Raw genomic sequence first — 144,179 nt, forward strand, 5'->3', positions numbered from 1 at the left:
ATTATTTGAGTAAAAACATTGAGTAATTGCTATTGTTGAGTAATTATCATCTAACACCAAGGCGACTTCACAGTATACTATATTTCAAACTAATTCTCGACTTACAATTTACAAAAACATCACTTATTATATTAATAATGGCGGTGTATACCTTTAATGTTGGGTGTTCTAATGATTTCAAATCAGACATTATGTTATTCGAATAACTACGAAAAGAATGTTTAAAAATGTTCGACACAATTCAACCACATTTAGAAATCGAGTTATATTGAGGAATAAACAATGTCAACAATAATGAATTATGATGACAATTATAACAAAAGTCAAAACACTAGTAAATACTAAGTTAAGTACTAAGTACTAAGTAGCGACTATATAGAAAACGAATAAAAAAATAATACTATAAGGCTAGCAAATAGCAACCAAAACATCATCAGCTGATCTACTTCGTATGCATTGTAGCATGAATATATATTTGATACTATAAACACAAACACTGAAATACATACACAGGCTCACAGCCACAGCTGATCGACGTTTCATTTTTCTATGTGTAATGCAGCTACACTGCATATTTTTCACAATAATTGTAATATTTATAAAGATGATTAAGTTAATTAAATACAAAAATACGTCTCTACGGTACCTAAGTCCATCTAAAATATTATTATTATTTTATGTTTATATTTCCGACTATTATTACGATTTATAAATTATCCGACAGTCATGAGGCACGGATACATAAAGCCGAAGGTTTTGACTCCAGAGTCCAGAGTCTAAATATTCTAAATCATTATTTATTAAAAATAATTATTAATTATTATTAGTTACAAAGATTCTATACAATTTCTTTAATGAAGTTTTAAGATTTATGAACTTAAAAGTGTCCGGTTGGTAAACCCTGGATACTTTTGAACATACGTTATATACTGTGGTAGTGATTTTAATTTTAAGCTTATAGTAGGTACTAGGTACCTAACCAATTCGTAAATATGTAGATGTGAGCAACATAATTTAATCAAATAAAAAATATTTTGGCCCATTAATGCTATTTATAGACATTTTAAAATTGAAATTGTCTACTTTTTAGACACTTAATTTATAATTCTTGTGCCGAGGATATTCAAACTAAAAATAATTATTTCATTTTTATTTTGTAGTATTATCAGTGGCGGCGCGTGAACAATTTAATAGGGTAGACAACAAGACAACCAAAGATATGGTGTTATATAAAATTTATTTAAAAATTAGATCATCATAAAAAAAAGTAAATTACATAAAATAACTATATTTTAATATAATTTAAATCAATTCGCCGATTTTGTTTTGTTGCGAAAAAGAACCAAGACCTTTATTTAAAATAATATCAATAATATCTGACATATTAAGTTTTAAATGTATACCACTTCATTAAGAAAAAATGATAAACATTAAACATGTGCCATTAACCACAATCGGAATGCAAATGTGCAATTAAATTACTAAAATATTACGTTGAGACATGTCTCGTCCATGCATATAATTTTGGTAATACCCCACTACGTCCCGTTTACCATGTCATAAGCCCTCGTCATCAATAGCGAGACACAATTCAATATGTCTCGACCGATTTGACGGCGACAACGGAGCGATTACATAATTATCGATAAGATATAAATAAAATTATACTATATATATTTAGTCATACTCGTTAGTCGTTACTCACACAGACATTGTAGAGACGAATCAGTGTAAATAACATTTTATTTATAAAATTATGAACAAATAAAATACTTATATAGTAGGTATAGTATCATATAATAAATAACTAATTTTTTTAATTAAATTGTTTTATATTTTTGGGATTTTTGGGTAGACAATGCTCATTGTCTACCCTAACGCGCCGCCATTGAGTATTATTGATTATAAAAACTACAAGTATTAAAATTTTTTTGTAGATACTTAGAACGTTACACCTACAATATCTACGTTTATTACGTATATTATTTATTAGTTATTATACATAACGATATTTTCAAAAGTTAATACAAATATTTTTATATAAGACATGTCCACATAGGTACCTATTTACCTTCATTATTACTAATTGAAATATAAATATGAATTGGTATTATAATAAAATTCTTTGTTATATTGGTCGACTGCCTTTTCTGCCCAGTTCTTTTTCGTGACTATAATTTATAGTTATTGAATTAAAATTTAACGCGATTTGAAAAAATCATACAATCAACATGGCGGTATCTAATCTAACCGCTGGTTAGGTACTATACAGCAGAGTGACTTGCTCATCAATTTTTAATTTGACTATTTCTTTAGAGTCTAAAGTCTAGATACATGATAAAGTACAGCGATATTAAGTACCTATATCATAAACATATATTTTTTTATTTTCAGGATTTTATTGCTTATTGTAATTTTATTTGTTTTCAAGAACTCAACATATAAATATACTTTACAGTCAACATATTATATATATATTGTTACTTGTTTAAACGCGTTTTTATAACTTTTAATAAATTTAATGTTTTAATTGAATTATCTAACTATACACCATATTATAGACACAGACAATATCTTTTCGATTTTGTTTGTATCTTAGTTTTGTTTACACAATTTATACTTATGAAATTAATGATAGATGATATGCCCTGTTCCGCAAAAATAGAGTACCTACCTACATTAAAAATTTATAACTTAGTACCTACTTTGTACATATTTTTCAAGTATATTTGCCTTATGGGATATTTAACTTGACTAATGGATTAAAAATTCTATTGACTTAAACAATTTTCAACTCTCCTATTTTGCGCATGCGTAACATAATTTTTTTTCAATAGAAATTTCTATTTTCAATATTGTTTTTAGATTGATTGATTTTTTAAATCATTTTTATCCATCAATTTATATTCTAAGCCAAAAATTGAGTAAATGAAAGCTACAATTTAAGAAAAAAAATAAGTACATGCTTACATTAGATGTCGATTGGGTCATTATTATGGTATTGTGATATTATGTTAAATTTGAACTCAACGGTAAATCATTGTAAGGAAAAATGTTTCTGAGCAGGAACAATCTATCAGCGTATACACCTAGATAACTATAATTTATAAGTGATACGTTTATTTGATATAGCTATTAAAGTTATTTAATTAATTTTTATATTATAGTAGGTTGATATAATTTTAAAATTGAAGTTATTCTAATACTTATACAAAAATAATCGCAAAAAATTGTAAACTATTTTGTAGTTAAAAAATTATAAAAACTTTACTTTTTATACCTAAGTTTTGAAAATTGTGTACATTATTCTTTATAAGTACCTAGGGGCTAGTTCACATTTCGCATTGAAATCAAAAATCAAAAAAATGTAGGTACTGACATTTTTATAGACATTTAAATGAAATTACTTTTTTAAACAATAAAAAACGATATGTTAATTATTTTGTTATACCTACCTATTTTAAAAATATTATTTGTGGAAACTTTAATGTATTTTATATTATTATATATTTTATTATAGGCAATAAAACGTATGATTTATTTTAAAACATTAAATTTTTATAGGTACCCACTATACATCTATTTTACTGTTTATAGTATTTAATTAAAAATGTTATTACATTTTGAGTTATATAAGTTGATAAAATATGTTTTTAATGTTTATTATTATAATAATTAAACAATAATTAATAATAATATAATAAATGTAATATTTCCGGTTAAAAATTATATTAACCTTCTCTAATAATAAAAGTAAAATAAATGACTTTAATAAATAGCTATAACCAAAATACATAACATTTGGTGATATAGTCCGATAAATCGTTTTCGCTTAGAATCGTACATCGAATATAATAATAACGATAATATCAATTTATTGTATCATAGAATTCAAATCTAACACACATAAACCTAATAGTGACACCCGCTCGACATCTAATGTACAGATAGTACAGAACTACAGACGACCCTACTACAGAGTACAGACGAGCAGTTTCACTACCTAGGTACCTACCTATTTTAAAATGAACGTATTTTTTCCTTTTAAACACTTTGATAACAAAATTATTATTTTTAAATTTATACTTTTTTTACTAAATACCTACTTATGAATTATTTTTTTGTTTTCAGTCATAAATTTTTATTGATTTATAAAAGGGATAATTTTCAAAACATTTTGACTTATTTTGAGCTATCTGCTATTCAATGATATATAATTATAATAACTTACATACATTAATTTTTTCAGGCTTTTTAAAAACATAAGGTTTCTAGTAAGATTTTATTAAAAAATATTAAAGATATATTATATTCATATCACTCGATAATTTTTGATCGACGTATTTGTAGTTCAAACTTCAAATTACGCGACTAATAGTAATAATTTTAATTGTTCTGTTGTACTTCATTATAAAATATTATGCCGTTTAATAATCTTGAACTCAACTCACTATTTGTTAATTATATCATGGGTTATGGATAAAAGTACACTACAATTTATACTTTTAGTCCAACGCCTAAGATTCAAATTTCTCATATCGGAAGGAAATTGTTCGAAAAGTTTTGGCCTGCATAGATAATATTTCTATACTCACTAGTCACTATGGAAATGGTGCATAAAGCATGGGAAAATGTTAATGCACAAACCATCACGAATTACTTTAAAACTTGCGATTTTATTAAGGATGAGCAGAACATCGACAAAAATACTTCTAAACAAAGTGAGGAAGTTGAAGGTCTGTTAAGTATATGGAACAGACTTGAAGTTACTGTATCATAAGAAGAATTTATTCTCTTTGATGATTCGCAACTGCTAGTACTTTTATTGGAGGAAATTATATAATCTAGTTTAGCTAATAAGAACAATTTTGCCAGTGATGATGAAAAAAAGGGGACAGAGATTCCTGTCATATCCTCGTAACAAGCAAAATCTTTTAGGACAGGATTGCATTAATTTTTTGAGCAATCCGAAATGGACAAAAAACAAAATATAATTTAATTTTCAATGCTATTAGTCGGTAAACTAGATAACGCTATGAGTCAGATTGTTGCTAGCAATTTAACGTAAAAAAAAAAAAAAAAATAGCATATTTCTTTAATAACAAAATAATTTCATACATGCATAATAAATAATAAATACAATGTATGTATGCAATACAATTTTTCACCTCTTTTTAAATCGAACACTCGGTAAATTAAATTTTTAACTGGGTTCAATAAATTTCGAATAATCAGATCAAGTAACTGCTGTATACTCTTATAACTCACTATTCTACAGTCTTACATATCTGACCACCATAGCTCTACTCAACAGTTTTATTTTGGTTGAAGTACAGGTCTCAAAAATCAATCTTGGCCATGTCATTACATCCCATATACCTTAAGTAAATAATAACATGGGTCGAAATCAGATAAATAAAAAAAAATATCTTTACATTCATCGTTATCATTTAGAAAAAAGTTATGGTATCTAAAGAAATATTAGACATCATGATTATGAATAAAAAAAAAATTATATCTTTATAATAATTTATTAAATTAATAGCGTTTTATTGTGATAAAATGATGATCGCCTGTTATGCTCAATATTTTAATAAATAATAATACAACAAATAAACTTATTGTTTAAAATAAAATTATTAAGGTAATTAATTATAAAGGTACAAATAACTAAAATCATCAGAAATAATATTCTGATTAGGAATATCAATTTAAAAATGTATATTGTCATACAAAAAATAGTAATAAGTACATTTTTTAAGAAAATTCATTGTTTTATAATGAGTTATGACTCAAGTTATAATCAAAACATTAATAAAGTTTTGATATTATAATTATGTTTACAGTTAAGTAAATTACCCAGTAAAATATAATCAAGTCTTAAATTATGATTAAAAATTATAATTAATATAATAAATAAAAAAAAACACAAAAAATTAATAAATAAAAAATACGTTTATTAATTACTACATACTATATAGGTAATATTTTAAATAATTTATGTTATCATTTTCTAAACAAACTTTAAGGAAGTAATATAATTGTAATTAGTGTTTGAAAGTTATCCAATATTATTAATAATTCAAAAATAAAATACAGAAAATCAAAATAATAGTGAAAAAAAATTAAATACCTAAATATATTTTAAGTAATTTAAGTAATGTTATATTGTTTTATTAATATAATTCATACAGTCTGAAACAATGGGCTTAAGTATGATTTTTTTTTATATATATTTAATGCACATTATTTTAAATAGGATTATTTTTATATTTAAAAGTTAGACAACCACTAAATTAATTAAATTATTAATGTTTAGAATTACATTTACAATCCATTAAACAAAATTAAATTTTAATACAGAACATACAATAAACTTAATACTTTTCACATAAAAAATAATATTAATAAAAATTAATTTCAGACATATTGGTGTTATTATTTGTAAATTAGTTACAAAACATTATTGTATTTCACAATAAATTAACTTACATTAAAAAATGCAAAATCTTAATGGTAATTAAGATTTTAATGTTTATAATACTTACAAAAATATTCATTATGAATAAAATAACTGAAAAAATTCATATTAATTCTATCATGGGCTATTATAAATAGTGATTGTTTTAATAATAATTTTATGTATATACAAATTTTATGAAAAAAAGACATGTAAACTAATACAAAATACTTTTTTGGAGTATGAAAAATTACAATACATTTTTAATTTTTCTTTTACAAAGTCTTCAATTGTAATATTATCGAAACTATTTTAAAATAATAGTAAAAAAACAATTTTTACAAAGTATTTTAATTCAAATAACTAAATAGAATATTACAATTCAAGTACAAACATTTTTTTTTTCAATAAGTCTTATGTATACTCTAGTACTAGATTACATTAAACTTAAATACATTTATAATAAAATTATTGCAATTTTACTCGCTAAAACTTTAAACTAGATTATAAATGAAGTAGGTTATGTAATGTACAATAATTGAGCAACTAATACAGGTTGTCTCTGAGAAATGTAATAAATAAGAGATTAGAGATTTATCACATTCTTTTGTTAAATCTCTAATCTTTTATTCAATTAACATTTTTGTGAAACACATATACAAATACACATACACTTATCTGAAAAATTATGACGATTATCTATCCAAAAACATTTATTTAACATTATTATTAAAATATTTTAGATTATTATTATGGTTGATAAAATGCATATAATAGGTAGATAAATAATATTAGGCTGTACATTTTGGCTCCATTCCTATGTAAATTATTATGATCTACATCTGTATCTCTATAAAAAATTAACATACTTATTATCAATATCTGATTCATTAAAATACAATATGTATAAAAATAAGACTAATATTAAACATGAAAAGAAATTTTCAAACATTTTAATATATTTTTATATAGAGACGTGTTCAACAATAAATGGCATTATCATTCCAAAGAGTATCCCACTACAAATTCCAGTGATCAGCATAGCAGCTCCAAACATGCCTGCAATTCCACTGTACCTTGATTCAACACAGCTAAAAGTAATCATATTTTATTAGTATACATGTAATATGAATAATGGAACAAAAAAAAATAGGAGTTTCATTTAAAAAGATAGTTCTTAAAAAATGAACTCCATATACTGAGAAATCAAAGTCTATATCTTAAGATATGCGAGATTATTATTTTAATGTCTAACAATTGTTATAAATTTGAAAAAAAAATGTCTGATCCTAAACCTGTAATATTAGGTAAATAGTATTATAAACAAATTGGAATTTAATCAATAAATAATGACAAAAACTATTTTATTTCAAATATAGTTAGCAATATAAGCATTTTTTTTTTTTTGTTTTTTTTACCTTGGAGTATACATCATCGCTACAGAACTGTAATAACCACTAGATAATCCAAGGATTGCTCCTAATACCCAAAATACATAATCGTCATTTATTAGTACTGGCATCATTCTTGTAACACCAATTGGTTGGTAATTACAAACCAAAAATAATGGAATAAAAATAATTCTCAGTAACACAGGAACAAAAAGCCATTCTTTCTTTGGCTAAAAAAAAAAAAAATAAATAAAAAATAAAATATATATATATATATATATATTAAATTTAATTATTTAGCAAAAAAAGAAAAAAATTAAAAATGTAATTAATATTTACCCAAGAAAACAAAGTAGAAAGATATGTTCCAATAAGTGCACATACATTGAATGTTAAAAAACACATAACACTGGTATAATATGTTTCTCCAAAAAGAAAATCTTTATTTGACGATTTAATATCTATAACATACAAGTAGTTATATGATTATAGGTAATTACATAAACTATGATTTTTTTAACTAAATAATAAAAAAAATTATACCTGAGTGAACTGCTGGAAATATTGAAAGAGTAACAAAGAATACAAAAAATACATTAATTAACTGTGGACTGGCTTGTTTAAAAATATGCCAATAAGGAATTTTTTCAACTACGCTGCTTTGTTTTGAATTTTGGTTTTCAATTGCACGTTGATAAATAAGTTCGTGATATTTATAAAATCTCTACAAGCATAAATTAACAAATAAAAAAAAAATTTCTGTATGTATATTCTTACTCAAAAGTATAAATTACTTACATTTAATGGCAATGCAAAATATGTATCAAAACAGGCTAACAATACAAATAGTGCAGTGGTAAAATAATATATAGCAGCAGATTTAGCATCCGGAGTTATTGAAATTGATGCTATGTTAGCGATAGATGTAAATGTACCACTCAAATTCGTACCAAGAACTACAGCACCAATATATTTTGTAGGAAGCTTAGCTGCCATTCCAAAAACAGAATTATTGTAAATACCATTTGCCATATTTAATAATATTATACTGCCTAGAGTTGACCAGAAAAATAAAGCTGGCATATGAGCCGTATTAATCATGACCAATGCGACAGTAAAAACAAAACAAAGTACTTCAGTAATAATAGACCATACAATCCGAGTTGTCAATTTTCCACTGAAAATTAAATTAAAAAGAAATTAGTATAATACTAAATAATACAACTTTGATTTATTAAGAAGATTCATTATACACATATTTGGTCAATTATTGGTCTTTGTTATTTTTAGTTTTATATTATTTTTAATTATTTATCTTTTAACATAGATTTTTATTGTTAAATGTTTGTTCAGCAATTATGTCTATTGAAAATGGTAAACTACAAGTTTGCAACACTTTAAGTATGAACAAATACATATGAATTACAACGTAACTATTTTTATGTACTTGAATATATTGAATACTTTAATATTAATTATTAAAAAAATAAATTGATTGGAGGGTAGTTTATAGGGTGGATCATATTATTGATTAGATGTGAAACTTGAACCTATGCTATTGCCCATATCTAAAAGGTTCACTTTCTTATTATATTAAGAGTTTAACTATTATTATCATTCAATAATTATTTTAATTTGTTAAATTACTATAGCAATATATAAGCGTATAGACATAGTAAATGTTTTAATTAAAAGTTTTATCTAATTTAAATTGGTATGTTGAACTACATTTATTTTAAATTAATTTTTTTATCTATATCAAATGTTATTAAATAATAAAAAGATAACCTTTTGTCATTTGCTAATCATGTAACACATAATCATCAATACCACTATATTTATGATTAATAATAAAATATATAAGGTCATCTAACATAACAATATTAATATTTACATAATGAAAAATCAATTAATTCAATCTATTTTATTATTTTCTTACCCTATTGGACAAAATATATTGAGCCAGTTGAACAGAAGACTAGGTAGTTGTGAGCCAATAGTCAAGTAAGCCATGAAAACAGATGCATAATATAGATCTGTACCAAGATAATCTTTTCCCAACTTGTATTCTACAAAATACTAAAAAAAAAAGTTAATTTAGATTTTTTCATAAAAAGCAAGTTATAAAACTGTCTTATAATAAGATTTAATGACTGGTTGCATAAAAGTGCATGCAAACAGTTATAAAAAATTAAGAAAATATTTTAAATACAATAATAGCAGGTTATTAACAAATCTATTATGGTATATGTTTAGAATACCTTTAAATAGTAGGATAAAACTCATATTTTTATTTACAATTAGATTCATAACATTTTTAATAAAATTCAGTTGAAGTATTTTAATATGTATAGAATAAATTATAAATGTATTTAAATATAATAATTAATACACATGGTTTTTACTTACAGATTTAGCATTTATAAACATATTCCAAGGCATTAATATTCCTATTCCATGTAGAACTAAGATTAAATACACAATATTCCATCTAAAACAATAGAAATTAACTATATTATTATTCATTTAAAATAAGGTAGATCTAAAATTAAAAAAAAAAACAGTTGTATAACATTTAATTTTGAAAATGTTTAATTATAATTAGCATTTTAATATTAGAATTTAGTTTTATTGAAGTCTAAAATAAATAAATAAAAGTAAATGAAGTTTCATGACAGATTTAAATGAGTAAAATAATTAATAGTTAATTAAAAAATAAACATTTATGCACTTTTAACAAGGTAAATAGAAAAATCAAAGGTATATAATACATTTGAACTCACTTATCTTTTGGTGGATTAGTCTCTAATACTGCATCATCCATGTTAAATGTTTTAAAGTTTAGTTCGTCGTTTGGTAAATTAGTTTCTTCCCATGCAGGAGTCAAACGTACTGGTACTTGCTCAGAAGCAACACTTGTGAATGAATTATGTTTAGTAGGTTGCACTAAAAAACAAAAAAACGTGCAATTTTCATAAGTAAAATAAATAAACAATATAATTAATTAATAGAAATAAAAATGTATGGTTATTAGTGCTTTACTTATTATAAAAAAATTTTCATTAACTACATTCTACACATTATTATTCAGTATTTACCTTAAAATCAATAATTTAAAATACTATAAAATGATAAATATACATTACATTATAATATTAAATTAACTAAGTAATTTCAAAAATATATTTATTTTTTTAAGTATCTCATACATTGTTTAGGCATTGAAGCGTTTAAAGTAATTTCTTATTGGCTATAATGTGAATTTGATACTTAAATATAATGTGTTATGTAATAATATTATGAATACAGGAAACTTATTACTAATTCAATTAAAACATAAAATTTTAGTAGCTTACCTAAGAGTACACTCACAAACTCATTAGACAAAATGTACAGGTGATAAATTTTTTTGTTTTTAATAATTTGAAACCCATAAAAATTATTATAAATTGCAACAGAAAACTTATGAAATATAAATAATGTTAGTAAGTGTTAGCGTATTTTTTAAGAATTTTTTCAACTGTAAAAAATATAAAATGATTTTGAAATAATATCAAGACTTTATCAAGTCATAATATTTAAGCTATATAAATTTTAAAATTATAAACATATATCTGTTATTTGTTACTTATTAAAAATGTTTATACTTACGAAAAATAATAACATTGAATCAAACAAAACACGACTACTAAGAGATGGTATTAACTCGGAAATACGATAACCAAAAAAAAAAACTGGGAATAAAGCTATATATGTCGGAGGCCATAATACTTGAAAAGAATTTATTAAGGAGGGATATTGTTTGGAATGTGGAATTCAATTAAGGGTCAATCTGGTTCTCAGTTATATAGTAATATAGTTTCATAAATACCACAGCGCTGTTTAGGATTGTATTCAAATTTGATTTATGACCATTGATCACATTGATAAACGTTTAAGAAATAATCATTGAAGAATTGAAACAGTTTTATTATTCAAATTAAGTTTTACAAAACGTTTGATTAAAATTTTAAAAATAATCAAAACAAATTAAAAATATGTAAAAAATTAAGTCAATAATAATAAGAATTATTTACGTTTTTTATTTACATACTATAAAAAATTACGAAGCAATTTTATATCACCTAATTTGTTTCAGCTATTTTAAATTTAAACAATAAATTTATATTAGTTAGAAATAATATTTAAAAATAATTGGTGTGCCTAAAAGATTTTGATTTATTATGTATTTTTCAGAGAAGCGTTCCCAATTTCCTAGTAACTCTGTAAATAAATTAATTCTTAACTTTCAAATAATTTTGTTTATTATAACTTAGTGATTTATTTTTTTAAATTTTGGAATATTTTTATTATGGTTTATGACAAAAATAATCATTATAATAACCAATAGGTATGTAAAGAAATCAATGCAAATTTTTTTCAGGCGGCTTAGGCACGTGCAAGTCCAAGTCAATAAAACGTATCATAAAAAAATTAATTTTCATGATAATATAAGAGACGTGCAATAAACATAACTAAAATTTTTAAAAATATCTAGACAATACAATATTGAATTCTTAGAATAACACCTTCAAATTATGAAATACTATTTTTAATCAATAATTTGTTGCAATAACAATAATAGTACAATAATCAATTTCAGTATAAAATATATAAACTGGTATTCTAAGGTACATACAGCGTGATTCTTTTAAATAGTAAACACTCATTATCACAATTCTTAATAAATATTGACATTTGACAAAAATTAAGTTTTATTTTTTTTATAAGTACTTATGATTGAAATGACTAACATATATTTTTAATTTAATATTTCTAATTAAAATATTTTCTAGAAAATTAAAATTTTTTTAATGAGTATTTAATTAGTAAAATGTAGTAGATAAACATTTTTTGATGCACCTATGAGATGCATTCCACACCAGTATTTAACTTAAAATATATAATATACTAGGTAATATACATTTAAATAAATAATCATTTAAACGATATTCTGTCTAAAAATATAAATATTAACATTTTCTGTTTTGGAATATAAAATTAAAAATGTACGTTTGTCATTCAATAATTAAAATCATAATATTTTTTTTCCATAAATGTTTTATTGTGACAAAGGTATGTAAAAATAATATTTTTAAAAACGTTATTAGTTTTTAAGATAATTTGTATTTACTATTAAAAGAATCATCATTCAATAACGTATAGATTTAATATTTATAACTAAAAATAAATAAAATATACTCACAGTTTTTTTTATTTTTATCTTAACTTTAACAAAAATATAAACACTAAATTTAAAATAAAATACAACACTATTTAAATCGAGACGAATTAGTAGATATAAAGTTCCTAATTCCACTCGTATAACTGCAGCGGTTACAACTTCGGATGAAATTAAACTAACTCGATCGCAATTTTATTAGCTAAATAGTAGGTGGAATGTATGTGTTTATATATTAATTCAAACGTTGATAAAAATATAATTTAATAAATATTACTGACCGACCGTCGGCTCTACAAATATGTAACTAACTTACAAGAAAATAATATTTGACATAATTTATAATTTATAAATGCATATCGTTAATTATCGATAAATAAATATATGAGTATCAATTTTCATTATTATTACATAATATAGAATAAACAATTTTATGAGAAAATTACTATAACGACGAAACTCCTAATTTAAATTGCTCATACAAAATATAGTAATATTTTATTAAATTAAGTTTGTATAATTGAATTGACCTAAGTTTATTTCTAAGGTTTTAAATTTTATAAGAAATCTACCAGAGGCATGATTAAATTACATACAAATCCCTAGTGTATAATAATTATATTGAATACGCAGAAAAAAATATATAATTCATTTCAAATAAATCATTTTTTTACGATTTAAAATAATATATGAATTACCAATTAAAACACAATAATTTACTCAAAATAAATAATCATAATTTTTAATACAATTTAATTAAAAATATAAATATTTATTATTAATGTTAAAATAGGTTTAGATAATTATAAAAAAATTTTGAGACATTTAAATTTTTAATGAAAAATCGAGATTAGATAGATACTATAAACATACAAATTATATTGTAATTTGTAAGTATAACGATATTTTAACTACATCAAGATTTAAGTTAGCCAGTTTAAATTTTATAAATACCTTATTTTTAATGAATATTGTATGATAATTTAAAATCTATTATGATTTAATTTAAAAAACGAATAATTATAACTCACTTTAATATATTTAAGAAAAATACCGGCAACTTTTTATTTAAAATATATATATAAAACAACTATTTTATAAATTTATAGTATTATATATTTTTTAGTTATTTACACTCTGACACATCTGACTCCTAGAAAGTAGTGAAGTATAATGATTGTCACCAAACAACTTATAATTCCATTAAAAATAAATGTTGTAACCCGTAGGTATATATTTACTTTTAAAATATCACTAACAAAACTATTTAGGAATTTAGAATATATTAAATGAAAGGTAAATAAAAATAAAATAATTATTTACGTACCTAAAACATAAAAACGTTATTTCATTTTTAAACCAACTGATGAATAGAAAAAATAGAAATATTAGTCTGAATAATGAAAAGAAAAAAAAATAAGAGTTTGTACGATTCTTAATAAAATATAATTTAGACAATTTAGTGTAGTGTACACTACAACCTTGATTATGACTGGAATTCTAAATAGGAAGGTAGGTAACTTAGAAACTGCATTATCAACCTCGAATATTAATAATGATTAAACAACGAATTCGATTTCTTTTTCCACTAAGATAAAAAAATATTTGTTTTATTCCTATAACAAAACACACGTGTTATGTAATATGTACTACAAAAAAATTAAGCAAGTGTTTGAATTAATCGAACTAATTGGCTTAGATATCAGTAAATCAATACTTAAAAATTAAATATCTTATGATTGAAATGTAATTTAGATATTTTAAATATTTCCTGTATTATAATATTATTGAAAGTGCCTGAAATATTTTTTTTACACCGAAACCATATTACAAACAAAATTAACTGTTGATTGTGCTCAACTAAAATTATCAGATATATTATCGTGATATACCTTTTTTTTTTATATATAGGTTTTACTTGAAGAAATAAGAATGCTTATAGTATTAAACAAACCTTACAAAACTGAAATACAGTTAAATTCCATTTTTCTTTATCAAAACAATCATCATATATACAGTAAAGATGTGTCAATTACGTGACTAATATCAACTAAAGTTTCAGTTTACACGTTTTTACGATTAGGATCATGTAATCTAGACAATTTTAGTTGCAATATATTTTTTTTTTCGTTTTTACCAAATGATCTCAGAAAATGTTTTAAAACAATTGTATTAATGTCATTATATTAAATATATTCCGACATTTTTAATTTTAATAGACTCAAAAATGTTCACTTTAAAAAACATTTTTTCAAAATCTTTTTTAATTAATTACGTAAATATACCCATCCAAATTGTATTTGATTTGTTATTTTTTTTTTTATCATTTAAATAAAAATAAAAATAATAAGTATACAATAAATATATAATGTTCATAATTAATGCATGATAATATGTATGTATAATTTATAATAGTTTAATACTGCAATACGCTCACTAAGTCACAATCACTGTTTAACTTGTATTAAATATAAAGTATTTACTTATTTCAAAATTGTACTTTCATCCCGAATAATAAAAAGAAATAAAACTTTATCCAAGTACTATAGAACTGGTTCCATAATTATTGATAGAAAATTTTATATGCGACAATAGAGGAGTAGTACAGTACATACATCGATTTGTATATAAAATAATTTTGTCATAACTTCTTTATGGTCGATAAATGTTTAAAGAATACATATTACATTGTATAACAGATCATACTTCATAAAATAGATAAATTATCGTACGTATATTAATAAAATACCTATCATATTTTTTTAACATCCTATTTACAGTTTTGCTAAGTTTAGTCTATGCAATAAAAAAACTAAAATTTAATTCAGAGTCAATTGTCTGAAATATTTTGTATTTATTATGTAACCATTATCGTTTTGAACATAAATATACATGTACCTATACTAATTAGATATTAATAAGTAATAACTGATTATTATAAATTATTTAATGAAATTAAAATAAAAAATACAAAAGATTTTTAGGAGTCTACTAGGATCAATGCAATACAAATTTTCGAAATAACTATTTGCTAGAATATCAAACTGATTAAGCAAATATGTAATTAAAATTTTCGACATTTCTCTAAAATATGTGTTTATAAAATCAAAGAGATATAAAAATATACATTGAATTAATATGAAAATATGCCCTTATATTTTTTTTTAATTATCAAATGTGTCTTTTTTTTGTTTAGAATATAAGTAATACAACGAAATATGTTGTTAAACGTTGTAAAATACTTTTTTTTAGCAGTTAAAATTGAAACATATATGCATTTTGATAACATCGTTAGTACATTTCAAAATTTAAAATTGTTAACCTTTAATGTTTATAAAATGATTGTGGCTATATATATTTTCAGTTCAACCTCAAAAATATCCAAATTTTTATATTACACACATATTCCCGAATCGGTCAAATCTAAATGAAAAAACAATGCTTTAAAAACTATCGTCAACGCTTGTGAATTTCTTTAATCAAAAACGCATAATATAAATATATTATTTTATAATTATGAATGAAATTAAATTGTTATTTATCAACACATTATAATCTTTTAGCTTATTTTTACAAAAAAAAGCAATTATTTTTAATAGTGCTGTAATATTTTACCAAAATAAAAATTGTTTAAAGCACACATTTCAATTTCGTAAACACTTCACTTTTCGTTCTATGCACAATTTTAGAAACGGTTTCAGTTTATTTTTAGTTGCAAGGAAAACCACTAGGCACTAATGAAGGACTAAATTTTAATTTACAAGCTTTTTGACTACATAAAATCCCTGTTAATTCAAGTTATTTTTAATATTCTTTTATTTTTACTCTTTTTGGTAATTATACTAGGTAATTCTATAACAGGTAAGCAATAATGATTACTTATTTTCTCAATATGTATTATTGTTTTTAGAATTTATTTTAATTGTTGTAAAACTAATTTTTTCACCATATTTTGTTCTTTACATTTTTAATACCATATTGGTTCCTAAGTTAATTACTTTTCTGAAAATTTATAAAAATTGAACAAAATTAAACTATATATTTTAAAATGCTCATAATTTTCAACATTAAAATATGATCACTCTCATATCAAAAATAACTGGGTAAAATTCATTATATTGGACATACAATTTTCTATTATGTATTAATAAGACTAGAGTCAACAAATTATGTGTGTATGATTACTTGTCAAAACACAAACATTTAAAACATTAATAATTATGAAACATTAAGTTATCATCATAAACTAATAATCATCCTAAAACTTTTTTGTGAAAGCAAACACACTATTATACATTAGTAATCACCAGGGCTGTGAATTTATAGGAAAGTGCATTTTTTTTTTTGTGATTATAAACATAGCTTTGTAAGTACATAATTTGAATTATGTAATTACAAATCCATCTGTGAAACTTTTATTTTGCATATTTTTGTATTTTTTGACGTTTTTAATTTTTAGGTCATTTTTTCGCATTTTTAGGTCATATTTTTCTTTTTTTAATTCATTTTCTAGTATTTTTAACCAAATTTTGTCAATTAACTTGTTTGAAAACTTTTTTTGTTTTACACAGGCTGTATATATTATGTCAAATTTTTTAACTTTTTTATACTAATATTTAATATTCTGTATCTAATATTAATATAAATATAAAAATTAAATTAAAAATCATTTTAAATGAATTTTATACTATAATTTTTGGCATTTTAAGTGCATATTTTATTGCATTTTTTAAAGTTATTTAGAACATTAAATTCACAGCCCTAGTAATCACTAATCACAACTATAGATTCATATTACAAATGCTACATTAAACTGCAAAAAATTGTAATATTTAAAAACTTGACGTTAGTTAGTTTCTACCATGTGGTTTATATTTTTAGATTTTATAATTTTAAAGTAAAATCACACTAATACAGTAATACCAAAACAAAAACACAAGATACAACAAACTTTTGTATTAAACAATATATAAATATTTTTCTGTTGACCTATTTCAAATTATTTATTATAAAACTTTAATTAGGACTTAATTATCATTTTTAAAATTCAATCAATGTACTTTTTTTGAGTATCTATTTGACATTTATATGTTTATAAGGTATGTTATTTAAAATGTAAATACTATACTCAATATTTTTTATTAACTAACACAATTTTTAAGCTAGTACATTTGAAAATTGTTATCAGATTGAATACTTGCTTTACCTGTTACCATAAAGAATGTACTAATTTTTCCTTATCTTTAGTTTTTACCTTCAATATTTTTCATAAGTCGCATAGTTTTTTTTTTTTTGACAATGATAAAGAAAATTTGTAATTTACATGTTTCGATATTTAAATTAATACCCTTTATCTAATAAATATGAACAGTTATATATATAATACTTAATAATTAAAATCTTTTAAAGAAAACAAGAATATGTAAAATAGTAATACATAAAAAATTAAACACACATAATTTAGTTTTGTTTACATATACTGTTTTTCAAATATTTTAGATACCTACTTCAATAATAATAATTACTAATTACATATCTCGATAATTGCGCAAGAACATGTTAAAGACAATGTTCATATTGTTGTTTAAATTCTCAGGTGATCTGCCATTAATCCGGGAACAAAAAATAACAATAGACTTATCTCAAAATCATAAATTCACTTTAATAATCCATCATTAATATTTATATTATTACTAAAATAGACTTGCCATTCGTCCCAATTTTAAAACATGTCCTGATATCTTAGTCCTTCATTTGGTTAGTCCCAGTTAATAGTGATTGAGAGAAAATAAGATTTAATATTGTATACTGTATAATTATATTATTATTAATTGTACTAAAATATTACTAATAAATAATAATGTATCTTTGTTATGATTAATAAATATTTAAATAAAAACAGGAAATACTTATTTCTATAAAAGCATGTTACATAAAAAAAAAGATGTCTTGGTTTGAGATTTCAATATCTGGGGACTCTATACTTAACATACACCTAACTAATCACATACTATTATAAAAACGTGCTTTAATCATTTATAAGATGTTTAAGTTAACATCATAGTACTACTTTTTTAAATGATAAACTAGTAACCAATATAAATAAATACTTGAAATATTTATATATTAACTTATCACTAGAGTTTAGAAGTCATAAAAAATAAAATAAGTAAACTAGATGTGAAATAGTTGTTAAATATCTAAAAAAAAAAATTATCAAACAAGAAAAATGTATTAAATATAGAACAAAATTAAATATCATAAACAACACAACTTTTACAGATTACTGAGAAATTTATTATGCTGAACATTCCACTAAAGACAGTCCGACTACATTCATACCTATAAATACACTTCAAATTATATAGACAACACAAATATAAAATTGGTAACTTCTAATAATTTAATATTTATACCAGTAGGTCAGCTGACTCAGCTGCTATAGTTAAAGCCTATTACAATCATGAAAACCTAAACCTTTTTTATTTACTTATTAGGTAATTATTACATGTACATGAAATTAATTTTCAGCTTGATATCCTACAAGTAGGATGCATACAGAAAATCATGCAAGTCCTAAGATCTAGCTATTACCAACAATATCATAACATGAATTTCACTATTTCTTACAATAATTCCTCTCTTCTTAATGTAACCATAAAAAATACATAAATAAATACTTATAAAAGTAACTATAAAAATTATATTAACCTTTTGAATTTATGGTTGAATTCATGGACAGTAAGGTATTGCCATTTTTTACTACATTTTCTTGCAAAAGTAAGTGATCTTCTCCACCAGTTTTAAACCGTTGTTCTTGAGTATTGGTTATTAAACTCATTTTAAAATATTTTCGTAGACCTAAAAAAATTTATTGTATATATAAATTAATATATTATTATTTTGTTATTAAAAACAACTATTTTACCTTATAAGAAGAATATTGAACAGTAATTTAGAATATAGTCACTAAACAATCTGTGTTAGTGAACTGAGGAGAGATTACAACAGATTTATTATAATGTATAAATATAATAAGTACTTGAAAATAAAATGTAATGCATATCGATTGCTACATTGTATTTACTTAAGACTTAGAAGTTAGAGTTTGAACTTCACGTTCACAATGACGTTTATTTTGTGAGAATTTAAATCTTGAAACACGAAGCGGAGTGGGAGATAAAAAATATGTTGAAATGGCACCTTCTTCACGTGTTGAGGTTAAATTGTAAATAAACCACGGTTTGGGTACCGAATTAATTTTTGATTATTCCATGAACCAACGAAACTGCGTCCCATATTTCGTACCTACTTTATATTTAGTAGTAGGTAACCATAGTTCGATTACAAATTTATGAAGACGGAGCCTCTCAGTTCAGACTCCAGAGTTAGGCCCCGGCCACTTGGGTTCTGAACCGGGTGACCATAGAATAGCTTATTGTAATTAATAATTATACATTTATACCTATACCCATAGGGGTATTCCAGTACTCTACTATATACTACGATAATTCAATAAAAACTTAAAATTTTAATTTTACACTACCTATTATGATAAATAAATATTCCCATGTACGTGTAGGTATCTAAAACCTATGTTATGAACATTTGGCCTGTGTAGTTATTACTTAACATATGAGAACTGAGACATTATTTGTCACTACAATATGTATTACATTAATACATTATTGTCTTTTGAATATTGTTGACGTTTGTAACGTTTGTAATTTTAATAGTTGTGTTTACAATAGTATAAATATAATGACATGGGTATCGTAATGATACTTTTAAGCAGCAAAGAACTGATGGTTGATAGTTATTAATTAGGTACCAAGAATGCCACAACAAATTGTAAATAGTTATAGTTGATGAAACTATTTTAAATTACAAATTACAATACATTATTAAATATTATGCTGTTTGGTAGACGAGTAAACGACATGGTTATACATACAATATAATATATTTTTAATTTATTCATTAGGTAGGTTTGTTAATAAATAGTAACCAGTATTATTGGTACCTATATGTAATTCTAATGCAAATGTAAGAATGTTTTTATTAATAATAATAATAATAATAACATTAAATCATCAATAATTAGACTATTGGCGTGTAATTTCATATGAAAATTAAGCATAAACTATATTTTACAATTTAATATGTTTTATAAATAACAATATTTTTTTAATAAAATCTTCGTCGGAACTAAATGCATTGTGAAAGTGTTCTGGTGAGTCTTATTTTTTTGGGCGTTTTGTGTGTCTACATTCCGTAAATGTATTTAATTTAATTAATATCGAATGATCACATATTTGGCATGTTCTTGATGGGTATTTTATTAAAAGCAAAAAAATGAATATTATTCGTTTGAAATGATTGATATTAAATAGTAAATACTATAAAAAAAACTTCAAAATTTTAAACTTTTAATACTAAAATTCGATGTTAGGTATTGACTTTTTTTAATTTTAAAATCAATAAGCAAATAAGTTGTAAAACAAAATAAAATAAAAAGTGGTCGCTTGTTAGAAGGGCATCAAGTGGAGATACTCTAAAGTCTAGATACCTACTTCAAGGATAAACTCGAAGTACAGATAGTTTAATTTAATTGTTTTTTTCTAATTATTAATTATTATAATTTATAAGTTTAAAGTTATAACATAATATCGGTTTTTAGGATTTAGGTAATTATCCAATATATTGTTATAATTTATAAATGTGTGTATGATGTAAATTGTAAAGTATGTAGTTATATCTTAATTTTTTTTTTTTTTTAATTTAAATTTAAAATCTTTTCTTTTTAATTTTCACTACTGTTAAAAGAAAGTAGTGAATACCAAACGATAAAAGGTCCAGTTTAAGTTATGTAGGTATACCAATTATATAAAGAGCAATTTGTATAGTAAGTATAATAACACGTCCTGATTGAGTTTACAAAAATTGCTAAAAACACATTTGCCACTTACAAAATACTAAAATATGAATTAATAAATATTTACACATAGAATAAGCACATTTATTATACTATTTTTTAGAATAAACAATTTTATAACTATACTAGGGCCTAGGCCTTAAATCTGTTTCCTACTAACTTTGCTCTCGAATCACTTACAATTTAATTTTAATGAGCTGAGAATTTATAATTCTAATATTAAAAATCTAAATGAACAATTTTATTATACATTATTAACATTTTAAATAAAATAGTATACATATACCTACTCACATTACTGTAATATTCCTCATCAAGCATAATATTTACAATGGATTTCTAATATTGAATGCTATTATAGATACCTATAAATATTTGATAAAACTATTTTTAAAAACTTTTTTGTTTATAGTAAAAAAATAACTATCATTTGTTTAATGGTTAATATACATTATATGTATAAACATTTTAGTTGGTGGGAGTTAATGGGAGTCATTTTATTTTGGTCGTCTCTGAATTCTTAAAAACATAAATTATTTAGACCGAGTTTATTCATCAAATTTTTACTATACCTAAAAATGTATTCCTTATAGTAGTTATAATTTTATAATTTTAATTATTAGTTTATATTACAAAATACAAATGCAGTTGAAACAATAATATCGGATGAACTTGTCTAATACATTGTACGCTATAAATATAAAACAGATTTAAAGTAGAAAATATGGTTTTTGTAGAAGGTACCAAAAAATAAGATTTCCGATTACTGATCATTAGTCATTATTCTGTATTATTAACTAGGTATATTAAAATGTATACTTAATTATTCATATTTTATCATTTAACAGTAATGTAATAATAACTTTCTATTAAAATGTTAATACAAATAAAGAAAATCATATGATTACAATTATTATGAATATAACATAAAACTATCAAGAGTGGACGATCTATCACCCCTTGAATCTGCCTATGATTAAAGTAATTTATTTATTATTTATTTTTAATGGGTATCGGAACTATAATAATATATTTCAATAATTGACTTTTTTCTTTTTTATTTTTTTTCCTTATGATATCGAGGACTGGAGGAGGAACCATGGTACCCAGTACATTTCAATAATTGACTGGCACATAAAATGTTGATTTTAAGCAAATATTGTTTTAATTATTTAATTACGATATTAATCATACATTCATAAAAACAGAATACCAATATAGGCAATAGCAATTTCTACTACCTACTATAATCATTATCTGTACTTTTATCTAAATCACGTGATTAAGGTACTTCTTCATAAACTTTTTTAATCCACATTTCACGCTGTTCCTATGAGATAATTTTTAAAGTTAACACACGAGAATGCACGAGAATAAATAGCTTGGGTATATTATTTATATTTATATTAATTAAATATTTTTACACATACACCATTTCATAATATGTTTAGTTAGGTGTTAGATTGCTTTAAATATTTATTTTTTTTGGATTATAAGTTATAGAACCTAGGTTTATATTATTAATTATTACGTTAAAAATTAAAAATATGACTACAACCCAACGTATTAAAACAAATATTTAAGATTACATAAACGTAAGACAATGGATTTAGAAAATAAGTATGTAGACCAATGCTCGTATTTAAATAAACAAAAAATAATAAAGGTATTGTAGAAAATACTATAAAGTGGCTTAATTATTTTAACTATAAATAAAATATTACTTTAGACTGTATAATAGTGTCAATAGTGACAGTCATCAAGACTAAGGTAAACAATTTAAGAAGCTATAAATAATATAATAATAAATGGTTAAAAACCGTTTCAATACAGAGAGAAAATTTAAAGGCCATATGTGATGGATTCAATGATTGTGTATTTAATAATTTTTATCATTATTCATTATAGTTAATACCAAACTAAAATTTGCATCTTAAATTTATTGTTTCAACATACTATACCAAAGTCCAAGTTATACCAAGATATACAGACATACAGTCTTGTAATATTTTATATAAAATGTAGGTAACACAATTGCACATCTTGACACAGTGTACATAACTACATTTTAAATCGTATCAATGAGATAATATGATATTTAGCGTCACCAATAGTTACATTTAAGAGCTACGAGTACTGCATGTATTATATCCGTGCTAAAATATAAAAAAATAGGTACATATAATTTGCGTCGTATGTAAGTATTAATTTTATTAACATAAACTAAGCTTGTTATGTAATTTGCAGCGCCAAACTTTCAATTTCAGGTATTATAATTTAACTGATAAATTTACCCAGCTCACATTAGTTATAGGTCAAAGCATTTGAAACGAGCAGATAACATGGACTAGTAGGTATTAACTTGAACGTTTGGAAAATAAATTATAATATTAACGATTTTTACGTATTTTATTATTAACTGAAATATTAGTATATTATATTATTTATACTTAAAATTATTATATACACTCAACGTTACTTTTTTAGATACATTTTATCTAATTATATATGTCCTACCTTGAAATTAATTTACCAAAATGAATAAAATAAACTCAGTCAATAAATTAATTAAAATACATATTAATAATGAATTTTTAAAAATTATAATTTTTTTTTTTTTTAGTAACTATAGTTACTTACAATTATTAATATTATTTTAAAGTGGAAAAAATTACAATAATTTTGATTAGATGATAAATTAAACAAATTGTAATTTTTTATAGGTACCTACCAGATTATGCAGATCACTTAATGCTCTTTTATTTAATTTTATTTTGGCATATTACCATAATTCATTTTTAGATATGGTGCACTGCTACAGTGGCGGAGCCAGGGTGGTTTTAGTGTTGAAACACCCCCCCCCCTCAATTGGTTTTTATTTAATATTTTTTTTAATTATTCAATTTCCTGTATGCCATATAGTATTACTCTATGCTGTATGCACGGTGTCGACGATAGTTGACCGTAGTCATCAAGATAGATAAACAATACTGTTATTGCATATATTATATACTATATTGTTTATCTATCTTGATAAACCGTGGTAGGGTGATAAATTACTCATTTTGTATTGTTCTTCCGCGGCTGACTATGATACATACACGTACGGTGCGTTATGTTCTTGAAAATGGTACAAGAACTAAAGATTTACCAAAGAATGCTATCGACGCTCTTCAAAAATGTAACATATCGATTTTCCCTTCTACTTTCGAACTTCTATAGATTTTAGCAACTCTCCCAGTTACAACTGGTAGCAGTGAACAATCTTTTTCAACGTTAAAAAGATTGAAAACATATTTACGAAATACCACCTGTGAAAATAGGTTAAATGGTTTGGCAATGATGAATATTATACACAGTGATATAATGATAGACCCTGATGATGTCCAAAATAAATTTGTGAACAAAACAAGAGGACTACGGTTGGTGTAAATTGTAATGTAATTAAAATATTTTTTGACTTTAAATGCTTTAAATAATGTACAATAAAATTTAGAATGATATGTTTCATGTATATCTACCTATTGTATAGACTCAAACCTTAACTCACCCCCTTCCCCATTAAAAAATCCTGGCTACGCCACTGCACTGCTAATTACATTATTAAATTTTGATTATATTTTGGCGAAATTGTATGGCCTTGTTTTCACATAACCACATCACATATTAAATTATAATCCCCTTAACCTAACTTTATCTTGAAAAAAATAAAGGATGTTAATGTCGATTTTAAAAACTGAATTGTTTTTTCTTGTAACTTCATATTTTACCACAAATTTCATAGCTAAAGATAAGCCATATACGCTGAAGCCTAATCTTCAAAAAATACAAAGATTTTCATTAATTTAAGAGTAGATACCGTAAAATGGAGTGTATAGGAACAATCTTAGCGATTTTTTTCATGATAAAAACTTTAATTATTAAAATAGTGTTTTCGAAAAATAGTTTTAATATTAAAATATTGTAAGCATCCAATGAGAAAACACAGATGTTTTTACACTTAAATTTTATAGTTGGTCATTTCACTCTAATATTAAAACACATACAATTGAAATTTGGAACTGCTAAACGTAAATTTTAATATGGTAATTGGTAATATATGTTTTTAACTCAAAGACAACACGTGCTGATACACCGCTCTCTTAATTCATCATTTCATTTATTTCAGTATATTTTTGTTGGAAAATATTCGTCGATAATTACTAACTCGTCTGCATCAAAAAATTCATTAATTTTTTTAATGAAACATCATTTAGATACAACATATATGATATATGATATATATATGATGATTATATATGATATATAATCATCATTCTTCTTTTCATCAGTTATAGGCACTTATATAATTTTTTTATACTTATTTAATTATATAATATTCCTGAAAATAACATTGATTATAACGAAAATGCGGCGAATATATTTCATATTTATAGCAACAATAACGAAGTTAATATGAATAATAATTATATATATTTTAGTTTTTAGTAATTTGTGTATGAATTTACTGGCTTACACTAATAACAAAAATATATGATCTTACCATTCTTATCATATATTATAATTTTATTTTAGGCTGAAAATGGTCAACTAAACAATATTATTATAAATATTTAATCTACGTTTATATACAAATCAGTACATAAAAGACAGTTGGTAGATACTTACAATCTATATAATTATGTAAAATATTTAATGTGCGATAAAAAATTGAGGTCTAAGATATTCCCCGACACAAAGGGCTTGTGGGCTTAGTGAACATGACCGGCCCGAAATTGCTATTAAATGGTAAGTTCAAAAAATAACCAATCTGTGTTTACTCTTCAACCAACATAAGTTCTAGTAGTTCTATACATACCTTTAGAACTAAAATTACTTACTGTCGTCCTAAAAGGTATTATTTTTTTTAAGTACTACCTACTTATCTTTAGTAACCCAAAATTTTGTATTGCATATTATTATCAATTTAATAATGTTCCATGTAATAGAATATCAGTTATTTCAATCAAGTATCAATAAACATTGTTATAAGATGTTAACTTGTATAATCTGATTATTAATGTTGTATACTGGCATACAAGATAATTCACTTAAAATTATATCATTAAAGAATGAGTATTTAACTCAATTGAGTGTAAATTATTGCAATTATAATGTATTTTGTTACATTTATGATTTATTGCACATTATTTACATCATACTCACTTAGTGAATTCACTATTATTATGAAATGGATAATCATTTTATGAAAATAGCAATTTTTTTCAACAAAATATGTCCATATTTCCACATTTAGTATGTAATTATTTTATATGCTTTAGAATTATTACTAGCTGTTACATACTTACATTTATTTACAAAATATAGAGAAATATTTTGTTATTAATTTTAGTTGAACAGTTTAACTGTAGAAATACAATTGGATTAATATTTATTGACATAAATAGGGTTCTATTGTTCTAATATGTTATAAGAAATATTTCTAAAATAATCAATGATTCCAATTTTTTTCATCTATAAATACATATTTGTATTTAAATAATAATATTTCCCATTAACCAATAATGTTTATTGAATTACATCTAAAAAAACTTAATTTGTCAAACTTTATGTGATTAAAAATATTGCTATAAAATAACTTTTATAATTTTTGGTCTCAATAGGCAACAAAAGAAATTTGTTAAATAATATTACATTAATTTGGTTCTAAAAAGTATTTTGTTAAATAGAAGTATCACTGTAATTAAAAATACTAGCATGATAGTTACTAAAAAATATATTATGGATATATCTATCAGGTTCAGGTATAGCTCTCATACTATATCCCAAAAACTAGTAATCAAGAAATAGATATTCTATTGATTTGACTGCTAGCTTTTAATACACTTAATTGATCGATGGTCAACTAGTCTATCTAAAATGTATCATAATGGAAAAAACATATAAATCTTAGTAAATTGATGATAATATTTAAAAAATATAATATTCAAAGTGATTAGCCATATCTTATTTATACATTATTTAGTATTTGTAAAATTATTTATATTAGTTAAAACTTTTAAAAATAAAAAAAATAAATAAATATCCTATAGAAAATTGAATAGTCTTGTATCATACAACTTTCAATTTAAACTTCAACCCATGAAAAATTTTAAAACTAGAATTGGATAAAAATGGTAGTTTTAAAGCATCTATTTTAGAAGAGAATCATCACATCTATTATTCCAGTAACCACTGAAATACACTAAGTATTAATCACCAAAAACAAAAAATATAATTTTTTAAACCAATTTTAATTAATAGAATATAATAATTTCACAACAACGAAAATAAAACGGTAAAATACCTCAAAGATATTAACATCATTCTCTTAAAAATTATTATGCTGATAATCTAATATACTTTGATTCCCATTTTGAAATATGACAATAATATTTTATCTATCAATAATGTTTATAATAAAATAATAAATACTATTACTACTTATTAAAATGTTAGCATGACTTTAATTTAATGGGAATTGAACAACTATTTTCTACATATTATTACCATATTAAAAAAAAATACAGTAGTTATTTTTTTATTCATAATGGAATGTACAAGGTGAACCAATGAAGAATGAACATAGAAGATTTTGAATAATCTACGGTTAAAATATTCATCTGCAACATATTTTATTTTTTTTAAATATTAATTAAATCACTATATCTTAGTTAGTTATTATATATATATATATATATCGTTGGCATTAAAACTTTAAAATAACAACTATAGTTCATGACACGAAAATTGGCTCTCGACCGTCACAAACCTAGCAGCCATTTCGCTTCAGTGGTCCACAACATAATTAAATTAATTTCAGTGTTTTTTTTAATTAGAATTTCATTTACTGAAATACTTTAAATATTTTATAAACTAATATTTTGTTTATTCAAACTAAGTATAAAACATTAAAAATTTAAAACAAATAATACGAATATCAAAAAAAAAATAAATAAATGGTATATGTTGAGAACTCATGGCGTTAGGCAGGGTAAGCAGTGTGGGTTGCGATACTCAAGGGCCAGTTTTTGTGTTGTAAATTATACATAATTACATTTTTTTTTCTTTTACTTGTTAGTTATCGTAATATAGTCTCGTTTAGTAACATGATAATTTGAAAATATATACTTTAATTGTTAAAAATATTAATAATTGAAAATTAAGAACTTTACAAATTAGGCCAACTATATACAAATTATTAGTGGTTAAAAGAAATTTGTAAAAAAAATTGCAATAATTTATTTACTTACACAATAGATTATTTTGGGCGGGAATCTCTTGGGTAAAATTCAGCTAATGTAGCTGCTGGAACTCTCTTTAACATTTCCTTGGGGAATATACGTAATAACTGCCATCCAATGTCCAAAGATTCAAATACTGTACGATTCTCATAATTACCTAATAAAAGGAAAAAGTAGTATTTTATTATAATAATTGCTAATAAGGTTTATTTAATATTAAACTTTTTACCTTGAGTAATGAAATTTTTTTCAAATTTAGTTAAAAATTCAAGGTATAAAAGATCATCTGGGGTTAATGCTTCTTCTCCCACAACAGCTTTCATTGCTTGTACATCTTTACCAATTGCATAACAAGCATACTAAAAAATAATACACAAGTTCAAAGAAATATAATCAAATTAATTCATTAATTGAAAGTATGAAAGTGTAGAACTTACCAACTGATTTGATACATCAGAATGATCTTTGCGAGTCATTCCTTCACCAATAGCGGATTTCATCAACCTACTAAGAGATGGCAATACATTAATTGGTGGATATATTTGACGATTGTGCAACTGACGATCAACATATATTTGACCTTCAGTAATGTATCCCGTTAAATCAGGAATTGGATGAGTAATATCTAAATTTAGACATAAATTATTAGTTATAACTAAAAACAATTACACAAATTCTTCTGTTACCATCGTTAGGCATAGTTAAAATAGGTATTTGTGTAATAGAACCATTTCTTCCTTCCACACGCCCAGCTCTTTCATAAATTGTAGCTAAATCAGTGTACATGTAACCAGGGAAACCACGACGCCCAGGTACTTCTTCGCGAGCTGCAGAAACTTCTCTTAAAGCTTCAGCATATGAACTCATGTCAGTTAATATAACTAAGACATGCTTTTCACATTGATAAGCTAAAAATTCAGCAGCAGTTAAAGCAAGACGTGGTGTAATGATACGTTCAATAGTAGGATCATTAGCTAAATTCAAGAACAAACAAACATTCTCCATAGAACCATTTTCCTGGAAAAAAAATGTAAATACACATAAATAATTAAATATTTTTAAAATTATAAAAACACATTGATTATAACAGTTTCTAAAAGATAAATTAATTTACATTGTGCTTACATTTTAATCTTACACAATCTATACAATTCTAAGCTATTCATCAATAAAATAATTAATTAGTTTAAACATGAAAATATTAAAATATTTTATTAATAAAAGTATTTTAGTGTAACCAATATATTCTAACAATCACAGTTTTTAACTATATTCATATCTTACATTAGAATTATTCTATACACCAAACATGTTAAACTGCTGTTTAATGTTGTTTAATGTTAACAGTAAAATTATATTTCTGAATAGAATAACTGTCAGAAACTAAATGCATATAGATGTTTTGTTTAAATATATTTAAATAATATACTAAATGTTCAAAAATTTTACCTCAAAATCTTGTTTAAAAAATCTGGCAGTTTCCATATTAACACCCATAGCAGCAAACACTATGGCAAAATTGTCTTCATGATCATCAAGAACAGATTTACCAGGTTGTTTAACAAGACCAGCTTGTCTACAAATTTGAGCAGCAATCTAAATAGTATATTAAAATTATAAATAGAAATATTTTATTCAATTAGTAAGCACTTAATAAATATAAATTATACCTCATTATGTGGTAAACCTGCAGCCGAAAATATTGGAATTTTTTGTCCACGAGCAATAGAGTTCATAATATCAATAGCTGAAATACCAGTTTGAATCATTTCTTGAGGATATGTTCTTGAGTATGGATTAATAGGTTGGCCTTGAATATCTAAATAATCTTCAGCCAAAATAGGAGGTCCTTTATCAATCGGTTTTCCACTGCCATTGAAAACACGACCCAACATGTCTTCAGACACTGGCGTACGTAAAATATCTCCAGTAAACTCACAAAGGGTATGCTTAGCATCAATACCCGATGTACCTTCAAAAACCTAAAATCATAATTTTTAGTTATCAATTTGCTCTAAACTGAATACTTGAATGTTAACAATATACATACCTGTACGACAGCTTTAGAACCAGACACTTCAAGCACTTGGCCAGATCGTAGTGTACCATCATGTAATCTCAATTGAACAATTTCAGCATATTTAGGAAATTTAACTTCATCTAAGATCACCAATGGTCCATTTACACCAGAAACAGTTTTATATGCTAAAAAAAATTTAATAACATCAGTTAAACAATTATCGATATAAATAACCACGCCCACTAAAGCAGGCTTTTACATCATATTATCTACTATTCTTCTAAAACAATGTTTTAATAAAATGCTCATTACACAGCAATAAAACTCATTTAAAACCATAAGCGTATTAAATTAACTTTAAAATGAGATTATACATCTATAATTTTACAATGGGTTATACACAAATATAATGAAACCATAAATAAATTTGATCGTTAGAAATAGTATTTTCTCATGTAAATGGTGTACAGTATATTAATGTTTACAAATTCAGTATCATATATTAAGAAAAAAACTAATTAATCAACAAAGATGATAAATTGACGTAATGTAAGAATTCATTAACAATGTACAATGTCGATTACCAAAAACTTTAATCCTTATGGTTAATAATTAATAATAGGTACAACACTAAAAATTGGTTACCTCTGAATTGATTTAAGCGTTTAATTGAGATTTAAGTAAATGACGAATGCATTATAATATTTTAATAAAGATTTTTGGACACAGACACGCCCTAATTTGATTGGTATTATTATATTTAATATATACTTACTAAGCCTAGGCTGTGAAATAAAATCCCTCGACACAGCCAACACATGTTCCTTGTGTGCTTGTTGGGCGTTCATCGTACCAAATGTCATCAGTTTCAATCCAAAACTTCGAAACTTAGAAAAAAACAAGAAAAAGAACCAAGAACCAGGTTCACTTCTAGATCGTTGATGTCGAATGCTGCAACATGAGATTTTCGCCCATAATATAGTCAGCTGTTTAATACGAGTAATAAGTTTACAAGGCCTTTATCAAAACGACCATACAGTGAATACCACCTAAGAATCCTAAGATATTATACGTTTATATGAAAATATTTTATTTTGTAGTAATTTTTGATCCGATATTTGCATTAATTTTAAAAATGAAAATATTAATTGATATTTGATTCTATTTGCATGATTTCTGATGAACTTGTCAATTCGAATTTATTTTTTTTACTTTAGTTTAAAAATATCACTTAATGTTGCTTAATGTCTGCACTGTACACTATCTTGTGTACCTACTTGCAGCAATCTTTATGAATATTGTAATAAAGTTATCACAAATCACAATAACAAATTTCAGATTTATTGTGTATTTGTGTTGTGCTAATTGTTCTACAACATTTTGTTTTGGTTTTGTATTCGTCGTATGTACCGCTTTCGGCAGCATGTTAATTCGATTAAAATGATTTGAAATCACAAAATTCATTCTCATTTCTCAGAAAGAAATTGCGCTGACGATAATTTTCAAATGATAGCTCCGTCGTTGGTCACTCTAGCTAAAAATATGGAATGCGAAGAGCAGTCTTCGATCAGTTCGTTAGACATTGTAATTAAATGGAATGGTAACGATTATGATGTAAAAAGTTTGAATACAGACAGTGATGTGAAAACGTTGAAAGAAGAGATATTTAAATGTACTGGCGTGAGGCCAGAAAGACAAAAACTTATCAATTTAAGGATTTCAGGTATAATATGTGTACATTTTTTTGAAAAATTTGCAATGTATATAAACACATAAGTATTTATTTTTCTTCAATTATCTCGAATTTTCAATATATTAGTATTTTAATTTATGTAATTGTTACTTATTATAGTAATAGACAATTTCTTGAGGAACAAATATAGTTTAGCACCCCTTCGAAATTTTTAGATTTATACCATTTTTTTATTTATTTATTAGGTAGGTTTTATGTCATTTAATATAAAGGGAATTGTTTTTTTTCGTGAAATTTCATGATTACCTAGGTAAAATAAAAAAATTAGAAATTCCTATAAAAATTAACGTTTTTTTATTAAGTAGGTATGGAGTTATCATTAATACTCATATACTAATAACATAGTATATTAATATGTAGGTAGTTACAAACAGTGTGTACCTATTATTAGTATAATTATTTTTTTATCCTAATTTCAATGTACCTGTAATGTAATAGTTATAATATATAAAACAGGGCTCAAAATAGATTTTTTTTTTTTTTTTTTAACCACTAATCCGTTATGACTTTTATTTTTACCAAATTTATTTTAATTGAAACTAAATAATCTAAAAATCAAACATTTAAACTAATATTGATTTCTTCTAATTTATTAAGTAAATTAAAATAATATTTAAATTTTAATTAAAATAATTTTGAAACTTAGAAAAAACCTAATTATTTCAAAAAACATTATCAAAATTTAAACTTTTAATTTAAAACAATTTCAACCATTACTTTAAAACAACTTTTTTCAATATTTTATATCAGAATATTATTTACACATTTTAAAGTATTTGTGAACTACTAGATCTATTTTTTTTATTTTTTTTACTATGTATGAAATTTTTTATTTGAAACTATATATTTATGAAAATAAAAGCATTGATTAACCAAAAGTAAAAAAATATATATGAGCAATTTTTATTTTTATTATTTTTTGCTATAGTTTTATATGACTGTCAATATTTATAAAAGAAGTTAATATCAATTAAACTAAATAATATATAGTGTTAATAATAATTATAAAACAATTTACAAATTGCTTCACATATTATCACTAACTTAAAAATCCTACTTTGAAGTTTAAAGCAATCAATATTAAACTAAATGCTTAAACCTATCCAAACAGTATTGTTCTTGATAACATGATAATCTTGAAACAGTTTGAATTTTTACTGAAATTGTATTTACTGACCTTACAAATATTTGATTATCTCTCTCTCTCTCTCAATTTATCTATTTTTAATCACATAATGATGGATTGTAAATATTTTAATTAGCTTTGAGATAAAAAAAATTATTATTACATTTAGTAGGTTTCATCCTAAAAATAATATTTCATATAAACCACGATAACACCTGTTGCTAGTATCTTAACATTATTCTCCTATCCAAAGTTAAAAATAGATTATTTAAAAAAAGATTTTTCAATAAAATTGATCAATGGTAATTTCAATAATCTAAGAGTTCTCAAAAGAATATGTATACTAGTTAAAAGTGATAACATCCAATCTATATGTTTTTTGCTAATTTCTCAATTATTATCTTTTAACCAGGAAACATGAAACTATTTGGTTCCAGTTCTCAATTATAGGATAGGAATTTACTTCCATTTTATTTTATTTTATTTTATTATGTATATGTTTTATGAAGGGTCTGGAATTCTAGATTTTTGCATATTGTTATTGAGTATAATATGCAATTTTGTAAGTTTTGTATAAAGTTAACAGGAAATTCATTTTGTGAACAGATATTGTGTTATTTATTTTAAAATATTTAAGGAGTTAAACAATTTTCAAAAAAAAAATACAAAACACTGTATATAATTTTAAAAAATAAAAATAATTACTCTTATTAAAAAAATATATTTGTAAAATATTTTTAGATTTTTTTTTATTGAATATTAAAATTGTATATCAAAATTTTTTTGATTTAAAAATCTGTACTTTCATTACACCTAATAATTATTGTTCTTTAACTTAAATGATTTCGAGTATAAATTTGCCTTATCTTATTAATAATAAATGTTGTCAATATATTTCATTAATTATATATTCTTACAATTATTTCATTTGTTTTATTATAAGCAATAAAATAGTAATTTTGTCTTAGGTAAAATGGCTCCAGATGAATGTTTGTTGAATGCAATAAATATTAAATCAGGTACTAAAATTATGATGGTTGGTTCAAAAGAAGAAGACATTGCAGAAGCTAGTGTGGTTCCACCTAAAAGAGAAAAAGGCAGAAAATGTAAAAGCTATGATTCAGAAGAGTTTGATGAAGAACGTGTAGATAAAATGGAAATACATTTAGCCAAAGTTCAAAATAGGGTTGATAATTATGAGGTAATTTTATTTATTTTTAGTAAATATTTGATGAATTTTTCATAAATATTTTTTAATTTTAATAGATTAAAATGCTCAATGATCCTAGACCTGGTAAAAAACTTTTGGTTCTTGATATTGATTATACTCTGTTTGATCACAGATCAGCAGCAGAAAGTGGAATAGAACTTATGAGACCATATTTACATGATTTTTTAGAATCTGCCTATGAAGTAAATTTTTTTTGTTTTTACTGTTTTTTAATTCCTTATTATAAAATTAATAGTATTTTGATTTATGTAGAATTATGATATTGTAATTTGGTCAGCAACTGATATGCGTTGGATAGAACGTAAAATGGCTGTTCTAAACGTAGCCAATAATGCTGCATACAAAATAATGTTCTACTTAGATAATGCTGCTATGATTACTGTACATACTCCTAAGTATGGAGTAGTTTCTGTAAGTTTAATTATAATTTATATTATTAAAATTGATATTTTTTTAACTTGTTTATTTTTTATACGTTCAAAGGTAAAACCATTAGGTGTAATATGGGGTAAGTTTCCAGAAAACTATAATAAACATAATACAATTATGTTTGATGATATTCGTCGAAATTTTTTGATGAATCCAAAAAACGGTCTAAAGATTCGTCCATTTAGAGAAGCCCACCTGAATTGGGAAATGGACAAAGAATTATTACATTTATCTGTGTATTTATATGAAATTGCCAAAATTGATGATTTTTCCAAACTTAATCACAGAAATTGGGAAAAATTTATTAAGAAAGCACAATACAAAAAAGAAAAACGACATAAAAGAGATAGAACTGACACCAATGAACCTAAACCACCTGATTCTCAACCGAAATTGTGATGTATCTAATGATAATGTGTATTTATATATATATCGAACTAAATAAGAAAATTTATTGTACAGATAATTTTTTTATGATAATTTAATATAATAAATTTAATTTGGCTAATATATTTTATTATGCCTCAAAAGTTTGGAATGGTTACTGAATTTTCACCTTCATATAATGTAATTATCAATATTTTTATAATAGTTTATGGTGTTTGATGTCAAACTTGTTTGGTTTATGCCAAAAATGTATAGAAGAAAATACCCTTTTTTTATGATTCATTACTATTTTACTTTATTAGACTTTTAACTTAATATTTTTACTATAAATTCTTATTATCGTCCAAAATATAAATTACTGGTATATAATTGTATAAATAAATGTTTAGAAATAAAAACATTAAAAAAACAAATAATATTCAAATATTGACTATTTATTTTAATTTATGTAGTAAAATTATATGAATACATTAATTACATAACAAATTTTTATTACTTTTACAAATAAAATTATTTTTTCATGTGTAAATCAAAGATAAATTTGAATTTTTTTTATGATACCTACTTTAATATCTTTTACTGATTGGTGCAACTATAGTAATGTTTTAAGAAAAAATCTATACTAAATACATTTCATTTGTTACTTAATCACAGTATTACAGCATCTTACTCATTTATTAATGTTTACATTACTAAATATTGAATTTAAGTGTTTCTTTTTTTTTGTGATTGATAGACGTGTTAACTATTTTTTTTTATTAGCAATAGATTTTATTTTACTGAAGAAATAAATAATATCTTTCTAAATGATAGTAGATATAAAATAAGTGATATTGTATTTCTTTTTCAGTAATAATTCATTTTGATTTTAGTAAGCTGAGTTAGGTTGGAAATCTATTATGACAAATTATTACAGTAATCAAAGTATAAATAAAGTATATTATATTTTGGAACACTTGAATTTCATTTGTACTAGATATTTTGGTATGTCATAAGGAGAATTTTTTAAATTAGTGATTTGATTTTTAATTTAGTGGGCCCTTTTATTTGTAGATGAACGATGATTAAACATACCAAACCTTTCGCATATAACCCAGTCTTTTTATTTGAATATGGTAATATGGTTATTTCATGTCAATTGTCTATCTAGGTTAAGTCTCAAGTACTTGACCTTAATGGACTTAATAATCATAACATTAATTAAGGTAACAGTAGGACTATGACGTAACATATATAGATTGATTGGGTATAGATGATACATAGATTGATTTACTTTGAATTATTTGAGTTTGTCATTTTGTAGAATATATTGAACATGAGATTAAGTAAAATTTATAGGATACCCAGATAAAGTAATTAGAAGATTTTCATTAATAGAAATGATGAGTTAGTCATTGATATAATCTGTCATAATATAGTTTGCTTGGTTGTTGCGCAATAGGTTAGTTAAGATATTATAAAGCAAGGGAGAAAATACTAGATTTAGAACATTTTTAAATCAAAGAGCTATACTGATTGTGGAAGTGTCAATCAATTAGGTATGTTTTGATTCAGAATCATAAAGAAAAGGAAAACATTTTCTAAGTTTAAAAAGGGTTCTGTCTTAATGCCAGATCCAGTTGAAGGTTTGAGAAACATCTATAAAAGCACAAGTTTGGTATAGTTTTATTTCAAGTGATAAACAAATAATTTCGATAATTCATTAAGCTCAATACATCGTACTATGAGAGACCTAGAACTTAAATTACATATTTAGAAAAATCTTATTAGCCACAAACCACAGTGTATTGGTCTATCTGTGGAACCATTAGCGAAAAGTTTTTCTAGTATTTAAAATACAGAATGTATGGGACTTATCACTAAAGCCTATAATATTAAATCAGTCTGTAAGAGGTTTGGGAGGGGGAGGATCCTTTGCATATTTAGTGTTGTCAGGTTTTGCGATTAGTTACATAGGTATTTTTGAAAATATCCATAGAATTGGAAAGTATTATAATGTTAGTAGTTAAGCTGTATTGGGTATATTATATTTAATAAATTGGTTATAACTTATAACTATAAGTATCGATAGATTTAATCTAAAGTGGTCAAACCATATACAGAATGTTAAAAATAAAATGAGAAGTTTGACTACTCTATGTTACAAAATTCGTTTTTAAATAATGTAGTTATAAGACAAGTTTATATGACATTGTGTAATTCAATTTTATTATATGGTACCTATAATATGTTGGGGAGGTACAAATAGAACAAACATAAACATAAATCAGTGTTAATGTAAAATCCAATGATATAATAAATAAAACTCATATAAAAAAAAAAAAAAAAATAGTAGAATAGTTAATGATCTTGATGAGAATACGTTTATAAATCAAATTATTTGTAAATATAAATAATTAAGGAAACTTTGGTATTTATATTGATTATATAAATTAATAAATGCTATTGAGTATCTAAAAAATTAAGTGAACTTTTTTAACTATACCCACAAGAAATTGTATACATTATTGCTATAAATTAGTATTGTATTTATCTGTAGGAACTCCGTATACCAGATACGAACTTAGCTCAATTGGTATACGTATCAGCTCTTAATATTATTATTGTTATTACTGTAATTATGCTGAAAATAATAATAACAAAAAAAAAGAAGTATTTTAACGTTGTTAAGAAGACATCCAACAATTTTTGTTATTGTGTTATAATTAAATAAAATCTAGGATAATTTTCAAAGTCGAATTAAAATACTTAAAAGCATTTAGAATTGAGGCGTTTTTTTTTCTGGAAAGTTTTAATTGTTTAGAGTCATGCTTTCCAAGCTACAAAACACATGATTCAAGTATAAAAAAAAGTAGGCAAGTGGGTAATGTCTGTTTTGCTGTACATTAGGTGCCGAGTGAGTTACTATTATGTGTGCGTTTAATTTGAATTAAATGATACCACTGAGTAAGAATTTCGTTTAAAATTGTTTTACCTTAGTTATAAAAAGAAAAGTTTTCATAAATTTTAATTAAAAAATACCTAGTTATTTTTTTATAAGATTTTGTCTTCTTTAAATGCGTGTATAAAAAGAAAATTGAACCTATACATTTATAGTATTTAAATGCAGCTATAAGATTCTATTCTATTTTATAGCTATAACCTAGCTATAAGAACAGCTATTGTGAGTTCTTGTATAATATTTTATTATTTTCAAGAATTTTTACCCGGTGAATAATTTTTTTTGACATTTATTGAAAAATGTTTAAATGTACTTAGTACCTACGCCCTATTGCCTTTAATCTTTCTTCAATGGTTTCAGGTTTGGCTCTTGTGATAACGCTGATAACAGTCACATTTAACCACAGATATAATATCTGTGCATTTAACTTCCAGTTCACATCTTAGTTCATGGTATAAACAAGTCTTATCATTCTTATTATCATCGTTTAAAAAATAATACGCGAGTTAACGACAGTTAAGACTGTTAAGAGCACTTAAAAATTAAAACAGAACTTATGAGTTATGAGTAAAAATTATAATATGTTAAACTTAACAGTTCAGTACTCAATAATTAATACTTTTGAATTTGATTTGGTAAGTACTAAGTAGTGATTTTACAGTGTGCAGTTATTCATGAAAATTAAAAATATTCGCCACTTAATAAACTCTTTACTTGGATTTTTTTAAATTTCGATCTAAAAATGTCGGATCCTTCAGATTTTGAAAGTATTATTTCAGACAGAATGGTCTCTCCGTGCAGTATTAACAGTATCAACGACGAAAATGCAACCGTGAATGATAATAATTTAGGATCAACAATTTCTTTAACCAACAATGTAGTAATAAATACGATGAATGTTGATAATATGACCACCAATGATATATCTCAACAAGACATGTATCTCACAGACAGTGATCAAAGTTTATTGGAAGTCCCAAAACAATTGAATGCCTCATCTCCATCCAGTGTTTGCTCCGTAAGACCACTTGAATGGGATAGTGGAGCCGATGTGGGGTATGATATTACATCTCAACACCAGAGTCAAGATATGAGTACAATTGAAAGAATTGCAGTGAGTAGCCTTGTCTATAATACCAACTCAACCCCAATTGATTGTCCTCGAAAAATTTGTACAAAAACCAAAAGTAATTCATTGGTTAATCTGAACGAAATAGAATTATCTAGAGAAAAAAAATCTAGTTCATTAGATGTATTGAAATTTACAGCTGAAAAAAGTGACACTCTACCTAAATGCCGATCACCAATGGCTTCGTCTCTTTCAGTGTCAACAGTAGTTCACAAATTAGAATCTTTAAAAACAGATTGTATCAATAAATTAAATGAAAAAAATGTCAGTTTGATTTTCAAACAGCAAGAAAAAAGGTTTGAAAAATTAAGCATTAATTCCAACAGAGGACAAAAATCAACAGAGAGTAGTAAAGAGTCTAATAGTACCTTGGGAAGTGCTGACACTGCTGGATCTTGGGTGGCTAAAGAATTCCACGATTCAACAAATAATACTACAGATCGAGTAAATAGCTTTGAATACTTACCGGGTAATTCATATTACAATACTAGAAATGATGAACAAGAAGACTATTCAGATAAAGAAATTAAACAAAGCACTAAGATGCTGGTTGAGGCAATGAAAAAAAATGGTTTAACGAATGAACTTCAAAGAAAAGAGATTTTTAAAGAAATTATTGAGAGTTTTCTAAAAAATTATGTTCAAAAAGATAAAGATAATAATTCATCATTAAAAAGTCCATCAGATACTGATCATACTCCTCATACTCCTATCAGACAAGATTTTACCTCTCAAACATCTAATACTGCTAATACAATTGTCAACAATCCAACAAGTAAAATAATTGTTAAGTAATAACCTAACATTTGTCTTATAAATGGAACTTTTTAGATAATTATTCCAGTACAATTACATTTACATCACCAATAACTTCTTCGCGGTATGGTGATGATGTCGATTCTAAATATGATGAATCTTCTTTGGACTCTGGGAGGCATATCAATTTAAAAAAATGTAAAACAAAAAAATTGTACACTTCAACAAATGTAAGTTGTATGATACATTTTTAAGTTATATTTTAATAAATTATTTGTTTTATACTTTAGGTGTCTAATAACTGACATAACTAAATATTATGGTCAACATTTGATATATCATATTTAGCATTTAAATGCTTACTACACAAAACAACTTTTTTTTATTGAAAATACCCTCATTTATAAAAAAATTAATTTTTTTTTGTTTTTTGTAAAACTTAAAAAATAAACAAAATCAATAAAATCAATTTCTTTTGTTATATTCAGCATTATATTAAACATAACAATTTTAAAAAAAGCTAGTTTTTTGAAATAATTTTTCAAGCTATCTAAATTGTTGACAAAAAATCAATTTTACATTTTTTTTTTTTCGATTTACTCCTTATGTTAAAAGAGAGATAATAATTTCAAATATATTCAGATTTAGTCTCTTAAAATATGTGATGAAAATCATTGTAAAATAAGCTTGGATATTAAATTGCTTTTATTCCAACAGTAGTCTATTATTAAGTAAAAAATATTATTTTCAAAATTACTCATTGATTAGTTAAACACTCATTATAAAAATAATAAAATAAACAAGCCTATGTCTTTATTTGAACTGTAAGTTATAAAAATTAAAAATTAAAGATAAAAAAACTATAAATAAAAATAAATTGTTATCATCAAACTTTTCTAGATAGTATACTATCTATAATTATAGAGATAACTATTTTTTGGGAAAAAGTTTTATTTTAGATTCAAAATAAATTTATTTCACAGTGTTATTATAGTATGTAATTTCCAACTTTAAATAATAAAAAAAAAATTACAAATTTTTTGGTTCATTTTAAATTATACTTATATTATGAAGTTACAGAAACAAAAGAATCAAAGTGTGCAATGTACATTTGAAAATAATTTAACAAATATAGGTAAAAATGATAATTTAAAACCATCAGGATCTACAAAAAAAAATGCAGACTTAAAATCAATTCCGAAAAATAGTACACATAGTAAGTTTTATAACTAAGATATTGAGATTTTCTTTTTATAAATGATAATAATTAATTAAATATTTTTTCTAATAGGTAAGACCAATTACAATAATATAAATAAGGATTTTAATAAACAAATGATTTGGTTTCATACAAATTACATGAAAACTGAAAGAGAAAATCAAATGCTTTGGATCAACAATCAGATATCTCACTTAAATAATTTGAAAAAGTTTGTTTTTAATTTATTTATTTCTTATTATTTCTTAATGATAATTTAATCAATTCAAGAAATTAAGATTTTCTATTTCAATATGCAACTAGATAATTTATTTTATGAATAATTAAAAAATACGTAATTTGTAAATTATTGAAAATAATTTCAGGTATAGCATCCTCTAAATATTATTTGAACTTTAAAATAATTATACTTATATTTTTATCAGGCTATTAAATACTCACGAAGAACTGAAAAAAGATTGGAATACATATAAGCAGAAACAAACAAACAGTAAAGCTAAGTTAAGGTTAGAAAGTTTACACATTATACAATAAATTATAGTTTTTTGAAGTAAATTTTCTAAAACTACTACATTATTATTAAGTAAACTTCCACTTCAAAAATGCTTACATGATAATCAGTTTTATTAAAATTAAAATTTTAGACTCATAAAGATTATTAATAGAATTGCACTTAACTATGTTTTCAATTCTACCAATAAAAACTTATGATAAACATTAAATTATCAAGTTTTTTAAACCCAGTTACGTTTTTTTTTTTTTTTTAAACCATTTAGTGAGAAAAAACAAAAATTAAGTATCAAATGTTTTTAAATAACTTAAAAAAAAAGTTGAAAATTATATTGTTTAAAGTAAATTATAATATTAACATTTAATAAGAAAATTCAAGTACCTACAATTATTCATTATCTGTAAAAATTCAGTTTTTCCGAATTAATCCCCCCTCCCCCTAAATATTAAGAAAAGTACTGAGAATATTTGATTTCAACTTCCTAAATGCATTGTATATTCTATTTATTCATTGCTCAGAATTTAAAAGTTTTAACAATAAAAATATTTTATTGCAGTGTCTTGAAATTATTTAATTTAATTTTTAAGATGATGAATATTTACTATTTACTATTATAAAATTCACCAAGTATAGGTTATGATAGTTTGTTTAGATCATATTTCAATATATTTTTTTAATTTTACAGAAGAAGACTACCAATATCAAATTCAAGTTCTGATGTAACTACTTCAACTTATACAGATTCAACTATTTCTTCTAAACCTGTATCAGTCACATCAAGATGTAATGAAACTGATATTGAATCTTCGGCTACAATTTGTAACCATGTTCATTATAAAAAAGGAATCCTAGTAAATGAACCTAACTCTTGGAAAAAGTGTTGTGAGAAAACTCTTCATGGCATTAAAGAGAAACAAAATCAAAACACTAATAAATTTAAAACTGCATGGTCTCAAACTGAATCAATTAACGAGACAAAATTGAAAACTTATTGTAAGAAAAAATCTCAGTCTGGTGTTACGTATACAACTGAATGCCAATTAAAACCAATCAGCAGTCAAAGTTCTATAAGTTATGATATAATATTTAAGCCTACCTCAAGATGTTCAAAAGAAAAAGATGCTGTATGGATTTATATCAATGATAAAAAAATGTTAGAATAAATTAATAGATAAATTGTTTCATTTCTTAGGTTAATGATCAAATAAAACAGCAGACACATTCAATATCAGTAGCATGTCAAACAAATAAAATCCCATTCAAACCTAAATCTAGTTTACAGGTAATTGACAAATTTAAATTACTTGAAAATCATATTTATTATTAGTCATATTATATAAGTAGACATACTCTATCTAGTTAGATAATGCACAATTTTGTCATCCACAATCTATACCATGTCATAGTGGAATTATTGATCTCTATGACTAGGTGTCTCATGAGGATGCACATAAGAATTAATTTTTGTTGGGCAATGACACTTCTTCTAGCTGGATTAGTATACATTTTTTCATAAGAACCTAAAAAGTATTGAAAATATTCAAATGAATTAATTTATGTTTATTTTTAATCAATTGCTTACAAATATTTTTTAATCAGTATTTTTTAAATTAATATTTTTATATTTTTAATTTTATAGTTTTATTTTTAAAATTTATAGGAATACTTAATGACGAATCGTCCTGATTATATTTGCCGAGCAGAAGAAAGGCAAAATATCTTAACTAATTTAACAAAATTAAGAGACAAACGCAAACAATTAAAAAGAGAAATGCTGATAACAAATAATATTGAAAATAAAGTTCCACCAAATCCATTAGGTAATTTATATTAGTTTTTTTTTCAGCAAGAAATATAATGATTTTTTTTTATTTAAGCTGTTAAGCGTGTAATGAGTCAAAGTGAAATGAGGAAGTTGACTGAAAATAAATATCGCAAGTGTCCTGAAGTCAAAAATAAAAAGATTGAAATAAAACGAAAAGAAGAATATAAAACAAATAAAATTATGGCAAACATATTTAACAAGGTAAATGTTAGTTTAGTGTTTATTTGAATAAAATTTAAATTTAAAATAAATAAAAAAAAATTGGTTGCAGAGACTTCAAAAAAAAACATTGAAAGGCAAAGTTGATTTATCAAATAGTGTAAGTGTTTGCAGTTTGTGAATATGAATATTGTTTTATAAAAATTATGATTTTCTTTTGTATCTTTTTTGTATATTTTTATTAATTGTTTTTGAAATAGACAATTATTTTATGTATGCATTTTTATTTATGTGTTCTAACTTTTAATAATAATGAATTTAATGATATCATATTTTATTAAAATGTTTTAAGCAAATGACTGAAAGGTATTAAAAAATCTTATTTTTGCTATATATTAGCTATAAAATAATTTATTTTTTATTTAGGTTAATTAATATTTAATTATAGTATTTAAGTTTAAAAAATTAGATTACTTTTAACTAAGTTATAAAATGAGTTTTTTTTTTTAAATAACTTCTAATATAAGAGGATGTTGTACCCACATGTGTTGCCTCCATCTTACTAAATAATAAACAATTAAGTAAATTTATGTTTAACAGAGTCCATATGATGCTGTTAGCATTAATATGAGAATCAATTTACCCATCATAAAACTTAAAGATAAGATTATTGTCTAAAGCATTATTTGGTTTACATCAATATTTTCATTTTAAACTGAGGTATAATTATGTAAAATATTAAAATTTTAAAAATGCTCACAACTCTCTTTAAAATGTATATGTAAATAATAGTCTAAACTTTTCTCTAGATAATATTCTTACCTTTAAATTTGGAAATAGGTAAATTGACTGATATTAAATCAAACAGCATAAAATGAATTCTGCTAAACACAAATTTACAATAATGTATGTTAGTGAGATGTAGACAGCATATGTGGGTACAATGTATTCTTAATAAGTTAGTATTTATTTTTTTCTATGATTTACAATAATTATTTATATTATTATGTATTATGTAATATGTATACTTATATATTCAAAATCTCAACTTCACGAGTCTTAATAAACAAATAAATTTAGAATCTATATAGTACCAGCTAACTCAGTTTGACATTTAAAAAAACATTAATGTGTAATTTCTTAAAAATTAATCTACAAAACCTAAATAATTATTAACTTTTGTTAGTAGAAAATACTATAAATTTTACCACTCTGCCTTTTCATTTCTACTACCCCATATAAATTCACGAGACAAAAAAAAAAAAGAAAAAATATAGTAGATGTCAAGCATATCTCGTAAATGAGTTAGCCACACTGTAATTTGTGATAAATTTTAATTCAATGATAAATCATTTATCATTGTACTTATATACAAAAAGTAATTTTAAGAAAAGGCAATGTGTAAGTCTATATTTAAAAAAAATATTTTATTATTGTTAATAACTTATTACCTATAATAAGTCTTTATAATGATGTAAACAAGTTTGTGGAATAAATAGCAAAAGATTAATCAACATATTTTGAAAATTGAATTGTATATAGAAATTATTATATACATACTTAATGATAAAAATCTTCAAATCTCATTGATCAATATTTTTTTTAAATAAAAAATTAAATGACAAAATAATTAAAATTGTTAAAGAAAAACCATATTTTTTGTTTTGAATTTCTAATTTATCAAATTTGAACTTAAAATACTTGACAAAAAAAAAAATAAAAATATTTGCTTAATGTCCTAAATATTTTATATTACTTTTTAGAGCAACTTATAGAGAGACTTTTAGCCAATAATTTTTAAGGTTTTTGATTTATGAGTAGTAACATGAAAATTTAAATGAAAAATATAATTGGTCAAAATATCAAGTTCATTATCTCTATAGTTATTTCTTTATGAATATTAATAACACTAAAAAACTTTGTAAAAAATTCGTTTCCATTTCATGAAATGATCATCTTTTCATGAAAAGATTCATTTCATCAAGTGGCTACGACATATACATCCCTCAAGATATGAGATGTAATTGATTATAATTTATAAAACGTAGTATTTATATTTTATTTACATATAAGTCATAACTCATAAATATATTATGTAAAATATAAACCTTGATATATAATTACATTAAAAACAAAATTAAATATTATTATTTTTTTTATATAAATAATTGTAAACAACAATAGATTATTATATTTATATTTTAAATTAATTAGGTATTTTTTTTTTTTTTATTTATTTAATTTAAAATGTTTCAGCACATGTTGTGCTATTACAACTATTTTAGTTTTTTATATAATGATAATAATAAAGAATAATAAAATAAAAAAGAATAATATTAATGAGGTCTAGTATAATATATTAATATTAATAGTAATTTTCATTTTCTGATGGTTAGTCTTCAGTGTCTGTTAGGAGAATGTCCTGGAGTACCTATTCGAGGCCATAGACGTCTGTTGAGGGTTTTTCTTACTGTATTTAATTATTATCGCCAACGACCATACCACGTTGAAAACACCAGTTCTCGTCCGATCACTGAAGTTAAGCAACGTCGGGCGTAGTTAGTACTTGGATGGGTGACCGCTTGGGAACACTACGTGCCGTTGGCTTTTTTTTGTCGATAATTAATTATAAATTTTACGCTAGATTTTAATCTAAAAATACTAAGACATTTTTGCATTGTATAATATAAGAACATTGTTTTCAGTCGTCATATTTAAGTATGTTTTGACTACACTATACGAGAATATTGTAGATGTAGAACTTTTTTTTAAATAAATTTTAATAATTGTATATAACCTCCTCTAAAAATCCGTTAATACATTGTTGACATTTTAATTCTTAAATACTGAGTGTGTTCCATGCGTTGCCGCTGCGTACTATCTAAATTTAGTTGATAGTTGTGCAGCAAGTTGTGAGAAGCCAATCATTTTTTTTTTTTATTGTTTCTAGTAGTATAGTGTATACTAGAGAGCCTAGACATATATATATATATATATATAGATTATCTAGGCTCTCTAGTGTATACTATTAATATTAAATATTTAAATGTAAAATTCACATAGAAAGGATGCTTGTAGGTTAGGTACTTAACAAAAATTGGAAGTTACTCATTAGAGTATTGAACGTAATTTTAGATGTTACTAATCAAAAAACAATTACACGTGAAAAACAAAGGGATTGTTGAAAAAGTCAAAAACTGTCTAGAATGTGCTCTGATGACAGTATTTTTGGGAGAAAATATTTTAGAAATTTTGAATAAAACCAATAAGAAGTTGCAATCTGTGAGTATTGATTTAATCACCGTTGTTCAACTTTAAAATTCTATAATATATAATGCGTTGATCAGTTCGAAATATAAATATATTTTTATAAATTACCAAAATTCTACTAAAAACTTATATATCAAAGTAATAAAAACGTTAGCCTGCATATAGTGCATATGGTAATTAAAGATATATAACGATCATTTTATATTTTAAAATTACTTAAAAATTATTTAAGGTTAACCATGAACTAAGATAAGTATTATACATTGCTATTGACATTACTAACAATATTGAATCACGACTTGAAACGTGAAACAGATTTGAATGAAATTAAATAAAACTTTGTTTTCAAATTTCTAATAAATTTAGATGAAAATCATAAATGCACTCATATTATTGTGTATTATAAAACTAATACCAGTTAATATTTTATTTTTATAATATATAATTTCTTATAAGTTATAACATTAAATACTTATAAAGGTATTTTTGTTTTATAAACACTGGTTTTATGTACTAAAATTATTATTAACATTTATTATTTTTATCGATTTTTCATATTTTCATGTTTGATTGGATACATTTATTCTACCTATGCTCCGTTTGCTGAGAGAATGTGGAAATTTTATGAGCACGATTTGGGCTGACTAGTGTTTTGGGTGTTTGCGGTGGAATATAATGCATTTTAGCTTGTGCATAACATTATTGTATTGAATATTCAACATTACAGTAATATACCTCTTTTGCATATAAAATGCTAGGAAACACATTTAGTTTCCAAAACTCATGTAAGACAATGTATTATTAATACTAGTAATTTATATACACTGTATTGTTATTAATATTTTTTACACCTCTTAGTGGTATCCTTGATTATACCACTTAGTTGAGAACTAGGATCTTACATTATGTATAGGTTAATTCAGTGCTAATTATCCCTAATTATTGAGTTGGTAAACATTTATATTATATTTATTATAATGATTGACACATAGGTACAAAGGTAGTTAGTAAAATATTATGTACATGATATATTAATTGCTATGATGGTTTTAACAACAAAATAATTATCTACTTTTTTGTATTTAATTATAATACATAAGTAATACACTGATAATTAATGCATTTAAAATGGTGACTGAGGTGAATGTGGAATTGTACTCATTGCTTGTTTTTTAATTCTAATAAACTTTTGCTTTATGTTCTCAATTGATTTTCGTGAAATAGATACACTTTTAATTTCATCTTCTTTAATTTGAGATTGGCGACCATTTTTTATGACATTAGTTTCACCCATTATTGCAGTATTAGTTGTTAATACAGATTCATTTTCAAAGGCAGCACATGTATCATCCTAAAAAAGGTAAAGCGTAATGCGCATGACAATTTTCAAATTAATTAGAACTATACATTTATTATTATATTAGAATATTATAAAATTTACCTGTAAATTTTCACTGTGAGAACTTTGTAATATTTTAACTACTGATTCATGCAATTCATTATTTTCATCCGCCATTTCCTATAAATTTTTTTTTTTTTTTAAAAAGATTAAATATAATTATATACAATAATTTATAATATTAAATAAAATAAATAGTGAAATTAAGTTATAATTTAATTGAATATTTTAAAATTGGAATTAAATGACTTATGAAACTTATTAATCATTGTGCTCAATAGAAACTGAATAGTTACTTGCTGTGTTTATTTTAATTTGGTACATATTTATATTTTTTCCCCACTTCTTACAAAAATAGCATGATTATTTTGATACTTAAAAAATAATCCATTTTAGTAATTCATAAGATTACTTATTTTTTTTTTAAGTTAAAATAAATTATAAATTTAAAAAAATTGTTGATTGGAACAAACACACTGACATTGTTCTTGCTTAAGAAGTAATGCACATTAATACTTAAAAATATTTAATGTAATATCACATAAACAATTTTTAATATTTAATTGAAACATGGAAAAAACAAACACATTAATTCATCTTATTTAAGTATTATCTGTGGTGAGTAGGACACTAAGTGTCAATAAGTAATATTTTTCAGTATCATTATCATATAATTCAAGTTTATAATATACCTAGTGAATTTTAGTTTGAATTAAAATAATAAATTATATCTTATGATATTCTGAGAATATATCACACATTAATATAGTTGTTAATTGATAATATAATAATTACATCTTGTACATTTTCATCTTTGAAGGGATTTGGTAATGTTTCATTGTATACACGTTTAATAGTATCAAAATCTATAGTTTGATACTTATAAGGTTGACTACTAGAGTGTAGTAAAATTGATCGTCTTGATTTATTACTTCCTTCCGAAGTCATTGGTTTTGGTTTATCACTAAAATCTGTTTTAAAAATTATTGGAGGAATATTTTTATAAACTGATTGTATTCTTGGATCAAGATTTTCAAGACTTTTACCTAAAACAGTAAAATATTTAAATTTAATATTTAATTTATGAAATAATTACTCGACATACTTAATCATAGGTTTAAGTTTGTAAAATTAAAGAATGATAAAAACTATAACTTAAGGCACACAGTTGAACCTTCAAAAGTTAAAATAAACTGAAAATTTTGCGTATTGTAGGTTTTTTTAATTACATTTTAATTTTATTTGTCTGCAGTATCATTATATCATCCAGTATTATTTATTAGTATTGGCAGTTCTATTCTAAAAGAAAAAACAGAAGAATTTGCAAAATCATTAGACCACAAAAAATTCTAAGTCAGTAATGATTGGCTAGAAAATTTCAAAAAATGCTAATACTTCATGTTTTACTATAACAAGCAAAAGCTGTTTAGGAAATTTACCAAACATTCTAGTGATGTAAATGATAAAGTATATTCTGATTTAAATGAGGTAAAAACTACCATTGACAATATCATGTACCAAGAACCTAACTCAAAAGTAATATTCTTAATTTATTTTTTGTAAAATTAAACAAAAATAAAAGACATAATAATTTAAAAAAATTCTTTAAGTTGAATTTTTTTTTAAAAATCTTGATAAATTGAAAGAATTTCATTTCCTATGAATTTCTACTTATTGAGGTTCTACAGTAATTAATCAACTATATGCTGGACTTATAAAAAAATAAATATATTTTAAAATCACTATACTTCAAATTAAAAAATAGTAATGATTTTTTACTTTCATCAAAATTATTTTATTTAATTTTACACTTTAAAGCTTTAAAGAAATAATTTATTTTATAATTAACAAAACAAGAAAAATAAGAAATTAACTTACCAGTAAACACTTCTTTATATAATATTTGGTTTTCAATTTTTAAATTATCAACTATACTATTTAAGACATTTATATGTTTTTCATAGGACAGAATTTGTTCTGTCATATCAGCAACTGATTGTTGTGATTCTTGTACCATAATATTAATTTTTCCTTCGTCATTTAACTGTTCACACCAATTTATATAACCATTTAAAGTATTTTTTATGGTTTTAAGGAATTTCACAAGATCTACTTTTCCATAACCATCCATTAATTCTTCTCGTTTTATCTACATATACATATTAATAAATAGTACAAAATTATAACATATAATGTTTAGAACTTACATCAAAAGTTAAATTAACTATATTTGCATCCAAAGTTTCTTGAGATTTTAATATAATATCGGTTAATTTTGCACACTTCAAAGCAATCAAATTATTTTGTTGAAAGTTAGTATATAAATTGATATATTTTTTTTTTAATTCAGAAACTTCATTTTCTAAAAAAAAAAATTTGAAACAATATAATACACTACAGAATCATAAATAATTAAAATATTTATAAATGTCTCATGCATAATTAGTTATTTTCATACCAGTTGCTTCGCAATGTTCAATGTTAAGTAATTCAGATTTAATATCTTTAATACGCTGTTTACTATTTTGAATGATTTCTTTATATTTTCTAAAACCATTATTAATAATATTAAATAAAATAATTATTAATTAAATTATTTACTTACGAAGCTATATCTGTAGTATTTTTGAGAGTACAGCTAATCCGAGAAATTATTTCATCTACTTTATTAAAATTACTATTTGATATTCCATCAAACATTGATATTTTTTTGTCAATTAATTTATCTTCAATATACAGCGGTGCATTTAAATAAATAATACCTAAACATGAATTTAAAAGTTAAGATATTACTTTTTTAGGGAGAACAAAAAAATATAAATCTATGGTACTATATATAATAACCAAGTGATCATCATGCATCAATGACAGGTAAAAAAAATAAATTAACACTTCAATTTATCTACCATAGTTAGAGAATGTTAGTAAAGAAAATCAAGCAGATTGAATTTTTTTACAAAATATTTGATTATGATAGAATAATTAATATACTATACCTCTTTTCTTCAGTTCGCAACATTTAATGTATAAACAAAATTGATACATAAAAAAAATAAAAACAGGTCCACCAGGATTTGCTAATAATGATGAATTCACTTTTCCAACTACATTTGAAGATTTTTCATAAACAAACCCATCTAAGCCCTAATAAAAGGATAATATGTATTAATACCAAGGTAAGACATTATCATTCCAGCTTTATGAATTAGTAGAATTAGTATGTCTATATATATTTAATCATTATAGTTATATATTATGAACATAGACTTGCATTAATTAGTTGTGTAGCTGTATTACGGAATTCAGCAGCTTCTTTAAAAGTTGTTATTGGCCAAGGTATTGTTTTTAAACAATTTGGATCTGTTAATGGAAGTAGATAATATAACACTTGTTCCATAGCTTCTTTGTTTGGTTTATTGAATATTTTCTAAAATGTTATGTACATTCAATATTAATAAATAAATAGGTACACCATTTAATTGTTTTAAATAAAAATAAACTTACATTTGTTAAATGTTTATTCAATGTTGGAGGAATAGATTTTCTGTTTAGCATAAATATACCTTGAATATGATGACTAATTCTTGCTTCCATGTCAAATTTAAACTTAATAATATAAATAATGTAAAAGGTGTTTTAAAGCTATAATAAAATAAAATAACTGAAAAAATAAAAATATTTACAAGTCAACCAAAGTGGTAATTAAATTTATGCATAATAAAATTCAAATCATAAAAATTTATATATAATACATTAATCATTACAATAGACATGAGGTAGATATCAGCATTAAATTAATTTAATAAGTATTTAACTATGGATAAGATCTTCTCTATTTCGATTACTACCATTAGTTATTTAATAGTTATGTTTATTGTTTCATAATTTATACATAACAACAAAAAAAAATTAATAATATTTAATATTGTTACTTGCATAGAAAAGTAAATTATAAAATATACATTTATTCTCACTTGTTGTATAATATGTCTATGTGATTCATAGACTATTAATTCATAAAGATTAAAGACTATTGAAGTTAAGCTTATAAAATAAACGCTCAATTCTATTAAACATTGAATAGTTTTAATGATTAATACATTTTTATAATAATAAAATGAGTAATGACTTAATGACATGATAATGTTATTCTTTAAACTTTAAATTTTAAAGATAAGAAATGTATTGTTTATATTACGATATTCCCGCCAAAATATATTGATTACTATTGTACCTTGTGATTGGTACTTGATTATACTATATTTCGTTATCGTATGATTTTATCTAAATAAATGAAGTGCAAAACGCTGTCTACAAAACATCAAAACACTAAACAGAGACATCTTATGTAAGACGCGATCTCGATTCGTCGACTCCTATAGTCCTATGAAGTTTAGTGTCTACTGTCTACACACGGTCTTTACAAAAGTACGACACCACTTCAAATTGCATTGTATTTAATTTTTAGAATTTAATGTCTTTTAAATAATAACAAATGAATAACTAGTATTAATAATATGTAAAATGATCTTAATTTAGTTTAAATTTTGAAGTTAATAATATTTATTTGTATTCAGGAGAGATTTTATTCGTCAGTGGCAATTTGTAGGTATAATAGTTTGTTATTTTAGCAAAAAAGAGCTAATAAATTGTTATTTTGATAAAATATAATTGCTGTTTGTTATTATATAAATATGTAAATATACATACTTTAAGTATCTATAACTTATAAGTATTGTATGGAAGTAGGTATGTGTATTTATATAGTCTTATAGATGTGCTAATATTAATTGTTATAAAATAATTTTATGATGGAATCAGTACTTTTCAAAAAAATTTATAATTAATTGATATACTAAAAATATTTGTGAAATCAAAAATTTCCAATTCTCTTATTATTAAGTAATATTATTATTATTTATAAGAGAATTTAATTTTATCTAAGTACAAGCTTGGCTAAAAATAAAGAGCTCAAAATATGTACAAAATTTTTTTTTTTATTGATTCATAAATATCAAATGTTTGTGCCTAATTGCAGGGAGTTTGGAGTGATTAAACCATAATACAATGCTATCTGGTAAATTAGTTGATTTTAAATTGCTGTTACTTAAAAACAAACTATAACCATTAATTACTCGAGTTATATTCATAACTTGTTGAAATAAATATTTTAAAATAGAAAATAGAAAATGAAGATCTAAATAAGATATAGTTATGACACAAAAATAATGTTACACTGGTATTTATTAATGGTAATATAAATAATAATAAATTATTTTAGTAGAAAAAACAAAAAATAACAAAATCATTTATTAGGGAGTGTCTAGCTTGACAATTAATAGAATTAAAGAGAAATTTGAAAGAAAACAAAAGGATCAAAAGTTAGGAGATTATTTTTGTTCAAAAGAAATATACCTAATGGTCAAGCAAGCAGATGAAGGTAAAAAGCATGCTTAAATCTTAAAGGAGAAAAGAGGGAAATCAACCGGATATGCTGTAGGTTACAGAGAGTTTCTTCAAAATTGATCTGATCATGTTCATGAAAAATGATAACTAAACTAGATGTTTTACATATTTTTTATTCAAGGTATTAAGTATTTAATTTTGTTATTCTTTTAGGAAATTATTTCTGTCAGGATTAATTATTAAATTAATTTAATGGCATTAACATTTGGTGATAATATACATACTAGAACTTTCACTCCTCAAGAATATCTAGTTGAAGTTCTAAATTCAGCTAAAAATAAAAATGTAATTATTTCATTAGGAGGTATAACCAATAAAGTATTTGTTATTTTGAATCTCATTCGAGAACTTGCTTTTAAAATTCACAGGTAAGTCAACAAAATTAAAAATTTGTAATAAAAATTAAATGATATATGTGTTAATTTTCTTTAGGAAATTTGAAAAAAGAAAATGGACTTTACTAATTTTAGAAGAAACAGAAATTGATCAATATATGTTTTCTATCAGGCATTTGACTGATTTAAAACCGTTATTGATTAAATCAGTCAACCATTTGGATTTTAATAACTATGAAGTTAGTATTATATTTATTTCCTACAATTTTTTTTTAATATTTCAATATTTTTATTTGGGTTTTTCTTTTAGATAATTGTTACTACTGAAAGTCAATGCTTAGAAATGTTTGAAAATAAATACTTAGACTTCGACCAGTTGAACTTAGCTATATTCAATAATTGTCATAAAATTATTATGAAAAATAGTATTTATTTTAAGGTATTTTTCATACATTTTAAATTTTATTAATTATTTTGAATACATTAAAAATTAGTAACATATAATAAATATTTTTTATTAACAGGTTTTATTACTAAGAGACATAGGTGTGTTTTCATGTAGTTAGTAATAACTATTAAGTATGACTACTATTTCTTTGACCATGTTATTTTGGTAAAACTTAGAATTTATAAAAATAAATATGATGAAAAGTAATATATAATGTATAATTAAGTATTTAACATGTATTGGTAAAATTAAAAAAAAAAATGTATGTTTGTATTTTATTTTGATATTTACATTAAAAAAAGTTTTAGGTATAGGTTATTTATTGTCTAACTAATAAGCCATCTATGGTGATCTGTAGTGTGTAGGAGACTAAGAAATGTTTTTAAACAGAGGTTTTACTTTAAAATTATATAAAAATAATATTTCCTTATAATTTTTTATTTTTTAGATTTGTAATTTTATCAAGGTGAATAGCGAATGTAGAATCTTAGGGATTGTTCATCCATTATTTGAATTAGATTGTGATCCATTCTTCATTGAAGAACAATTGAAATTTATATCAAATAAATTGTTTTCATCTATCGAGACTGCCAGTGATATTGTTTCTATATTGCGCCATTGTTGTAAACCTAAAGAAGTTTTTATTGAATGTGCTGTTCAAACGGAAGATGCTATCAATATTAAGATAAAATCTATGGTACAAAGTTTAACTGAATTTTTAAATAATCATAACTATGAGCCTGCTATCATTTATGGAGACGATGAAGAAATTGGTGAAGAATTAAAACAAATACCCAACCCTAGAAATGAACCCTTACAAATGATAGCTGATTTTTTGGATGTTTTAAAAACAATGGGTCCATATTGTGCAGATAAAGCTGCCTTGACACTTCTATATATGGTAGAAAAATTAAAAGTTAAAACTCCATATGAAAGACACTATGTTTTGCTGTGCATTGTTTCTACATTATTGATTCAAATAAGAGCAACATTTGATGATATTTTCTATAATTATAGTAATATCGATAAAGTTCTTAAATTTAGTTCTCCTCGTGTATTACGAATTATTAATACTCTCAAACAATTTAAACCAAAATCTTTTAAAGCAGATAATACTAATGTTGAAATGTGTAATGATCAAAAAGAAAAAAAAGATAGAACCACCAAATCTAAATCAGTAAGACGTAATTGGAAATTAGCTAGGAGATATGGAACTCATAGAAAACTAGGACGATCAAGAGATCAATATGAAGAAACGATTTGTGCAATAATTCTTGTTAATAACAAAATGACAGCTTCTATTTTGTATTATTTATTTTTAGTGAGTATTTATATTTTATCAATAACATTTATTTATAATTTTTATAATAATTTTTTGTCATATTTAGGATTTGAAAAACAGCAATAAAGAAGATTTTGGTTGGATCCAACCTCAATACACAGTAGATAAAGAAGCAAACCCAACAACTGAACCTAAAGAATTTGAAATTGAACATAAAAAGCAAGAAGAAACTTTAAAAAGGTATCATTGAATAATTTTTAAACAAAAAAATCATTTTTTATTCTATTGTATCTGATTAATGATTCAACATAATAATGATTGTTTCAGGTTTCGGCAAAGAGAATGTAATGTACTTATTGGAACTAAAGTATTAGAAGCAGGAATTGATTTACCTCGATGTAATTTAGTAATTAATTATAATATACCACTTTCTTATAAATCCTACTTAAGGTCAAAAAGTAGGGCAAAAACATTAGATGCTCATTATGTTTTAATGTTTGATGAGAATTCTACTTCAAATATATTATCTTGTTTTAAACTTTATAAGGACATTAATAAGGTAAAAATTGATTTTAAATGATATATCTACATAAGTATATTATTTTATCATAATATAATTTACACAATTTTGAATTATTTTCTACTAGATGTTATTAAGTCATTGTACTTTAAAAGATATCAATATGGAAAAAGAAATCTATGCTGATAGGTATAATTTGTGTGTTACACCATTTAAACCAGGCCAAACTGAAGATTCTGCGTATGTGGATATGTCGTCAGCAATTGGCCTTGTAAACAGGTAATAATTAATTATATTGTTTATAATATTGTATTTATTTACTGAATTTTTAATATGTAATACAACTTATAAATATGTTTTGCTGTTATAAATACCTTATAGATCAACTCAAATTAAATTTAATGACTGTAGATTTGGAATATATTATATTTCTTAAAATATCTACAAATATATTAATATATATATTGCATTACCTATAAAATGTATATACTTATATAAAATAATAATTCATTCATAACAGATTTATCTTTTAAATACTTTAAAAACACCTTAGCTGCATGAATTGTTTTTGGTTTTACTTTAAAAATTACTTATTATACTAGTGCAATCGAAATTATAAAATTGCTTTTTTTACAAGAATCTAAACACTATCAATCACAAAATTAATATATTTTTATTTTAAATACCTTTTAAATACTTTAAGAAACATTCTATGAATTCATTAATTTCAAGGAGGGGTATTTTAAATAAATTACAATTATTATTTATGTTATGTATGTTAATACTCTTGAAATAGTTAAATGTAATACTTGTGTTTATAATATATTTATTATTTTAGGTATTGTGCAAAACTACCTAGTGATACTTTTACCAAATTATCTCCAATTTGGAAGATACAATCAGTATTATATGAGAATCAACCAATGTTTGTCTGTAGCATTCGACTTCCAATTAATTCACCAATTAAACATGATATATATGTAAGTATTAATGTGTTAGTTATGTATTTCAGAGAACTGGGCTTTTTGAGTGTTTGAGAAAGTTTAAAAAACTTGTTAAAAGTATTGGTATGATGATGGACTTTAATTGAAGCATGTACATCAACTTAAATAATATTGTCATTTTATAGCTTTTAAGTTGACTTTTGATATATTTAATGTTAAAGAAAAATTATTTTATAGTTATTAATTTTTTTTTTAAGTGTATTACTTTTATTAATTAATGACTAAAGTAGATTAAAGTATGAATTTTGTACTCGAATAGTTTATCAGTTAGCCATACCACCAGTGCAAAGGCAATGATAGTTATTTTATAGCTAGGTTAATGATTAATGGTATATTAATCGTATAAATGGTAACATTTAGTTGTTTGTACATTTTGATTGTTAAATCATAAGTATTAATTTTATGTTATACAACACTTTTTGGTGAATTATTAACTAAGATTGATTTAAGCTAATATTTTCATTACTAATTGATGTAATAAAACTATTATAGTATCATTTTATTTAATATATATTTTTTCTTTTTTTTGATAGGGTCATCCAATGCCATGTGAAATTTTAGCAAAAAGAATAGCTGCTTTAGAAGTATGTAGACAACTACATTCTCAAGGTGAACTAGATGATACCCTTCAACCTATTACAAAAGAATCATTCCATGCTTTATTCAATGCTGATGAAGTACTGCCAGATGCTGAAGATTCTTTAATACCTTGGGACACTGAAGAGCCTAGACCGGGAACAAATAAACGCCGCCAATACTATTATAAAAGAGTATAACTAATATTTTGAATATTTAATTTTGTCTTAAAATAATTTCTAAACAATTATAAAATTGCTGTTAGATTGCTGAAGCACTAAATGATTGTAGACCAGTTGAAGGCAAGTCTTGTCATTTGTATGCTATATTATTAAATATGAATTGCCCTGTGCCAGAAGAACAAAATACTAGAGGTCGAAGAATTCATCCACCTGAAGAATCTATTCATGGGTTTGGTATACTTACAACAAAACATATTCCAAGTGTAAGTAAATATTTATAAACAAAACTATAATATAAATTTATATAAATATTAAATTGTATTATAAGTTATAATTTGAAAATCAAATTACTATTTAGATTCCACCATTTCCCATTTATACTCGATGTGGTGAAGTATATGTGAGCCTAAAGTTAATTAAAACAAATATGCTTTTAACACAACATCAATTGGATAACATAGCCATGTTTTTAAATTATACATTCACCAATGTATTACGTTTGCAGAAATGCCATGTGGCATTTGATCCAACTACTACTCACAATTGTTATTATATTGTGCCAACTCTTAGAGGTTGTAAAAATCAAACTGTTTTTGGTGATAAAATACATAAAATGCGTTTGATATATTATAGATGCAAGTGAATCAATAGATATTGATTGGAATTTCCTTGATAATATGCATAAATGTAAAGATAATAAACTAAGTATTATAACTAATGAAGATAGAATAAATTTTCAACCCAATATCGAAGTACTAAAAGATGCTGTTGTCACACCTTGGTACAGAAATCAAGAACAACCCCAGGTATTACCAAACAAATATAAATAATTTTACATTCATTGTCTTATTTTTCTTTTTAGTATTTTTATGTAGCAGAGATTTGTACACATCTAAATCCAAAATCACCATTCCCAGGGTCTATAGAAAATTATAAAACATTTGAAGATTACTATAATCTTAAATATAATTTAAAAATCCAAAATCTTGAACAACCTCTTTTAGATGTGGACCATACTTCAGCAAGACTTAATTTTCTTACACCAAGGTTTGTTAGTATACATAAAACATTAAATCTTTTTTTTATATTGTCAACGTTTTCAGATACATGAATCGTAAAGGTGTAATTTTACCTACAAGCAGTGATGCAACTAAAAGAGCTAAACGAGATAATTTAAGTCAAAAACAAATTCTTGTTCCAGAACTTTGTAATGTACATTTATTTCCAGCATCAATGTGGCGTAAAGCTGTTTCTTTACCATGTATATTATATCGCATTAATGCTCTATTGTTAGCTGATGAAATTCGTACTATTGTTGCCAAGGATATATCTTTAGGATTGCTTAATTTAAGTTTCGGTATAAAAATATAAAAATAATAAATATTTCTTCTATACTGATTATTTTTTAAATTTCATAGATCACAGTTGGGAGCCTTTAGATTTTGGTTGGACCATGAAAGATGTATTAATAAAAAGAAAAGAACAAAAAGAAAATAATGTAATAAAAATTGCTGAACCAGTTGAAATTGTTAAAAAATTTGCAGCTGAAGAAATAAGTGAAGAAAAGATAGATAAATCAGATGACCCCAATTGGATGGATATAGGAACATGGTCTAATGACATGGCCGACTTTGCTATGAATGCAATTGATAATACAGCAAAAGTAAGGTATTCATCTCCAACTAGTTGGATGGTTCAAAGTGATAATGAATCAAGCACATTCAGTGATATTGATTCAGATGATGAAATTCAAGTTGATGGATTACATTCTAATGGTCTACGCATAGAATTTAAAAATACATTTTTAGCTGAAGCTGTTGATGAAAATGATTCTAAAATAAATAAATTTTTTTTTTTCAAGAACAATGAAACTTCTTCTTCTTGGATTTTGAATGATAATAGTCACTCTATTGCTAAATATAATAATTCTAATCCAATAGATAAAAAAATGAAACATTTTTTTTATGAAAAAGATGATGAAATTATTATAAATCGAGAAGTAAAAAGTAGTACCAATATTGATAGCTCATCTTTATTAAAATTACCATGGGAATTAAATTCAAACACTGGTTATGGACTACCAGACTTCAGTATCTTATCGAATAACACTTTATTTGTACCTAAAGAAGAAAAATGTACTAAAAATCAAATCCAAATAAACAATAAAACAATAGATAATATCAATAAAGTTCATAATACACATAATGAAACATTTAATTTTGACTATCAGCCAGATTTAAACAATCATCCAGGACCAAGTCCTAGTGTTTTACTTCAAGCATTAACTATGTCAAATGCAAATGATGGAATTAATTTAGAACGCTTGGAAACAATCGGAGATTCGTTTTTAAAATATGCCATCACTGCTTATTTATACTGTACTCATGATAATGTTCACGAAGGAAAACTGAGTCATCTTAGATCAAAACAGGTCAGCAATTTGAATTTGTATCGTCTAGGTAAATTAAAAATGTTTGGCGAACGTATGATATCAACAAAATTTGAACCTCATGATAATTGGCTACCACCTTGTTATTTTGTCCCGCATAAATTAGAAAAAGCTCTTATTAATGCTAGTATACCAACTTCATTGTGGAATAAGATAACACTTCCCACATTTAAAGATCCTACAGATAAAGAAATTGAAGAAGTTATTCAACAGTTCAAAGTTGGCTTCTCAAATGAGGACTTAGAAAATACTCCTTTGTTTGTGCCTTACAACCTTGTTACTCAACATAGTATTCCCGATAAAAGTATTGCTGACTGCGTAGAAGCTTTAATTGGTATTGTAAATTTAATTATTAATCAATAATTTTTTCCTAAAATATATTTCTTTTTAGGTGCTTATTTGATATCTTGTGGAGCTCGTGGAGCATTATTATTCATGTCTTGGCTAGGAATAAGAGTATTACCTACGCTAGACAATTCAAAATTAGGTTACCTAAAACCACCATCTTCTCCACTTCTACGTTATGTTCACAATCCTGAAGGTGAATTAGAAAAGTTAATGGATGGTTTTGAATCTTTTGAACAGCATTTAGGATACCATTTTCAAGATCGTAGTTATCTATTACAAGCGATGACTCATGCTTCTTATCATCCCAATCGCTTAACTGATTGTTACCAACGATTGGAATTCCTGGGTGATGCAGTTTTAGGTAAATAAATAAAAATATCTAATGTTTATAATTCTAAATTTAATTTAAAATTTATTTAATTTAGATTATTTAATTACACGACATTTGTATGAAGACAAAAGACAACATTCACCTGGTGCATTAACAGATCTTCGTTCAGCACTAGTCAATAATACAATTTTTGCATCCTTGGCTGTTAGAAATGGTTTTCATAAGTATTTCAAACATCTATCTCCGGGGTTATCTGAAGTTATTTGTAGATTTGTAACAATACAAGAAGAGAATGGTCATACTATTGATGAGGAGGTATTTAATTATTTTTCATATTTATTTAATGTATAGATTTTTAATTCTTAATTCTTATTTTTTTTTTTTAATTTTTATTTATTGGTAAAGTTGTGCTTCTTATATATAATTGATAGAATATGACATTTTGAAGAAATTATTTGAAATTAGAACTACATGGAATTATTTAAATACTATTTGCAGTTTAATTATTTAGACTATAACATTTGTATATAAATATAATGTTGTTGATATTATATTCAATCGATTTCAAATATGTTTTGTAATTGCAATAATTTGTCATTGTTCTTAAAGAATTTATGCTGAAGAATTGATTAGATTTTGATGTGGAGTTTCCAACAACCTTATACATTTATTATATAATTTCTAAACCTTAAACATTTTTTAGTTTTATTTCTTGGGAGAAGATGATTGTGAAGAAGTTGAAGATGTTGAAGTTCCAAAAGCCCTTGGTGATGTTTTTGAATCGGTTGCAGGAGCAATTTATTTGGATAGTAATATGTCATTAGATACAGTATGGAAAGTTTATCATAAAATAATGGAAAATGAAATGGGTAAGATTACTATAAGATATTTATAGTACCTCAATAATTTAAGTATTTATTTCAAAAACATATATTTGTTTAAAACAATTTAAATGTCTTAGTATTTTTAAATAATTTGTGTAAACAACATTAGCATAGGTGTAAAAAAAAAAATTAGAACTATAAAGTATTCCAAAAAGTTTATTAAATAATACAAATTAAATCTTTAAATTTTATAAAATTAATTCCTTAGTTATTATATCAAATTTGTTAAAAAATTTAATTTGTGATATCATGACATACAAACATGCACTTTAAATAAGTCTCAAGTAATAAATACCTATTAAAGTATTTACTATCTATCATTTAAACAGTTTTAAATGTTTTAGTTTTGAAATCAATTACTATTATAATAACTAATAACTAGTTACTATTTTTTTTTTTTATATTATAATATATTTTTACTATTTGGAACATATTTATGTTATAGAGCAATTTAGTAAAAATGTACCAAAATCACCTATCAGAGAACTTCTAGAATTAGAACCAGAAACTGCTAAATTTAGGTGAGTAACATTTAAAAAATATGAAAAGATTGTCTATTGGTAGGAACAAGTAATAAATTTGTTGTGTATAATATACATATTATTTTGTCTCATTTGGGCCGTTTGTTATAATCATATTATTTATGGATGATTGAAACTTGGGTCAACTTGTTATATTTTTTTAATGGAATTTAGTTTTGTTAGTATTATGCATAAACAATTCTTATTTTGTCTACTCGTTTATACAGTTTCATTTTTTTAGTATTAATGTTAAACAGCATGCGTTAGATTCTGTCATATTTAGTTAAAATTTACTTTTAAAAAACCTATTTTTGCTATTAAATAGTTATAATTTTATTTAAACTTGGAAGTATTGATATAATGGAATAATTATTATTGTTACTTCTTTGTAATTTAGAATTAAACAATGTTATACCTAAAAATATTTTGGAGATGCAGATGATACTAAATTGTGCCATAAAAAGTTTCTGTCTCTAGTAGAGTACATGGATATAAATTTTTACTTAGAAAATGTGTTTTTAAAATATTGAATGTTATAAAAGTTTATTCATTTTTTTCTATTATTTTTAGTAAACCTGAAAAATTGGCAGATGGTCGACGAGTCAGAGTTATAGTTGAAATATTTGGCAAAGGAGAATTTAAAGGTATTGGTCGCAATTATAGAATTGCTAAATGTACAGCTGCTAAATGTGCTTTAAAGCATTTAAAAAAAAAGATAAAGAAATAGATTATAGTCTATATTATACAGTATTAATTGGAAACAAGTATGTTAAGTGAGTCTGTCAAGTATGAAATTTATTTTGGAATTAATTAAGTTACTATTTAAATTATTTATTTAATTTAAAATACTTAAATGTTTATTCAATTAAAGTATTATATTTGTTTTATAAAAATATAAAACTAATGAATGTATTGATTTTACAATGATGCTTTATTATTTTTTTCCTTAAAGAAACTTTCTAGTAAAAAAAAAAGCGTTTTGATCATTAACTTTGATAATACTTTCTAGAAGCAAATTGGAACTATATTGATAGTATTTTTGTAAGGTTAAACTAGAAAAATCTTATTATTTTGGAAATAATAAAAATGATATATAAGCTAATTAAAATTTCAATATTATTATTAAAATAATTGTTTTTTAACCTCTGTTACCGAAAAGTTACACAATATTTGATTTTTCAATCTTATTCTGTAAATTGAAAAAACTTTTTTCATTAGCAATATCATAAAAATTTAATGAAGTATACATGTTAACCAAGACTGACTGACTTGTCTTAGCTCAGAACCTTTTTTTTTTTTTTGTATGCTATTTATTGAAATCAAATTTTATATAATTATTATAGTGACTCACTCAATGAATACTATGGAGTGGTTACCAATTTTCATCTATGTTAAAAATGGTATTTAAAATAAAAATTAACCTTTAAATTATAAATTTACTTAAATTGTGTAGTGAAAAGTAGATAATACCTTATTGGTTTTAGGGCTTTGAGGCTTAGTTGCTGTTTAATTGCACAACTTTAACACAAGCTTTAATTATTTTACATTTTTTAAAGGTTTTACATTTTTGCTATGACATTGTCACAGAATAACAATGGTCATATAAGAAAAATATAATAAAACAATTTAAAAAAAGAAAATATACATGATAATTATTTATTAATCAATAGATTTATAATTTTTAAATTTTTTTTACCAACCTTTTAATTTGTACATCAGTAAGTTTGCTGAATTATCAAGAGCTTATTAGTTAATTCTAATACACTACCTTTTTTAGTGTTTAGTTTAAGTACCAACTCTGTTTAGTCGAGTAATTAAATGTAAAATATAAATATTGTAATAATAAAGAAAGAAACAATCATTAGTTATATTAAATTGTCAGGTTTAAATACTGATTTAGGTAGTTAATTTTTTTAATAAAAAAAAAAATTTATAAAATAATTACTAAAACTACATTATGTATATTGTTCATTCTTTGGAATAAATGTTAAAATACTTACACTGTGATAATATAAAAAATAATTTAAATGTAAAACAAGTTTCATATCAAACTTCCAAGGTTTGACATATTATGTAAAATATTTTATATAATTTTATGCTAAATTACCTATTACAATTTAATGAAATGATAAATTTATAAATTGTTTTTACTTTTACTTTTTTTTTTTTAGAGGTAAGTGACAAATAATTTTAAAAATTTACAAAGTTGTAAGTCACGTAGACAATTAAAGTTATGAGAACTAGTTTTCATTTTTGATCGCTCTATATTTAGTACGATTATATACTGTAAGTCTTTAATCAACATTTTATTTAATATAAAATATTTGGTTAATCAGGCAATTTATCAGGTTATTTTAGTAGTTACAAAGGCAGTCATGTAAAAAAAAACAAATATTATTTATTTCAAAATTTAACAAATTGCACTTTCTGTCAGGGTTACAAAATTATATTGTTTATAAGTATAAAATAATGTTATACATGTTATAAAGTAACAATAATCTAGACTAAAGATAAAATATTTATAAAGTAAATAATCATTGAAACTATGAAAATTATTAAGTACAGTGTTATTAATACTAATGTATAACTAGTAAACAATTGTTTTTAATATTAAAATAAAAAAATAAATTGTTTAAAAATATATTAAAAAGTTTGAAATTTAATTATACAAGAAAAGCAATAGAATATAAGTATTTAAAATTTATATCACAATATAATGATAATTATTAATATGAAAACTTATATAACTTTAAACAAATTATAAAATTTATGTGATTTTTGGGTAATAAACTTAAGATAGATATTTGAAAATGTTTTTCAATTATAAATTTAGAAAATTGATACCTGATCTTTAGAATTCATGATAAAATCAATTTAGCTAGGAATATCCACTATGTGGATAGTAAAAAGGTTACGAATAAAACAAAAATTTAATTTACATTAGAAGTTTTATTATTAGATAATTCTTCGATAGATTTTAATTCTAATACGGAATCAAAAATTTTACCATCAACCAATTGTTTAAGATTTTCACCAGCATAAGATAAAAGAGGTGAAATCTCACATTCAATGTTTTCAGTTTTAAATTTTCCTCCAGATTTTTCAACAAATTTTCTGTGAAGTGAAAAGACATCTAAGCGAGCAGTCTTAGGGTTATCTTTTCCATTAGGTACATCTGCATTTTTTAAAGCACTAAATTCTTCATCTCTTTCTACTTCCCAAACAGCAAGACGATTACAAAATTCAAAAACATCAAATATAAATTTCTCCATTTTGATACCATTTGGTTCTTCTGGTTTGCATACAGTGAAATCATCATTCACATAAGGTATTTTTTTTTTAGCAACATGCAATTTTAATTCATTATTATACTTATATGCAACATTGTTTAAAAAATCTGTTGTAAAAAAATGGTTGCAAATATTACCAGCACTAAATGTTAAACGGCCATCAGGATTTCTTTTTTCAGCTGTATTTTCAGTGATTTCACTATACTCAACAACTTGAAATTTTCCATCAACCTCACATACAACACCTAATGGCTCAGAAGGATATGCTTTTTCTACAACTTTAGCTCCACATTCAGCATTTTTTGTTATGCAATACCCAATAAATATTGGATCCGCTACTTTAACTAATATGTTATCTACGCTATGAGCATGGAGGTATTGAACACCTAGTCTTTTAATCTCATCCAGTACATTACGATCACGTAAAGCTTTATATATGCCACCATTACCGTCTGGAGATTTAGAAATTTTATTAATACCTTCCATAATGATTTTTCCATCAAATGTAAATGCTGGCAACATATATTGTTCAAAAAATATAATTTTTTTTTCATCTAAGCCAAAATAGTTATTTTCCTTAAAGTATTTGCGAGTAGGTTCCATAGTGTGTTCACTAGTCATTATAAACCAAGGTAAACCTTTACTGCTTCCAAAATTTTTATTTGCTAGCCTAATCAGACAGCGAATACGTTCTCCTTGTATACGGAATAACGATTTATGAGATGGCAAACCGACGTCATACATACCTTTAGGATAATTAACTCCAAGCCTTGTACCTTGCCCTCCAGCCATTAACAAAACTCCGACTTTACCTTGGGATATCTGCTCAAGTCCAATTTGTTCATACTTAATCAAGAGTTCTTTAGGACTGCGGTTCACAGCACCATAAAGTTCGGCGGGTATAGGATTCATTCTATTATCCAATTTTTGTTGATTGGCATTCATATTTTCTACAGTTTTTTTAAACATTTCAACCACTTCAGGAATGTTTAGTTCACGGATGTCTTCCAACAAAAATTTCTTTTCATTTTCATCAAGTTTGTTCCAAAATTTAATGATGTGTTCTTGATCATATTTTTTAAGTAATGTAATTACAGAATCAAAATTGGACATTATTAACAATAATTGAAACAGTAATGAGAAAACTTTTTATAATATATAATAACAATATACTACCTAGTAAAATTTATAGAATAATCATTAAAAAACTATAGAAAATGTGAAAGTGTATTGTATGTAAAAACTTACATACAACTAAGTACAAGGCAAGTGCCAAGCGCCAACTGCCAAGTGGACAGTGGCCACTCTGGCCACTGTAGTGGCCACTCTGGCCACTGTAGGACACGTTGAGCTTAAATCTTCCACTCTTCACTTTATATAATAATTTTATGGCGGCTAACTGATAAAAATTTAATCAAAGATACTACATCATATGTCAAGGATAATATTATTTAAATTAAAATATGATAAGCATAATAAAAATATAAATATTATGATGATAATTCCACAGAATATACTTTATGATAATGATATCTGTTTTTAATTTTACGCATATTTTTTTCAGTTAAATTTTGGTACTTATCTAAAGTTCGTAAAATATTAAAATATTATAAGTTCAGCAGCTATCTTTAATAATTTGTTATTTGCATCGATCATTCGTGCGCAAGAGAAACTTTCAAATATGGAACAAAAGTCAGATCAAACTATTGAATTAGAAACTGAAGTTATACTTAGAGTTCCATCGGTAATACATTCCCTAATATGTAATTCTATCATTAATTTTTTCATGTTTATAAATATCAGTTAGTTATTGTTAGAAATAATTATGTATTTTATAAGGATTCAATTAAAATTTTTGTAGAAAATTTCGTTTTTCATGGAAATATTATTCAAATAATACTTTAATTTTATCTAAACTAGATTACAATATAACATTTAATTTCAAATATGAATACAATAATAAGTTATTATTCATATTTCGTGTTTTAGGAAGCTGCTGCAACTTTAAGAGAGTTAATAAAAAAAGATGCCACAGATAAACTGAGTATAAAATTAGAAAATGATATTCGTAGAGGTGAAGTCAAAATCGGCCATCATCATCTATATGCAAAGGTCTGTTTATTTCCTCAATTTAATGACTAATATATTATTACTATATTCCTAATATTATTAAGTATGTTTAATGGCAGAGTCAAGTAATTTAATCCATTTTTTATATTATTTCATATTTATATATTTACATATACAAGCTATTATTTGTGTTAAAATATTATTCTGTTTGTTTGTGTGTAGGTTGTTGACTTGCCAACTATCATTGAAGGTCAAAAAACTATTGACAATAAAACTGTGTATAAAACTGCAGATATTTGTCAGGTAAAAAAATAATATTATTCCTAAAACAAAATTATTAAATGCAAAATTTTGTAAACTGGATGGAAAATATAGTATGTATCTCACTTATTTTTTTTAATGTATGTCCCAGAACTTATGTTAAATATGCACTTACTGGAATATTTTATTCAAAATAATTGAGATGTTTTTTTATTATCATATGCATTATTATGTTAATTTATGATACTTCAATAGTCTATTTACAGGATATTTTTAAATCAACAATTATATTGATAAATTATGTTGTATTATTTATTAGTCATTAAGTTTATTTTTGTTTTCATTTCACTAATATTTTGTGATTGATATATAAAGAGACTATTTTCTATTTAGTTCGTTTATAGAACATTCTCTCTAATTAAGGCTAGAACTTAAACTTTTATATTTTTTTTAAAGTATTTATATTAATTTTAATTAATCTACTATTTCTATGTTAAAATACAAATTTTAAATTTAAGGCATACAGAACAATTCTCTTATTGAACAACATTCATCATTTTTAAATCTATAAATATTTTTAAAAATTACTTTCTAGTATTCATAAAACAATTAAAAAAATATATATATATATTTTAAAAGAATCACTCAATATATTCAATATATTTGTTGTTAATAAATATGGATTATTGTATTTTAAAATGTGTTATTTAATATTCTGTTAAAATTCGTTATTTATATGATATTATTTTTATGTTAAACTAATATAATTATTTTCTTAGATGATAATATGCAAAGAAAATGAAGATTTTTTGCTCTCTGACGAAGATGATAAAACAAAAGTTTTTAAAAAAAAAGAACCTAATAAAGTCGATAAAAAATATTTGTGGCCACATGGTATTACACCACCATTGAAAAATGTACGAAAACGAAGATTTCGTAAGACCCTTAGAAAAAAATATGTTGAAGCTCCAGAAATTGAAAAAGAGGTTTTGCTTAATTAATTGATATTTAAAAGTGGTTTTAAATATTGTTAAATGTATAATTATGTTATTTTAGGTTAAATATCTTTTAAAAAGTGATAGTGAAGCACTTAGTGTAAAATGGGAAGTAGTATCTGAAACAGAGGTACAAAATAATAGAAAAATGAAAGAAGAACCTTTTATGCAAGGTGAAATGCATAATGATTTAAAGCAAAACATTGGTATTGTTCATTGTTTATATAAAATTAAATTTACATATTTGCTCTTAAAATACAATTTTCTCAGGATAATCACTAGTCAATATTTAATTTATTTATAAATTTAATGTTACTTTTTATTTGTTTTTAATAGCGGAAAGAGATATATTTGGTGAAGCTCTAAGTGATTCTGATGAAGAGGCTGGTAATATAAATATAATGGATATGGATGAAGATATGAGTCATTTATCTAATGACGATAGTCGTTTCTCTGATACTAATTCATTAATGGTGAAATTTTTAATTAAAATATCATTAACACTGTAAAAAACTAAAAAGTTCTTTACTGATAGTAAATTTTGTTATACTTTGTCATTGAGTAAGTCTCTGTAGTTGAAGTATTTAATTTGAATTCAATTATAAACCATTGTATATGAAAAACAATTTTTAATGGAGTCTGTGTATTATCAGTCAACCTCTACTTCTATTGATATTTTATAATTTATTTGTATGTAGTGTGAATATGGATTCTGATAATTTAAAAAATGCTGTGGTTATGCACTGAAGTAGTAAAGATAAACTAGTTTGTTGCTAGATTAAAGTTTGTGATTTCAATTTTTACATCAGTAATCAATCATAGACATATGGCTTGTGAATCAGCTATTTTGTTTTTAATGTTTATTAAATCTAAATTCGCTGTAACCATACAACTAAATTGTTGATGTAAATTTAATTTTCTGTTTGGAAGTAATTTTTTTTGTGGGATTTTATTTAAAAAATATTAGAATAATATCTTAGAATGTTGTACAGGGACGTAATAGTATGATACCATTCTAAAATTCTCAGTTGACCATGTGTGATTTTTTAATGACTACTGATATATAATTATCATGTTAAACTACGCATCACAAACTTAAATCTAACTACAAATCAATTTATTTTAAAACATATTGTTATAAATCATATTATTGCTTTGCTGAGTCAAAAATTTACTAATAATATTATTAATTCCTATTCAGGAGGAAAAACCTTCAATTTCTGGAACCCAAAAACTTGTTACAGAGTTTACTAAAGAAATGTTTATTTCTGATGATAATTCTCACCATGGAATAAAGAAGGAAGATGGAATAGATTCCACATTTGATGAAAGTATGGGTTATAGAGATGATATAGGTGAGGATCTTAAATCTGAATTAGAACTTAGTGATGATAGTAAACTTGAAGATACACCTGTTTTATCAACATTGGTTCCATTAGAAGCCGGAAATGTTTCTGTTGGTAAGTTATTAAAAAATTCAGGGGCGGACCCAGGGGGGGTTTGGGAGGTCAGTTGACCCACCGTTTTTTTTTCTCAGTAAAATGTGGCCTCTCAAAATGACAAACTACATAAATATGTACAATACTACGATAATCAAAAATAGAAATAATATAAACTAATAATATGGTGTTATAAGTAATTTATAAAATGTACACAGACTCAAGAACATTTCTATGAAAATATAATTGTAAATGTATAAATATAAATATAATATATTATGAATATTATGATATATGATGTATAGAAATTAGAAAGATATGAAAAACCTATTCAATTTGAATTAATTAATAATATCAAAGTTTATAAGTCAGTTTTAAATTGTATTAAAAAATTAGTTATGACTTATGCTTTATCTCTTTTAGTTATAGTATTTACTATATTAATATATGTAATATAAATAAGGTAATGTATAATAATAATATATAATATATAATGTATTTATAATGTACAGTTGATTGAACCTTCTACACAGTGGCCTCTCATAAGTGAGGCAGACCCACAGTACTAAAATCCTGGGTTCGCCACTGAAAAAATTGATCCCATATTAATGTATATTTGTAATTATCAAACTTTGAATTTGTTTTAGATGACATTAAACATAAAATTGATCAGTTACAACAAGAAATTGAAGAACTTAAAGAACGTAAAAAACAACAAGATTTGGAAATTGCAAATATTGAAAATATAAATTTAAGAGAACGTTTTATAAATTTATCTAATAATTTACTTACTGAGCAACTAGAGAAAGAACAACAGGTAAGCTATATTTACTCTTTTCTGAGAATATTAATATCATTATATAACTTAATTTGAAGTTAATATTTACAAGTTTTCTAACATATTGTTTTTTTTTTTATTTATTTGTTTTAGATTCAAGAACTTCAATCATATCTTCTTTAATTTAGATAGTTGATCTATAGTTTTTAATGTCTTAAGTTTTAATTTTTTAATCTTTGAGAATTATTTGATTGATTATGTTCGTATTTTCATTTATCAATCTGTATATATGCTCTAAATAAATAATTGTATATATTAATTATTTATATTTTATTCGTCTTGAATCGTAGCTTTTTTAAATAAACACTCAACATTTCACTTTTATGTGCTTTCAAAAATGTTATAAATAATCATAATATTTATAAATTTAAGTTTACTAATGGAATATTCATTAAAAGAAAGCTCTATAAAAAATAGATTTTACTACTTTTTATCAAGAATTTTAAGAATTATGTTAATTTTATTAATTTAACTATACATTTATATATTTATAACGTTGACAGAGATCAACTGGAAAATATTGTGGTACACCTTAAAGTTAAAAAAAAAGGTTGTATCTACTATATGTTATTGGTAACATACTAAGTGAAAGTAAGTAAAAAACAGTTATATTATTGTTTTTTATATATTTTTAAATTCAATCAATTATCACAATAATATTATATTTACAGATACTAAGTCATTCATTTCAAACCTACATATTACATTTCCAATCCTAATTTTTATTCAGTTGACTCCTGTTTGACCATTTCTTTGTTTTCTGTATCAGAATTGCTTGAGTCAACAACAGTAGCTTCCTGTTCGGCCTGTTTTTGAGAAGATTCTTCAATAAACTTTTGCATTGATTGTTGTTGATGCTCAATAAATGCTTGCATACATTTTTGATCAATCAACTTAGATTTCTGTACACAATTACTTGCACACAATGCCTATAAATGTGATAAAATTAAATTATACAAGTTAATCATGAAAAAAAATATCAATTGAATACTAACCTCTTCACCTGTCAACCTACTTTGTGATAATGTATATACACATTGTGAAAAACACTCATCGGTTATTTTGTTATAGTTTTGTAAAAATTCTTTAATCTGCAAACAAAAATAAGTATTAATTAAAATATTTAAAGATACAAAAGTAAAAAAGATAAATCACACACATTTTTTAACTGGATTTCTTCGTCCATCATAGATATATTTATTTTACGAAATTAAATTTTTGTTTCCTTTTCCTATCGTTAAGTCCGGGACATAATATCTTATTTCTATGAGTAAGTTAGTCACCAGAACGGACGCGACGCGCAACGAGTCTGGTTGTCTGGTAGCAGAATTGAAAATTTGAAATATCAATTATTATTTTTTTGATAATCTCAGCGTTTTCGTTAGTAACTTTTAGTTATTTTTTATCAACGTTTCGATTAAATCGATAACAGTTTGTTCCTAACATCATAACTGTCAATTTGGAAAATCTGGATGAAAAATTGATTATTTTTACATTTCTAGTTTCCATATCCATAAATAGGTAAGTACTCTAAAATAAATTTAGTTCTTAATAATAGTATCAAATCTAATTCTGGAGATGGACCATTAATATTCATTAAATAAAAATGCATAGCTTGATGATAGCCCTACCTGTACGATTCACTTAATTTAGAAGGTAATTTTGTTTGTTTATTTTTCGGTATTTTAAAGTTTACGTGTTTTCGTGATGTTAACATATTTTCGTGTGACTCATTTTCTTAAGTCTTTGGTGTTATCAGTTACCACTATTTATTTTAAAATTTTGATCATGTAGAAATGAACAATAAAATTATAAAAAAAAATTATTAGTGAATTGTGTATTTTACTATGGAAATTAACAAAAATATTAATTAAAACAAATAATAAAATAATTAACTTTCAATGTATTCAAAGTTTCAAAATATAAAAATTATGTAAAACAGCAAAACAAATTTTATTCAAAATCAATTAATTTTTTTTTGTTTTTATTTTTTGAATTCAATACTATTATTTGTAATAAATTTATGCTATTTATATAAGTAGTGACTGGTTGGTATTATTTTATTTTTATCCAACTAATTTTGTTATATTAGTTTTCATATGTTCATTTTAGTTTTTAATTTATGCATTTTATTTAAAGATTTGGTTACTGAAGATGTGTACATAATTTATACTTACTCTTTTTTATACCTGTGTTTAATTTACTTTAAAATAGATTTAAGTATTTAAACAGTGCTCTATGTAAACCAGGTGTATATATATAACCCATTTTATGTTTAATAACATTTCATAGATTTATCGTTGTTTATTTCATATCAAAGTAGTAACAATTTAATATTTTTAATAATTTATAAATATATAGTGTTCTAAATTCATAACATTATTATCTCAATATCTTTATTAAATAAAGTATATATCTATTATATAATTTTTTTCTTGGGTAAATGGTTTTTATTATTACTTTTGTTTATAGGTGATTGTGATTATAATAAAACAATTCAATAAGAAAAAATGTCACGAATTACTATTGCTGGTGATCCTACAGTACATGAATATATAAATAGGAATGCAGAAACAGATAATATGCATCCTGCAATATTAAGATCAGAAATTGAAGCAAGACCTCTGAAACCCAGAACATATGTTCCTAATTCATTACCGCTTACCAACACTGCTGGTAAATTGAATATTTTTTACAATTAAAAATGTATTTGTTAATTTATCTTTTATTTAAGCTCCTAGAGGTTATACACCAAGTCCTACACAAAATGGTGAAATTCCACATCAAAAATTTCCTTCATCTAAAATTGATGTTATTAAAAATTGGAGTGTGTCGACATATAAATGTACTAAACAATTAATCAATGAAAAACTTGGAAAATCATCTAAAACAGTTGATATAGGTATGATATTATTAGTACTTTAAATGTTTAAGTTAAAAATATTTAATTCAATTTTAGAATTGGAGACTGAAATTGAGCAATTGAGAGAAACACAAAAAAAATATGGGAATATTTTGAAATTAGCTAAAAGCATGGCGACACAATTTCAGGGTTTTATTTTAACCCAAGTAAGAATTATTTTAAAACTGTATCGCCTAATATAATCTATTCAATAGATTAATAAAATATTATAAAATTAAGATGTTAAATAAAAATAAATTAGGTATTAAATAAAAAATTACTTATAATGATTTAATTTCAATTTGTTTTTAAATTTCAAATTTTATGGTAGATCATATCAATAATATTGGTGCCGTAACTAATAGGATACACTAAATAAATTATCATTATTATTTAGATTATAAATTCATAGCTTTCCCGATTTCCTAAATTATTTTACTATGTAAATATTTTAGTGTTCAATTAATTTTTATTTTTATAAAGCAATCACTTGGGGAAGCATTTGCTGAATTGGGCCAAAAATCACCAGAACTACAACAAGAATTTGTGCAAAATTCAGAAACTCAGAAATGTTTATCAAAAAATGGAGAAAGTCTATTAAATGCACTCAATTTTTTTGTTTCATCAGTCAATACTCTGTGTAATAAAACTATTGAAGATACATTAATTACCATAAAACAGTATGAATGTGCAAGGTAAGTAAAAATTGTACTAGATTGTAATTGTTCTATCTTGTATGAAAATGTCATCACTCTGCTACTTTGGAATGTTATTCTCATATCTCTATTATAGTAATACTTATTAAAAACTAATTTAATTATTCTACGATTTTTGGAAAACCATGCTATTTAGTATGCATATAATAAAATACAATATGGTTATATTAAAGAATAAATTAAATTTTATAGTAAAAATTAGGTTGTTTGATTTATTGGTTTTATCATTTTAATAGTATTTTACCGGATATTATTTTTAATATTATTATGAGTGATGATTGATAACAAATAAGGTGGTGATATAATAAATTTTCATGTATTAAGAAATGTAAAACTAGCACTATAAAAATAATTTAAAAAAATATGTATTAACATCTATAAATATAAAACAAATTTTATTTAGAATTGAATATGATGCTTATCGTTCAGATCTTGAAATGTTAGCACAAATTCCAAGAACAGATTCTAATACAGTTCGTGTTAGTGATGCTCAGCAAAATTACCAACAGCACAAGGAAGAATTTGAAAAATTACGTTCAGATGTGATTGTTAAGTTGAAATTTCTTGATGAAAATAGAGTAAGCATATTAGTCAAAATAATACTAGTTACTAGTTAGTATTTACAATAGTTCAATATTATCATATTTATGAAGGCACATTTTCTGTTTTAAAAATTCATATATATATATGTTTGTTTTACATTAATCTATTGTCTTAGGTGAAAGTGATGCATAAACAACTTTTGATGTTTCATAACGCAACATTAGCATATTTTTCAAATAATCATCAAGCACTTGAAACCACCTTAAAACAATTCAATGTGAAACCTAAATCACCTACTGCCCCTTCAGTTGCTGCATCGTGGTTAGAAAAATAATTTAACTAAAATGTGGTTCCCAAACTTCTTCATTTTACTTTATTTTATATTAAAAATTCAATTTAAATGTTTATTTATTTTACACTGTGATGATCTAATTTATTAATGTTTTTTATTTTATTGTTTTAGCTCTTAACATAAGTAAATTTCATCAAAAAATGAATTTATGTGTACTATTATCTGAATGGAGTATAGTTATTACTTTTTTTTGTATTCACTGTTTTGTTTTGATTGCTTAGCATTTTGGCTAATTTCATTTTAGCTTTAAAATAAGTATGTGATTTATTAAATAATATATATATATCATTAATTATCAATTTCCATTATTATTAGTATTTTTACCTTGGGAAAATGTTCAAATCATTCTTTTATTCTAGAATCTTGTATAAAAACATTCCTAATAAGCTATCATCAATATTCACCAACAGTTTGATTGTACATTTGTAAATATTTTTACTTTCAATAATTTCCTCGAAAAACTTAATCCTATGCTTTTGTTTCTATAAGAAATAATAAATACATGTAAAATAATTACTAAATTATTTTTTTTAAAACAATACCTGCATTATGGACGGGTATTAGGAGTAACTATTATTATATCAGTTCCACCCTACGTCTTTGCTTAAATAAGCTTTTTATTAGCTTTTAATCAATCAACTTGATCACTACTGATTTTGTCTATGAAGCTAATCCATGCCGATTCAAATTAGATTTGAAATTTCAATTATGGTACGGTTGTATGGGTTTCGTGTTTCATCCATACGTGACATTTCCAGTATTGTAGCCATCACAAATCACTTAAACAGTTAAACATAGGTGTTTTGAGTGTTGTACAGTTTTACTTTAAATTACTACTACAGAGTATATGCAATTCTGTGTTACTACTATACAGTTAATGATGATTTTTTATTTAAAAGACCTGCAATAGCGTATAATAATATGCTAAGACATTTTAAATTTAATAATTAAAACACATACAATATATGGATTGTGGTTGTTCATTATCAGTACTTATCTACTCTTCTCAAAAACGTCTCCTATATGAACACAAGGCTTAGTGGTAAACAATTAAACAAAAAAATATTTTGAAGAGTTGCGTATCATTTAATTGTTGTCAGGTTAAATTTAAAATTCAATAATCCTTAGATACCGAAAATTCACGAGCAAGTTTAAACCGTCACATATTAAGCAAAAAAAAAAAAAATAATAATACATGCTACATTTTTAAAAATTAAATTTTTTTGTATCTAGTAGATAATATTAAATAATAAAATATAGATAATATTGTTCTAAAATTAGATGATGTGTTCACAGATTAGTATTAAATTGGCGAGTACTTGAGTTTGAAAAACTTTAATCGAGTTGGAGTATTATGCGGTTTGACTCTAGTACTCTACTACATATTTTGTTATGCTTCTCTAAACACGAGTACTCACTCGGCTATTCGACTGTTTTTTGGAAAAATAGGTAAATATGAAAATTAAAAGTAATCTCGAAACCCAATATTTCGGATGAGAATACCAATTAAAGATTAAAGGAAGGTTCGTGGTTTGGATTTACAAAACCGGATTGATAATAAATAAATAAAGATGTATTTTTTTAATTATTTGATTCCTTTTTATATTTACTATTATATCATCAATAATATAACTCTGAAATTTCAGTGTACGTTGGTAAATTTTCAAATGCTCGAGCACTTATGAGCACCCTTGCGATTTCAAATACTTGATTTGAGTAAGTACCCACCACTGGCACCACTTGATAATTTTTAGTACTCTGGAAATTTCAAGTACTCAAATCGATTCGTTTTTAACAACAATAAGAAAAAAAAAACAATACTTACTCAATTCAACAGACCAAATTAAAAGCATAACTACCGTAACACGATTCTTGTTTTAGATACCAACACTCTGTTCACAAACGAAATTTTTGTCTACATACTTGTGTTAGTCAAACAAATGCTGTTAACAGACCTAACAAATTTCTTATATTCGCTAAGTTGAGGTAGTGATGTGTGTATTGATCCCAAAAGCGTCGTTAAGTGCGTACTAATAACAGACTGGCTACACCCAATAGTAAGTACCTAAGATTAGTTACTAAGATTTATGCGTGATAAAAAAATGACAAAGTGTTTAAATTGATTTATTAAAAAAATACGGAAACTAAGCTTTTAAAAGTTCTAAAAATATTATTCTAAACCGTTATATTACGTGAAACAATATGGTGTTAAAAATTTTCAAAATTCGATTCACAAAAAAAAATACACAATGCTTTCTGTAAAATATCTTCTGCGACAACGACCATGTCAAAACACTTAAACACAATATATTATTTTTTACAGTAGGTTCCTAATGTAATTGTGGAGTAGTAGGTAATGTGTATAAAATGACGAATAGCTTTTAAACGTCATAGTTAAAATTTACGTATAACGCATTTATATTAACAGCGTCTCTATATTATAGGAAATAAACTTTAGTTTCTGTCATCATAATTTTTTCGAAGAATTATCACGCACACCCGCGTAGGATGTATTTTTGTTACAGGCGTTTACGCGATACGTAGACGATGAAGGGGGAAATTCATTTTTCAAGTTTTTATTTTAATTAACTTTATCACAATATAATATAAATTTTTAAATTTTTAATTTCGTATGCACATTATCATTTGTCATAAGTTTTAAGTATTTTCGTTTTAAATTACGAATATTGAATTTCACACTTTAGAGCACATTCTAAGTGTAGGAACACATTTATTTTTAGATTTTTAAGTAGTCACATTTAATCTATTTAAAATACTCAACTCGATTTATAGTAATTTAAACCTGGTAACATAGTAAATTATTATAATTCATATGAGTAGGATCTGGATTTGTATGCCTTTGAATATAATTTTATTGGTCGGTCGTATTGTAGTTGCAGTATGCTAAGTTAGAACAAAATATGTTTCACGAAACTATGTGATTTTAAAAATACGAATTATTTTAGAACGCATTTTAAAGATTTAAGATCATATATATTTGATCATTTTATGACATATCGTATTAATTTGTAACTGAAGTAAAAAATGTAGGTACGCACAATTTCGAGTAAATCAAAATAGAAAAAAAAGATTAAAAACAAAAAAAAAAACTATAAGTTCAGCAAAAGCAAAAATGATAAATTCAATTAACTTTACCTATGCACGATTATTATTTTATGCTGAATTATTTTTTTTTACATTTTACTATGACTTAAAAGTATGTATGTGGTTATGTATTATGAATTGCATACACACGAAAAAAGCGGTGACACTTATTGTAAGTAAATTTGACTAGGATTGATTAAAATTTGGGGTTACGTTTTTAAATAATTTTATCTTTAGTCTGCGAGGAGGATTACTATTCATTATAGGTTAAGTATCGGAACCAATAACAGATATTAATATTATTGATGGTCTGCAATGGATTTGAGTGATTTGTCGATCGAGAGCATAATCGTTTACCTAAATGGCTAAATAGGATTTTGGGAAGTTTCTTCTATTGTATTGAAGGGTGTGATTGAAGACATATAGAACGATTTGTGATCATACTCATATAATTTTGATGTTCATTTTTCCGAGATTTTAATTAGGTATTTATATATAAAGAATAAGTTATACAATATATAAATATTGTTCTAACGTGCAGTTTTGGCGTATACATTTAAAATCAAAATCATTTTTTTTTTTATAAACATCGGTTTTTCGAGTAAATTTCACTGCGTTTTTGATTTTTTGATGATTGATGATTAAAATAGTATTAAGTTATTACATAAATACCAATAAATTAGTATGATTTGTTTACGATTTCATGTGTACATATAAAATTAATTCGTTGGTGTTTAATAATAACTTTACAACCTATTATCCACCAATCTTCGTCGTTTATAAAATCTATATAGATACCATGACACCAGCATGCTCCATTACTATATAGTATACATGTCTAGTATCTACCGTGGTTTAGTTATTATTATTTTGTAATAAACAACGCACATTTTAGTTGATAATAACTATTAAAAAAAAAAAACAAAAGAATTAATATCAAATATTGTTTAATAAATGTAGAAAAATGTACCTTTCTATCTATGTTAAATTAATATTTTTAATTTTAAATTTATCTACTCATCGTTTTCTCAATTAGTTAATCACTATTTTTAATATTAATTGCTTAATATTACATGTTGATACAGCTATTATACATTTAAATCGAATAATAATATTATCCAAAAAACGATACCTACACAGTAACATACACTAAATAGGAGTTCTACTTCCTACTAGGATGTACCTATCTATGATTTCGTTGGAGCGGTGAACGGTCTACTTATTTTTTTCTTATCAGGTCTGTTAACTGTGAATATATGCATTGATGTTCCACAAATTTTGTTAGAATCGTCAGCGAATAATGTTGGCTTTGAATTTTTTTTTGCAGACGTTCTCTGCTGTTGTTTTCTTATCTTCGGAGTACAAATTTTTTGTACTCGCACATCATCCTGATAAGTTACATAAGTTTTAATCATTACGACATTTTGTCTGTACGAAATATCTGATTTAAGTACCTATATAGTTATGATACTATATAAGAGCTTAAACACTTTTTAATTATTATTTTATTACTTACTAGAATTCCAAAGTGTATCAAACCTTAGTTTATAAAATATAACGTAAAATACCTGTTCGGCGTCTATAAACTGCTTTAAAATGTTTTTCAACTCCACGTTTTCGATTTCTAGTTGTTCGACTTCTTTCATTTTTTTGAAGCGGACTAAACACAATAAAACACGGATCAAAAAACATTCTATCAAACAAAAACAAACATACGAGACTGTATTAATTTTATATTTGTGCGTACGGTGTAACGTTTGGTAATATTTCTTAATAGCTTTTTCGAATACATCCCATAGGATCAAACGATCTTCGGGAAAAGCGTACATAAACTGTTTCCAATAATCGTTTATATCTTTTACACTTAAAGAGTTTGTTAAATAAAAATCAGATTTGTTTTGGGCGCGTTGATCTGAAACTTTTGATTTTGAAGTATCGATAGATTTTTTGATGACACGAAGGTAATCTGTATCACTAATTGTTAATGAATGATCAGGGTTATCGCATAGTCTTCTTTGAAAAGTTGGATCTTCTAAAAAATAACAAATTATAAACGCTTTAATAGTATTACGTTACCTTATAATACTTTTTCAATTTGATTCGCACGCCATTTATAAATTATTATTATTATATTGTTATAACTCATAGCTGGTAACTGTTTTAAGTGATATGGAATCATCTAAAATTGTGTTTTATGAAAAATTTCTTCGACATATACACTAGTAAAGCGATTTATATTTATTGTTTTTACTTTCTTCTTTGATATTTTCACTGTATTTCGGTTGTGTGGTTTCTAAAAAATTGTTTTGTTCTTCGGTTTCTATTTGAAAATGTTCAAATTCCACCTGAGAAACTATTCGAGCCATTTTTTTTTTTGTTTTATTCCAAAAATATGAAGGATATGATACTCACGCGAGTGTTGATATTTTATAGTTGGGTTTGAATCGTTTTCACTGCATAATTGTTCAAAGTCCGTCAGTGATAAGGAAACTAAAAAAAATATACCGTTTAAAAAATAATAACAAAACGATAAGGTATTTTCGACAATAATTATTGGCAAATCGCATAACAGCACATTAAGTTTAACAAATTTTATCAATCATTATATTTCTTACAAAGTCGTAGATATGTGTATAATATAATTTAGGAATTTAGGTGTTATTATTACAATGATATAGTGGTTATACGTGATTTAAGCTCATCGTACATGTGATCGTCGAATCGTCAGAATCTGTATTTGCACGTTCTATTGAATGATAGTCGTTATATTTTGTGTTTACAGTCGTGTTGTTGATATTATCATAATCAAGTTGAGCAGTCGACTTTTCTTTGAAAAAATGTATATCATTATTTAAACGCTTCCTAAAATATTATACAAACGGTTTTTTTTTTTTTATATTTTTTTTTTTTGAAGTGAAATTTGTTTTACTTTTTTGACACGTCAGTGGCTGCGGATAAAACTATTTCCGTGTATTTCGTGTGGTTTTCAGTAAACATCAGTATATTATCGATTAGTTTGTTTTTGAAATCGGATTTTTTCCAATCACTGTAAAACGTTATGGATAAAAAAAAAAAATATAGTGAACGCAACAACATAATTGCAATTTATTTTTCGACAGGTCTAACTGACGAATACTAAATATCCAAACCTATCTGTATTTGCTGATTGATTTATACTATCAGTCTTATGCCAGATGACCGGTCCGCGGCAAATTGCACAGGTTGCCATCGACTGGGTGTATAACAATAAACATCGCCACGAGTCAATATTGTTCAAACCGTACGCCGCCATCGCGTTGTACAATAAAATGAGATTTTTTTTCGGATGAGATTTAATGATTTCGATTAGTTCGTTGTCCAATATAAAAGAACTATTTCTCATAGTCATGTCAAAAACCAATTGCAACAGCGCTCGTTCTCTGGTCTCCGTGTACGAGTCGACTGATCTCCTATCGTTCTGGACTCGCAAGTCTACTGTAACGTTATCTAAAAACAGAGACAATTTAATACAATATATTGAATCATAGTCGACAGTCGTCATTAATTATTAATAGGGCCCGGAACTTGATGCATTTCCATCTTTTTTCTAATGCTATTTATACGAGCCTTGTTTTTACAAAAATCTGACTTTTGTTATGTAAAATTCAATAGAACCATTTTTATTTTGCATTTTTTTGCATTTATCGGTAAATTTTAGTTATACTGACATTTTTTACTGATTTTGATGCATTTTTTTATATTTATCTTTCATATTATTTTAATAAAACTAAATATTTGAAAAAAACTAACGTATTGTAAAGCCCTTAAACTATTTCTCTAAAAATACCGATTTATTTTTTGTTATTATTTTGTATTACTGTCATTATTTCTTATTTCAGTTTTAAGTTTAATTTTTGCCTTGTATAGTCTGTAAAAAAATCATATTTAATGTATAAAAATATTAGCATTGTTTAAATTCAGATGAATAAAATCATTAATGAATAATTAAAAAATATTAATTTAAAAACGATGATTTTTTAATATTTTTGAAAATGTTATATATTTTTTTTTTGGCATTTTTAGGGTAATTTGGCTAGTCATTTTTTGATGTTAATAAGTCATTTTAATACTTTTTTGTGTTCATTTTTTAAAGATTTTTAGATCATTAAATTCCGGATCCTAGTAATTACTTGTTAGAGAAGTATCTTAAATTGTTATGTATTCTACTGCAAGCGATAATTATTGTATTTAGTTATACCTACCCTCATCAGTCATCATTATGAATATCAATTTTTCACAAATCATGTACATTTTTAACACAATATATTTAATGCTATGTTTAATTAAAAAGGAAAAACAAAGAATCAACGATCGTCCCTCCCCATATCCAGACACAAAAACGTCTCTATAATAAATTTATATATCATATTATGAGATTTATATAGGTACCTTGTTTTTTTGGCGTATCTGGTTTTTTTCTGTAAGATGGAAGATCATTAACGTCAAGATATTTGAGTTTTGGCGGTGGCTGCCAGTCAATGCTTAATTGTGTCTCGTGTATGAATTTATCGACTTTGAAAATCTTGATAAAACGAATTAGTTATTAATGGTAAAAATGTATAAGTTACTTTAAAAAATATATTACTTTTTCTAAATGAATATTGATTTGTTCTTGAGAAAAATCCCACAACTCTTTATACGTCTTTTCTTGGATTTCTGCAAATCTTTCCGCCTTTTTTTCGTGTCGTTCAATGTCTAGTTTCAATTTTTCAATTTCATCCTGTAGCAAAGGAACTTTGGCTTTGAAATCAGTTTTATTTTCTCTTAAATTTTTTTTTTTTGTCGATAAACTATCCTGCAATCTAATTATAAACACTACGTCAATATTGTTATTGTTTTTTTTTTTTAAATCCTATTGTTAGTTATAAAATATGCACTTATTGATTTTTCTCCTTTGGATAGCTTTTGCACAAGCATTTTCCTCTTCTCGTCTTTTTAGAACTTGATAATTATAATTTAGTTTCTCCACATTATCTATACATTTAAGTTTAATTAATTCAAATTCCCTTTGTAAGTACTATAAAATATAATAAAATTAATTAAAATTTAAAGTAAAATCAAAAATGTTAAAGCTTGTTAAACGTACGTTCAATTCTGTATTCATGTTGGACTTTAAATTTCTTATTATTTCTTCGTTAATTTCATAATGTTTCATTATATTGTTTTCCTTCTTTTCGATCATTGCCAAACGGTTATTTAACGAATCGGTTTCAGTTAATATTATTTTATTATAAAGATTTTCCCAGCCTTTTTTAGCTTTATTAGTTCTATATTCTCGCTGTTGGTCCATAGTTGACTATCGGAAAGTTAAAGTTAAATTTAAATTCTGTATATATTTTAAGTGCTTACTTTTATGTATTGTATGTGATTTTTGTATTGTTTTCTCATAAATTTCACTTGATTTTCAATCCTTTCTTGTAAAATTCGAACATCTTCACTTTGGGCTGCCTGTTCTTGTAAAAATCTGTTGTCCGATTCAGCTAAATCACGTTTCAGTATTTCAATCATTTGATTTTTTTGTTCGATGAGATCCAATCCTCTTTCTAAAATTAGCATAAACATTTTAATTAAGTTTTTACCTTTTAATAAGTAACGATTGTTGTTTTTTTACTGACTTTTTTGAAGTTCCAAATATTCGTGGATTTCTAAGGCATCGTTTTTTTTTAATATTATAGGCCATTGACTGCTAATTTCCATAAATTTAGCATTAGCTATTTCAGATTCCAATTCAACTGCTTTTAATCGAATATCTCTTTCACTTTTGTCAGTTTCTCTACGATTATTTTCGCGATTGTCATTTGCTAAATGTACGTTAGTCACTAATTGAGACCCTTCTTTTGTATAGTTAATAAGGTCTGATTCACTGTCTTCAATTTGTTTTAATACTGACACAGGTACATTCATTTTATCGAGTTCTTTTTCTTCCACTTCTACTGCGTCGAGTCTACATTATACATTTTATTTGACCATTAACAATATAATTTATTATTAAATTGAACTTAAAAATGTTGATTAATAATTGTGTTTTAATTTTATGATGTAGTTGACAAAATAAGCAAGTTTTTATTTATTAATAATTTCCGTTTTCTTATCTGGCTTTTTTTTTTTTAGTATTTTTTATTTTTTATTTAAAATTTGTTCTTATAAGCTTTAATTAGTTAGAAATAATTTCAATTAATTACCCTAGATTATTAATGTATATAAAGTATTTGTAAATGATTGCTTAATAAATTAATTTTATTATTTAAGTTTAAAAAAATAATAGGTATGTATTTATTTTAATTAAATATTTTCTAATCGAGTATAAATGTAGACAATGTAGTTAATGCTGTTTGGTATTAAATATTACTTATTATTTATCACAACAACCATAACAATTAACTATTATTTGTAGCTCATATATATGGACATTTACTTTCATGTACAATGTACATGCACTTTAATAATTAAATGTAAAATACTGTTTCTATTTTCTACTTGTTATGATTCGTCAATTAAAATGTCATTATAGATAAGTACTCAATGGTTCGTTATTAATGGAGATAAAAAGTTAAAAATGTGTACTAAATTAGAATCTAAGTGGGTAACCATTTAATACAATTAAAAATAATAAATAAAAGCATGCACTTTAAAAATTATAAAATATTTGCTTGTTATAATCAGTTTTTTATTTAAGTAATTATAAATATTTAAATCATATTTTAAGATTTTAAGGTGTTTGAAATGCTTAAGCAAGTACTTAATTGTATATCTAATACTGTAATACCTAATAATAGGTAAATATATATCTGATAGAAAATAATAAATTAATATTTGATATCTAGGTATATCAATGTGACAATGTTCTAATCTCGGGAACTGTGTAGTACTTGATGTCTATTTCCAGTACTCTTTTTTGGGCTTTAGAAGAACTTCAAAAATTGCATTACCATTTTTGAATCAGAATTTTTTTATTTCGTTTGTTTAAAATTTCTTTGAAGTTTTCTAAGCATGATAGTAAATTAAAAAATTATCTTAAAATGTTAATAGAATAAATATTGATGATGAACGAATTAAAATAAAATCAAAATATAGCTCTTACTTATTTTTTTTAGTGTTTTTTATCACGTTCATCTTTTTCTTGTGTTTTTTTTCTTTACTTAATATAATATCCGTGTTGCAATCATTTTTTAAAAATTTAGATCTTTTATTAGACTTCATTTTAAAACTATGTTCTAATGAAAACGCCTGAAACTATTATACTGTTATGCTATTCTATTGAACACAATGTTAACACAAAAAAGTCTCCTGTTATGTAACTATATATAACACGAATTAAAAGACCTGGCGTATTAACTATGTAACTATGGATACCGGGATAATTATTGAATAAATAAAAATTGAACAACAAACATATTATACTATACATTATAATCACAACTCATAAGCACTGTTTATTGTTTACCCAAGGTTAATATTTTAATAATAATATTATTAATTCATTCTAGTGTAAATGTTTGTATATAATTATGTAAGTACTATAAAGTATACATGCATAACACACTTCAAACAGTTTAAATACAGAACAATAGTTAATCATTTTTTTTTTAACTCCCGCGCTCATGTAGGTTGTACATTTTTTCTAAGAAATTTAATTACGATCAATTTTAAAAGATTGCGTAGAATACCATATTCGATTTTACTTTGTTGGATACGCTAAAGGTGTGGCATTGTAATAAATCGCGGTTAGTTCATAAATTAAAGCCATAATTACATCTAGATTTATACATCATTTAAGAGGACGCTTCGTCCGCATATGTTGTCTCCATCTTACAAACGTATAACATAGTAAAAAACGTTTCATGCGCGGGCAAGAACCATTAGGGCTGTAGTCCGAGCTAAGCAACCCAATTTTCACGATATAAAAAATAAAACATTGGCTGCGCAACATTGTTTTAAATTTTTTGATATCACTAATAAAAACGATGTTGCACAGTCCGAAATTTCTTCTTCCTAGTGTGAAAATTTGATTGCTTAACTTGGACTACAGTTTCACTGGTCCTTGCCCACGTGAAACGGTTTTTACTATCTTGTATAAGTTTTTAGGACGAATAAAACGCATGCTGGTGAAGGTAATTAATTGAATCTAAGATGATTCAAAGTCATTACTAAATAGTCAATTACTGATGAAAATGCATAAACATTATCCACTTGTAAAGTATATCTAAAAGGTAAACTGTACCAAAAATGTAACCATATTTTATAATATTCGTACTTTCATGTTTGTATTAAAGGTACCTATACATTGATTTAAAGGTTATTGAGTTATTTGATTTATGTAGGTAAGAATAAATTGGTCTATGATAATGATAAATGATAATGGATTTTTTATAATTTTAGTAATTAATAATAATTGATGAACATTTTATAATTTTTAACAATATTATCTTAATAGGTAATGAGTACTAAAATTTTAGATCTATTTTTACGAGCCTACATAGAATATTTTGTATTATTGTAAAACCGATTTTAAGAACTATTATTTTTAGTATATTATAGATACTTATTTTTAAATAATCAGAAACTACTAGTTCAAATGTTGATTTAGGTGCATTAATATTAAAAAAAAAAAAATCATTTTTTTAACAATTTATAGTGAAAAAAGTTTGTTCTTATTTGAAAAAAAAGTATTAAAAGTGAGTTTAGATATTTAAAAAGTTAAAAGTTATTAAAAAAAAAACTTTTGATTTAATTAGTTTAAAAAAATAGAATATTAAAAAATAACTTAGTTATTAATTTATATCTTTATATTAATAATTATAATACTTAAATTAGTTATATTGTTAAAACTAAAGTTATTTACAAGTTTTTTTATTACGAACTATATATTTTTTTGCATTGATTTGTGGTCGTAAAATCGTATTAAAATCGAATAGTATTGTAATTTTAAATATGTAAATACTATCGTGAAAATATTATCATCGTGGAGGTCATCCTGAACCGTCATCTAGATGGAACTAGTCAATTAATAATAATAATAATATTTGTTATTATTATACTATAAGTAGGTATCAAAACTAGTTATTTTCCTTTTGATGACATAAAAACGTTTATGGGTATAGTCAAGAATATTTCAAAAATATAACTTAATTTTTAACTTAAATAAATTATAATTTTTCTAAAAATTTGTAACTCCTCCACTTAGTTAAATTAATTTGTATTTAAAAATTGTCTTTAATCTATAGCTTAGTTATTATTATTAATATTTTTTAAATAACTTAATTTAAACTTGTTAACGATTGTTTAACTTGTCCAGAATTGAGAATTAAATATCACTACGAAACTCCTTAAATCGTCTAAAAATCTAAATAATTGAAATTTGAAAATATAGTCCTCATGTATAGTTAAAAGTTCCAAATATCATTATTTGAATAAATTTATTATTAAAAAAAACAACAACATAAAAGTGTCAAAAGTGATATTGTTTAGTGAATCAATCTGTATAACACATATATATATATAATTGTATTATTAATTTTATGATCTATGTGTGCGTGGATAATCTTAATTAAAATATAGTTTTAATGTGTTGATTTTTTGTTATAGATGGGTGTTTTTTATAATAGTGTTGATTATACTGAACTTTATAAAATATATCAACTTTGTTTAACATTTTATTTTCAAAAAATGTAAAATGCATGCAATTTTATTTTGTCCTTTTTTACAGATCGTTTTAAAAGTTGAAATTGTTTGATGATTTGCCCAACAAACAATTTTGTATGTGAAATTAATAAAAGTAGTATGAAATGTTAGAATTGTATGTGGGTATTTCTTTTTTCCAAAAACTAAATTTTTAAAGATTAATACTTTAAACAATAATAATTGGTAAGTGTTAACTGTTGAAAGTATAATGTGTATCTACTGAAATAATTATTAATTAAAATAAATTTACTGTAGGTATTCTATAAAAATTATAATTATATTGAATTAAATATGAAATATCAAACAGTAATTTTTGTTTTTGTTACACTTAAAGGAAAGTGATATATACTCTGTAATGTTGTTGTTCACCTTTTTAAGTTGTTTAGACCCAATCATACGGGGTCAGCACTGAAAATAGTTTTGGCAAGTCTTATTGTATATAACATGTATTGTCGCCAACTTGTTGAGTCTTTTCTGGCTATTGGAAGACATATTTTGTTCTAAGAAACTATTATTGTGACATTGAAATAACAAATTCATTGATCAATACCAAAAGTACTTAAAACATAATAAAAAAGAAAAATTTAATTTACTTATTATATAACCAATATTTCACCATGTTATATGTAAGTTTTATCAAATATTTTGAATAATATATTTTTGTAATTATTTAATGTATAAGATCTTTTATATTATTTACACATATATTCATGGATTCTGTAAAATATATTTCAAATAATATAGTTTGAATCTTAATTAAAATAAAAAATCTGTAATTAGTAAATTTGTTAATAATAATAATAATAGTAGTACATGATAATACTTAATGCAATGCTAGTGATGATTGATGAATAATGTTATTGACGAGGTACGATTATTATTATCTAGGCATTTTCTTGGTTCAATTTATTCATTTTGTCATCCTATTATTTCAATATTGCAATTAGTTTTAAAGCTTTTAATATTAATTACTATTATTATTAAATCAAATATTTTTTTTTTGTAATATACCTATTGTATTAAGTACAGAAACCTTTTTTTATTTCGATGCAGATAAAATTACAAAATAAATCATTTGCTTTAACTTGGGTTAATATGAGTTTTAATTTTTATTATTATTAATAGATATAAATAATATGTATAAGTAATATTTACGATTTTATTAGGGTACCTATGAAATAGCGGTTATCCACAAATAATATGTTGCTAAGGATATTTCTGAAGACCCACTATGATATATTTAGTAGAAAATACTAAATAAAAATCATCCCTATCATATTATATTATCCACTAGGAACCAAATATACTGATATTACATAACTAATGTAGTACAATAAAAAGATTCTGGGTTATCATATTATAAGACCAATTTTATTTTGTTAATTTTTTAGCGTTGTTGAAAAATGATTTAAAAATAAAAAAAATGTATTTTGTAAAGTATTCGGAACTCGGAATACCAACAACAAAATATTTATTTTTTTTATAAATGAACCAAGTAAATAGTTTAGACTAAAATAGCAAGAATCAAAATGTGTGGTATTATTTTTATTATCATAGTAGTAGATGAGGGCTTACTATTTTATAGTCGAATAATAAACATTAATTATATGCCTATATAAATAAAAATGATTGTCTGTTTGCTTGTTTATTTGTTTGGTTTTTATAACTTCTAAAATAATTTAACAAGATTTTAAATAAAATATGATATTAGATATAAATCATGTAGTTTTGAGTATAGGTAATAAACAATTACTCGCAAATTACAAACTTTACGTATATGAGAGCTATATGACTTTAAGTAATATCAAAAAAATAAAAATAAATTAAATAATTATTTAACAATACAAAATTAAATTGAAAACATTAAATGGTAAATTTTTTTAATTAAAGACAAACTAAATAAATGTACGTTGTTCACGTAATTTTTCAATTTAACAAATATATTTTATACTTAACCTTTTCTCTTGTTTATATTTATTTTTATTTTTATTTTTTACTATCCACATAAACAGTAAATGTATCAATTAAAATGGCACTTATCAATGAATTATGTAAGCACACGCAGTAATGTATATCTTGTGTCTTGTTTTTGTCAAGGCGTAGGTCAATGTGGTGTAATTATTGTTTGTCGAATTTGATTAAAATTTACAGATATAAATTATTTGATCAGGATCTACGCGTCATTACTCATCATCACCCACTTAATATTGGAAATCATTACACAAATGGATTCTGTGAACTTTTAATGCTGCAGTGACATATGGCTACTAAGTATTGTCTGCATGTAGTCTATTATAATATGTTGCTATTTGTCAATATTTAATACATCACTGGTCTATTTTAAGCGTTCGCTGCAGTGTATCTATATAATTATTACTGTTATGATAAGCAAAACACTATTATTATACACGCATGTCTAAAAACTTAAGTTTTATCTGAATTATTTTATAGTAATTTACTCAGGAACCCACTATAATTTTACTTGTTGATAAAAAATAGAATGTACATATAGGTACATACGTCTTAATTAAGGCATAAAAACGTTAGTTATTACTATTATTACTCAATTTTATTTCGCTATTAGACATAATAAGTCGTGATCATTTTCATAACATGGTTCAATTCCTCTCATGTCAAATATATTGACTAATAATTAATAAGTAAGTGTATTATTGCATAATTTATAATAATAGGTAGTATGCAGTTATTTTTCTCAACGCTATGCGATATTGGTTTACTGATGCAGAACCTATGTATAACGATCGATTAGTATATAAACTATATACAAATATTAATGAGAATAATATTTTTTTTTTATATGATTAAATACTAATAACTAATTATAGCGTCTTCTTTGTGTAATATTAAATGAGAGCATTATATTTAACATTCATTTAGGTATTTATTTATTTATTCAAGAATATTATACATGTCCAACTGAAAAATTTCGTACACTGATTGATTTCTATCGTAAAAGTGTAAAACGTATTTGATTTATATAATATGAATATTGAATATTACATGATATACCTACCTACTTATTTGCATAGACATAAATTAGGGAGAGGATGTTCTTAGAAAGGTGTAGGTTCCATCTGAACTAATCAAATTCTCCTTAAGATATTTTAATTTGTTTAAAAATTTATATTGTATTATATAAGCAATAAATACAATATTTAAAAATGTATTTTATTTAATTATTAAGTATTTTTGTTGGGTTATCAGTTAAAATTATTTAAAATTTGTTTTGATTATGTAATTGTTTGACTTTTTTTATATTTTCATTTGAAATAAACAATCTATGTATAAGATGCATTATAAGCTTATATGCTATGGATGGGAATCGACATGAAGGGGTTGATTAAGTAGTCACTAATTGGTGACACTTATCTTGATTCATATTTTTTTTAACTATTATTTATTTTGAGACGATTATTAGGGATATGGGTTATATTTGTAGGAAGTCAAGATTCCAGTTTCTTTTTGTCTTTCGATGAGAATTTCCAGGCAGTGTTGGAAAGAATTGATCTTTTATAAAAAAAGTCGGGATGATTTTTGAGTCGCTTGTGAAAGCGTATAAAAGAGGGGGTAGAATCCGATTGCGTACGATTTACCTTTTTGAGAACACGATTGCGTATGTTTGCTGTTTAACAATGGAAACCCGTAAAACGATACAATTGCGCGTGTAACGTTGCGAAATTTATAAATATACAAAAATTTAATCATGTATACATAATATATAAATATATGTTTTATTGATTTGCAATATAAAAGTAACTTCAAAAATGTATATGAAAAAATCTAAATATATAATATAAATTAAAAACCATCGTAATAATAATTTATAAATATAACCAAATCACATAAATGCTTTCAAAAAAAAAAAAAAAAATTAAAATAAATGTTTTCTTTGGTAAATAGAGCTAATTTTCGATAAATACATAATAATATTTTTGAAAATGGAATTGAAACTCATAATCTTTCTGTCAGAAAACATCGTTTTTGCAACTTCGTGAACAACAACTTTAAAATCGACATGCAATTGTTTTATAGAATTTCAGATGAATATTTTGAGTTTGATTCAATTAAATACGTTCATATTTGAATATAAATTTCTTTGCTTTATCAATTTAAAAAAAAATAAGCCAAAGGTAAATAATACTCGTTTTTTAATCCATGTATCATTTAAAGTTACATGAAATACTTGGGTGCGTATTCAAAAGAATCATCTACAAATACATCTTCACACTGTAACAGTACATAAATATTTGTCTTCGTTGTAATACAAATAAATTGCAAATCGTCTGGCACGTAAAAAATTTCATTTTTGAATTCAATACCACCATTTTCTTCCATTTTTCTCAACTGAAGTGTAGCATAAGTCAATGAATCTGGGAAAGGAGGATCATTTTTCCGTCTTTTATCATCATGCATCTTTTATATTTGAATGTGGCACTTTAAAATCTGTCGCCATCAGCTCAGATCTGGTTTTTTTGATGGTCTAGTTTAAATTGAGTTATCTGCTTTACGTTTACAATTTTCTCCTAAAATTTGGTGTTCGATTTTCTCCATTGTATTTAAAATATGGCTATGCTTACTCAACATTGATAATACTTTTGAACGGCCACTGTCTGATAATATACTGGCATAACATGTACTGTGTGTGCACAACCATTGAAATTGCCCGTCTTTCGTTGTCTTATAAAACGAAATTGGTTTTTATTAACTAATGTCAAGTCTTTTCCTCGTTTCAACGTAATATTTGTATAGTTTTATTTTTTTATTTTAAATTACACAATTATACTACATTTTATACTGCACTCAGAACGTTTATTGGTCAATTAATAAAATCTACTGCGGTATAAGTAGTGTGAATTTATATTTCACGATAATTATTTAATATTTTCAGTTTCGTCTACATGTGACTTCCGGTCAGTGTGACAACGTTCCATAAAAATAACATACGCAATCGTGTTATGAAAAGGGTTGAAAAAGGTACCGCCAATAAAAAGCGTACGCAATTGTATTCTACCCAAAAAAGGCGTGATTCATTTTTAGACCTGTAAATACCTTTGTACAACCTGGACCCCAATAAATTCTATATTACACTTATAAATGACAGTCATAAAATTTTAATTTACTGTATTTTGTGTGAAGTATATTATTATTTACTTTTAGATTGTTGTCGATTATTACTTATAAGTGATTGTTATGTTTAATATTTTTAGTATTACAAACTGTAAAAACTCAGTTACTGCTGTTACACTGAAGAAAATGCCTATGAATAATGACTCAATACTCAACAGATATTAACGGAGATTTTTTAAGGTAGGTACTTATTGTTTTTACGTTATAAACAGTTATTACCAGTCACTTTGATTATTTTATAACTTTGATACAACCGAATACATATTAGATATATAAAATTAAGTTATTAGCCATTCATCTCGATTTATAACCGGCGCACTGCTGGTTCCAGCCGATACGATACATTAGGAATTTATCTTAATCCTAATTAGTTTTCTAAAATAAGTCCCGTATCTTGTACAAATTTCAGTTTAACGAAAAGCGAGAACATTAATATTTTATTTCAAATTTCTGACGCTTAAAATAAAAGTAATAAAAACTAATGAAATGTAAGTATATACATTATCATTTAAAATATATGTTGCTTACCACAATGACCTTCTAACCATTAATTATTGTTTATTGGCCATCGGTTATTTTGTTATATCTGTAAACTTTTTAAAGTATAACTTTAATATGACGTCATGATTAGGTACTATAGCACCGTGAATCGTGACACAAAATTATTTGTTAATAATCGGTTATAATCGGTAATGATCGGTCCTCTTGTAACGTGCGTTGTTGTTTTATCAAAATAAATATTAGTTTACTTTTTTTATGCAATTGCAGAAATCAAAACAGTAGCCGTACAGTCAGTCAGCCAGGCGGTGAATGTTAAATATTTTAATAACATAGCTCCAAAAAGACCATATCGATTCACTGAACGAATGCGTAATGAATAATTTTTTTTTATTAATAAGCAAAACCGAAAACAATTATTTCGAGTAGTTATAGGGGGAGCGGAAAATGTTGATTTTCTTAGCAAGATACTATGCACAAATATTTTGGATTATCGAAATAGTTACGAAGCTTGATATGATAAAGTTTTACTAAATTCCCTAAATTCAAACGTCTCACTTTTAATCTCAAATTTCAAATTTATGGCGGTTCTACGTGGATTTTGGACTCAAATTCTTAAATATCTACTTGAGGATTTAATATTGAGGTACGTATACGCTCTCTATGGCTATCCGTAGATATTATCGTAAATATAAGTCAAAAAATAATCTACACCGTTGAAATGACGAATTGGTAATATCTATTTGTCAAAAGTATTTATATAATTATATTTTATTTATAAACTATGATAAAATACAAGGTCGAGTTTGAACATATTATGTTAGCTACAATATTACATTCTCGTTGATAAATAATTTAAATTTGTAACATTTAAAAACTTTTTTTTTAATACGACTATAATAGTTTATACCTATGCGTCGTGTATAGATACACCTAACTGTCATATAACTGTATAGCCGTATAGGTTATAGTTTCCTTTAAAGAAATATTAAAATAGCCCACTTTCTGCAATTATCGCCACATTTAAATCACTATTTAACCGTATTACTTGCTTGCTTCAATAATTTTGTATTTGTATCATTTTAACGTGAATAAATTCATTAACGGTGTTTGTGTTCAACTCGCAATTGAATTCTCTATGGAAATCGGCAAATTTTGTATTTTTGTTCTATAACACAACAGCCCCGCAGATATAAAAAGTTTATGTGATTTATTTATTAAAATTATATACGCATTGATCTCAAAATGGGCGTTATTTTCATGATAACAAAAAAAGAACACGTCTTGTGTTCAAACGAGTTTAGTGCGTATGGTCGTTTGAAATAACAAAGTCACAACAGGATAAAAAAAAAAAAAGGAAAAAAAGTAATGTATCTAGAAATCTAATATTTATACTGTATTTTTATCAATATATAATACAGTTAATAAATTGTTTTATAAAAAAATTGTACACAATACAACACTAATTGATTTTACACGATTCGCTTAACAATAAAATAATATCACAAGTTTGTTTTATTTACAATTTAGGCAATAAGATTACAGAATAAATAATTTGATAAATACTTAGTAATTATGCACGGATAGAATAACAACAGAAATTGTTGTGTTTTTTTTTCGATCACATACGTAGTCGCTGTCATGCACGGTATGATGTGTAAAATGGTCGGATTACAATGGGCTGTATTCGCGCAGGTAACACAATTAAATATATAATTTTTATATTTATTATCAGTTTTCATTAAGTCTGTAAACGCCGTAAAAAAATACAATAGGAGAGCAATAATTACACTCGATTATAAATTGTTACGTCGCGTGTGGTTCTTGCGCGGTATTATTCGATGTGGACAGACAAAAAAAAAATTTAAAAAAATAATAAACAATAAAAATATGTTAAAATGACGATAAAAAAATAAGTGTATCTAAATATTATCTTTGTGCACGTGCAATCGGTCGACGACTGCAGACAGGACGCGTGAACCTTTGAAACTTATGCGCGCGGATAACGACGAACTGCGGATACCATTGATATTATACCGCGAACGGATCGGGCAACGTTTCGGATCAGAGTACGCGTCTAATAATATTACGCGCGTGAGTGGCGTCGCTCGTTACTTGTGACGAACTTCCACCAACGAGCTGATGGTGTACACCGCTGTGGCCGGATCGCCGCCGGGCTTGGACGACCACTTCTCCGGGTACTCGGCGGCGCTGTTGCAGGTCGCGTCCCCGCCGCCGTCGCTGCTGAACATCTTCTCGATCTGGAGCAGCGTCTTGCCCCGCGTCTCCGGCAGGAACGCGGCCACGAAGCACGCGGCGGCCGCGGCCGCGGCGGCGAACAGCCACATGATCTGGTCGGTGGTCAGTGCCGTCATCAGGCCCGGCGATATCTTCACCGTGACGAATATGAAGAAGTAGCCCAGCGACGGCACCAGGCCACCCATTATGCCGCGGACCTTGAGCGGGAACAGCTCGCCGATCATCATCCACGGCAGCGGCACCATGCCCAGCATGCTGACGCTCACGTTGAACAGTATGCACGCCAGCGGCACCCAGCCGTACGGCCGGTCGTCCACCAACATCGGCCCGTACGCCGACTCGTACGCGCCGCAAGCGGCCATCGACGCGGCCATCAGCACGGCCGACGCGACGGCCATCGTCCGGCGGTTGACGTGCTGTATGCACACGCACCCGGTGACGCTCATGATCAGCCGGAGCACGGCCACCGCGATGGACGCCACGTTGCTGTCCACCGTCGAGCCGGCCACTTGCAAGAAGTTCACAGCGTAGTACAATATTATGTATATGCCGCTGGCCTCCTGCAGCACGAAGAAGCAAACCAGTATCAGGAACGGTTTCCAGACGGCGGGCGTCGCGAAGTCGCGGAGCGCGGGCGCGGACGGCGAATCCGCGTCGCCGCCGTCGGCCAAGTTGTTCAGGATCTCGGCCAGCTCCTTGTCAGCCAGCGACGGTTTCCGGCGCAGCCACATCAGCGACTTGCCGGCGTCCGCCACGCGGCCCTTGGAAGCGAGCCACGACGGCGACTCCGGCGTCAGGTTTACCGACAGGAAGCTCAGGAACGACGTGAGGGCGCACAGGATGCTGACCACCTGCCACGGCATGATCGAGCCCAGCGAGTAGACGATCAGCACTCCGATCGACACGAAAATCGGTCCGAACGACGACAGCACCCCACGGTGTTTAGCCAAGCTCACTTCGGCCACGTACACGTAACAAGCCGACGACATGCCTGCGGGTACAGCAAACAAAACGAAAGACCGATTAAACCGCTGAAATACTATACAATATATGGGTACACTGCAGCTGGTGTTATCATTCTCCAACATTTTGTGTTCGCGTAGTGTTCGTGTGTCGTGTCACCGCCGCCCGAAGTGTGAGGGAATCGAGGGATCGTCCGATTTAACTTTAATGACTATATTATATTACTTTGTCTTAATGGTCCTGCACATTTACAGTCGAGTGACGATATGATTTCCGATTGAATAAAATTAGAGACTGAACGCGCGGCGTTTTTTCGTCTATTTTATTAGATTTTTTAAACATTTTAAAAATTTTTGAAAAAAAAAAAAATCAAAAATCTATAACGCAGTCGTCTAAAAGAACTCGAGTTTATTTTGGTGAAAAAAATCATGTTTTTATGTCTATCGAGAGCCGAGCAAAACGGGAAATATGAAAGCAGGCGTTTTTACGGTGGAATTTTGTCACCAAAACGGCCTCTTAAGGCGATTTTTTAGTCATTGCTATGAAATAGGTGTTAAAAAAGTATTTGATCTTTTATGATATATCGTATGTATTATCTGCTAATGCTTAGGCATTGAATATATCGTCTACTGATTACTAGTGTTGGGGAGATTAATAGTAATTAATGGTATTGCCTAAGTGTGATTTACTAAATTAAATCATTGACGATGACACATACACAGATCATAATATTGTGATAAATAAATTATTTTTTATGTTCTCTTAGTTTAAAAACAAATTTTAAAGAGGACGTTTCATGCATATGTGTTGTCCTCGTCTTATAAACATTATGTATAGGCGCATGTTATAGTGAATTGGCATTAAGCTGGACTAATTTTTTTCAAGTTGGTTTCGATATCAGATTGAATTGACCGATTTACAAGTTTAAAAGTAAAACGTCAATATATTGTATTTTAAACCGCTAATTTTTACGATACTTAGATTTTTAAGCTAGTAATGAGTACGTAAAATATCGAAATTAAAAAAATGTTCATAAATCATTTAAAAATAAAAACATCGCAAGAAACGGACGAAAAAACACGCATTCTTACAATTGAGTTATCACTAGTATTTCGATCCACTCTAAATGAAGCTCAACATAAAATTGACCAGCTGTACCTATTGTACATGTACGTTTTCGAGAAGGTCCAACACGTCATGCGGACGTGACTTATTCTTAAGACAAGGTTTATATATTTTCTTAAGTAACAATATCAAAAACTATTTTAAATAAATGTTTAGACAACTATGACATACTGTAATATAAAATAATATACACAAACGTTATGATAATTTATTTATCTTACCGATAGCAACTCCTGATATGAATCGTCCTAGACATAAAAACGTTATATCTGTAGCCAATCCAATTATTGTCCAACCGATTAAGAATGGTATTGATGTCAATTGAACTGTTGTTTTTCTCCCTAAGGTCTGCATGCAAACTCCCGACATCATCGCTCCTAGAGGATTCGATATAACCCCCAAACTGGCTGTAAAAAAAAAAAAGTACAATATGAATAAAAAAATACTCGACATAATATTTATAATTCAGCACATTCAGCAGTATGATTTGAATGTTTTTTAGACTGTACAGCTGCCGGAAATATAATTACGTTTTATAACACGTTCATACAGGTAATAAAATAAATATTGTTACACAAACAAAAAAAATGATATTTTATTTAATGGTCATCCATACAACATACGTATATCTTTTCGCTTCTAGATGAAAATTATTATATTGAGTTGTTTCACACGTTTTTGGGAAATGCTTGGAGAAGTCAGAAATTTGAAAAAACTTAATATGTGCAACGGTCTCAAGTAAAATAATAATAGTTATAGTATAACCATCTGTGACATATTTATTAGTTTATTACATTATTACGATTTGAAATTATAACGTGATTTTATAGTTGAACAGTTTTTAGATGCGTAGGTACCTATACTCAAGACGCATTACACAAAGTTCTGCGTTCGAGTTAAAAGATCGCATTCAATTAACCATATAGCGACGGGCCAACTATACTCTTGGGCATATCAATCATATGTCATTATTAAGCCAATAATTGCGCGTGCTAACGCGGACAGGAACTTTCATATTTTTTTTTTCTTTGCCGTTTTGAAAATTATATTTATTGCGCGCGATTGTTATCGGGCGTTTATACCGGACAACCTTGACCGCAACCTGGAGACACCTCGAACCCGGGATAGATAATGACATTGCTCTTAATGATTGAAATTATGGTCTGCGGGTTTTGCGGCTAGAGCGAAAGTAAATCACATATGGAACGCGCATGTACGATTGGTACACATTATAATCTGTTTCAGAATAATAGGCAGCGTATGTAGTACCTATAACAAATCGTTTCCTTATTGGCATCGTTTCTGCGCCGCTGCTTCAGTATAGGTAGATAATACGCGTAGTATAATATTATGTAAGTATATAATGTTATATTATTGCCGTCAGAATCGACGAAATCATTAACGCGAAGTTTGGAAAAACGATCGGATGTAAATGATGTAATGCAGGTAATAACATGATAAAATTAGTGTATCTTGTGCGAAAAGGTTGTACCTACGTGTGCTCTTAACGTCGTGAACAAAAAATTAAACGACAAATCGATTTCCGAAAACAATTAAATTTATTGTATTATCGTCTACGGCGTACCCTCAACCCTGTACACGTATTGCCTTTATATTAACATTGGTCGACCGGTATTTAATTTATTATTATTTATGACTTTCAACAAATCGTTATGGGATACTTTTGTAACCGGTTGTTCGTTTTTCCTCCGTCCAAGACGTCTCGTTCATCCATCAACGCGTCGACTTACAGCAGCAGCCGTATTGGCCAAGCCTAGTCGCTTTTCGTCCAAGTACGTTCGACGTGACCCGCGATGATAATTAGGTATCCTAGTGTGACCCACTATACTCATTGTGTTCGCGGTTTGTTGCGTTGATTAACACAAGATATCATATCTGTCTGTACACACACGCGCACAGGGTGGGCATCGTTTAGGTATTAAAAACCGTAACCGCCGATATTTTGATATTTCGATATTTAAAAAGGTATATCGCAAACCATATGATGGTTCCACATTTGTTAGATTTTTTAAAGTATTTTCCTGTTTTTTGATAATATAAACATTTGCTTACAGTCCGATCGACCTATAGGCGAATCGTATTATCGATTCCCATCGAGTATTCGTCTGTACGTCGTGCGAGTCCACGCGGGCTGCAATACGCGCACGGAGGCACCCTATAGCTGTTGTACATGTCACAATATTATTTACCATAAATGTAAAGCATTTAAGTTCAGTACATTTAGTACTTTGTAAATTTAATTTTAACATCGTTACGTCATACGTTTGGTTTGTCGTCGTAACCATAGCCGTCGATTAATAAATAATACGTTCGATGCGGCCGAGTATACAGTGCAATTGAATAGATAGCTATAGGCAGTTATAAAGTGCTAAATAAATTACGATAGTTATCGTTTTCGCCTCACCTATCCACGACGCTTCCACGTTGTTCACCAAAATGGAACTGTTGGAGTCGAGGAGTTGCGGAATGAGTACTGCCGAGAACCCCTGACACATGCCCACGGAAATTGAATTGACATGGGCTGCCACGGCGGACATGATCTGCAAAACGAAAGTGCATATTATTATAACGTTATATATATAACATTATATACTTCTATGGCTATATTAATATATCTATATACATGGGTATATCAGGTGCAACGAATCGCATAATTATTTTGTTGCTACTGCACTAATCTAGTTATAATGGATGAGACGACTTAATTTCAATTAAATTGCTCGCCAATCATATATAGGTGTATGGAACACACGGCGCGCGCGTATATGTGAACTCTGTCCGCATGGGGTTCATTGAAGGACGTTTTGACACAATGTTAAATTAAAAATGAAAAAAAGAACCTATAAGTATTTCCTTTTCGGACGCCTTGAACCTTGGCAATTTATGAGTCAATCGCTACCAAGACATTTTTGACATAGGTAGGTACGTACACATACGAGCTACAATAACACCGTGATTGATTGAGTCATAGGCCACGCGTGTGTATACCAACGCGTGGTGTTTGGCAGCTCGGAGCTTATTATAATTTTATACGCGTACATAATAGTATCGAGTTCACTTAGCGCCGCTGATATGTCCTGTTCAGCTTCTCATCTGCACAGGCGTACGCAGGCGTTTCGTAAGATCGGAAAACGCGTATGATTACCTACACTCTGTAAAATCGTATTATATGGCGGCCGCGTGCCAATTGATACGCTGCCCTCGCTGGAAAAGCGGAAGGAATGGCACGTTAGAAGTTGCGCTTAAAAAGTTTGACACCTGTCTTTTTTTCGTACCGGTCTCAATGATGTTAATAATTTGTAACCGAAATTGCAAAAATATTTTCAGATTAACGCAATGATATTAATCATTGTTTTGCGAGGTTCGTAATCGTTGTTAATTGTATAACTGTTCGCGTCTGTTCGTATATAATAACATATTATTGCAAAACTAATAAACGCGCTAATGCTAAACGAATCTGTTGTAATGCGTAGCTCGTGAACACTATGATACACTCCTGTGCAGCATATACATACGTATATAGTTTTGCAATAAAACGTTGATAAAATATAGTAACGACCGTTCCGACGAAAAACGTACCTGCAAAATTTCTAGAAAAATAAAAACGGCAGAATGCGTGTGCACTTTTTGTTCTAAGTCGTCGAACAATATTATTTATGATAGTCCGCGGAGGTTGAAAAGCGTGCACAAAAAATGGGTCACGGACTTGTCAACGTAAAACTCATCGTTATCGTGATTGTGTGTGCTGCTGTGTTGCAGTGTGATGCAGCAGCAGTCCTACGTGAAATTCGGATTATATAACACATTTTTAACTCGTGCGCAGAAAAATTACGGCGAAGGTTCTTATTATTGTCGCTCAGCGCTCGCGACATACCCGCGCTGCACTTGTCGCTTAGTTTTATGGACCCGTCGGGAGATTTCCCGCACACGTCTTGGCAATAACTTACGAAATCCAGAACATTATTCGACGTCCGTATACGGCACATACATCATATCCAGTGAAATATTTCTAAGAATAATCCGTTTATTTCATATGCATTGTCCAAGGACAAGGAATCATAATAATATTAAGTACGCTCGCCTAACCTAACCACCATAATATATATACGAGCATTCTTCTTGAAATTTCGGGTTCCTTTTATCAGCTTTACCCCCCTGCTACGCCCTCAATAATTTAATTACCCGTCGTCTATTTACGTTAGGTAACGCTAATTGGTATGACGTAGTATAAAATCGAAAATATGTTGATGAAAATTGAAAATAAACTGATTACGCGTTACATAAATATGAGTTATGACGATGGTAATGTTGTACAGTATAGTTACGTATAACCTTTGTTTTTTTTTTTTTTTTTGATCACGTTTCTTCGATATATTTTTTGTACTTATCGATATATTTTTAGAGCGTCAGGAGAATAATATTCTCATATATTATAATATGTACAGTGCAAAGTCTACAACATACGCGATAATCAAGGAAAAATGTTGATCGATGTCTAAAAGGTATATACATGTACTATATTATAGGTACGTACGTAATAATAATATATTAATGAACATTATGTATAACGTTTAACGTGATAAAATAGTAATAATGTTTTAATGTATAATATTATTTTTGTGTTTTGTATTTATACAAAATTATACTTTTTTGACCTGTTTCCTTGCAATTACTCGTATCTAATCAGTAATCACTAATGAATGATGAGGTCAATGCTGTTACTATAATATTTTATTTCCGTATAACTAAAAATTTTGAGTTCTGTAATTTTAGTTTTACATTTTAGTTTTTTCTATTAAAAAGTAAGTTGGAAGATTTCTCAAAATCAAGACATGTGATTATTGTATATAAATAGATTAGTGGTCAAATAATTATGATATGTCAGAACTTTAGACTTATAACTATCATCTATACTATTAAATCGTTAAGTCAAACTAGAAATTTTAGTACGCGTAGAGTATATACTCGTACATGTATTGTAAATACATATTAGACAATATTAGTTGATGGTCAAGTAATTGTTGAACCGTAATGAGTAGAATATTGCATACATATTTGAAATATAAGAACATGAAAGATATTATCATACATTATTACAACAGTTTTTTTTTTATCTAACGAATTTACTTGGGAAGTTATTATATTGTGTTTGTGTATTTTTTTTCTATCTTATTAGCGCTGCTTTAGTTAAAAATTATGTTATATAAAAAGTTAATACTTCTGAAATAGTTCAAAATATTATATTAGTGTGATGTTTAAATTGATTTATACAAAATATGTCATCATTAGATCAGATTATTATAGTAATGTAATAAAACGGGTTAATAATATAAGTATTAGCTACAATATAATACTATATTGTTTTATCGACATTTTTTTGAATAGAACAATTAAATAGTTTTTTATTGTATTTATTAATTGTTTGATATACCATTGTATGTCATTGCCTAAAAAAATTAAATACCTATCTACCGAATTTTATCGTATCTATACCTACCTGTTTCTTATGATATTCTAAATAATAAATACCTACCTATACCTAACTCATCTACTTAAACACATCAGTCACTATTGTGGTGATATAGGCGATACAACAAACGGTTTTTAGTCTATTGCGTAAAGTTAAACGAGCAAACCGTTAAATAATATGGTATATTTACAAATTCTAGTATTTGATTATTGTTTCACATTATTTCTACAGTGCGAAAATGTAATTAAAATATATAATTAATAAGTACGTTATGAAAAAATATATTTTTAAACAAGGTGCTTGTTTAGAGAATTAAAAATGATCAGTAACCATCTATCGTTAGAATGTTTTGTTGTATTAAATAAAAAACATATTTAGACAATTTAAAATAATAATCTTAAAAAAAAAGTTATAATTGTTTGAAAATTAATCTCGAATGGCTATTAAATCTGTTTATTTATATAACTAGTGTATGTATCTACTTAAGAAATATTATGTAAAATATTAAATTATTATTAATCATTTTATATAAATTAATTTTCACTTACTTACATTTAAAATTGTTTGTTTTTTTAATTTAAGGTAGTGATATAATTTACATACATTTTGATATTTGATGCCAAATTTTTATTTTTTGAAAACCAGTTGTATAGTAAACCTTTATCAAAATTGGATGCTAGAGGTTCATTTTTCCATCATTAATAGCTTATCATTGTTTATTTAGTAAGTAGATAATTATAATATTTCTTTTTAATTTGATCGATATTATTTTATAGACATTCAGAACTATTCATGAAATTAACAATATGTTTTGAAACATGGTTGGTTTATTGTGGTGATGTGGTTATTTTACTATTTTGTCTCATTATAAATTTTAAGTGATTTATTGGTAGGGTAATAAACGAATGAGTTGATTTTTTAAAAAAATAATCGAATGTAGGTATTATGCATAAACGTTTATAAGATTAATTTTATGTATTTTAAACTACTTTCATAGGTACACAATTTGTTCTTATGTAGTTACATATAGATTATTATTAATTGATTCTTCATAATTATGATTTTATATAAGAAAAATTATCAAATATAAAAGTATTACTGGTCATTTATTTATTTAAATTATTTTTAATATTATTTTTGTTAGCTTTACTAAGATATAACTCATACTATTTTTTGTATTCATGCTTAAAAAACATAAGTTAGCATTTATATTATAGACTATAAAATGTATAAACTATATCAACTAATTGTATGAAAAATACTAGTTTTATTAGATACATATGTATATAATAATGATCGCTGGCCGTATATTTAAAAATCTGAAGATTTTATTAATAATAATTTAGTAACAAATATTTATTTTTTGACAAATTATTATTTTAGTTGAAAAAAATTGTAATATCTTCTAATACCTACATAAAATAAACCAATGACTAACAATTAATAACTTTTTAAATAAATCATGGTATAATATTACAGTTTATAGTAATTATTATAATTTTCTATTATATAATAGTATCTAATTATACAAAAAGTGTTAAAATTATAATGGTATTTCTAAATCGTTTTCTTAAAAAAATAAAACTAAGATATTATTCCTCTTATTTTTATTTTATATTTTCAAGTTCTAAGAACATTAATCTTATTTAAGATCCTTATGAGTACATATATAGTAAAATATCGACGGTTTGTCTTTTACTATATATTATATTATATATTAAATATTGCATGCATCGACGAGTTATTAAATTACACAAAATAACTTAATTTTAATATGTAATAGGTCACATAAATACATAATATAAATTTACTTCTCGTCAATTGTCAAAATAAACTCCTCAAAATATAGATATGCGAAGATTATAATAATTACTGCTGTAATGATGGATAGGGATTTTCAGACCTGGTGTGACAGGTTATAACCAAGAAGACCTCAGATTTAGTATTTATTAAGATTTACTAAGATAGTGTTTAAATGGATAGAATATGTCAAATATTATTTTAAACATTTTACACGTGTTTTTATTCTTAAAGGATATCATATGCATATTTAAATATTTAATATTGTACAACGCACCTATGATTGTATGATGTATATAATATATATAATTCACTTCAGTAGGAATTAACTAATAACTATAAAGTAATTCGTAACTTATATAATATACATATCGCCTATTGGAAACAGTATACATCCGTTATAGGTATTTATTACATAATTTTAGTTTGTGAGCAGAAGAAATTTTTAGTAATTTGATTTTTATATATTTCAAGTTAATAGTGATAATTACAACTTACGGTACCTAGGTACGCACTTAATTTATTTCGACCGTTAAGAATCAATTATTGTTCTTCGAAATGAAACTATTCAACTACGAGTAGTTAAATTATTTATTCGACAAGAGCAATTAAAACATTGTTGACACAATTATTATAGTAAGTTAAAAAATAAACTGTCGAAAATGTATTTATATATACACAACTAAAAATAAAATTATATATATTATTTTCTATATATATATTATAAATGTATGTTGAATATTAAAAGTAACAAATGTTGCCAAAACAGTAGGTCGGGAATAATATCGCAATAATAGTACCTACTTACAAAAGCGCAAGAAAACAAGTATAGGCGATCGCTCATTTATAGAAAGTATGCGGTGACTTAGAAACTTTTTTAAATAAATAACAAAAAAAAAATTATAATAATAAATACATCTTTTACAGGTGTGTAAAATGCCAGTGTCGTGCTCAGGATAATTATAATCTCGTATATAGAGGGGGAGGTGTTTTAAAATGTTTTTAAAATACAGATTTTGTATAGGTACCTATTAGTAATGTTTTTGGTCATTATAATAGAAAAAAATATAAATCAATTTTTCGAAACATAAAAATTACGTGAGCCATAATAACACGGTTGCTATAGGGCTTCCTCAATTCATTCCCGGGCACGGCACTGACAAGACGTGTATAGTTACGAAAACGTCGTACTCACAGTTCGGCCACATCCCCACTGCCAGGTGTTCCATAACGTCTTGAAGGAATTTTTCATGACCCTTCAAGTACCGCGGGGTGCCCACCTATGGAGGATACCTTGGCACCACCCGGTCTCATCAGCGATGGCGGTGGCTGCGGTCACCGACTGACGGAAAACGGCTGCTGTGACGAGGCGGGCGGGAAAACGAACCGTATCTCTGGGAAGACTCGGCGGGTGGGATAAAATACACGCGACAATATTATTAATAAATAATGTATTTAACTCGCGGTATGCACGAAAATGTGGAAACAATATAAAAAAAAAAAAAGTAAAAAAAAAAAATCTCGTCCCGATATTGTCGTACTGCAGAGGCGCGATTGCGATTTTCCTCTTCTCGTTTCTCTCGAAATTTTCCGGCGCCCGATGCGCGCACGACAAAGCGGCTAAAAATCTGTCTTTATTGTGTTAAAAAAAAAAAAAAAAATAAATAGTGTAAGAGTATATTTTTTTTTTATCACACTTTTTAAAACACACCGCGACGGTTATTACTGTTATTATTGTTTTTTTTTTTTTTAATATTTTCGGTAGTGTTACTATCACATCCGTGCGTATCGCTGCGGTGATGTCGTGGTCGTTGTAATGTCTCTACAGGCCGATGAGATGCCGACTGCGCCGCGGAGTCGGCGAATGTCGCGTGCCCGAATCGCCGCCGTCGATACGCGCGCGACTCCTACTATTTTTACGTAACGCGGACGGCGGCGTGAAATTTTCGCATCGCGCGCGAATTAACGCCGCCCTCCGTAGATCTTTCGCGTCCGCTCTAGCGCTACAGTCCGGGCCCGGGAACAACGCGGTAACAGGTCCATCGATGACATCATATCATCGCCATCATCACACAAGACGCGCATTATCGTAATTACACGCGTACGACAGGCGTGTGACGTATGCGTGTGACCGCGGGTACGGTATCGGCTTCTAGGCGCACGCTATGCGGTCGAAACCGTCGTTGTTTGGCCTGTGTGTGCCGTCGTCGCCGTCGTCCGCCGTCGAAATGGGCGTTATGATTTCTACTGTGTACCTATAGCAGATAGACGATGAGACGACGTACGAGGAACTGCAGTAATAACACGGCAAGTTGACATTAAAAACATGACGCGTATCGACATGATATGTTTACCTCACAAAAACGTTTGTTCACAATATATTATTATTATTATTAAGGGGCGGATATTCGTGCTCCAGAAAACTTTAAAGTATGCTGTACAAAATTTTAAAATATGCTCGATAGGACGTCATTACATGCCTAGAGAAATGTAAAAATATGCGCAAAAACATCATTATATTCCTAAGAATATAAAAATATGCTTAAAAACATCTAGTTTGCAATGAAATAATAATAATATTTTTTGAAAGTTAAAACTGTTAAAAACTTAAAATCAAAGTAAAATAGATAAATAATTTAAATAAAAAATTGATGTACTTACTTGTATTGGTCTTTTTTATTGTTCATTTAATTTGAAAAATTAAATTGTTATACTTTTTTTTAAATAGGTAAATGTAAAATGTATAAAAGATAAAATTTCTAAAACAGTAATTGAAATAGATAATAATTTAATGTAAAAAGGCAAGTAAAAACTAAAGATACCAAATATGTATGCATTATTGTGCACTAATAAAATATAAATATACTTTGAAAAAAAAATGTATCGAAATATGCAAATATATGCAGCATAAAATTTTTAATTTCATCTCCCATAGACCACAAACCAAATTTCTATTTTACTCTGTAACTTTTATTATTTAAGGAAAAAGATATACAAACGCATGGACATCCGCCCTTTAATTATGATATTATGATGACAATAATAAATTCGGTTTGCTCAATTCGAAATACTTGTAAAATTAAACGCTGTATTTCATGTAAAATGCGTGTTTCTATTTTCTACGTCATAATATAACCTCGATTATCCAAACTAATTGGGACCGCACCTAGTTCGGATACGCAAAAGTTCGGATATTGGAAATTAAAAAAAAAAAAACACAATAAACAAATTTTTACAACACAGTTAAGTATTTTATATTACATATTTATTGATATAGTTATTAATATTTTATTAGAATTATATTACATACACATGAGCATATTATTATGTTTGTTATATTTTTTTGAAAAAATTATCGATACGAGTGCATTGTCGAGTTTTAACATTCGGATATGTTAATTGTAGTTTGGATAGGATTCGTATAACAGCGGTTGGGAAAATCGAGGTTCTACTGTATATAGGTATATATATATATATATTATATAAATATTCATATAGGAATTTTTGAGTTTTCTTAAATCATTGAATTAACTAAATTTTAAATTGCATATTTTAAGCGTCGAGTAGTGCATATTATTTTAATTGAAATGCATTTATAAAATGCATACTACGACTGCATAGAGTGTTATTTAATTGCTTTACATTTAATTTAATGTTTCGATTGCAGATAAACATTTTATAATTCAGTATTGTTTGAGATTATTAACGTCTGTAAAATAATTTTGAATAAATCCTACATTAACCCTGATCTTGTCTAAATTAAAACTAACTTTTTAATTAATATTGGAAATACTGAGAAGCTTGAAAAATCAAATTTACTATTGTAATAGAAATAGTAGAAGGAGTCGGCAATTCTACAAATATTTTGCTTATAAATTAAACTAGCGCTATTAAAAATGTAACGATGTTATCAGCAAAATTATACTGGACTGAATTGTTTAAAGACATTTCTAAAATAATTCAAGGTAAAATATTAATTTTAACTATTTTCCTATGTAAAATTATTCATTAGAAATATTGGTTAATATTAATATGCATCAACAACAAGTGTTGATGTAGAGCGTAGTTTTACGTCATACGTATTGTATGATACATTTTAACGAATTGCTGATATAATGTCACAGAAGTAAATATTACGGGACATAACATCTGGTACCCAAATTATAGTCATATTAAATATTAAAATTATCCCTTAGGTATAAGTTTACATTTTTACTATTGTAGTTATAAAATAAATTTTTTTTTTCTATTAAGCACTACAACATTTTGTATGTTGATATTTGCTTTATAAAATTATTGTTTTATCGCTTGATTTTGATTTACATCAATGTTATAGTTAAAATTGTAATGATTAAATATTCAATAAAAATAATTAAAAATTATAGTGCATATTTTATATATTTACTTGCATATTTATACGTTTATGAGTGAAATTTTGCATGCATATTTAATAATTATTAGCGTATGAAAATCCAGTCTTTACACATAACTTTTAGGTAACCAACTTTTAGTTTTAAACTCGATTTGTATTAATTTAAATTCTTAGGAAAATATTGTGTTTTTTAAAGTATCAAGTTAAAAATGTAGACAAGCTATGATTCAAAAATTAAAAATTTAATAACAATCATAACGATAAAATTTATCTTTTTTTTCAAAAGTGGTGTTTTACTATGGCTTTAAGCATGAAAAAATAACCAAACATTTGTGTTATATAATAATTTATTACAATATGACTAAAAATTCTCACGATGTAACAAAGCTAATTATTTATTTTTTTTATACTAGGTGTTATATCATGGTATTGGCATTTTTATTATTTTTTTTTTTCTGAGTGTTACCTCTGAGGAATCTTCTAATTCAAGTTACTCGCTATTTTCTAATTTTTATTTTTTTGCATCTCATCATATCTATTATATTATCTTATAGATAGTAATTTTCTCTAAAGTAAAAAAAAAGTAGTATATCTTTTATGGGTGTGGTTTTGATTACACAATTGTAAAAACTGAAGTCATATCAATTTAAAATTAGTAGCATATATTGTTTACTATGGTTTAAGTTTGTCTAGCCAATTAGATTGATTTTTATAAGATATAGTTTTATTGTAAATCAATTTTTAAGTATTTAATCAAAATTAAATTATCGTATAGTAATTTTAATGATTGTTTAATAATATTTTAACATTTTTATGTCAAATTATTTAACTACTTTCTTATCATCTCAATCAAATAATAATAATAGTTTTTTTTTTTAATCATATTTATGTTTTATTAATTATGAAGTCCACTCAATATTTTTATTATTATTATTATTATTACTATACTATCTTTATTGTATCAATGTTTAATCAAAATTGAAAAATATACGTTTAATTTTTTATTTATTTTTTAAGCGTTAAAGAAGAAATAGGCCATCTTTAAAGTATAAACTGTCAAAGGAAAATTTACCAATAAATTCTTCTATTATGTACGCGATTACACACTTTTTCGAGTTTCAATAATTTCTAAATTATTGTTTATGCTGTTTGCCAAAACTATGTACATTGTGATTTATTATCATTCATATTATTATGTACTAATTGTAAATGTATTAGAATCGTTAACTCTAGACAACAGCTCTATTCTCAGTACGATGGTTAGAAAACAACAAAATTATACATTCTTCGAACAAAGCGGCGTGTAACAAAATTATGATTTTACTATTGTTTTATATTTTAGTATTTAATTTGTAAACATGTTGTTTTAGAACTCATATGCAGTTATGCAAATGATGTTTTTTTTGTATTTTTACTAAATAGAAGATGTATTGTATGACATATGCTTATTAAATAAGGAGAGTGTTGTATAATGTTTAAGGCCAATTATTATTGCACTTAAAAATGATCGCATGGTTTGTACAACATTCTTTTAATAAATATTAGTTGAAATCACGACTGTTAACATTTCCTTTCCATTGCAATTTTTATGATTCTTTCAGAGCTATTAATCAATTTATAGTTACTCACTATCAGTGTATTATCAGTACATTGAGATTTAAGATGTTGCATAAAAAATTTTGAACAGTTTGGTCAGCTGTTAAATATAAGTATTAAGTACCTACTCAAAAAATTATTTTTCTGAAATAATAAAAAAAAAGCTTGTATTTTATTATTAGTTTTATACGTCTAGTAAGTACTAAGCATATTATTATCACGTCAGCAGAAAACCAATTTACACATTTGTTAAAAAATATCTAATTGATTTCTTTGCTAAATATACTAAAACTAAGAATGCATTTTGATTTCTACTCTATGAAGTATGAATATTATAAAAGAGTTTTTTATGTTAGTTCAAAATTTTAAAAATATAATAAAATCACTATGTCTATTGCCTATATATTATTGCAATTAATTAATTTATAAATATATTTATGTTAATTAATAATTAATTATGTAATTACTTTATTATTTTGTACAACTAATAACTACTAATTCGATTTAATTTCAGAGAATAATGAAATATACATCTATTTAATTATATAAAATACTTTTACTATTTAGTATATATAAATATACTTAAAACATATAGCGTTATAATAAGTATTTTTATGCATAAAAATGAGGAATATTCGATTTTTTTTTTTTTATCATCGTGTATGCACAGTGTATATATTTCAATGTTAATCAAATTAATTAAAAATTTGTTCATAAAATCTTGAATACTTACCTGCAAATATTTAGAATTTAAAAGTTAAGTCAAAATACTATAGTATTAGACATTATTTAAAAAGTATTTTTGAAATAATTAAAAAACGGCTGTATTTATTATACGAGTACATTATAAAAATGAATTTTCTCTACAAGCAACAATGGCAGCTTAGATCTTTATTGTGTTGTTGATTAGAAAATACATTAAATATTCAAAGTAATTAATATTATACTTTTTTAACCCATTAAATTTGAGTAATAATGTTATAAAAATAATTTAATATAATTTTTGAACTTAAATATTTCACAGTAAATGTTATTTACAAATTAATAAAAAATATTAAGATATGTACATATATGATTAAAAGTAATTGTTTAACATACGTCATTATAAATTTTAAATTTTTCATAGATAATACATCAAAGTAACATGATAAATGTACCTAATTTTTTCTTTTGTTAGGTTATATCGCAGTCACGTTCAGAAGTTTGTGATGTGTTTTTTAATTGAACACAATTTTAAAACAAATGTTTAGTATGAAGACGGTTTGATATTTTTAAAACTAAAAATTGCTACTTATATTACAACATTATCAATGCACTATTATTATTATTATTATTTCATAAAACGAATAATAAATTAGTACATTTATTATCGTGTTCTACTCGATATATTTAATAAATATAACTTATTTGTTATCAAAATGGTATTGATGAGTGTATAAGTTTAAAATATTTAGTTAATTTACTATAGTGACAATAAATACTAAATAGTATGAAAAAATTATAAAAATGCTTGTAAAATAATATTTTTACTCGGATAATTAATAATATTATAGTACGTGCTTGATTGCATACTCCGATCTACACGTGTACCTACCTACCTATGATAATCTTAACATATTTCCTATTATACAGCTTTCGATTATTTACAGTGGTACCTATACCAATTATCATAATTTCGATAAACTGATTCAATTTATTAATTGTTTTAATTAATTCAAACATATAAATTGTATTATACATTACCAATGTTGCGGTTCTTTTTAGAGTAAAAGATAGCGGCAATATTTTTGATAATTCTATAGATAGGTATTCAGTTAAATTATCGTTAACATTAAAATGTACGTGTGCGTTTCGTCTATAAAATATGTCATCCGTAATCCGTATAGATTTAAGTTGACAGATGATTAATTAGTCTATATTGTACACCTGACTTAGTCTTAATTAATATAAATTAAATGTATATATATATATAAATATGAAACTCGGGCACTCCCATAGTCATTTCTTGTTTTGATAAAAGTCAGTTAGTCAATTTCTACCCAATTTCTTACAATATAATAGATACACATTAAATTATTATAAACTTAAATAATATTATACATACCTATATCATATTATAATATGATATATATTATAATATATTATAATAGATCTGAGAAAAAAAACTATCAAACCTTATTATTTAACGATTTTAACAATGAAAACATTAATTTTGAAACTATTTTATTTGGTATTTATACATTTAACTATCTATAATCTGAGACCGATGAATTATAATTTTAAGAAAATTAAAATTAATTTTTGTATCTTCTGAGAGTAACAAATAAATTTTCATTTTAAGCGTAATAACATTCATTGTTTACACACATCTATAAATTATTATAATACAGTTTAGCCAAAAACGTGTTGTCATTATTCATATTCTACATTTTCATACAACTAAAATCACATATTACATCTTGAAAGTTGAAGCCTTCACTTGTAAAAGCAACCTACCCCAAGGCTTCGTCTTAGTGTTATATTATTTCTAGTCACTCGTGTATAACTAAATAAAAACACATACCAACAAAAATTAGCATTTTTGCGAATGACATTACGGTTTACACAGAGGTCGCGTAATACCCTAAGACAACTAAATGGCATATTTTATTTTGACATTGTTATAAAATTTAGAAGCAAATTAAACACGTTATAAAAATCACAGGATCAAACAAGGTCGCGTAAGTTAGATTTTGAGAATCTAGAGCGAACTTCCAAAAAGTTGTTACGAGGAGCGCGGAACCAGATGGTAGGTAAGTAATAATTGTAAAACACGTTTGGATAGATTTTTTTAAAAATAATAATCATCAAATATCAAAGTTTTGATTTCAACTCGATGCGTAATATTTGTACTGGTACGACCACATAAATCATGCCGGCGAGATTCATAAAAATAAATAGAAAAAAATCATTAACATATTTTATTATTATATGTATAGGTACCTACTAATAGTGTGCAGTGTACTCGCATACATACAATAGTATGAGGAAGTATAATAATATAAATGAAAGTGGTTATCCGTCCCCTGGTGTGCGGTTAAGTTGAAGTAAAAAAATAAGGCACGTTGTGTAGTTAATAGTTATACGTCTACACAATATTATAATGATGTTATCATTATATGTATAGCGTATAATACTAGGTAATAAAAATATATTGTTACTCCGTGTAATTGATACTCTATTTAAGATCGTGTTCATGACAATAATAATAGTAATAATAATAAAATAACATATTATTCATCGTATACCGGAAAGCGCGTATTTTCTGCATACGAGTTGTTAAACGGCTTTTTTTCTTCAATTGGTTACTATTAAATTTCTCCAAATAAACTATTAGTAGAACGGACTGTTTTGTAATCCTACCATGAGTTAAACTATTAATTGTTCAATTCATCAATATTTATGTCAATATAATTATTACAATATATGTGGAGTAATTCAACAAGCGTGCTCATCCCCATTATTCTTCTAAAATACAGAGTGATTCACTAAATATCAAGCTTGGGTTACTTCCATTTTTTTCATTTAATAATGAATTTATTAAAATTCTGATTTTTGGAATTATTTAATATTTTTAAATTCTTGAGATTTTTTGTACTATTTAACCAGAGTTTTTTTGACTTTTTAGTGTTCTTAATGAGAACCCAGGGCTTTGTTACGGTAAACTATTTAGCAGGTATTTTTCATTTTTATAAATAGTTGTGAATATTGATAGATTAATATAAACTGTTAAAATTTTTAAATTATCATAGCTTCCATATGTTTTAAGCCTATTATCATGGATTTATCATCCTTATATTATATACAATTAAATAACTAAAAAATTAATCGTTATAAGTTTAAATTTGATTGACGTAAAATTTAACAGAACAATTATTTGCTAAATAATTTACTTAGTATAAAAAGCGTGCTGTTATTTGAATAACAGAATTTTGTATCTATATTTTGGCACTTTTTATGTAGTATAAAATTTTAAGAATTTAAAATTTCCAAAAATCAAATTTTGGATAACTACCGAAGTTTAAAAAGGAGGTGAGCAAGGTAAAAATCATCCTGTAAATATTGTTTGTACATACATAATATTTACACTTTTTAATTATTATAAATAAGCATGAGCTAAAATTTTATAAAATATAGACTTCACAATTTGTTAAATTTAGATAATTATTTATATTTTCTAGGCATTTAAGAATAAGAATGCAAATTTTCCGAGAGTTTTAGAGAAAACTTTTATAATTGGAAAAAATATAAAATTATGATGTTTCCCATAAGTAAAAGAAGTGTTTTCCGATATTTGCTTTAATCATTTTACATATGTGTAATACATTTTATAATAATATTATAAATATATATTTTTTTTAACTATTAATACCAATGTGTAAAATTGTATTTTATAGTTATTTATATTTTAAAATATGTAATATAAAACTATTAACGATTTGATTAATAAGAATAATTAAAATTAGTTATTAGCAGTACTTAATTACATGATAAATGAATCATCTTCGGCTGATATTACAATATCACTGGGCATAACGTGTATTCTATTCTGATGATTTTACACCAATTGTAGTTATTTGGTTCTAACAAATATATTAATATTATAAGTTATATATTTTATGTTTTTAAACATTTCGAACGCTTGGTGCGAAAGTTTCAAATCACATGTTTACAGTAAAGTTAGTGACCGCCACTACGGTTGTGTGTTAGTAATTATTTAAACACAAATACCACATGAAAAGACTATTTTATTTTAAAAATCAACGTTCGGGAATAGAAACTTTTTTCTTTTTAAAGATATAATTTTCTCTCAGAAAAGAGGTAACGATTAATGGTTTAATGTACTAAGTAGTGAATGCATAGTGTACACGACGAATCTAACAATAATTTTAATTTTCTCCAATTAGTAGTCTAGTGGAAACGTGACTATGTCTATGTAAATATATTAATTAATTTTATTGTCATGTAAATTTAAATTTTCAATAATTGATCCATAATTTTCATCGAGAAATAATTGGTTCAAAAATATTTTAAACGATAATACAAAAAAAAATCTGATTTGAAACTATGTATTTTCTAATCAGTTATATTTATTTAATAATTTATATAATTTATCATACTATTATTATTATTAATATTTGTGTTTTTGACTAAAAAGTAAAAACAGATTGAAATTATCTGTTATTGTCTTTAACTCGGTTTATCTTTAAATAATCTATTTAACGAACGTTATTTACATGAACAAAATATTATAAACATAAATATTTAGTTTGAATAATGTTGTGATGACTATATTATCATATTGAAATATTACGTTGAATGATTTACCGAGCATGATCAACCATATTTTTTCTTTTAATAATGAATTTATTTTAATATTGATTAATGGAATTTTTGTCATAATTTATAATTCAAAACCTTACATTCAACATTTTCAATATTTTTTGTACTATGTGTTGTAAAATGTAAAAATACTAATTTTACTGAAAAACGACTAGTTCGAATTTTGATTTTAATACGACGAAATTTCCAGAAAAGATAACCGTTAAATAATTTATTTTAGAAAAAGGCGGTTTTAATTTGAAAAACACAATTTGTATTTTCATAGTAAATTTTTTAAGTAGTACAAACAATTTTAAGAATTTTAAAATATGATTTTTAATTATGTTTATAAATTCTAAAAATCTTGTTCTGAATAAATGTATTATTGAAAAAAAAAAGAAAATGAACGTACTTGGTGAATTAATAGTATAAATACAATATACCTACAGGTACATGGTACATATATATTTGGGCACGGTTTATTTATTGTTTAATAATAAATATTTCAAAATAAACAATATTGATAGTTAAATACGTAATTAAAAAAAAAAAAAAACATTATTTTATTTTATTTTAATATAACAGTAATTGTATTATCTTCTCTATTAAATCGTATTATATTTTGTTTTAGTTTATTATTATTTTATATAGATATATTCAAAGTTAATTTTTTCAAAATCACTCAGCTTTTAAACAAATGCAACAGAGTTAAACTTTGTAAGATATAAATGTTTTTAATTTTTTTTATTCTAGAAGTCGAAAATAAGAAATATTTGGACAGTGTTTACTTATTTACTCTTCTTAAATTTTAACGATGTATACTTTTAAAATCTAAATGGGCTGTTTATTATTTTTAAAATATAATAACATGCATCGTCAAGACGTCAACAGATTTTAAAACTTTTTATTTAGTTGGCTTAAATCACCTGTTTTCATACACTAACGGTCAACACGTTTCGCCGGCAGACGTCAGCTAAGTGCGTCATTTATTTAATAACATCGAAGTGAAACACATCATAATAAAACATATTTAAGAAGCATATAAATTATAGGTATATGTGATCCTTTGTTTGGTATAATTTTTTTTTAATTCATATCATTAAAGCTATATAATGGTTTTATAATTTTAGTTTAAAAAAATAAAATAAAAATATTTTAAGATAGTAATGTTACTAGATAAAAAATAATTTTTCTGAAAATTTACACACACACACATCTATATATATATATGTTACCGGAAAATATGAAATTTAGTCAATGTTGACAATGCCTAGTCAATAACGATAATGCCTGATTTAGTAAAGAATTAATGTCAATAACTAGTCATTGATGACAACTCCTGATAAAAGAAGACATTGATGATATAACTAGAGTTGGATGTTAATGACTTTTGGATATTTTTTTTTTTATTCGTGTACATTGCAGACCCAGTAATAAATTCGTTTTGTATGGCATAGAATCAGATACATTCTATTTTATGTTACATGTTTAAAAATAACTTAAATATAATATAAACCTCGATATAACGTAAATTATATATTTAATTTTTTAAGGGCTTATTTTGATATTTTTTAGACTTTTTAAAGTTTTATACATCTTAACCTTAATGATAACATTAAAAATTGATAAAGTTAAAAATCAAATAATATATTACAATGGGTTATGAATGTTATGATAGCAATGATAACATAAAACCGGGTTTACCATACATGAGTATACTATAGGTATCTATAGGAACCTATGTTCTATAATTAGATAGATCATCGATAAAGCGGTGTTGATATTTATTTTGATACGGATTTATAACTTTATTAACATTGCTTAATATAATACGGAAATGTTAATAAAGCTACGGAATATCCAACATTGCCTATCCTTTCCAGTTATTGTCATTTGTCAACAATGTCTAGGAAATCACGACACTTCTTGAATTATCATCTTTTCCGGTAACATAATATATGTTACATTAAATATCAACTATAAAGGCTTAAACGAAGTATAAACCTATTTTTAAATTTTTATACTCAAAGTAAGTTTTTTTTACAATAACTTTTAAATTTAATTAGTCTTATTAGTTAGTATAACAAAATACATTGTTCATTAAAAAAAATATTGTCATTTTTGAAAGAAGATTAAAAGACGACCACTTTGATTAAATCTTTCAACGACAATTAATTTTCATTATTGTTTTATTGATTATTAATTCTTATACTCAGCTATAAAATTTGATTATAGATCAGAAGTGCTAACATTATATATTTTTAATTAGTCCTTAACTACCTTGATTTTTATAAATATATGTATTGTACCAATTATAGTTTATAAAAATTGGTATATTATATTTAAAATTTAAACTCAATATAAGCATGTAATAACATATATGTATAACATAAAGTAATACACCAACAGTTTTTAGATTTTTTATTCGTTACCAAGAATGTAAATATTTGTAAGTTTTCCTTTGATATTTGTAAGGTGTTTAAGATGAATGCATCGTCTTACCCAAGTACTTATTTAACAAAAAACAAAAAAAAACATATAATTCCATTTAAACGTATTTAATGACGTTTTAGTGTTTTACCATGTCAAAATATTGTTAATACTTGATGAATTTAATAATATATTATTTAGTTTCATAAATATTTAACAAGAAACATTAAATAATGATACACTTTAAGGAAACCACAAACTTATAGAATATACTAACGTCATTTTTTTTTCAATCTGCTTTTTATTTTAAATTGATATTCAACTTCAAAGATGGATATATTCAAGGTAGATCTATTAAAGGTATATAACTACACAATAATGTATGTATATATACATCATACGCCGTTCACTATAGTATAATCCAATTAATTTCATAGTATAGGCGTCTCTTGGGGGGGGGGGGCACTTTCCCAGCCCTAGAATTTTAAATTTGTTTCTTTCTTAATTGTAATAATTTAATGTTATACTGACAAAACATAATAATGTTCTATAAATAAAATGTATAATTTTTTTTATGTTTACTCGTATATAGGTACTAAATGTTAGAATATTCACCGTTTTTGGTCCGTTAGCATAATTTAATTTAATTGACAAGTTTATATAAATATGATACTAAAAACTATGTATTATACTTGCATTATATATTTATTTATACAATTAGTTTATGGCTAATATTTCGTTTAAGATAGTCTAAGATTAAGACATTTATTAAAGAAACTATAAGACGAATGTATGAATAGAAATCAATGGAAATCCAAATTTGCAACCACAAGGCGTAGTGTTTAATGGAAGATGTGTCCATTGGTTTCTTGTATCATATATATATATATAATATCTCTCGTATTCAAAACAACATAAATGTAAGTACCTATTATACGTTTCTGTCAAATAGATTTTATTTATCCCCTACCAAATTTACGTAGTGAAAATTTTTTTGATTTTTATCATTTTAAGTCAGTAGTGTAATTGTAAGATATCAATGGATGTTTGCTTCCCTAACATTTTTATGGGAGATAACTAATATTATTTTCCAGTCCTCCAGTTTTTTATCTAGTAACGCCACTGAATTTATGATAATAATATGCATCTTGTATATTTAACACGGTAAACCCACTTGTTTATAACTTGGTAAATTATAATGCTTGTATATACGTAATGGTATTTTGAAATTGTATTTTATACGAGTGATTCTCCTTTATATATATATTTATTTATTTATTTATGATTTACGTATTAATTTATCTCCTTTTTGGATCTGTTTTGGTTCTCAAAACCTTGAAAACTAGGTTAAAATCAATAATCTTTAAAAAGAAAAATTAATTTAGGGTTTCTTTGGTTCATTGTAAATTAATTTAATAACATCAAATACTCGTAATTTAAATTTTGGCTATTACAATAATCTTTATATTAATGTAAGCATTAGAGAGGTATTAATAGCAATGGTCTATTATATAAAAATAATTTATTATAAATCATAATTTATAAGTCATTACACATTACTACATTAGTTATAAAACTCGGAATTATAAGCACTAAAAACATACGAAATATGAATGCATTTATGCACTGATTATCATTGATAAATGCAAAATAAAGATAGTTAAGTGGATACCACTCTGTTATACGTTTGGTGTCGAGTAAGACACTATTATAAGTGTGTTAAATTTGAATTCAATGATGTATCATGTACACGAAAAACGATTCTGAGCGGAAATGGTCTATTAGCTTATATCATTAAGTGATATGTTTTTATTTATAAAGCTAAGTTATTTAATTTACTTTTAGAATTGTAGCAAGCTGATATACATTTTTCAAAATTATTACGTTTATTAAATTATTAATATTTATTTATTATAATAATACATATTTATATCATACTATATAAATTTACATAACTCAAAATTTGATAATATCTTTCTCTGTAAATACCGTAAAACAGTAAAATATTAGATTCATATAGTTTCTATGTACAAATATTATACTAAAATAAAGTTTAAGCTGCCACGAAGAATATTATTAAATTATAAGTTATAGCAAAATAATCGTTATAGCATATCTTTATTTATCAATAAAATAATTAATTTCGCCCAAATTGAAACTTAAATTGTCTATGAAAAATAATCGTCTAAATACATTATTTTAAATTTTATGGTTTCTGCACTGTTTCAGTATAAACTTCTTATGAAGAATCTTGTATTTTCAATACTTTTAAATTTTTTGTTTGTTTTTCCCGATTATAAAAATTAGTGCTAGAAGTTTTTAAGTATGACTTTTCTAAAGTAAAAACAAGATCAAATTTTATATCCAAAATTTTTCCCATTTATGAAATCGAAACATTTTATCGACAACTTATATCGTATACTCAAAAGTCAAGTTTTTCATTCCGTTCAAGATCTAAAAAAAAAAAAAAAAAATGTTAATTTCAACAATTATTTTTTTGAAACTACTTAAGATTAAAAGAGTTATCGGTTTATTAAATAATTGAAAATTATTAAAAATAGTTGTTGTTATTGAATGTATTTTGGATTGACTATAGGGCTGTAGCTACGGGTTGGAGGGCGGTTAGGGGTTCAACCCCCCTCCCCCTTAACAAAATAGAAAATGTAAAAATTCCTAGTATATTCTAAAATTTAAAATTAATAATTGATAAGAATTTTCCCGGTCAAATTGATAACACTGATATCAGTCACAACTTTGTATTTATAGATCAATGAACTACGAATTCCCGATAACTGAAAATCGTTAATTTTTTTTAGTTTATTAGTGTCTATTCTAGAATGTTCGGCTGAGCATCTATCGGGATTTCGCGATTACCTATAGATAACGATTTGGTGTTTCAGTCGAATATTCTAGAATCGACAAATTATTATTATATATAATTTTAATTTACGAATGTCGTCAGTCGACAATCGACAGTTGAGTGTTGACAGTGAGTTGAATGACTGTTGTTAAGAAGGACCTTCCCGTTTCGACGCGTAGTTGATGATTATTAATATATTTTTGAGTTTTATAGACCAAAACATTGCTTATGTAGTTAGGTTTCCTATAATGATATCCTCAATAAAATTCCTAACTATGAAACTGGACCCTCCCCATAGAAAATTCCTAGTTACGGCCCTGATTGACTAGCATATTTTTTGATCGAAAAGTTCACTCGTCTAATAAAAAAATTAAATAAAATTATGAAAAAAAAAGAATAAATTTTTAGAAACAAAAAACTGCGTTATGTGTCTGTAGAAGATACAGGGCATATTTAAAGTATACCAAGTCATTGCTTGATCATTATTTTGGTACTTTATTCATCGTAATCTCTTTTCTAACTATAATGTTATACATATTTTAAAATTTTTGAAACCTATATTTTTTCAACGATTTACGAGTATTTAAATTTATTGTTGTTTTCACGCCTTTTGTTAAAGTTATCTTTTTAAATTTATTTTCAATAATTTCGATTAAAAAATTAGTTATTTTTATTCGAATTTACCTTTAGTTAGGTAGTATTATTAACTGAATATTATTATTTTTTTACTATATGTATTATAATATTGAAAAGCCCCAAAATATGCAAAATAAAATTTTATTCAATAACTTAATAGGCTCAAATTTGAATATCTGTCATATCTAGCTATTTTTTTAAACTAATAAAAACATGTAAATGCAAACAACTTCGAGCTCTACGGTATAACATATCATCAACGAGATGATTCGTAGCTTAAGTATTAAGTATAAATAAAATTAATTATTTAATTTGTTTTAAAATATTATGTTTAATAAAAATGAGTAATGTACTCACTATACATAAATACATATAATAATAAAAATTGATTAGTAATTATAGTCATACTTCATATCTAATTATGTAGTAATTACGATGTTTTTTAGTGATCATTTATTTGTTTTGATGAAGATTTTATAAAATTGTATCTTAATAAATGATTTGTCATTAAAAATATATTTTTTTTATGAATTAATTTTGTGGTTTTTGAAACATTTTTTGATATTACTTTTTTTTTTTTGTTAATATATTAATTGAATTTATAAAAATATATTCTTTACAATAAGCATAATTAATGCATGGAAAATATTGCTATTTAAAAAGAAAAAGGTCACATTTTATAATAATGTTTTAAATATTTATCGAATGCCAATAATCATTGATTAACTGTGAATATATATATATATTTTTGACATCCAAAATAATTCGTCAACGAATTATAAACATATTTACTGTAACGCATGAAAAACCGCAAAGGTAGGTGTGCAACAACAATTATTGCATCAAATTACCACAAACTGCAAAATAATTATAGTATATATAAAAGAACATAGTTATAAATTATATATAAAATTATGAACAACTCGATAATTATATTTTTTTTTCAGATTTGTTCAACTTTATGATAAATGTAATCAACAACAAAAATAAGTAAACTGAAATAAAAAATAAGTTAGAAGTAAAAAACATCACTGTTTCTTATATATATATATATATATATATATATACTAGGGAGGGAATATAGCAATGTTGAGGGGGGAAAGCAGATTAATTTTAAAAATACGCAGCAAGTAACAATCAAAGAGAATTAAATTTAAAACGTTGCGAGTACGAATACGTCATAAAGATAATTACTATATACAATGATACAAAATGGTTATATAAATGGAGAAAAAAAGCACCCAAATTGACTGAAGTAATATGGCCTACCATGCGTTGGAAAAAAATATGAAAATCGAAATCAAAAAGATGTTATTCTAACGTATCTGAGAATTGGTATATATGTATACAAAATTCTAGATATGGTTACAGTCTACATTGAACTACATTGGCAGAGAACCCAAGCCCGCCAAGTACAATACGTCAATATATTAACCGTCAAGTACCCAAGTACCTTCTCGTTAAACGCGGACATCAACAATGTCTCCAAATTTCTCCTTCGATCACTATAGAATAAGTAGTTAGACTAAATACTCAATATTGATAATTATTAATTGCAATAAAATTATGGATTTATATAGTTAAATAATATTCAGAACCTTCACCACTGTCATTAATATATTTTTAGTATTGTTAATACTTTATTATATATTATAGATAAAAATATATATATACATCGATAACATTTAAGTAAAAATCTATCAGCCAAGGATTTAAGTGTCAACGCTAAAAAGATTTAGTTTTGTTTAGTAAAAAATTTAATAACAAATAAGTTTGACAAATATTTTTAAATATTTTCCAGACAAGAGTATAAAAAAAAAACCATTGGATTTACATATACATTTTAAGTTTAAAAGTTATATTATACAATTTAAGAGCGTTATTGATTACATAGTTGAGAATTACAAATTGTTTCACTAAAATACTAATATTTAATGTATTTTTAATTTTATCAACTATTATTTTATATCACCATGTTACATATGATATTTTCGAAATTTAAACTGAACTTATACAATTATAATTAGATAAATAAATACGTATAGACAATATTATCAGTACCTATTATAATTATTATATTTTGCAATTTTGGTTGGTTTGAATTTTGAATAACATCAAATAGCACATAATGAATTAACGTCATAAAAAAAAATATGATAATTTATTACATGCAAAAATTCATCTAAGTTTTAAAATTAAACATTAAAAGGTATTTTAGTTTTATTTCGTTTTAAATAACCACTAAAATTTTTTGTTTGATTTTAAACGTTTGTTTGGTGCGTATTAAAATTAAATTTTAATAGTTGCGTTTAATTTGACTCTTGTAGCTAAACTTTAAAAAATATTACATTGTTTTGTTTTTAATATAGTTTTTACATAATAATTATTGAGCATAATAGAACAGAACAAAAAAAAAAAAAAAATAAAAAAAATAATATTTTATTTCTTCTAAAAATTCAATTCGTATTAGGTATGATGAAATAAAATAGTGTTGTTTCCTACACGAAAAAAAAAAATTGAATAAGCATTTCGTTCTGTATACCTAAGCTTAATCTTACAATGTCTCAAAATAAATGTAAAAATAATTTAACTTTTATACAAAAAAAAAAAATATTGATGTAAAATGTTTTCACTGTTTGCGTGCTTTATCTATAAAACAAAAATGAAACGATTGATATATACTTAAATGATTATAAGTAAAATCATTTGATATACAAGGTGATTCTTTTAAAGGAATACATTCATTTTTTCAAAAAGTTTCAACGTTTTTGGAAATAATTTTTAGATAATTTAAAATAATAACATACACATTAAGTAACATTATTAAAGAAAAATCTTAAATTGTATTCATTTTTTATAATTTTATTTTTTTATGTGTTTACTTTTGAATGATAATTTAAATTTGGAATATAAAATAATAAATTTACGCCGCAGAATAATTGTTGAGAATTTCAGTTAAATTTGAATTTTAAAATAGAATTTAATTAACTATAATAATTTAAGCTTTCGATAGGTAGATCAGAAAGACAGGGATATTTCGCAAAATGTTGATTGATTTTGAGTGGAGAGGTGTGCTGAAAGTATTAGCTAAATGATATGGTGTGATTTTTATTTGCCTGTCATTAACTATTGTAGCAATAAAAATGTTTCAAGTTGAAATTGATTAATTTAGGGTAAGTGTGGGCAATAGTCAAAATACTCTGCGCAGCATTTTTCCACAAAACTAAACTAGTTTTCGAAAAAATCGATTTTGTTCTTTTATTATATATCTAAAATTAACAACCATATAATACTTGTTTACATTTTTTTTTTATTAAACACATTTTATGGTGATAATATAATTAATGCATTTTATATTCCAAATAAATAATTAATCAATGTCTGAATTATTGACTTAAAATTTATTATTTTATTTTTTTATTTTATGGTTTTAGATAACAAACTTTAGTTTCATTTAATTATTAATATTTTCTTGGGAAAATTTTATGTGTTGACTTCTAGTACGTATATTATGAAATTAATGTTTTATAATACTTATGTAATTTAGGTTTGAATAAGCCTTACAATTTTAAAAATTATTCCTATAGATTTTTGGAGAAATCTACATTTTTTTTTTTACACACTTAATTATATTAGCCTATTATTAATGCTATACATTTATTAAAATTATATTGTTTAAATCTAATTAAATTTGATTACAATTTGGAGTGAATTTTTGGTGATGCAATGCAAGACAAGTTCTCATCACATAAGTTTTTTGTTTTGTTTTTTTTTTAATTTTACATTGTGTTTTATCTTCGTAATTTTATGAAAGATTATTGTGTAGTAGATTCTTAAATACAATTTTCTTTTTTATGATTTAATCGAAAACAAAAATTCGAAAAATCGAATAAAAAAGATAGGGTAGTCAAGTTATAAAAAAGTGTAAAATGTATTAAGTACATCGAATAATCATAAAATAATAAAATATACAAAATAAAGAAAATTGTACTTCATTTTACTGTGTATAAAAGCTAAGAAATATTCTGCAGGTATAATTCATCTATGATAACCATTAATAACTTAAACAAATAAGTTTTTAATTTTAAAATATAAAAAACAAAGATTAATAATTAATACTAAATACTTACAATAATTGCTTGTATAATTAACTAATGCACATGTATACTCAGTAGTTAGTATTAACCATAATATAATTAGATGTTTTATCGGTTAATAGTTACATGACATGTACATATTATTCTTATTAATTCATTGTTTTAGTCATCGCTGCACAAAAATTTTAATGTAATTAGCTCTTATGCTCATCAACAACAGGCAAATGGCTTAATGATCAATTAGTAATAAAATTGTATTTTGTTAGTTTTAGTGTTGGAGTGAATTAATCTATTATAATTTATAGCTATAAAATTTCAAGTTCAAAATATTATCGGTGTTCTTACATTGAAAAGTTTAAAATATTTAAATTTTAAAGGGAGGTATGAGCATTTTAAATTGTAAGAATTTATATGTTCATAACTCGTATAAAATTTGGAATACCATAAAAAAGCTAACTCAAAAATATAGATAATTTTTTTAATTTCAAGTTTGATAATAGATTTACATTAATATTAAAGCTTTAATAAAACAATAGGTTACTTCTACTGAATGCAAACTTTGCTATATTGCCATGTTTTAAAGAGAGAGATTAAAGTACCTACATATATTTATGTAAGTAATATATAGACGCAACACGCAAGTTCTAGAAAATTTTATCGATTGATTTCAAAAACATGTCACATGCAATTGATTTCATTCGCGGAAGTACCTAATAAACAAAAACGCTGCAAGAAATTAATATTATTGAATTATTTTTGAATAAATATATACAGGTATAACTTTAGAGGTTAATACATTATAATTAAAAGTATTGGTGGAAAGATTTATTACACATTATCTGTATTGATATTATATTGTTCAGTACATATCGGTTATCATTATTTGAAATAAATAATTTGATAGTCGTAAAGTATAGCAGATAAATCTATAAATATACGCAGTAAAAATCACATTGGATGTTGGACTTTCTTTTTCATTATTTGTAATGATATGCATTCGTATGGTCGCTTAACATAGATTTTTTTCACTATGTTAATCATGCAGAAATTTCGTATTAATAATAATTAGTATAATAATTTGACCACAATATAAGTAGGTATATTGTATTTAACGTGATACGTAATTGAATTGTTTGGGTTTTACGCGAATGTTCTCTCGGCCAACCTTCGTGACAGGGACGTACGATATGCGGTTTCGAATTGACATGCATATTATGCGCAAGCTGTCCTCGCCTGAAAAGCCTATTAGATTTTACTGTCTATTTTTTTTTTTTATTAGAAAACGATACATTTTCAATAGATTACAAGACTTAAGTCTACAAAATTAAAAAAATTATACCAATACAAATATATTATTTTTTTTCACGTAAACTTTATTGCACATAATTCCAGGAATATTAAAATAAATTATCGTTTATTTATACATAATATATTCTTACAATTTACATTAATCAATCATCAACCGGTTTTACATTAGAATAAAAAAATATATCATATTATTTATGTTATACCAAGTTCGTGATATAAATTTGAATATGCCTTATATTATAAGTAGATACATGTCTAAACACAATATGATATTATAATATATTAATATTATTAATATTATAACATGAGTGATATGTGTTTATAGTTTATATATTCATACAGCATACCAACACGATATAATTTAAATGTACTTATATGTGTTGTACACATGCGTTTTTATATGATAATTATTTGCCATAAGCTAATTTTGGTTAAATTAATTATAAAATCAAATTAGTTCTAATACTAGGTACTTATTATTTAATAAAAGTAGATTTTACTAATAATATATTTAAAAAATTATTTGGTAACATATATACTTTTTATTAGGTATAGATATATAGTTTTTAAATATATTTAGTAGCGTTAATTTAAAAAAAAAAAAATAAATATTTTATAATGACCTTAACAAATTAATTAATACTTGAGCTGTTCAATAAACTTTAAAAATATAAAACTATAGTGATTTCAATTAGGTACACAATGTTTGATCAATTTAATATTTTTTTATTTTGAAATGTTTAATAATACCTATTATAAATTATTATAGATAATACTGAATAAACTATTGTATAATTATTAATAAAAAAAAAATAATACATTGACCACTGTGTTCAAACTTTAAAGCTGAATTCCTTGCCTGCAGGATATCGATACCACGTGTGTTGGACACTCGTTTTATTGATTGTATCGTTTTAATTTTCATGAATGAAATATGAATGTATTTCAGTTAAATCAAATCGTCTGATTTATAAATGTAAAAAATCAAAAAGTTTTGTTTTACATAACTTCTATGTATATTTTTTTTTTCAAGAATTGAGTGCTACAAAACAAAATTCTCAATTTTAATTTATAATCCGACTAAATATATGTAACTGCTTATATGTATAATTTTGAACATCTTGTTTTATTCTATTGTCCTTTTTAATTTTAATATTACTCTATTAAGTATAGTATAACCTACATTTCAGGTTTCTAGATATGAAGTTATTTAATAGAAAAATGTCTATATCCGTCATGTTTATTTACCGAAGTCTAAATTGCTATGGTTATTATGCCAATACTATAATAATAATAAAGTAACTGTTTAATTAATTTTTTTTGTCGTTAATTTATATTAATCCTTTGTCTGATGTATTGGTTACATGTTATTGTTTATAGGTGTGTGAATTATTTTCATATTATCGAATTGAACATAAATAATTTCATCAAATTATATTCAATTTATAGTTGGTTTTATGTTTATTGTAAACTCGTAAGTAATTTATATAGAAATCTATTAATTGTAAGTTTGCTGGCTTATTGTGTATATAGGTCATTGATGGCCATTTTTTTTTAGATAAATTATTCTTTATTTTTGATTTGCTATTGAATATTTCTAATAAATTTTGTACTTAGGTACATATTAGCGTTTTATTTCAGGTGCCTACAGTACGTGTTAAAAATTTTTTTAATAACATAATATTCAACTTTATAGATACCTACTTCTAATATTTATTTTAATTCCCCATGATAAAATTGATATTTTAGATTTTATTATTTATAGCTCAGCAAGGAAACTATTTTATTTTTATTATGTTTAGTTCATATATATTTTTTTATTTACCGCTTGGCACTTGCATAATAAATCTTAATACCTAGATAATCTTAAAGTTTGCACGAATAAATAGGATATTTAATATGTATACCTACATTTTATAGTTCTTATTATATATTCGTATTTTTTTTTTCAATAACGGGACGGGATCTTGCACCATTTCCGTAAGACTCAAGGACAATGCCTGGAGCATAAATGAATTTGTCACTTTTAAAATTTACTTGCATAGTCGGTACAAATTCAAGAACACTTAAAAAAATTACTTAAAAATATACATCAGTTTTTGATCTCTCTGCAATGTTTTATTAAACTAGGAAGAGAAATATACTACGAATATATTTGTAATTCACTGGTTTTTATTTAGTATTTTATCACTTGTACAATTGCACACAATAGATTTTTTGATCATTGTCTTGGAAATACACTCAAATATTGAATTGCTAAGGGCATGTATTTATTTACCTACCAATAGTTTCCTGGTACATATTATGAGCAAAAACAAAAGATTAATTGATTCAATTAATTTAAAATTTTAATTCATACTTATTGACTAAGTATTGTTTTATTATATTGTACCTACAACAATATTACATTGTACTCAAATTGTATATTATAAAAATAGATATAACTAATAAATATTTTTGGTTTTTGAAGGTTAATGTGAAAATAAATTTTCTAATCATTAATGATATAATTTAGTTAAACTGAATACTGAATACTGAATAGAGGTAAGTATACATATTTATTAATTCCGACAATATGAAATTGATATGGGTATACATGAAAGATGAATCATATTTTACTTTTATAAATTTACAAATTTCAGGGTCAGTTAAACGTAAGTTTATCCAACTTTAATTTATATTAAGAACTGCGGCTAAATAGCAAATAAAAATTAGTGTTTTTAACTAAAAATTTGATTTGATTTTCAAATTTTTTTTCTAAAATTGTTTGTGCTTATACATATATTGAAAATTATTGTTGTATCGAATGACCACAATAGGTTATTTAATATTTGTAAGAATTATTTTAGTTTTCACTTTAAGTTACAAAAATTAAAAACCAAAAAGTAAAATAATTATTTTTTATGGAATAAAATAGCCTTAAAAGTTATAGGGTTATAATTGTATGAGCTTTTGAACTGTAAATAAAATCACAATAAATTAAAAGACTTATTTAGCAGTTTCACGCATTGCCAGCTATAAAAAAAATAACACAATATATAATGATGATGAAAATATAAAATATACATATAAGTACTGCTGTTTTCACCTTTACAACACCTGCACACAGAATAGTATTTTGAAAATCATTTACATTTTGTATTTTTATGTCGAAAAATAAAATTTTTATTGTAAAATATGATTTAATTTATAAAATTATTACAAATAATATATTTTTGAGTGCAAATGTATGGATTATGTTCATTTAACATTACATATTTTAATAATAAAGTAGATACACCGTATACGTTGTTAATACAGCTGATGCGTAAATTTAATGTAGATAACCGTTCTAATATAAATTAATAACTATAATATTATTTCTCATTAATATGCATAAAAGCAGAATAACAATTTAATATAATTGAACAAAATCAGGCGACGATATGCTGTCATCAGTATTGTAACCTTTAATTTTAAAACAAGTGACCTAAAGCCATGTACCTATATGTACAGTATACAATATAAAGCACGTAAATAAATCATAGTTTATTATAATGTTATATGCAATTTATTCAAACTTAAACATATACACATCAAGTTTATATAGTAATATTATATTTCTTATGCTTAAGTGTACGAAATAATCTCGCAAAGGCTAACCCGTAGTGATAATAATATAGGTCAACGAGTCCGATACGAAAACTAATTATTATATGTAGGTATATTGTATAATTAATAATTATTATTAAAATCAAATATATTGTACCCCAATTAGGTATACATTGTACACAAGAACACACAATTACATGACTGTTTATTTGGGTACGCGTTCTTATAGATGCATTAAAGTGTAGTCTCGACCACCGACAGTGACGAAATCGCCAAATTCAAGTATATACTCACCGATACTTATGTAATTATATCAAGAAAACAAAAGGCGATGTTTTCGTGTACAAGTCGGACCTTCGCTGTACCATAAAATACATTATACAGCATATATTATATTCATTATCGGGAATCGATCATTTTTTATTATGGCTGCTGCAGAGTTCTTCACGCGCGCAGGTCGTAGTCGGCTGCGGATGATAACAATGTAATACATAATTAGCCATTAGATATTATTGGCATCAATAATAATAAAAATAATAATATGTGTGTACGTTTATATTATTATAATATTATTATATTAATATATTATGAGCGCACATAAAAATATCAATATAATATCGTTTCGTGTGCGTGTTCGCCGACCGCATGCGACGCGCGTGTCTTAGAAAGTCCGCACGAATGCGAAAGAAAGTGCACTATTATAATCACATATTTTGCGCAGATCGCCCATTGATGACGGCCGCGAACGACGGCAGCACGAGCACAATGGACCGCTTACCACGACCGTGGTAGCATATAATAATACCGTAATACATACATACGACGGATATATTGTGTTCTACTGAATGACGCGCGCGCGCACACACACACACACATAGTATACACGTGTTACGTGCGTCGCGAGAAAGTATTACTTGGCTGTTTGCATAACACCGCGTACCGTCGTGCTATAGCAGTCCTGCTCTACTCCTCGTCGTCCTCCTGTATAGTATAAGTATACTGCCGCCACTGACCTTGGCTTGTATATACGACAAGTCCGCGTGTGATCTAATTAGAATATTTCGATCAGAATATTCGTGTCAACCACCAGCCGCAGCTGCCGACCCAGAGTGCCCAAGTATAATATAATAATAAAATAATATTATCATAACCTCTTTCCTTCGATGACTGCGTCGTGCCCCTTTAATATACCTAATACTATACATTGATATATTATTGTAATTATGTGTGTGTGGCGACAAGACGAAATAAAATAAAAAAAATCCTTTTCGATTGTATGTAGGTTTAATATAATGATACTACGACATATCCTTGGGCGGGCCGGTAAAATAAATGTAAAGATAAAAACTTATTTCTGCCACAACCGTTGCGGGGAGGACTTCCTTTTTATTGACCGTGCTGCGCGAGTAGGTACTGCAAGTCGTGAATGAGACCTCGATCGCTGTATATAATAAAAAATATATATATCTTTAAATCGAGTCCATAAAAATCTTAATCGGCCAGAGTAAGTCCGTCCGTTCCGTCCGTGCAGTGAGAGTCCTTGCAACGACGACCATCCTATAAGCCTTACCCGGCGGCGGCGACACGAGAGTTTGCACAACAATGATTATTGCCGTCGACGCCGTTGCTCGCGTGCCCAATATTTTCTGGTACATACGCAACGCAATCATATTAATAATAATAATACTAATAAATAATAATAATGATAATAATAATAATAATAATAATAGTGATATAAACGCCGGCAGAGACCCCCGCGGTATGATAGGCCGCGTGATCTTTAATTTGCACACCGCCACTTCAGGGGAGACCGACCGCACACTGACCTGGGTCACCGCGGGCTAAGTGTTGTCAAACGTTTGCGTAAATTGAACGTATAATGGATAATATATATTTTCTCGGGGTCGTTGGTCAACAGCGCATAAGGCCGATGACTGGACGTTTTGGTTGTATATATTTTTTTTTATCTTCGTCTCATTCTGTTTTGGGATGTGGTTTTGTATTTACTTTTTTCCTCTTCTATGTTTTAATCCATTGAACAAAATGTTTTTTTTTTACCATAACTGTGTGGCTAGGATAAAAAAAAACAATTGTAAACACAATACAACAATGAAATTATTCCTTTATCTGCAGTGTTTTAATGATAATTTAAAAGAAAAAAAAACTTACAAATGTCTATTTATAAAACTCAGTACTTGACCTCACGAATAGAAATTTTAATATGTAGGTTAAATATAAACAGATAATATTATATTCGATGGTTGATATATATTATTATTATGTAGGTAGTAAAGATTTTTTTCTCAATATTAAGTAATTTATAATTATTAATTACATATAATAAATGTTTCAATTACTTTTATCCGTTATATAGTAATTTTAAAATTAAACCAATTAAATACAAACATAAATAATATTTTAAATCAGTTCGTATTAGAAAATCATAATAATTATACTCTTACTTATAATAATTAACCAGTAACCTCTAATAGTGGCGTGCGCGGCAAAATTTTTCAACAGACTTGAAAAATAAAAATAAATAAATACTCAATATAGATACGAGATTAAGTGTGAATGACTTAATTAGGTACCCCACTATTATCATAATAGAATCTTGCTGTTACAAAAATATGATAAATAATAATAATACTTAACAATAAAAAGAATAGGCATTATTGCATTAAAACACAATTTTTATTTTTATTTTGTCCATCTTATTAACTGCATATTATGCTTAGATGAGTTGTTAGAATATTTTTGTGTAACTTTAACTTTTAATAATTCTTTATTTTTATTTAATAATTAATGTTGACTATACTTAATCCGTTTAAATGTTCTCTGCTATGTTTCAATGAGATCTTAAGTATAAGTTCAAACTTTCAATCTCGAGAATGTACATTCAGGTGCAGCTGAAAAAATTAGTTGGTAATTTAGAAAACAGCCTTAACAGTCAGGTAATACATTTTTTTAATTATGGGGTAGTATATTAATACCTAATATAAAACAAATTGTATCAACAATGGTGATTTGTCATTGTTATTATATATTATATTAATATGTCTACTTTTTTAATATATCTCCACGTACGTTCAGCTCTAAGAGTAGTATTGTCACTACATAGTAGCTTTCTTTAAGAATAATGTTATTATTATACAGGCAGAAATTTTACGAAATTATTCCTTTCAGTGGCATCACATAATTAGATAGACTGTTAAAAGCGCGTATATAATTAAACAACAATAAATCAATCTATACTACCTACTACTTTAACTCATAAACATAGTCACTGTTAAAATATCTCTATTCTCTATTCAAAATAACCTATCCTGGCTATACACTCCTATAGATAGTGTTGAATATTTAAGATTTCTTTGATAAAAGACTTACATGGAATGAATATATTAAGTCAAAAAGATTATCAACACTAAAAATTGTATTATCAAAAAATAAGTTTACAAGCATAAAAAATAATCTTTTAATACATAAGATGCTTTTAAAATTAATATGGACATAAAAATTATAACTTTATAAAGTTCAGAAATATAAAAATCCAAATGGAAAAAAAATGTAAGCATTTAAAAATATCATACTCCGTGGTAAAATTACAAATGCCCCTTCTTTGTATTTAATATAACTCTGTATAAAGATTAAAGACGTTAAACAATTGAGGAAGAAGCAACAATTGTTTATAAATGATTCTTTTATAGATTAAAAAGTCATCAAAAAATTCTCATAAAAGATCTTTATACCCTGATCCTTCCTGAATACCTTCATCGCAGACTTAAAAGAAAGTAATGTCGTAACCAAAATATTTAAAGATTTTTCTTTTTAAGTATAATCCCAAACTAAATGTCACTTATGGGTGACTTTTTGTTCAACCAACCCTAATTTTATTCCCCTCTTATAACATATACATATTATGCACCGTATTTATGAATACATTTTTTATAAATACCTACTCTTAAACAAATAAAACATCAATAAATAAATAATTCGAATTAGAACATTTTTTTGAAAATTTCATGTATTCGTGTACCAACGATCTTAAATTAAACTACCCAATAGTTTTTCTTTTATAAGTATTGACATTTAAAAGTCTAGATGAGTGGAATTGTTTCTATATTTTTTGGGAGTAATAAATACTCAAATAATAAAATTTACATACAATCTATAGGGAGATTTATGACACTTATATATTTATCGATCATCATAAAACCATACTCTTTAATATATAACGCTACACAATTTTTTAAAATCAAAATAGTATAGATAACTATTTTATTAAACTTTAATAACAATTATTAAATTAAGTTCTCTAAAGAATAAAAATTGAAATTTGGTTATTATTTGTAAAAGTATAATTAGTAAATACAGTTATTATTAAAGATAATTAAAATTTTTAATTTTTGTAAAACATTTATTGCTATACAAATATACGATAATTAGTAAACTTTATCTTTTAGTAAAATAATAAATTGTATTATAACATTGTATTGTCACGCTAATTGTTGACCTATTAAATTTTATGATAAAAATATTTGTTAATAATCAAGTAGGGTTTTTTTGATGTTTGAGTTTTGAAACAATTTATGAACATTTTAAAATTATAAATTTTTACAAATTTATAATGCTCATAAGTAATTTTCTTCAAAATTAAAATATCAAAAAAATCCTTCTTGGGTATTAATAAATGTTTTTAATCTTAAATTTAAAAATTAGTAAATTAATTTTAATATTAAAAATAAAAAGTAATAAATAAATTGTTTTGAACGTAAAATATACTATGTTTTGCATGGAAGTATTAACAAGATGGTGCAACACCACACGTCATGTGGGTATGACGTCCTCTTAATAACAACTTGTATTGCCCATGCGATAACCAAAATAAACCAATTCAATGATTCTAATTTTGTTGAATAGTCATAATTAGCTTAGAAATATACTAAAAATTAACTAAAAAATACACAGTTGAAAATTAGTTAGTATAAATTGCATATTATTTCAAAAAGCACACGGCTCAGTGCGACGGCCTGCTCTACAGTGACGTAGCTAGAATTTTTCAATGCGGGAGGTTTAAAGTTTAGGTATATCGTATATACAATAGGTTATACATAAGACATATTTTTAATTTAGTTGTACTTTATTTTAAACATTTTAAGTCTAAAGTATTTGAACTTAATTATACACTAACCGTCACAGTCTTCTTGTTTTGATCACTAACTTACTGAATAATTTAAAATATTAAAATAATTGAATAAAAATTAACGGTGGAGGGAGGGGGGGGTTACAACACTCCCCCTGGATACACCACTGTTGCCCTAAGAATGGCGTTGAATTTGATCTTACAATTTTCTAAGCGTAGTCCCTATTCAGACCAATAAAATGTACTTCTCCAAAATTTAAATACTTATAAAATAAGATGATACTTTTTATTTAATAATTAATTTACAAATAAATTAGAAATGGTTTGCTGTAGAATTAAAAATACCTACAGGTTTTTATTAAAAGTAGTCCTATTATTTGGTCTGTTGTTACAGGGATCACTCTGTATGTAATATTTTCTAGTCTAAATATTTTTTTACCACGTCACGTACTAAATTTAAAGTTTTTATATGAATACATATTATCTATAATTCCTTAGATTACATTTCTTATCCTTCGTGTAAAATTTTTGTCCGAGTATTAAATGAGATTTATAGTGTATTAAGTCATTATATATTATGTATCGATAATAATATGTTTCGGTCAATCTATTACTACAAAAAAAAAAAAAAAAAAAAAAATGGGTTGCTAGAGAACTATAAAATTGAAATTTACTAATGTTATACAATGTACATATTACACGTTGGTCGTCGTTATAATATGAATATTGAATACATATAGTGTATGGCACGCTATCATACAATCATACACACATTACATTTTTAAATACATTTATGGTTTTACTTTCTTAATTTTTTATTAAATTTAATTCTACTTGAAAATTATACGATGTTTTTATTAAAATGTCGAAAAAGTGTTGGTTGAAGTCATTGTTTTCCCATTCAACACTTCATCGATTTGTCTGGTAACTTATAAAAGTATAATAGCAATGCATAAAGGATTAAACATACACATGCTTTAAAAAATATTATTATTTCTTTATCAATAATATAATAATAGACTCGTTTACCAATGGTCCTCCGGGCAAATGCTGTTCGTTATACATTAACAAATCATAGATCGTATTGTCCTCAAAACCTAAACTAGTAAAACCGAGGTCAATATGCTTGGCATAGAAATAAAACAGACGGTTTACCCTTTAATATTCGGATATCGTGATATATTAAAAACAAAATTATCACATTCAAGTCATTACTTGAATCTACACGTAGGTATAAGGTACATAATATCTAAATATTGCAGTTACATTATTTATTTTTAGAGTACATAGACATTCACTCAATGGAGTTAGGTACCTACTTTATGTCTTTACTCAGTTATCAGTCAATACGCCACATCGGTATTTAATACAATACAGAACAAGGTTTCAAGAAATTTTCCTTTTTTAGTATTTTTATGAAACGCCTACTTTTTGAGTCAGAATTACTTTGACCACGATTATAAATAATTATGATGATTACCAAGCATATAATTATTATCTGATAAAATATTTTCATTAATTGCTTGGTTTCTCCGTGACGTATTTCAATAAGTCTCATAATATACTAAACCGTTGTCTCTCTCTGGTTATATACGATGATATGTACTTTTAAGTTTCAACATAATTAAGACACTATCATTATTTTGAAAATTATTAATGTTTTTTAAAAAAACATTATTATATCTTCTATTATTTATTACCCTTGTAATATTTTAAGTTTATTTCTTTTTTTTAATGATAATATACATTTTTAATTTCATATTTCGATGTACAATATTTTTTAGAAAACTTTGGTACATAAAATTGAATTTCAAACATATAGTAATACTATTAAAGTTATCAGTTATAACCTATTAACTTTTCGGAATAAAAAGTAACATATAGCCATACGTATGGTATAATATACGTATCATAGCCCATAGAGACCATAAAAGATTTTAAAATAATCATCCAATTTACAGTTAACTGTCTATATAACGGACATTCAAATTCATGGAATATGAATATGGATCTATATTACAATAATGTCTGGCATTCTCTATTAAAAAGTAGTTACACAAATTATGTTCAAATATTAATATACAATGGATAGAAGTTGCTGAAGATGGAGAAAGATGGCGGAAAATTTTTTTGTAGGAATTGTCTTGAAGACCGTAACCTACAAAAATTAGAAGATGTTCAGATATCAGTCGGGATGTTTAAAAATATATGCGCGTTTTAAAAAAAGTTGCTACTGTTGGACAACGTTGGTAAGTTATTTTTAAAAAGCAATTAAGCTTCATTATTATTTATAAAAGGTAAAAATATAACTATAGATTAGGTACTTTTTCGTAATCAAAATACAAAAGTAATTGTGTTTCATTATTTTTTAAATTCAAAAGTAATATTAAAAATAAATTAGAATGAAAAGATTTTATACAAGTAGTTCATGTACCTAGTACCTATATTTACATTTTTATTTATTTTATATAACAATGTTTCTTGAAAGTTTTTATTACTATTATTTATGATGGTTTTTTTTTGTACAAATCCCAAATATCCTTAGCCAAATTAAAAAGTGTTCTACAGAAGCACTTAATACTTGATAGGAATGATTTACTGATGTATTCAATTTAAGAATAATTAATTTTATCATTGGTAAATAATTTAATATTTTTTAATCACCTAAAAATAGTATTATAATTCCGCTTAATTTCAGTATTAGGTTTTGATAAGAAGATTTATTAACCGTGAAAAAAAGTATGCATGTCCATTCTCTTAATATTGTATCAACTTATAATTGGTGATTCTATACAATTACTCAATAAAGGTAAATTTAAAACCCAAAGGCAAATTTTAGCTATTTCTTTTTAGAAGTGAAATCGTCATTAGCTAGTTGGTGTGTTTTACCTATAGGTATATCTATGGATTACGTATCATCATTAGTGTTAGACAAGTTGGTAAAAAAGTTGACTTTTTTTTTTACAAAATCAATAAAAATATAACTCGTTACTATTAAATAATACATTAACGTAGTAACTTTTGTATTACTTTTATAAATAAATAGCAAAGTTATCTTCACGTTACTTAAAAAGTTAATTAAGTATCTACGTTAAGTTACTAACTATCATATTGCTATTAAAATAATATGGAATTTATAAGTCGGTAACCCAAAAATTGATTATGGCCAAATTAACTGAAAAATAAGTGAATGAAGTGAAATGAAAGTATACATTTTCTCAGATGCATGGAAAAAACAATGAATCATAGATACGTTCAAGTGTGAATTTTTCTATGAAAGTGACTTTTAGAGGTTGCTATGATAACGTAATTATATTGTACACGGGTTGCTTGAGGCAACCTAGATACTATATAACGTGAAATTAATAAATTATGCATCGATCATTGCTAGGGACAACCTTGGTACCATGAAGAAAATTACCTAGGTTAAAAAAATTAGCATTGTACCTAGTCCGAAAACATATCTATGTGCTATAAAAACAAATCAGTATTTGTTCTGTAACGTTAGATAATTGTTATTATATCGATTTCTCCAATAAATAACCAACTCCGGAAAAATATAATTCTATGATAAAGATATTAAGTCTAAGTGTAACACATAATAATAATAATAATGTACTCGTAGGAGTAGGATTTCAATGTCAGTGTATAATTTAAAAACAAACAAATAGTATAATATTTTAATCGTGCAATTATATATAACAATGGATTTGCATTGAATCGAACCTAATTATACCATGTGTATAATGTATGGACCTAGTTTGGAGAAAAGTTTTTTTTTTAAATAATTAAAAGCAATAGTAATTTGGATTTCAGTAAACCATGTATGGGGTTATATATTTTTTTTACGGATCTAAATATCCGCGGAATTGTTGTTTCCAAATCCTGTGATTTTTCATGCCCCGACGTCGTTTATATTTTTTACAATCAACGAACTGTACACGTTGTGCACGTCATAATAGTAATATCAAAATAATACGTATTATAATTAATAATTATATACAGTCGTACGGATCGGTTCTACAGATACGGGCGCGCAGGTATAATATTGTATAATATTATAATCGCGATAACGACGTGTCGAGAAACAACGCGCGGTGAAACCCAAAAGCGCAAATTCATTTGGCACTTTTGTTCCTCAGTATAGTGGGATAGAAGCGCAAAAGTAAATATTGTACCCGTTAAACTATAAGTTTTTTTTTTAAATTATTAATTATTAAATTTAATTATTAATTTTGATTAAATATTAGGTATATAGTATTTTTATAATTCAAAAATACATCAACAGTGCAGAGCGAGACGATAGAGTTGATTTGAAGTTCAGCATTATCGTATCGTATTTTATCGTAACGAATTACGGTGAAGGTTGATAATCACTTAAGATATACATATATGTACAGTATAAACTTATATTTAACTTATATAAAATACATTTGATTGATTTTTGTAAAATTTATTTGCGCTTATGGTTTGTTAAAAATGTATTATTTTTTTTTTTGCACTTTGGATTGCGTTCGGGTTATAATTTGCGCTATTGGCTACAATCACAACGCGTCCCGTCGACCGCACGGTCTACTCTACGTCTTTACAGCATATGTACATAATATATTATTATACATGAGTACCGTGGTAAACAAGCTGTCGATCCGGCGCCGAACGGAAACGGCGCTGCGTACCAATAACATCATAACGTCATATTTTTACTATCACACATCCGGAGGATGGTGCATTAAAATAAACCGACATTGTGCGCGCGCCTACCGCGACCTGCGCCGCACGCGATACCGCGGTTACGTCGTGATAATAATATCGTATAATAATAATAATAAATATTATAATCATACCCGCGTAATGATTCTGCGCCGGAGCGCGAGCGCGCACGTTAACCCTGAGTCCGAGCCGCGGCGGCGTGTGCATATATTATGATCGACTACGCTAGATTCGATCGGACGACCTTCAGAGAACCGGTACGCGAGAATCTGTGCCCGGCGCGCGGAACGTTTGATGTCGTCGTCGTCGTCGTCGTGACCTCTATAGGGGATGATGTTCGCGCCGAGGGACCGCAAACCGTCGCCGCCGCCGCCGCCGCCGTACGCCTCCCATTGTCTTGGAGGCGTGTACACCTGTATCACGGACACCCGCATGTCATCACGTTCGCCCACGCCGCGACGTGGGCAGACGAGGCGTTTATCTAGCAGCCGGTGCTGCGATTGTGTCGTGTTTGATTTTCGTTCTTCCGGTCCACTTCCGAGGCGTACGTTATAAATTAGAACGTGTTATGGTAATAATGGCCGACGACGAGCGCGATACGCAGTTGACATTCGTTGCCGTCGTCGCGGATCGACGGTCGAACAACAATCATCTATCCTTTGGTTTTGGGCGCGCGAAGGTGAAACCGCGTTGTGTCGTGTGCGGATTACGCACATTATACGTATAACCGTACGCGAGTACCTACCTAGTACTTGTGTATACTGTCCGC

The 144,179-nt window shown here is 25.4% G+C and overlaps 13 protein-coding genes and 1 non-coding gene across 22 annotated transcripts in view; 6 read left to right on the top strand and 8 right to left on the bottom strand.

The window, feature by feature from the left end:
- LOC112594340 (macrophage erythroblast attacher) overlaps positions 1-399 on the bottom strand; it is a 4,713-nt gene extending 4,314 nt beyond the window's left edge. Inside the window, exon 1 of the mRNA XM_025339074.1 lies at positions 152-399. Within this exon, the coding sequence (XP_025194859.1) occupies positions 152-190 (39 nt within the window). The 5' untranslated portion in view covers positions 191-399. The remainder of the gene's footprint in view (positions 1-151) is intronic.
- Positions 400-7,355: 6,956 nt separating this feature from the next.
- On the bottom strand, positions 7,356-20,241 carry LOC112594414 (equilibrative nucleoside transporter 1). Of its 3 annotated transcripts, XM_025339179.1 has the most exons (10): positions 20,001-20,241; positions 19,784-19,933; positions 10,635-10,797; positions 10,261-10,342; positions 9,791-9,930; positions 8,650-9,028; positions 8,395-8,575; positions 8,191-8,312; positions 7,879-8,081; positions 7,356-7,551 (listed from the first exon to the last, which is right to left on the bottom strand). In XM_025339179.1, exons 2-10 carry the CDS (start codon positions 19,911-19,913, stop codon positions 7,425-7,427), a joined length of 1,527 nt encoding a protein of 508 aa, XP_025194964.1. In that variant the 5' UTR covers positions 19,914-19,933; positions 20,001-20,241; the 3' UTR covers positions 7,356-7,424. The 3 variants fall into 3 exon arrangements, with proteins under 3 accessions (XP_025194964.1, XP_025194965.1, XP_025194966.1); XM_025339180.1 differs by lacking the exons at positions 19,784-19,933; positions 20,001-20,241 and adding an exon at positions 11,503-11,601; XM_025339181.1 differs by lacking the exons at positions 19,784-19,933; positions 20,001-20,241 and adding an exon at positions 11,208-11,232.
- A 9,066-nt stretch (positions 20,242-29,307) lies between these two features.
- On the bottom strand, positions 29,308-32,173 carry LOC112594417 (V-type proton ATPase subunit B). Its single transcript, XM_025339185.1, has 8 exons — positions 32,086-32,173; positions 31,341-31,495; positions 30,961-31,272; positions 30,740-30,886; positions 29,977-30,307; positions 29,728-29,915; positions 29,520-29,649; positions 29,308-29,447 (listed from the first exon to the last, which is right to left on the bottom strand). Exons 1-8 carry the CDS (start codon positions 32,171-32,173, stop codon positions 29,308-29,310), a joined length of 1,491 nt encoding a protein of 496 aa, XP_025194970.1.
- A 459-nt stretch (positions 32,174-32,632) lies between these two features.
- LOC112594385 (ubiquitin-like domain-containing CTD phosphatase 1) lies at positions 32,633-36,479 on the top strand. Its single transcript, XM_025339143.1, has 5 exons — positions 32,633-33,033; positions 35,158-35,390; positions 35,456-35,602; positions 35,673-35,831; positions 35,904-36,479. The coding sequence occupies exons 1-5, from the start codon at positions 32,817-32,819 to the stop codon at positions 36,246-36,248; spliced, it is 1,101 nt and encodes a 366-aa protein (XP_025194928.1). The 5' UTR covers positions 32,633-32,816; the 3' UTR covers positions 36,249-36,479.
- Positions 36,480-39,709: 3,230 nt separating this feature from the next.
- On the top strand, positions 39,710-44,997 carry LOC112594454 (sca1 complex protein phr-like). 3 transcript variants are annotated; one of them, XM_025339244.1, is made up of 11 exons: positions 39,967-40,054; positions 40,128-41,081; positions 41,138-41,292; positions 42,137-42,278; positions 42,354-42,492; positions 42,707-42,787; positions 43,478-43,916; positions 43,985-44,074; positions 44,453-44,612; positions 44,670-44,818; positions 44,889-44,997. In XM_025339244.1, exons 2-11 carry the CDS (start codon positions 40,268-40,270, stop codon positions 44,955-44,957), a joined length of 2,238 nt encoding a protein of 745 aa, XP_025195029.1. In that variant the 5' UTR covers positions 39,967-40,054; positions 40,128-40,267; the 3' UTR covers positions 44,958-44,997. The 3 variants fall into 3 exon arrangements, with proteins under 3 accessions (XP_025195027.1, XP_025195028.1, XP_025195029.1); XM_025339242.1 differs by having other exon boundaries at positions 39,710-41,081; XM_025339243.1 differs by having other exon boundaries at positions 39,710-41,081; positions 42,143-42,278.
- A 2,267-nt stretch (positions 44,998-47,264) lies between these two features.
- Positions 47,265-47,383, top strand: LOC112594506. The gene has a single exon (XR_003114658.1). It is a non-coding gene; the product is annotated as a 5S ribosomal RNA (ribosomal RNA).
- A 1,602-nt stretch (positions 47,384-48,985) lies between these two features.
- On the bottom strand, positions 48,986-53,505 carry LOC112594398. The gene is made up of 11 exons (XM_025339159.1): positions 53,420-53,505; positions 52,950-53,106; positions 52,717-52,872; positions 52,442-52,589; positions 52,051-52,207; positions 51,904-51,992; positions 51,653-51,807; positions 51,324-51,594; positions 50,241-50,491; positions 49,488-49,565; positions 48,986-49,397 (listed from the first exon to the last, which is right to left on the bottom strand). The coding sequence occupies exons 2-11, from the start codon at positions 53,037-53,039 to the stop codon at positions 49,170-49,172; spliced, it is 1,623 nt and encodes a 540-aa protein (XP_025194944.1). The 5' UTR covers positions 53,040-53,106; positions 53,420-53,505; the 3' UTR covers positions 48,986-49,169.
- Positions 53,506-53,756: 251 nt separating this feature from the next.
- On the top strand, positions 53,757-64,600 carry LOC112594503 (endoribonuclease Dcr-1). 2 transcript variants are annotated; one of them, XM_025339314.1, is made up of 22 exons: positions 54,421-54,697; positions 54,762-54,885; positions 55,065-55,279; positions 55,344-55,485; positions 55,557-55,685; positions 56,143-57,015; positions 57,083-57,216; positions 57,304-57,535; positions 57,624-57,775; positions 58,335-58,476; positions 59,034-59,270; positions 59,342-59,521; positions 59,617-59,830; positions 59,892-60,064; positions 60,121-60,305; positions 60,362-60,615; positions 60,677-62,041; positions 62,099-62,416; positions 62,481-62,701; positions 63,090-63,255; positions 63,716-63,791; positions 64,362-64,600. In XM_025339314.1, the coding sequence occupies exons 3-22, from the start codon at positions 55,104-55,106 to the stop codon at positions 64,516-64,518; spliced, it is 5,526 nt and encodes a 1,841-aa protein (XP_025195099.1). In that variant the 5' UTR covers positions 54,421-54,697; positions 54,762-54,885; positions 55,065-55,103; the 3' UTR covers positions 64,519-64,600. The 2 variants fall into 2 exon arrangements, with proteins under 2 accessions (XP_025195100.1, XP_025195099.1); XM_025339315.1 differs by lacking the exons at positions 54,421-54,697; positions 54,762-54,885 and adding an exon at positions 53,757-53,873.
- Positions 64,601-66,558: 1,958 nt separating this feature from the next.
- LOC112594330 (UDP-N-acetylhexosamine pyrophosphorylase) lies at positions 66,559-68,455 on the bottom strand. Its single transcript, XM_025339061.1, has one exon. The coding sequence runs from the start codon at positions 68,192-68,194 to the stop codon at positions 66,722-66,724; it is 1,473 nt and encodes a 490-aa protein (XP_025194846.1). The 5' UTR covers positions 68,195-68,455; the 3' UTR covers positions 66,559-66,721.
- A 155-nt stretch (positions 68,456-68,610) lies between these two features.
- On the top strand, positions 68,611-72,868 carry LOC112594373 (transcription initiation factor TFIID subunit 7). Its single transcript, XM_025339129.1, has 9 exons — positions 68,611-68,825; positions 69,071-69,193; positions 69,374-69,454; positions 70,192-70,398; positions 70,469-70,613; positions 70,744-70,880; positions 71,609-71,867; positions 72,494-72,663; positions 72,778-72,868. The coding sequence occupies exons 1-9, from the start codon at positions 68,763-68,765 to the stop codon at positions 72,805-72,807; spliced, it is 1,215 nt and encodes a 404-aa protein (XP_025194914.1). The 5' UTR covers positions 68,611-68,762; the 3' UTR covers positions 72,808-72,868.
- Positions 72,869-73,293: 425 nt separating this feature from the next.
- LOC112594339 (mitochondrial import inner membrane translocase subunit Tim9) lies at positions 73,294-74,015 on the bottom strand. Its single transcript, XM_025339073.1, has 3 exons — positions 73,844-74,015; positions 73,680-73,775; positions 73,294-73,613 (listed from the first exon to the last, which is right to left on the bottom strand). Exons 1-3 carry the CDS (start codon positions 73,871-73,873, stop codon positions 73,407-73,409), a joined length of 333 nt encoding a protein of 110 aa, XP_025194858.1. The 5' UTR covers positions 73,874-74,015; the 3' UTR covers positions 73,294-73,406.
- A 103-nt stretch (positions 74,016-74,118) lies between these two features.
- LOC112594338 (arfaptin-2) lies at positions 74,119-77,243 on the top strand. Of its 3 annotated transcripts, none has more exons than XM_025339071.1 (7): positions 74,119-74,205; positions 75,157-75,360; positions 75,419-75,586; positions 75,644-75,753; positions 76,070-76,281; positions 76,706-76,880; positions 77,021-77,243. In XM_025339071.1, the coding sequence occupies exons 2-7, from the start codon at positions 75,195-75,197 to the stop codon at positions 77,177-77,179; spliced, it is 990 nt and encodes a 329-aa protein (XP_025194856.1). In that variant the 5' UTR covers positions 74,119-74,205; positions 75,157-75,194; the 3' UTR covers positions 77,180-77,243. The 3 variants fall into 3 exon arrangements, with proteins under 3 accessions (XP_025194856.1, XP_025194855.1, XP_025194857.1); XM_025339070.1 differs by having other exon boundaries at positions 74,153-74,340; XM_025339072.1 differs by lacking the exon at positions 74,119-74,205 and adding an exon at positions 74,704-74,732.
- Positions 77,244-81,335: 4,092 nt separating this feature from the next.
- On the bottom strand, positions 81,336-87,454 carry LOC112594411 (dynein regulatory complex protein 1). The gene is made up of 15 exons (XM_025339177.1): positions 87,423-87,454; positions 85,957-86,285; positions 85,691-85,884; positions 85,428-85,637; positions 85,219-85,358; positions 84,927-85,143; positions 84,731-84,863; positions 83,452-83,788; positions 83,232-83,348; positions 83,010-83,164; positions 82,715-82,792; positions 82,554-82,655; positions 82,050-82,334; positions 81,871-81,962; positions 81,336-81,690 (listed from the first exon to the last, which is right to left on the bottom strand). The coding sequence occupies exons 1-15, from the start codon at positions 87,452-87,454 to the stop codon at positions 81,490-81,492; spliced, it is 2,622 nt and encodes an 873-aa protein (XP_025194962.1). The 3' UTR covers positions 81,336-81,489.
- Positions 87,455-97,129: 9,675 nt separating this feature from the next.
- Positions 97,130-109,199, bottom strand: LOC112594407 (facilitated trehalose transporter Tret1-like). Of its 2 annotated transcripts, none has more exons than XM_025339171.1 (4): positions 108,502-109,199; positions 102,441-102,576; positions 100,237-100,422; positions 97,130-98,918 (listed from the first exon to the last, which is right to left on the bottom strand). In XM_025339171.1, the coding sequence occupies exons 1-4, from the start codon at positions 108,556-108,558 to the stop codon at positions 97,780-97,782; spliced, it is 1,518 nt and encodes a 505-aa protein (XP_025194956.1). In that variant the 5' UTR covers positions 108,559-109,199; the 3' UTR covers positions 97,130-97,779. The 2 variants fall into 2 exon arrangements, with proteins under 2 accessions (XP_025194956.1, XP_025194957.1); XM_025339172.1 differs by having other exon boundaries at positions 108,498-109,199.
- Between the last annotated feature and the right edge of the window lie 34,980 nt (positions 109,200-144,179).

Source organism: Melanaphis sacchari, unplaced genomic scaffold, assembly GCF_002803265.2.
Source record: "Melanaphis sacchari strain LSU unplaced genomic scaffold, SCAv2.0 Contig22_pilon_pilon, whole genome shotgun sequence".
NCBI classification, from domain to species: domain Eukaryota; kingdom Metazoa; phylum Arthropoda; class Insecta; order Hemiptera; family Aphididae; genus Melanaphis; species Melanaphis sacchari.

Bases quoted from the DNA above. Each gene is read 5' to 3' on its own strand.
- LOC112594407 (XM_025339171.1), bottom strand. From the start codon at position 108,558: ATGAAAAATTCCTTCAAGACGTTATGGAACACCTGGCAGTGGGGATGT. The intron at 100,423-102,440 runs GTGAGGCGAAAA...TTTTTTTTACAG, and splicing joins CGTGGAAGCGTCGTGGATAG to CCAGTTTGGGGGTTATATCG. The intron at 98,919-100,236 runs GTAAGATAAATA...CTGTACCCGCAG, and splicing joins CATATCAGGAGTTGCTATCG to GCATGTCGTCGGCTTGTTAC.
- LOC112594417 (XM_025339185.1), bottom strand. From the start codon at position 32,173: ATGACATTTGGTACGATGAACGCCCAACAAGCACACAAGGAACATGTG. The intron at 30,308-30,739 runs GTAAAATTTTTG...TTTTTTTTCCAG, and splicing joins TTTTTAAACAAGATTTTGAG to GAAAATGGTTCTATGGAGAA. The intron at 29,448-29,519 runs GTAAAAAGTTTA...TCCTTTTATTAG, and splicing joins AAAAAATTTCATTACTCAAG to GTAATTATGAGAATCGTACA.
- LOC112594411 (XM_025339177.1), bottom strand. From the start codon at position 87,454: ATGAACGTGATAAAAAACACTAAAAAAAATAA. The intron at 85,144-85,218 runs GTGCATATTTTA...GTTTATAATTAG, and splicing joins CAAAGGAGAAAAATCAATAA to ATTGCAGGATAGTTTATCGA. The intron at 83,789-84,730 runs GTACCTATATAA...CTCTGTTTTTAG, and splicing joins AGATACGCCAAAAAAACAAG to ATAACGTTACAGTAGACTTG.
- LOC112594503 (XM_025339315.1), top strand. From the start codon at position 55,104: ATGGCATTAACATTTGGTGATAATATACATACTAGAACTTTCACTCCT. The intron at 60,065-60,120 runs GTATTACCAAAC...TTTTCTTTTTAG, and splicing joins GAAATCAAGAACAACCCCAG to TATTTTTATGTAGCAGAGAT. The intron at 63,256-63,715 runs GTAAGATTACTA...TTTATGTTATAG, and splicing joins AATAATGGAAAATGAAATGG to AGCAATTTAGTAAAAATGTA.
- LOC112594373 (XM_025339129.1), top strand. From the start codon at position 68,763: ATGGAACAAAAGTCAGATCAAACTATTGAATTAGAAACTGAAGTTATA. The intron at 69,455-70,191 runs GTAAAAAAATAA...TTATTTTCTTAG, and splicing joins AAACTGCAGATATTTGTCAG to ATGATAATATGCAAAGAAAA. The intron at 72,664-72,777 runs GTAAGCTATATT...TATTTGTTTTAG, and splicing joins AACTAGAGAAAGAACAACAG to ATTCAAGAACTTCAATCATA.
- LOC112594339 (XM_025339073.1), bottom strand. From the start codon at position 73,873: ATGATGGACGAAGAAATCCAGTTAAAAAAT. The intron at 73,776-73,843 runs GTGTGTGATTTA...TTTTGTTTGCAG, and splicing joins AAGAAATCCAGTTAAAAAAT to ATTAAAGAATTTTTACAAAA. The intron at 73,614-73,679 runs GTTAGTATTCAA...TCACATTTATAG, and splicing joins GTAGGTTGACAGGTGAAGAG to GCATTGTGTGCAAGTAATTG.
- LOC112594338 (XM_025339071.1), top strand. From the start codon at position 75,195: ATGTCACGAATTACTATTGCTGGTGATCCTACAGTACATGAATATATA. The intron at 75,587-75,643 runs GTATGATATTAT...ATTCAATTTTAG, and splicing joins ATCTAAAACAGTTGATATAG to AATTGGAGACTGAAATTGAG. The intron at 75,754-76,069 runs GTAAGAATTATT...ATTTTTATAAAG, and splicing joins AGGGTTTTATTTTAACCCAA to CAATCACTTGGGGAAGCATT.
- LOC112594414 (XM_025339179.1), bottom strand. From the start codon at position 19,913: ATGAGTTTAATAACCAATACTCAAGAACAACGGTTTAAAACTGGTGGA. The intron at 10,798-19,783 runs GTTAATATAATT...TTTGTTTTTTAG, and splicing joins TTCAACCATAAATTCAAAAG to TGCAACCTACTAAACATAAT. The intron at 10,343-10,634 runs GTGAGTTCAAAT...CTATTGTTTTAG, and splicing joins ACTAATCCACCAAAAGATAA to ATGGAATATTGTGTATTTAA.
- LOC112594398 (XM_025339159.1), bottom strand. From the start codon at position 53,039: ATGGAAGCAAGAATTAGTCATCATATTCAAGGTATATTTATGCTAAAC. The intron at 51,993-52,050 runs GTAAGTAAATAA...TAATGGTTTTAG, and splicing joins AATACTACAGATATAGCTTC to AAAATATAAAGAAATCATTC. The intron at 50,492-51,323 runs GTAAGTTAATTT...TTACTGTTTTAG, and splicing joins ATATAAAGAAGTGTTTACTG to GTAAAAGTCTTGAAAATCTT.
- LOC112594454 (XM_025339242.1), top strand. From the start codon at position 39,920: ATGTCGGATCCTTCAGATTTTGAAAGTATTATTTCAGACAGAATGGTC. The intron at 41,082-41,137 runs GTAAAATAATTG...GGAACTTTTTAG, and splicing joins AATTGTCAACAATCCAACAA to ATAATTATTCCAGTACAATT. The intron at 43,917-43,984 runs GTATGGATTTAT...TTCATTTCTTAG, and splicing joins GTTCAAAAGAAAAAGATGCT to GTTAATGATCAAATAAAACA.
- LOC112594385 (XM_025339143.1), top strand. From the start codon at position 32,817: ATGATAGCTCCGTCGTTGGTCACTCTAGCTAAAAATATGGAATGCGAA. The intron at 33,034-35,157 runs GTATAATATGTG...ATTTTGTCTTAG, and splicing joins TATCAATTTAAGGATTTCAG to GTAAAATGGCTCCAGATGAA. The intron at 35,391-35,455 runs GTAATTTTATTT...TAATTTTAATAG, and splicing joins ATAGGGTTGATAATTATGAG to ATTAAAATGCTCAATGATCC.
- LOC112594330 (XM_025339061.1), bottom strand. From the start codon at position 68,194: ATGTCCAATTTTGATTCTGTAATTACATTACTTAAAAAATATGATCAA.